The sequence below is a fragment of the Schistocerca americana genome, chromosome 2 (assembly GCF_021461395.2).
Source record: "Schistocerca americana isolate TAMUIC-IGC-003095 chromosome 2, iqSchAmer2.1, whole genome shotgun sequence".
In the NCBI taxonomy this organism is placed as follows: domain Eukaryota; kingdom Metazoa; phylum Arthropoda; class Insecta; order Orthoptera; family Acrididae; genus Schistocerca; species Schistocerca americana.
The window spans coordinates 2,105,426-2,249,604 of NC_060120.1; the positions used below are offsets into that span (position 1 = coordinate 2,105,426).

The 144,179-nt window shown below is 43.0% G+C and overlaps 1 protein-coding gene, 1 non-coding gene and 1 pseudogene across 2 annotated transcripts; 2 read left to right on the forward strand and 1 right to left on the reverse strand.

Annotated features, from left to right (window-relative positions):
* Positions 1-15,779: 15,779 nt before the first annotated feature.
* On the reverse strand, positions 15,780-95,515 carry LOC124596170. The gene is made up of 4 exons (XM_047135207.1): positions 95,371-95,515; positions 71,262-71,642; positions 39,780-40,019; positions 15,780-16,123 (listed from the first exon to the last, which is right to left on the reverse strand). Exons 2-4 carry the CDS (start codon positions 71,640-71,642, stop codon positions 16,001-16,003), a joined length of 744 nt encoding a protein of 247 aa, XP_046991163.1. The 5' UTR covers positions 95,371-95,515; the 3' UTR covers positions 15,780-16,000.
* Positions 58,329-58,403, forward strand: Trnat-cgu. Its single transcript has one exon. It is a non-coding gene; the product is annotated as a tRNA-Thr (tRNA).
* LOC124597673 lies at positions 61,769-61,886 on the forward strand (annotated as a pseudogene).
* Positions 95,516-144,179: the final 48,664 nt, after the last annotated feature.

Here is a 144,179-nt window from a genome sequence, read left to right on the forward strand (position 1 = left end):
GCAGAACTTTGGTGGGGCAGAGATCCAAGTAACATTTGCACTGCAGAGAATGGGTTGCTTTGGGATTTTATAGGTGTGTAGAATAGTAGAAGGTTGTAATCCCCAATTTCGACCTGCTAGTAGTTTTAGTGGTTTTCGTCTATTGTGGGTTTTCATTTGGTTGGTTAGTTGCCAGCCGATGGTTAGTCCAAGATATTTTCATGTGTTAGGTAACCAGAAAGGACTGTCATAAGTGGTGAGGTAGAAGTCATGCAGGCGGGAGGTAAGGGGGGTTTTGTAGGGGAGCCGTTGGTTACACCAGGAGATAAACTGACTGTGGTGGATGTAGAGGGATTGTTGGGATTTATGAAGTGTGTGGTAGACAGCGAGGAAAGCGATGTCATCAGAATACTGACGGAGGTTGACTGGTCAGGGGGGTTTGGAGATATCAGCAGTGAACGAGACAAGGAGGAGACAGAACGGATCCTTGAGGCACTCCTGCAGAGGGTTGGAAGGTACGGGAATTGGCATTGTTAATAGTGAGAAAGGATGGGCAGTTAGGTAGGAAGGACATAATAAAGCAGAAGAGGTGCGTATGTTTGGTAAGCGCGGCCGGGGACGGACGGAGGGACAGTGGTGGTGCAGACGCGGAAGTGGACAGTTCGGCTGGAGACACGAAAGGATACAGTTCGGACTGAGAGGTGAAAGCAGACAGTCGGTCTTTAGGCAGCTAGGGAGTGAGACGACTTGGAAAGTTTCGCGTTGTGTGGCATCGCGGGACTTAGTCTCTGAGCGGTGAGCAGCCAAGCGCCTGGTGTGAACTCTTTAACTTCTCGCGTAGTTAACCAGGTGGAGTATTGGACTTCTAATTCGCGATGAGATTGTGAATGATCGAACTGCGTCAAATGGATTGCGCTGTAATGTAACAGTAGCTCTGAATAAACATTATTCTAACCAAATCGCAGATGTGTGGCCTACATCATTTATGGGTAGTTAATTTAGTTCCCGATGTTATTATTACTGTTGTAATTCGCAAAATTTCCATCAGCCAGACAATTTGACCAGAGGGTCACAAGTGTGTAATTGAGGACGTGTAATGCGACACGTGCGGTTCAACCCCTAGACGAGTTTGAGCCAAGACGTTTCGACGAAGAGGAAGCGCGTGTGAACCCGAACGTCTTTGGGATGTTAGCTCGTACCTGTAGCCAGACATGTGCACATCTCGATATTGGATGAGAAAGAATAAATATTTTATGTCTTTTCATAGCTATAAGCCAATATCGAAAGGTGCCGGGTTCAAAATCCTGTTAGGCAAAAATTGTTTGTATCGTCTTTCAGATTCCAATATCACACTGTGAACAGATTTAGCTTCTAATATCTGCTTAGTTATCAATTAATATAGATGTTGGATTCTTCTGCGTGTCCATCACCACAACTTTGAGTCCTGCCGTTTCAATTTTGTGCACTGAACTTTATTACGTACCCTTCGTGGTTACTTCTACGGGGCAATGTAAGTTTCAGGGGATTCCTGGCGCAGTGCTAAACGTATCGTCATTTATTTCCATGTTCGGACACTCGACCTCGTAAACTGATGCTGGCTAAAACTTCGATATTTTACATCTGTTTATGCCTAGTCGAGTCTCGATCAGAATACTCAAGCTTTGATTGATAACTAACAAAAACTCGTTATGTCATGTAATCGGTATGATAAGACTTACGTAGTGTCACTTATTGTGATGAAGTTTAATTTACAAGCGTTAAGGACTGTCTCATCTGTAATATTATGTTTTCTAATATTTTTTGTATTGCGGTATTAGTCTACATCTGGACTGGCTGCCATAATGAGCAGTGTTCTCTAGTGGTCTCTGGCGTAACCATTGTGTGCAGTCGAACTACAGTACCGTACAGGGTTTTGGTGTTTAGAGGACCTGCGCCCCAACTACGTTATGTTGGTTGCATTCAGCATTGGCCCACATTTATTGCTGCCAAGAGTACATGTGAGGGGAGAGTGAAGATAATGTATCACTAGAAAAATATAATCAACAGTAGCATTGCATATGTTTGGGACCTAGTTGAAGTTGAATACAGAAGAAAGTATGTAAGGCTCAAATTAACGCCTCAAAGAATGGAGTGGTTTCGCTGACGCTCTGTATCCCACACTCGTACTCTGAGGGCGTTTCACGTCGGTTCTGACCAGCGGTGTGTCTGAAATCTTTTCAAAAAAATGGTTCGATTGGCTCTGAGCACTACGCGACTTAACTTCTGAGGTCATCAGTCGCCTAGAACTTAGAACTACTTAAACCTAACTAACCTAAGGACATCACACACATCCATGCTCGAGGCAGGATTCGTACCTGCGGCCGTAGCGGTCGCTCGGCTCCAGACTGTAGTGCCCAGAACCGCACGGTCACTCCGGCCGGCAAATCTTTACCCCGGCCATATGAGAAAACCGCGTGATTTGAACTCTGGTTGTCACCGTTCTGACCTCTATCGCAGAGGCGTCAAAAGAATGGGCGAAATGTGGGTAAGAGGGGCTGTGACGACTTTACCATCGCGTGACACGCCCACCGTGGCTCTGGGCAGAACTGAGGTGCGGCTTGGTGACGTCATCAACCCACCTTACTACAAGTCACACGAAATTCTGAGCTGTGGCTCTTTTTTCGCGTAGGTCAGCGCGTCGCTGCCTGAAGCGTTGTCGAGTCCCTGTGTGGCGTTGCCATGTCCTTAGACCATTACAGATGGTGGTTGTATGCTCCTTTGAGTCAAATTTCAAATTTCTGCGTCTCAGTACAAGATAATTACTAGGTCTCGGAAATGTGATACGTCAATCTTTGGCGTGGTGTAGTTGCAGGGTGTCAATAATCTCAGCTGTCTAGATAATTAAAGTAACCGAATCAATTACGAATTTTAACTAGTGATAAAATGCTGTCAGTATGAAGGAACAGAAGAATATTTTTTTATTTAAAAGAAGCGAGTACGTTGTAGTTCTAAGGGCGTTTCAGGTGTGTTGTTTAAATGCGAGTATCTATTACTTAAACAATATTCCATGGTCAATCATTGAATCTTTTAGTCTACAGAAGCTTTTTTCAGTCGTAATGTTCCAAAAATTCATTTCTGGAATTTATAAGAAATGGTTTTCAGTAGGATAACTGTCCAAGATGTTACCTAATAGTCAGTAGCTTGACCTAATGATTTCATAATAGCGTAGTGTTGACTAACATACGTAGCTCAGGCCGTAATGAGTGCTTCACGGAATCTACAGTTGAAGAGAATAGGAGAAATAATTAAATAAACACACTAAAAAGGTACGGAAATTAAACAGCAAGGCTACACGTGGCGTCAATTCTTATCGCTGCACTGCAGGAACTGCCGTTTATCTCTGGTTGACGTAATAAGCTGTTACGAGAACGACTTATTCCTGAATGCGAAATGTCTTGGGAAATGTCCAGTCAGCATGGAGCTTTACAACACGCTACGTTACCGCAATTAATGCTCTGGGCCGTGTAAAACACAGCAAGTACCTGCAGACAAGAAAGCAGAAACAGGAATGAAAGGCAGTATACCACTAACGCGAAGCACGTGACAGAAGAAGTTAACGGCGACAGGTGCACCATCAGTAGCCTCAGGTCACAAGAGCGAATATACTGACATTCAACACACGAATTTATTACAGCTGGTTTCATCTGCGCCACTTATCGAAAATTTCGCGGAATCCAATGTGCTCCGTCTACACCAGTGGTTCTCAATCTGGGAGTAATTATCAACGGAATGGCAAAACGTAATTTTCTGAAGGTTAAAAACAAAAGAGTTGAATTGTTTTCGAGTCACAAAATTAACGCTTGAAACACTGTAGTGGACATAGTGTTACTGTAGGTGATTGTTATGTGCTACGCCGTCCGTCGATACTTTTATGCTCCGGTCACAGTTCGCCTTCTTTTGATTGTCCCAGTGGGTGGTTTTTTTGTGTGCACTGCTTTTTTACGGTTTTTATCTCCATTTTACAGTCTCCCCCATTTTGTCCATCGTCTCCCACAAAGATCTTCCCTCTTTTGTATCAGTTGTTGTTGTTGTGGTCTTCAGTCTTGAGACTGGTTTGATGCAGCTCTCCATGCTACTCTATCCTGTGCAAGCTTCTCCATCTCCCAGTACCTACTGCAACCTACATCCTTCTGAATCTGCTTAGTGTATTCATCTCTTGGTCTCCCTCTACGATTTTGACCACCCACGCTGCCCTCCAATGCTAAATTGGTGATCCCTTGATGCCTCAGAACATGTCCTACCAATTGATCCCTTCTTCTAGTCAAGTGGTGCCACAAACTTCTCTTCTCCCCAATCCTATTCAATACCTCGTCATTAGTTATGTGAGCTACCCATCTCATCTTCAGTATTCTTCTGTAGCACCACATTTCGAAAGCTTCTATTCTCATCTTGTCCAAACTATTTATCGTCCACGTTTCACTTCCATACATGGCTATACTCCATACAAATACTTTCAGAAACGACTTCCTGATATTTAAATCTATACTAGATGTTAACAAATTTCTCTTCTTCAGAAACGCTTTCCTTGCCATTGCCAGTCTACATTTTATATCCTCTCTACTTCGACCATCATCAGTTATTTTGCTCCCCAAATAGCAAAACTCCTTTACTACTTTAAGTGTCTCATTTCCTAATCTAATTCCCTCAGCATGTCCCGACTTAATTCGACTACATTCCATTATCCTCGTTTTGATTTTGTTGATGTTCATCTTATATGCTCCTTTCAAGACACTGTCCATTTCATTGAACTGCTCTTCCAAGTCCTTTGCTGTCTCTGACAGAATTATAATGTCATCGGCGAACCTCAAAGTTTTTATTTCTTCTCCATGGATTTTAATATCTACTCCGAATTTTTCTTTTGTTTCCTTTACTGCTTGCTCAATATACAGATTGAATAACATCGGGGAGAGGCTACAACCCTGTCTCACTCCCTTCCCAACCACTGCTTCCCTTTGATGCCCCTCAACTCTTATAACTGCGTTTCTATAGAAATTGTAAATAGCCTTTCGCTCCCCGTATATTACGCCTGCCACCTTTAGAATTTGAAAGACAGTATTGGCTGGCTCTGAGCACTATGGGACTTAAAAGACAGTATTCCAGTCAACATTGTCAAAAGCTTTCTCTAAGTCTACAAACGCTAGAAACATAGGTTTGCCTTTCCTTAATCCAGCGTCTAAGATAAGTCGTAAGGTCAGTATTGCCTCACGTGTTCCAGTATTTCTATGGAATCCAAACTTGTCTTCCCCGAGGTCGGCTTCTACTAATTTTTCCATTCGTCTGTAAAGAATTCGCGTTAGTGTTTGCAGATGTGGCTTATTAAATTTTTGTATCTATGTACACCATATTTTCTCCTTTATGTTATTTTTAAATGTCTTCTGTTGTGTGTTCTATTTCTTTCGGCTGAAGAGCAGCGCATATGCTGATGACAGCCCTCCTCCATGGGGAATTGAAATGCAATAAAGAACAAAAAACCTTAGTGGAAATTAACTCCTTGTGAAACGTATGTATGAGCATCACCTTTCTCACAGTGTGCATCCAGTACACACATATTTTATGCTTTGTACCCCATGGTAAATTTGAGACAAATATATCACATGTGCTTAAATACCTCATGAAAATGCCTTCTCCCAGTTGTAGCGAGTTCCTTCAATAGACAAGAAATTGCTTTGTTATTCACTTCGCAACAAAAAAGCGCACTAATTGACAACACAATAGTAATTATGTAATGGCTAGTATATTGCTGTAGGATCTACACTGTTTTATTATTATTATTATTATTATTACTACTACTGTTACTAGTAGCAATAGTCAGACACAGAGCAGTGGCAGTATAAAGTCTTCCAGTTACTTCCAGTTTAGAAGTGATTTACAAGCAGTAGGCCTAAGTATAGTTCTCGTATTTTAATTTGGTTGACGTATATCTGGAGTGCAGGATGTGAATGAAGCAAGTGTCGCTTGGTAGAGGAGCAGTACAGGGGAAGCTGATACGTACGTTCCGGGTACATATCGCCCCTATCGTTGGTCAGAGTGTTTACCTCGGGCTGTCAGTGGCGGGCGAGTGGTCCCTTTGGACTTTGGCGGAGCGTCGCGGGTCCGAGCGGGACCAGTGAGTTTGGAGCGGCCAGTTGCGATCGGAACGCCTCACAGAAGCAGCGCGTCGTGTTGGAGACCTGGTTGTCGCCTGGCCGTTTTGTGCCGTCTTACGGAGTTATTTACAGTACAGAGTCCGTGTGAGCTGCTCTGCTGGCCATTACCCTTCTTGGCGAACCACTGTATTTGAACGTTACCAGCCTGGAAGTTGTTTTTCGGTTCTCCCCTTTAGTGATTACCGTTAAAGCTGCTCTGTCCGCAGTAAACAGTGTTTTCTTGCACCACATCGGCGTAGTTGTTGCTTGGTTTGGCTTGACTGTGCCCGCGTTTTTAGTCACCTCCATAGTGCCACGCTGTATGGAACTTCCGGCTTGCTAATTAACTGTTCATAATTCTCATCTGCCTCTAAATTGGGGGAGGGGGGAATACCGATGTTAAACTGCTCACCCTCTGACAGTGGCCCAGTGTAAACTTAGTATTGTGAATTTGTTTAAAGTATGAAAGATTTTTTCTACCGCTCAAAGACGGCTAAGTGTAACCTTAGTACGGGGTGACACAGAATAACGGGAATGCTTCAAACGAGTAGTGGCAGCCGTGGTCAGGTGGCAGCACTGCGGATTCGTGACAGTTAGCGAGTAAACAGTCCGCCATTTCAGTAATCGTGGGTCAGTGAAACGGACGAAAGCGTGCTTTAGCCATAAAAATGTTTTATAAAAACAATGATAGTTTGGTGACGGTGCAGAGGGAGTTCCGACGTTTTTATAATTTAGGACGTCATGATGCCGTTCCGTCGAAACACGCGATAAAATGTTAGAGTAATAACTTTGAAGAGACTGGATCTGCCCTCAAGAAGAAACCAACAGGACGACCAAGAAGTGTCCGTTCTCCAGCGAACATTGATGTTGTTCGCGAGTCTGTCGTACGGAGCCCATGGCGTTCAATTCGTAAGCAAGCAGCAGTGGTTGGAGTGTCCCGGGAGAGTCTTCGCAGAATTCTTCATCTTGATTTAAAATTTCATCCGTACAAACTACAGATGGTGCAACAACTGAAGGACAACGAATACCGGTTAAGATTAGGATTCTGTCAACAAATGATAACAAAATTAAACAATGACGACGAATTTCTAAACAAGTTGTGGATGTCAGATGCACATTTTCATCTCACAGGTTATGTGAATAAACAGAACCACTGTTACTGGGCAAACGCAAATTCTAAAGACGTTCATGAGCGCCCTTTACATGCTAGTAAAGTGACAGTATGGCGTGGTGTTTCATCACATGGGATTATCGGACCGTATTTTTTCTCAAATGAACAGCGAAACACGATAACTGTCAGTCCCGATCGTTACGTGGTGATGCTACCAACTTTTGTTACACCTGCATTGAACAACTTTCCAAACGTTCAAGAAGCCTGGTTCCAACAGGACGGAGCGACATCACACACAGCACGGCAATCAAGGGCATACGTGCGAGAATTGTTTGGCAACCGTGCGATCTCACGATTCGGTAACATTCCCTGGCCCCTAGATCGCCAGATTTACCCGTTTGTGGTTTTTTATTGTGAGGCCACCTCAAGAGCGAAGTCTGCACGACTCGACCAAGAACATTGGCTGAGTTAAAACAGAGAATTCGGGATTCAGTTCTCAGTATCCCAGCTGAGATGTTGCAGCGGTCAATGAGGAATCTCAACAGCAGATTTCACGAATGTATACATACAGGAGGATGCCATATAGAGGACGTATTTTAAAAAAATGATAAATGCCATCAATGTTTCCTAAATGGCAAAGTTGTAAGGTTTCAATTATTATGAATGCAATTTCTTTCTTTCATCATTTCTAGTTTTATGGATTGTTGAAATGTTTCCGTTTTTCTGTGTCACCCTGTCTTTTCCCAATTGTGAACTTTTGTTTAAAGGTTTATTTCCCTCTTAAAAATTTGCTTACGTTTTGAAGAAGTTTTTAAATTCATCAGAGTAAACTTTTATTGTTTTAGTCCACGCATTGAAGGTGGTTTACAGTGATTTAAATTTAATCTTGGAAGAGGTTTTTATCCACACATTAAAGGTGGCTCAGTTTCAACTGTGCTCTTTTGTAAGCATTGGTTTAAACTAAACTTTAACATTTTCCTCGTACTGTGATTGGTGGTAGTGTGAGGCTAATCGTAAGTCTCGATCACTTGCTGGTAGCAGGGTATGACGTATTAATTGTCTTTTGTCGTGTTTAGATGTGTGTAAAAATGTGAGTAACAATGCGGAAGTTATTCCGCGCATAGCTGGCGCCTACGTCAGCTGGAGAACCAGCTCGCGATCGCTATGTTACAGGCTGTTCTTGAAAGTTGGAAAATCTATGTAAATCCTTAGTAAACCTACGAAAGTCCTGCGCACGTTTATTTTCATGTATCTGAAATTTCTCAGTTTTATTGTGTCGGAGAACCTTTAGCGTTTTTAGATTTCTAATCAAATTTTGCGTTAGCTAAAGTTTTTCTGAACATTTGTTTTCAGTCTGCTTTGTTAATCACATTGACGAGCCTTCCTGTGAAGTCATATACTGCTTAATCTTTGCCTTCATTACAGTCTGTTTAAACATTTGTTCCGAATCTCGGTTGTGCTACTGAGACTGCTGAGCTTGTCTGTAACACCGTAAGTTGCTTGATTGTAGTTCTATGCATGCCATCATCGTACTGTGTATCGGGAAATAAAAGAAACAAATTGTAGTTTTACTGTATCCTAGACTTGGATTTGGATCTTCAACTCCAGTAGCCCGTTTCCTGCTATCCTACCATATCAGAAACATGTTCTGTAACAAATGTCTATAGCCAGCCGCTGTGACCGAGCGGTTCTAGACGCTTCAGTCCGGAGCCACGCTGCTGCTACGTTCGCAGATGCGAATCCTGCCTCGGGCATGGATGTGTGTGATGTCCTTAGGTTAGTTAGGTTTAAGTAGTTCTAAGTCTAGGGGACTGATGACCACAGATGTTAAGACCCATAGTGGTTAGAGCCTTTTGAACCATTTCTGAATAAGTGTCTATCCTCAGTGTGGGTAGTTTAATGCTTTTCTGTGAGAATTACTTTTAGGTAACACTTTGAATGCTCTGACAATTGCTTCATCATTCTATAAAAAAGTTTTTACATCTAAATCTACATCTACATCCATACTCCGCAAGCCACCTGACGGTATATGGCGGAGGGTACCTTGAGTACCTCTATCGCTTCTCCCTTCTATTCCATTCTCGTATTGTTCGTGGAAAGAAGGATTGTCGGTATGTTTCTGTGTGGGCTGTAATCTGTCTGATTTTATCCTCATGGTCTCTTCGCGAGATATACGTAGGAGGGAGCAATATACTGCTTGACTCCTCGGTGAAGGTATGATCTCGAAACGTCAACAAAAGCCCGTACCGAGCTACTGAGCGTCTCTCCTGCAGAGTCTTCCACTGGAGTTTATCTTTCATCTCCGTAACGCTTTCGCGATTACTTAATGATCCTGTAACGAACCGCGCTGCTCTCCGTTGGATCTTCTCTAGCTCTTCTATCAACCCTATCTGGTACGGATCCCACACTGCTGAGCAGTATTCAAGCAGTGGGCGAACAAGCGTACTGTAACCCACTTCCTTTGTTTTCGTATTGCATTTCCTTAGGATACTTCCAATGACTACTCAGTCTGGTATCTGCTTTACCAACGATCAACTTTATATGATCATTCCATTTTAAATCAGTCTTAATGCGTACTCCCAGATAATTTATGGAATTAACTGCTTCCAGTTGATGACCTGCTATTTTGTAGCTAAATGATAAGGGATCTATCTTTCTATGTATTCGCAGCACATTACACTTGCCTACATTGAGATTCATTTGCCGTTCCCTGCACCATGCGTCAATTCGCTGCAGATCCTCCTGCATTTCAGTACAATTTTCCATTGTTACAACCTCTCGATATACCACAGCATCATCCGCAAAAAGCCTCAGTGAACTTCCCATGTCATCCACAAGGTCATTTATGTATATTGTGAATAGCAGCGGTCCTACGACACTCCCCTGAGGCACACCCGAAACCATTCTTACTTCGGAAGACTTCTCTCCATTGAGAATGACATGCTGCGTTCTGTTATCTAGGAACTCTTCAATCCAATCACACAAGTGGTCCGATAGTCCGTATACTCTTACTTTGTTCATTAAACGACTGTGGGGAACTGTATCGAACGCCTTGCGGAAGTCAAGAAACACGGCATCCACCTGTGAACCCGTGTCTATGGCCCTCTGAGTCTCGTGGACGAATAGCGCGAGCTGGGTTTCACACGATCGTCTTTTTCGAAACCCATGCTGACTTCTACAGAGTAGATTTCTAGTCTCCAGAAAAGTCATTATACTCGAAGATAATACGTGTTCCAAAATTCTACAACTGATCGACGTTAGATATATAGGTCTATAGTTCTGCACATCTGTTTGACGTCCCTTCTTGAAAACGGGGATGCCCTGTGCCCTTTTCCAATCCTTTGGAACGCTACGCTCTTCTAGAGACCTACGGTACACCGCTGCAAGAAGGGGGGCTAGTTCCTTAGCGTATTCTGTATAAAATCGAACGGGTATCCCATCAGGTCCAGCGGCCTTTCCTCTTTTGAGCGATTTTAATTGTTTCTCAATCCCTCTGTCGTCTATTTCGGTACCTACCATTTTGTCATCTGTGCGACAATCTAGAGAAGGAACTACAGTGCAGTCTCCCTTTGTGAAACAGCTTTGGAAAAAGACATTTAATATTTCGGCCTTTAGTCTGTCATCCTCTGTTTCAGTACCATTTTGGTCACAGAGTGTCTAGACATTTTGTTTTGATCCACCTACCGCTTTGACATAAGACCAAGATTTCTTAGGATTTTCTGCTAAGTCAGTACATAGAACTTTAGTGTCGAATTCATTGAACGCCTCTCGCATAGCCCTCCTCACACAACATTTCACTTCGCGTAATTTTTGTTTGTCTGCAAGGCTTTGGCTATGTTTATGTTTGCTGTGAAGTTCCCTTTGCTTCCGCAGCAGTTTTCTAACTCGGTTGTTGTACCACGGTGGCTCTTTTCCATCTGTTACGATCTTGCTTGGCACATACTCATCTAACGTATATTGTGCGATGGTTTTGAACTTTGTCCACTGATCCTCAACACTATCTGTACTTGAGACAAAACTTTCGTGTTAAGCCGTCAGGTACTCTGTAATCTGCTTTTTGTCACTTTTGCTAAACAGAAAAATCTTCATACCTTTTTTAATATTTCTATTTACGGCTGAAATCATCGATGCAGTAACCGCTTTATGATCGCTGATTCCCTGTTCTGCGTTAACTGTTTCAAATAGTTCGGGTCTGTTTGTCACCAGAAGGTCTAATATGTTATCGCCACGAGTCGGTTCTCTGTTTAACTGCTCAAGGTAGTTTTCAGATAAAGCACTTGAAAAAATTTCACTGGGTTCTTTGTCCCTGCCACCCGTTATGAACGTTTGTGTCTCCCAGTCTATATCTGGCAAATTAAAATCTCCACCCAGGACTATAACATGATGGGGAAATCTACTCGAAATATTTCCCAAATTATTCTTCAGGTGCTCAGCTACAACAGCTGCTGAGTCAGGGGGCCTACAGAGACATCCAATTACCATGTCTGAGCCCGTTTTAGCCGTGACCTTCACTCAAATTATTTCACATTTCGGATCTCCGTCAATTTCCTTCGATACTATTGCACTTGTTATCGCTATAAACACGCCTCCCCCTTCACTGTCCAGCCTGTCTCTGCGGTATACATTCCAATCTGAGTTTAGGATTTCATTACTGTTTACGTCTGGTTTCAGCCAACTTTCTGTCCCTAGTGCTATATGGGCATTGTGACCGTTTATTTTTTTTATGTATATATGCCGCACCAATTTTCTCAGTGACTCATTACTTCACGGTTTTACACAACACCTACAAAAAACTATATAACATTTATCTTCCGTCATTTTAACAATGAAAGTGTTCAAATACAATTCATTTTCATTCTATAGTTTAGTTACGTGCTAATGTTGATACCGATGAAGGGAGGGAGGGATACTAATTAATATCTGATTGAACTCAGGGGTAATGATCACATAAAAGTTGGGAACCGCTGATCTAGATATAGGACAGACAAGCCTAATAAAGGAAAGTATCGAGGCAGACTGCAAAATCTGAAGACTGAAAGTTTGAGAAGGCATTTATGATAAGACTACTTTAAATCTGTGGTCGCTACGACGACCAAATGGACACAAAACGTTTTAGTGCCTCGAGGCGTGACAAAAACAAGAACGAACTGCTCTAGGTAGTTCCACGACTGCATCCATATAGCCAGAATGCTAAGACTCCTGCTTCCCGACACAATACACATAACCTGAAATCTGCCTGAAGGAGTCACTCCAAGTCTCTCCTCTGTGTGCTGGCCTCCTCTGACTGCCTAGGTGAGAGAAAAGGCGAGACAGTGGTAAACATCATCACTGAGATGGAACCACTACCACCATCGTGCTCTAGCATCGATTGTATTTGCCTTTTGTTCGTCTCTGTCCCATTGCTGGGAGACCAGGGGACGATTGGCTGCAAGAGGGAGCATATAAACAGCGGCGGTCGAAAATATAGGGCCATGCTCGGCTAGCTAGTGGAAGGCACTTTCTGGCAACTGTGGGCACTTGCAGGTCCATGTTTACAGAGGATGTGTGAGCGCGCTTTCATGCCAAACGTAGCGGGAAGGCTGGGGCTTGGACGTAGAGTGTGTTTGGCGCCTTGAGACCTTTCTGCAACGGGCAGAGATTTTGTTCTGAGACTGTGTGTGAATCACTGCATCCTGGTTCCTTTCGGACGTACATGATACTCCACTGGTCTGCTGTTGTGAGCTACAGGCTCTAGTTTGGGATTTGACACTGGGCTGTGTCTGGCCGATTGGCTGGACACATATTCATGATTTGTGGCGAACTTGTATTAAACTTCAAATTTTGCTGTCTACTCGCCACGTTAGTGAGCACCGTGGTTGGCTTGTTGTGTGCGCAGTACACGCTCTCTGTCATATCACTCTATACTGTTACCTGCCCTGAATCTTTTGTTCAATGCTTGCCAGCCTTGTTTAAAATATCTTGTATTTCATTAAAGTAGTGTTCAAGGTACTTACTCTTAAGGTTAATTATTAACTACTTGCTTGGCATATTACCTAGCGTCTTTACGTTTGGCAGCCTTTAAGTCATCGATGGTTTTGGCATCTTATTAAGCACACTGTTTAGGCTTCCCTGTTTAACTCTTTGAGTGGTTCTCAAACTTATTTTATGCAATGCTTTTATATTTAACTAAAACATTGTTTAAAAAATTCTGCCTACAAGTGTACGCCAAAGAGCAGGTTAATCACTATTTAATTCATTACTTATCAGGGGCCTCATTTCATGATTTTATCGATCTGGTGACATTCACCAAACGACTTTGTACTACACATGTTCGAAAGATACCTGTTCTGCTAAGGATGATTACAACAAGTTCGTATTACTTGTGATTTGGTTCTTTCCGAACTAGCCGCTGCTAGATAATTATCTTGTCATTTGTTTACTTACCGTTGCTGCCCACCGGCCTTAGTTGATTCTGTCTGTATGTTTGGTCGACTACTGCCACAGTTTATCGTCCTATGCCCTCTGAAATTAAGCGTTTGGCTCGCTTTGCTGTTTTACATGTCAACTGTAGATGATTTAATGCATCTGATTTTTTCCCTGTAAATCCCGTATGAGTAAATCTAAGTGACACTGTCTAGAAGGAGCCTTAAGTATAATTTTAACCTGTTTTGCTCGGCGTTGCACTTCAAAGTTCTCTGTATTCAAACTTTAAATTCTGCAACACAGTTACTAATTTCTGTTTTACTAACCACCCGTCATTAGTTCTGTTACGCCCATATTTGTCGTAAGTGCTACTGAAGTTCTGTGAGGCATAGTTGTGTCCACAAATGAACAAGGAAACATGTTCCTTAGTGACAAGTCTACGTCAGATCGTATTACTTGAAATGACTTCGACGTGGTAGACACTTAAGCCGTTGCAGCGGTTGTGAAGTATAGTCAGTTGATGTAACGAGCAATGCCTCAGGCCGGTCAACAGTTATGTAGCTGCTCAGACCTTGAATTACTTCGTAATTTCATTTTTCCCCTCCAACGTGCGGAAACGCTTGTTGTGTTTAATTATCATCTTACTTTCATGCATTTCAGCGATTGTTTTTAACTACGTACCTTTTCACATTATAAAGTTTAGTTTTTTTCAATGACATTCTGATTCAGTACACTTTATTTTGTGGCCGCGTTACCTTTATACTCCCAACCAGCTCCCTACAGCTTCAAATATAATACTGGAAAATTTGTGAATTATGGACACTTTAATGAAATGAAACTCCTCTGAACAAAAAGATTCCTGTTACATGTGTCTAAAGAAAAAAAATCTAAACTTCAAGTTGTGCTCACCAGCCTTCAGATATTTAACGAAAGGTACCTCGCCGCAGAAGATTAACAAAGCCTGCTATTTTCGGATAACGTTTAATGTTAGGACTAGTTTAGGTAGACTGCCTGACGTTCACCAGACAAATATCCTAATCTAGTGAATTTTTTTATTTTGTTCCTGGAACATAACTTGTAGACTGAAACAAGGACAGAAATATAAGATTGCTCTAAAATAGCACCTGTGATCGTTTTTTCAGCAAGGAGTCATTCACTGTTCTAAACTAATTGGTAGCGTAAGACGTTACAGTTTTCATTCGCCGAATGCTAGGGCACAAAAGTTGATTGTATCTCTTATAAAATGATTCTGTCCCCCTAGTTACAGTTCAGGGGTAGCCTCTTAATTCCTTAGGTCTTGCACTGTAACATTATACTTTCTCCAGCTGCTGCTAAAATATAGTGCAGGCTATGAGTCTGATAAGTTTCATTAGTTCGATTTACAGGCATATATTGCTAAATACCCTTAAAATCTTAACAATTAATTGTACTGAAATTAATAACTGCCCATGAGAAAGTTTAATACTACGAAATATGTTCCCATTTTATCGGCAATTGCGACTATAATTACCAGCGTGACGTATTGAATGGTACTGTTAAAATTTTGCGTAAGCTAGAGAGGGCTCTCTGACCTTCCCAAAATTAACTGTCAGTAATTTAATGTGACGTCTATTTGCTGCTAAACGTATGAATTTTCAGCATTACAGTGTTGCAATTACTAATTTGTGCGACAATTTGAAGCAACGTTTTAACGATGACGACAATATTTAATACTATTTTAAGCAAACTTTAATATTATTATCTTCATCTTTTTTTTTTGTTGCAGTTGCCAATTTACGTGCTGTCATGTCACGAAGCCGTGCTATCGCAATTTGGAGAGATTGTCAGAAATTGCATTCATTCAAGAACATTCTTTATCTTCTTCTTGTAGATGACTTTTGCAGGTTCAACTTGCAGCCACTCTTTAGCACGAGACGCCAACGAAAACTGCTCGAGTTGTTAAGAAGCCAACTTGGACACACCTACCGGTTTAAAAATGTTGCTCTGGGGCTGTAAGTGTATCTGTTCCAGCGAAATGTTTTTCCATCCACTTTTGTAGACAAATTTATGTTTTTCGGCAATATCTTAGCTAGTGACAATAGTTAGGAAAACTGGAGGCAGCAGCATATCTTATTTTTTATATGTACGAGAACAACACATTTTTCATTTATTCAAATAGTTTATAAATCTTTGTCAGTTTGTGTTTGACGTGCTTACGCATACAGACTTGAAAAAAAAATCTAAAAATGGTATAACTTAGCAAACTACGTGTATGAATACACTGCCCTTGATGCCACTTCTCAAGTCTCAGCTATAGTAAGCTGTCAATGCCAGACGTAAACTGAGAAAACAGCCGAATATCACATCACGTTATACGGGCAGCCATGATCTTCATGGTAGGTGTGGTGCTCTTCTTGAAGTCTGGCTCCCCGTATTCCTCATAGGATACTTCAACCAGGGTCTCAAATCCCACTCGCTCCGCCAGGATCTGCGAGAAAAAGAAAATTCTATCGTCAAATTCTGGTCTAAGGTAGTGACACAGCAAGCACTTGAGTAACTCCCGTCACTTGTCATATACAGCGTACGTCAAAAAGAATATACGTATTACCAAGTACTTGGTTGTCAAAATTATCGATCACTGAGCTCTGTTCGATTATTGGAGGGAATGAATAAATCGACTAGAGTATATTCATTGCCACTAGACGTTGGTTGTCTTCTGTTTGCTTTGTTATTGTCACATGTTGCAAAATGGCTACTCCGCAGCAGAAATCATTTTGTGTTCTCGACTTTGTGTTCCGAAGGGATGAAACATTTTTTTCTGTAGATATGGGATGCGCGCGCGTGTGTGTTTGTGTGTGTGTGTGTGTGTGTGTGTGTGTGTGTGTGTGTAAACGAAAGAGTCCTGGCCGCCTCGTGTATCCGACACAAAATGTCGCACTGATTCAAACCGCTTTCCGGCATAGGCCTACAAAATCAACTGGTCGTGCCAACCGCGAACTAGATCTATCTACAACAGTAATTTGGCGTGCTTTGAGACGTCGGTTGGTTATGAAGTCGTACAAGCTCCACAACGCTTTCGCACAACGCATCGTGTTCAATGTCGACGCTGCTTTTCACCTTAGTGGGAAATTAAACAAATACATTGTTCGAATTTGGGGTCTACACAACTCACATGCACATATTGAACATGTACGATATTCCCCCAAAGTCATCTGTTTACGCCGCACTCTTTTTTAATGGAACACTGTTAACGGTTAGCGGAATGTTAAAGAACTCTTTGTTTACGAGACTGAGCAAGGACAACGTCATTTTTCAACAAGAAGCTCCTCCCCCCCCCCCCCCCCCCCGCACACACACACACACACACCTCCCAATCACTGGAGTCTTCAAGCGCTTGAATATCCGAATGAAACTGCACCGAGCCGTTGAATTAGTCGTCAAACAACCTGCAAGGAAGTACTTTTCAGCAGGTCTCCACGGTCATCGGATTTGACGCCCTGTGACTTCTTCGAGTAGGGTCGTATTAAGGACAAACTTACAATAAGGACAACACACACACACACACACACACACATACCCATGCCCGAGCGACGACTCGAACCTCCGCGACGGGGGAAGCCGCTCGGACCGTGGCAAGGTGCCCGAGACCGAGCGGCTACCCCGCGTGGCCATTTTTGATAAATGTATGCATTCAAATACGTATTTTCTTTTTTAAACACCCTGAATGATGCAAAAGACAGTCATTTTACAAATGACACAGACGGAAACCTAACTATCAAACAGACTTATCGATTCATAATAACCACTGGAAGAATAGCTTGAGGACAAAGTGACCGTATAAAACGAATGGTTACTTCAACATTTTCACAGCACTGATTATGAGTTTAAACAGTGCTTAACTTACCTTATTTTAGCCAGTGCAGTTGCTGCTGAATACAGACTAGCCTCAGGTGAAAGATAATCCCTAAGGAAACCGCCATTGCAACTAAGCTTGAAATGTTTTCTCCATCTAAACATTTTGTATTAATCTTACGGAAGGATTTAGTATCAAATTTGTGTGTTGTCCAGTCTCATAAATTCATTCATAAATTCTTGGTCACCACACAAAAAATTTAAAAAAAAGGAAGGATTACGATATACACTAAGTAATGTTGTAGTTAATGTTGAAATATGGAAGTCAACTATGGAGACTGGACGATACCCATCAAAGGCAGCACATTATGGAAAAAACCGTAGCAACTAAAGGGTTTTGGAAAGCTCAGTCGATGAAATGATCATTTCATTAAATAACGACACTGGCAGCGACACTTCAACCACCTGTAATTGCGATAATACGTAGTTAATTCTCTGGAATTTTATCACTGTCACTATAGAAATGATGCACATGCAGATTCTGTTGAATGTCTGAAGCGTCTATTACACGGCATCAGCCGTACAACAAAATTATATTAGACCAAGTTTTGACATTTTAATAAGAAGCCCAGCTGAAGGTCACGTCAGGTATTCACTCGTTATTATACAATACAAATTCCTTTCACTGTTTACTTTACTGAGGTTGTGCTTTTTGTATTGCTGTTCTCCTTTTCCGTGACATCGGCAGGCTTGTTTTAGATATGTTTTCTCACCTCGATTGACACTGTGAGTTAACGAGCATTGCGCTCTCATTTAAACATATGGCCGAAGGAGTTAGCCTGCAGGAACTGTGAAACGAACCCTTTGGTCGAGGACCGTGTGGCACAAAGGGCGCAGATTCACCACGAGATGGGGAAACTCAGAGGAGTCTATTTTCTATTGAGGCATAAGCGCTGCAGTGTGCGAGTGAGACAGACGAGAACCTACGTCATAGGGAAACCCAGTAGAAGCCGTTTGTGGCCAAGGAGACGTAGCACTGTTAAATTTGGCGGACCTAAGATCGGCCATAAAGGAAAAGTTTTATAAAAATTGTTTATTTCTTTAGTAATGCACGTAATCAAGCCACAGTAATTGTAATCTGCTCTCCTCCATAAAGTTTCATGTGATTCCAATAAAACTTCAATATTGATCATATCTATAATAGTTTAGGATTTACTGTTTAAGTGAAATGAAAAAGTTTTGAAACAAAGACCTGAATGCTAAAATCTGAACGCTTTGGTCGATCTTAACGATCGACATTTCATATAGAAACGTATCACTAAAGTGACAAATGTTGTAAATATCAACTCTGTAACTTTATTTGTTTAAAAGATGTAGTAAATTTGAATCATCAGTATTTTCAGTTAAGCATCAGATCATCATTTCCTCTACACAATACTCAATGAACGATGACAGAATGGCACCTTATTGATTCATTAGGTAATAGAATACTTGTTGTAAAGTTTAGTGTATAATAGTTACTTCTATTCTTTATTTATTCATCAGAAAGCACATTGATGCAAGGCTACTCGCCGTGACATTCAAAGTTAAGAAGGACACAGTATTGGTTTTATGTAAAAGAATTTGACGTTTATTATGTAGTGGATATTATTGTTACTTTATTTAGAACGTGAAAGTGGTCAAGCTTTGATTATTTAAATGATTTAAAATGTACAGTAATGTAGGATAAGCTGTAGCTAATCAGATGGACGGCTTCAGGAAAGGGAACTGCCCTAGTCAGTTGAGCGAAGGTGCTCGGCGCGCGGGAATCGCGGTCGGAGACGGGCAGAGGACAGTTCTGGTTTAAGACACCAAAGAGTACAAAAGAATGGCTCTGAGCACTATGGGACTGAACATCTGAGGTCATCAGTCGCCTAGAACTTAGAACTACTTAAACCTAACTAACCTAAGGACATCACACACATCCATGCCCGAGGCAGGATTCGAACCTGCGACCGTAGCGGTCGCGCGGTTCCAGACTGAAGCGCCTAGAACCGTTCGGCCACACCAGCCGGCGCCAAAGAGGACAGTTCGACTGGAGACACCAAAGGGTACAGTTCGGATGCAGGTGTGAAAGCGGACAGTCGGTCTTTAGGCAGCTAGGAAGCGAAACGACTCAGAAAGTTTCACGTTGTGTGGTATCGCGGGACTTGGTCTCTGAGCGGTGAGCAGCCAAGCGCCTGGTGTGAACTCTTAACTTCTCACGTAGTTAACGAGGTGGAGTATTGGACTTCTAATTCGCGATGAGATTGTGAATGATTGAACCGCGTCAAATGGATATACGCTCGAGTATAACAGTAACTCTAAATACGATCACTATCGCTATTAGTTTGCTTTCTGAATAAACATTATTCTAACCAAATCACAACTGTGTGGTCTACATCATTTATGTGTCGTTAATTGAGCTCCCGATATTATTATTACTGTTATTATATGTTATGTTAACTTTGTATTTTGCAAACTTGCCATCAGCCACACAATTTAACCAAAGGCTCACAAGCGTGTAATTCAGGGCGTGTAATGCGACAGGTGTGGTTCACCACTAGCCGAGTTTGAGCCAAGACATTTCGACGAAGAGGAACGGCATATGAGCCCGAACATCTTTGGGATACTAGTTCGCAACACACATGAATTTTAATTTTTTTTGTTATATTACAGATAACAAGAGGGTGACAATTATTGAAGTATATTAAATAAAATCCTCATAACTTCTGAACGGTTTGCGTTAGGACGTTCAAAGTGGCCGTGGGGCATAATGGGAATTAATACGCGCATGCGAACGCTCCTTGTTGTTGACAGCCATTTTCATTTCGATGGTTTCGTCAATAAGCAAAATTGGTGCATTTGGGGGACTGAGAATCCGCATTTCGCGATCGAGAAGTCTCTGTGTGGTGTCCAATGTCCAGTCACGGAATAATCGGTGCCATAGTCCTTGATGGCACGGTGACTGTCGAACGGTACGTGAAGGTATTGGAAGATAATTTCATCCTCGTTATCCAAAGTGAACGTGACATCGACAAGATATGGCAGAGCTCGACCCCATGATATCCTGGAGGAGCACTTTGCGGAGCGCATTCTGTCTCTGGGCTTGGGCATGAGCATCAATTGGCAGCCACATTCTCAGGATCTGAACACATGTGACTCCTTTTTGTGGGGTGCTATTAGAGACAAGTTGCATAGAAATAACCCCTAAACGATTACTGAGCTGAAAGCTGCCATTCAGGAGGTCATCGACAACATCGATGCTCAGACACTTTGCGGGTCGTGCAGAATTCCGCTATTCGTCTGCGCTACATGATCGCCAATGTCGGCAGGCATATCGGACATGTCGTAAACTAAATTCGAATATCTGCAGTGACGTTTACACGTTGAATATAGACTGTGCACACCGTAGTTTGTTACTAATTTAAGTTTTTCTTCATATAGTTCAAGAATGATGACCCTATAGGTGTGGTAACAATAGTTTGATTCCAGACCTAGTGATCAGTTGCCCTTAATGAAGAAGACCGCTCAACTCTTGACGCATAAGTGCAGTACACACTAAGAGAGAGAAAACGACGCACGACGAAGGAGTTATGCAAATTGATCACGATAGATATTCACAGAGGTATCGACGGAGAATTCAAATTGAAACGCTTGTAAGAGGTCCGAGCAGATGTAATTTCGATGTATTGCTCATGTGCTGCCTGCGATATGCAAGGTATAAGAGAATCTCTGACCAGAGAGCAGTGTTGACTGCAGTAGGAAGTGTGTAGCAGTAGCAGTAAGTTGTTTTAAGAGGTCCGAGCAGATGTAATTTCGATGTATTACTGATGCGCTGCCTGCGATATGCAAGGTATAAGAGAATCTCTGACCAGAGAGCAGTGTTGACTGCAGTAGGAACTGTGTAGCTGCAGTAGTAAGTTGTTGCTAGTCTGCAGTCTGCTCTCCTCTGCTCTCGTCTGGTGTATCGTGTTGGCTGGCCCGGTCGCGGTGCAGGTATGCCGGAGCTTGAGTATTATTGTATAAGGTAAAAAGCAGCCTCGCGCATATGTAGTAATGTTATCTCAAGTCCCATGTAAATGTTTTAAAAATCTCGTAATAATAATCTTTCTCATAAAAAGTAACTTTTAACAACCATTCATTTCAATTTAAAAAATTTACTAATTTCTAAAATGGTTCAAATGGCTCTGAGCACTATGAGACTCAACATCTTAGGTCATAAGTCCCCTAGAACTTAGAACTACTTAAACCTAACTAACCTAAGGACATCACACACACCCATGCCCGAGGCAGGATTCGAACCTGCCACCGTAGCAGTCCCGCGGTTCCGGACTGCAGCGCCAGAACCGCTAGACCACCGCGGCCGGCTTTCTAATTTCTCCCATTCATGATCATTCCGATTGTTACAAAAGTAAAATCACTTGCTTCCTTTCATAAATGACAAATCTATCGGCCAGCATTGCACAGGGCTGTGCCAGAAAACATTATTTTAAGAGCAGATATATATACACTCCCGGAAATTGAAATAAGAACACCGTGAATTCATTGTCCCAGGAAGAGGAAACTTTATTGGCACATTCCTGGGGTCAGATCCATCACATGATCACACTGACAGAACCACAGGCACATAGACACAGGCAACAGAGCATGTACAATGTCGGCACTAGTACAGTGTATATCAACCTTTCGCAGCAACGCAGGCTGCTATTCTCCCATGGACACAATCGTAGAGATGCTGGATGTAGTCCTGTGGAACAGCTTGCCATGCCATTTCCACCTGGCGCCTCAGTTGGACCAGCGTTCGTGCTGGACGTGCAGACCGCGTGAGACGACACTTCATCCAGTCCCAAACATGCTCAATGGGGGACAGATCCGGAGATCTTGCTGGCCAGGGTAGTTGACTTACACCTTCTAGAGCACGTTGGGTGGCACGGGATACATGCGGATGTGCATTGTCCTGTTGGAACAGCAAGTTCCCTTGCCGGTCTAGGAATGGTAGAACGATGGGTTCGATGACGGTTTGGATGTACCGTGCACTATTCAGTGTCCCCTCGACGATCACCAGTGGTGTACGGCCAGTGTAGGAGATCGCTCCCCACACCATGATGCCGGGTGTTGGCCCTGTGTGCCTCGGTCGTATGCAGTCCTGATTGTGGCGCTCACCTGCACGGCGCCAAACACGCATACGACCATCATTGGCACCAAGGCAGAAGCGACTCTCATCGCTGAAGACGACACGTCTCCATTCGTCCCACCATTCACGCCTGTCGCGACACCACTGGAGGCTGGCTGCACGATGTTGGGGCGTGAGCGGAAGACGGCCTAACGGTGTGCGGGACCGTAGCCCAGCTTCATGGAGACGGTTGCGAATGGTCCTCGCCGATACCCCAGGAGCAACAGTGTCCCTAATTTGCTGGGAAGTGGCGGTGCGGTCCCCTACGGCACTGCGTAGGATCCTACGGTCTTGGCGTGCATCCGTGCGTCGCTGCGGTCCGGTCCCAGGTCGACGGGCACGTGCACCTTCCGCCGACCACTGGCGACAACATCGATGTACTGTGGAGACCTCACGCCCCACGTGTTGAGCAATTCGGCGGTACGTCCACCCGGCCTCCCGCATGCCCACTATACGCCCTCCCTCAAAGTCCGTCAACTGCACATACGGTTCACGTCCACGCTGTCGCGGCATGCTACCAGTGTTAAAGACTGCGATGGAGCTCCGTATGCCACGGCAAACTGGCTGACACTGACGGCGGCGGTGCACAAATGCTGCGCAGCTGGCGCCATTCGACGGCCAACACCGCGGTTCCTGGTGTGTCCGCTGTGCCGTGCGTGTGATCATTGCTTGTAAAGCCCTCTCGCAGTGTCCGGAGCAAGTATGGTGGGTCTGACACACCGGTGTCAATGTGTTCTTTTTTCCATTTCCAGGAGTGTATATATATATATATATGCGTTATCCGGCGCCTTCATTGAGGTAAGAATTTTTCTCTTTTTTATTCAGAATGATCTTTCAGGGCCATGACGCAGCACTGCTGACGTCCATAATTTACCAGGTTAAATTCACAGTCAATTATTGAAAAGTTATAAGTGAGCGACAATTTAATTGAGAGGTTTTTTACATTGTATTATTACCAGGTTACTGAATTTATTTTTTGTTGTTGGGACGTTACACTAAATGTGAATGAATTTTGTACGGAGGTTAAATGTAAAGGAATTTTGTGGGGAGGTTAAATGTGAAAAAAAAAGAAAAAATTTGTGGGGAGGTTACACTAAACTAGAATATTATTCATATCATTCACATAAAAGAATTTTGTGGGGAGGTTACACTAGTTAAAATTTTGTGGGGAGGTTACACTTGGCGACGACCGGCCAGGATCGTATTTTTTTTTTTTTGTGAATTTCTGAGAAGTAGTCATATATCTGCTCTTATTTACTTAAATGTAGTTTGCATCTGGCGCAACGCATTTACTAATTTGTCACTCTTTCTTTCACAGGTCATCGGCAATTTATTGCTCTTTGTTGTAATTGTATTTGTTCCATTTTTGCTTTGACTTTGATTGATTTTGTGTTTAATTTTGACAGTACATCGCGATGTGCAATGAATGAAATAGCCGACTCGAATAATTTGACCGATAATACTTGCGACACTCAGTGTAATAGCGATAATCCTGTAATTACAGATAATCAGTGCGTGCCAGTCACTAGTAATGATTTTGATCCTAATGATGAACAAACAAATTCAGTAATGTCCACAGTAAATGTAACAATTGATGACGCGGCACGTTCCGTTACAATGAACGCTGTCCAGTTTGACACACCCGGTTTGCAAAATTTGAATTGTGAACAGATAAATTTTTTTCACGAAGATGAACAATGTAGTCAGAATACGTCAGATTTATCTGATTCCGGTGTAGTGACCAACAGTGCACATCCAATTGGCGAACCTTTTCAAGAATCAGAAAATGACCAAATGATTCCACAAAACGTGACAAATGTAGATACACCAGCACATAACATAGAAAATAGAGTCGCTAATTTTGGCTTGGATCAAAAAATGGCTCTGAGCACTATGGGACTTAACATCTTAGCTCATAAGTCCCCTAGAACTTAGAACTACTTAAACCTAACTAACCTAAGGACATCACACACATCCATGCCCGAGGCAGGATTCGAACCTGCGACCGTAGCAGCCCCGCGGTTCCGGACTGCAACGCCAGAACCGCACGGCCACCGCGGCCGGCTGGCTTGGATCAAGTTGTAGCATTATTGCTACAACTTAATGAAAAGCATGACAACCTTAATGAATCGAACAAACAACTTAATGAAAATCTCAAGCAGTCGAAGAAAGAACAAGACAACAATTACAAACAACTTAATGAAAAACTAGACAGCAATTCCAAACAGTCGAATGATAAAAAAGACAAGAATTTCAAACAACTTAGTGAACAGATTACAGCCGTTGCCGTCCAATGTCATGAGACTAAAGAACAATTACGTGAGGAAATTAAGGCTTATGCTAGGAATAGTAGTGAAGAAATTAGATCCGTTGCACAAGAATTAAGTAATACACATGCAGCCACAACGAAATTACTTAGAGATGAAATTAGTGCAGTCGCTAAACAATGTTCTGAAAACGCAACACAGTTACGCGACGAGTTTAAATTAATGTCAGCAGAACTTTCACGCACACTGGATGCAAAAGTAGACGCGAAATTTGACCAACAGAGCAGCCAAATTGACGAACGTTTTAATCACCACCTGTAAACAGTGAAACGCGTTACCGTAAATTTATACAGGAAAAGAATAAAGTAAAGCAACAAATCATGGAAACAATTACTGCACAGAGACAGGAAGATAAGTGTAAATTGTTTACGAAAGCAAAAACATACGTAGACAACAATATTGCTACAGTATCAGACGAAATCAAACAGTTGAACACCGAATTGCGTGATGAAATCTCCGATCTTAAAACAAAAACAGACACACACATATTAGACTTTCAGACAATGACCAACAGACTCGAAAAGTTGGAACTAATACAGGATCCCGATGCCATCAAAGCAGACGTTAAAAAATCGAACAAAACCACACGTAAAATACAAAAACAAATTAATGCTTGTGACACTAAAAACGACGATCACGTAAAAGCACTGACTGAAAAATATGATGAATTGGCCGGTCGTATTGACGTTATCGAAAGTAATAATGACACCAAATCAGACGATACGTCACCAGTTTCGCTTAATCAAACACCCGAATTCCAAAATTTACAGCAGACGATCAGTGAGATAGGTTCATCCAATAATACGTTACGTAGAAAATTGTCATCTTTACAGCAAGAAGTGTCGGAGGTGAAAAATATTTCAGCCTTTAACACATCACAGCATACGCCACTTTCCGAGCATTTGTCAGACTCACACAGCCAGTATAATTTAGATAATTTACAAAGAGTACGTGAGTTACATTCCGAACAGTCACAGACAAATAGATTATCATACAATCCTGAACCTGTTCAGACATACAGAGACGATAATTTTGATTACAAGCAATTTCTATCCTTAAAAAAAACTAAGGTATTTAAAAATAACAGAACACAAATACATCCTTTGGACTGGATACGACAATTTGCTTTTGTATTTTTATCAGCTTGGCCTGTAACGCAGAAACTAGAATTGGATTGGATACAACAACTTGCTTTTGAATTTTCACCGGCATTGCCTGTAACACAGAAACCAAAATTTATTTGCAGTGCGTAAGAGACCTCAGGGGATTCATTACACTTCGATGAATGTGTGCCGTAGCGTGCACAGGGCCCCGAGCCGTAGTAGTGCTTTTTCATCTTTAGTTTTCTGCATTGCTGCCTTCTCTTCTACTATCCTTTATATCTATCAAAACAACTCTTCAACTATTGATCTATCTAGGATTAGAAATGTGTAAAGAAAATCTGATATGACAAATTTTACCGAAAGTGACAGTTTTCTTTAGGTTCTCCCGAAGCGACAAGAACTGCCAGCATAATTTTAATAACACACAAAATTTTAATCATCAATATCGTCAAAATTTTCAGCTATCGCAGACGCATTTTGGCAACAATAGAGGTTTTTTTCCCAACAACAGCAACAAAACCATCCGGTTAGCATACCTAACCAACAATGTAATGTGCAGGGTCAACCAAGCTTCAATGTTTCGCCGCCTACACGTATAGCATCGGCTCCACCAAATAGTAACGCACAGCAACAAGGAAATCACTACGTACAGAAGACACATCATTTTAATTCCTATCGCAACGCACCATATAGAAATGACTATCATGACAGACGTAAAAGTAATGAGCACAATTTTCAGCGTACGCTTAATAATAGTCGGTCTTACCAGCAGCAGAATCATCTGCAACAACAAATTATCATGAATGAACCAGACAGTAGATATCATCCCGAACGTAATATGTTAGGAAGAAATAACAGAACAGTACAAATAGTTGAAATGCCACAGCATCCTCCCGCGAATAACAGCACGTCAGAAAGAATTTGACTAGATACATAACAGGTTGCATCTTCCAGCAACGCAAGCAATACTTTTGACACAGAGAATCTTGTTCACGAAAATGTTATTACTTTTGACGACATCCGAGACACTCTTTTTCAGGAAAAACCAGTTATTCAAAAAACCATTTCCCACCTTGTCACTGAAGTAAAGATTGTATCATCCAAATTTTCAGCAGTAATCGATTCTGGATCACCTATGTCAGTCATAAATGAGGAAACTTTCAGCGAATGTAACAAAGAGAATACCTATCCTACGTTACCATTAGGCAAAACTAAAATAAAAGGAGCAGTATCTGGTAAAGGAGTAGATGTAAAGTCTTTCACTCAAATTTTTGGATTGTTCCCTTATTGACAACAGACGTTATTTTAGGTATGAATTTTTTTGTACAACACGACGCAATTATTGACTTTCAAAATTCGTATTTAATGTTAAAGGATGAAAATGTACAACTGGCTTTAGAATTTCAGCACTCTTTATCTGTAGAAAAACAAACAATTAATCGGACAGAGGCCATTTCTGCATCACGTAACATAGACTGTCATTCCACATTGTTCACAGATACGTACGTACACAACTATAATACTCCAGACGAAGCCGACTATGGCGTTATGCAAATGATTTCTGATAAAGTTAAACAGAGCAGTGCAAATACAGACGACGAACGTTCAGAGCTACGCAATATTCTTTTACAGCAAGCTCCAGTTTTTGACAACATCCCTGGTACTATGTCCGGATTTATGTATGAATTTCAAGTTAAACAGCACGATACATTTGAAGCCAAACATTATCCTATTCCATACATTCACAGAGATCAAGTTAAGAAAGAATTGCAAGCTATGCTTGACCAAGGAATTATTGAACCGGCAGTTAGTCCGTACATAAACCCGCTCCATATTGTTAAGAAAAAGGATGGTTCACTTCGCCTCGTACTTGATTCGCGTCACATCAATGACATTATTATTAATGAGACAGATCGCCCACAGACACTAGAAGAACTTCTACAGAAATTTCATAGTACTGCTATTTATTCCACGTTAGATTTGAAATCGGGATTTTGGCAAATTCAGCTCCATCCGAACTGCAGAAAGTACACAGCTTTTCTCTGTTTTGGTGACTGTTACCAATTTTGTAAATTACCGTTCGGTTTAACGATTTCTTCAGCAGCATTTATTCGTGGTTTGAATACTATACTTCCGACAGAACTAAAAGACAGAATCACAGCGTTTGTAGAAGACATTCTTATTGCAGAAGCTAACTGGTCTGAACACAATCTGATTCTTGAACAACTGTTGCAAACTTTTCGTGCACAAGGACTCACAGTTAATCTTAGCAAATCGCACTTTGGAAAAACTTCTATAAAATTTCTTGGACATGTAATTTCAGCACAAGGCATTGCGCCTGACCCCGAAAAACTTCAGGCTTTACGTGACATTACTGTTCCTACGACGAAGAGACAACTACGCAGATTTTTTAGATTAATTAACTTTTTCCGTAAATTTATTCATTACTCTGCTTTAGACACCCCTAGATTATGTCAATCGACAGGTAAAAACACTATTTGGTCCTGGTATAGCCAAGCGCAGTCTGAATTTGTCAATCTGAAACAAATTTTGTCGAATGCACCACTTTTATCATATTCAGATCTTAGTAGAAATTTTTCCATTGCCACCGACAGTTCTAACACCGCTTTAGGCGTACACATTTTTCAGGAAATTGAAGAAGACGGTAATACAGTAATTAAAAACATCGCCTTTGTGAGTCGCATTCTGTCACCCGCTGAACGCAATTATTCTGTTACAGAACTTGAAACATTATGTGTTGTATGGGCATTTACGAGATTTAGGCATTTTCTTTATGGAAGACATACGACCGTTTACACAGATCATAGAGCTATCCAGTTTTTACTTTCAGCAAAATTTACACATGACAGGTTAAGCAGATGGAAACTTTATTTACAGGAATTTAATTTTACAATTATTCACATTCCCAGTACACAAAATATTGTAGCAGACGCACTATCCCGTTCTCTCAGGCAACAATCAGCAAGACATCGCAACCAACTTCTGCAAAGCAAATTTCAGCGTCATGTACACTCCTGGAAATTGAAATAAGAACACCGTGAATTCATTGTCCCAGGAAGGGGAAACTTTATTGATACATTCCTGGGGTCAGATACATCACATGATCACACTGACAGAACCACAGGCACATAGACACAGGCAACAGAGCATGCACAATGTCGGCACTAGTACAGTGTATATCCACCTTTCGCAGCAATGCAGGCTGCTATTTCCCATGGAGACGATCGTAGAGATGCTGGATGTAGTCCTGTGGAACGGCTTGCCATGCCATTTCCACCTGGCGTCTCAGTTGGACCAGCGTTCGTGCTGGACGTGCAGACCGCGTGAGACGACGCTTCATCCAGTCCCAAACATGCTCAATGGGGGACAGATCCGGAGATCTTGCTGGCCAGGGTAGTTGACTTACACCTTCTAGAGCACGTTGGGTGGCACGGGATACATGCGGACGTGCATTGTCCTGTTGGAACAGCAAGTTCCCTTGCCGGTCTAGGAATGGTAGAACGATGGGTTCGATGACGGTTTGGATGTACCGTGCACTATTCAGTGTCCCCTCGACGATCACCAGTGGTGTACGGCCAGTGTAGGAGATCGCTCCCCACACTATGATGCCGGGTGTTGGCCCTGTGTGCCTCGGTCGTATGCAGTCCTGATTGTGGCGCTCACCTGCACGGCGCCAAACACGCATACGACCATCATTGGCACCAAGGCAGAAGCGACTCTCATCGCTGAAGACGACACGTCTCCATTCGTCCCTCCATTCACGCCTGTCGCGACACCACTGGAGGCGGGCTGCAAGATGTTGGGGCGTGAGCGGAAGACGGCCTAACGGTGTGCGGGACCGTAGCCCAGCTTCATGGAGACGGTTGCGAATGGTCCTCGCCGATACCCCAGGAGCAACAGTGTCCCTAATTTGCTGGGAAGTGGCGGTGCAGTCCCCTACGGCACTGCGTAGGATCCTACGGTCTTGGCGTGCATCCGTGCGTCGCTGCGCTCCGGTCCCAGGTCGACGGGCACGTGCACCTTCCGCCGACCACTGGCGACAACATCGATGTACTCTGGAGACCTCACGCCCCACGTGTTGAGCAATTCGGCGGTACGTCCACCCGGCCTCCCGCATGCCCACTATACGCCCTCGCTCAAAGTCCGTCAACTGCACATACGGTTCACGTCCACGCTGTCGCGGCATGCTACCAGTGTTAAAGACTGCGATGGAGCTCCGTATGCCACGGCAAACTGGCTGACAACTGACGGCGGCGGTGCACAAATGCTGCGCAGCTAGCGCCATTCGACGGCCAACACCGCGGTTCCTGGTGTGTCCGCTGTGCCGTGCGTGTGATCATTGCTTGTACAGCCCTCTCGCAGTGTCCGGAGCAAGTATGGTGGGTCTGACACAGCGGTGTCAATGTGTTCTTTTTTCCATTTCCAGGAGTGTATATTCAACAAGGTGCTTTTGAAAATTTCATTTCGGCATCATTACGAGACATAGCACAGGAGCAGAGCAAAAACAACATATGGAAAGAAATTAAACGCCTTTGGCAAGATAGGAATAGTGTTACCATCAGAAACCATTACACTGTACGCAATAACATTCTGTTTCGCCGCTCTCACCCTGGCAGCAACAACTGGTTACTATGCATTCCTGACGAACTTTTTAACAAATTAATTTGGTATACTCATTTAAATTACGCACATTATGGAGCCTGAAAATGTTTTCTTATACTGAGACAGAACTGTTATTTTGTCAACATGGAGAAACGTATTCGACGAGTTTTAGCGTCATGTAAAATTTGCCAGAAAGCTAAGTCAGACACGACTTCACATATTCCTCCGTAACATCCCATTGTACCTGTCAAATTGAGACACATGACCGCTGTAGACATTTTTGGTCCGATTCCCAGATCTAATAGAGGTTTTTGTTACATCTTTGTCACTGTTGAACTCACTTCAAAATTTGTAACCTTCACTCCGTTACGCAAAGCTACTGCTAAATCTGTTTCGAAAGCATTTGTAAAACATTTTCTATTTCATGTAGGGCACATATTGAAAGTAATTTCCGACAATGGACCACAGTTTCGATCTGCTATATGGACACGTATGTTACGAGTAAGAAACATTTCCCCGATTTATATATCCAAGTATCACGCTTCTTCGATCCCTTGTGAACGACTAATGAAAGAAATTGGTAAACTATGTAGAATATACTGCCATAAAAAACATATTGATTCTGACACACACATACTCTCATTCCAAGATGTAATTAACTCCATACCAAATGAATCTACTATGCTATCTTCGACTGTTGTATTGAAAAATGTTGAACCACCTAACAAAATTAAAGAACTAGTATCTTTTCCTACATCTCGTCGACTACGCCTCCATGAAATTATTAACATTGCCCTCAACAACATCAAACGTGCCGCAGAGCGCCGGAGAAGACAGCAAAAACAGGTTTGTACACGCCGTGACTTTCACGTTGGACAGAAGATATTAGTATGCACACATTATTTATCCAACAGTGGAAAGAGTAGATGTAGTAAATTTGAGCTTCTATACGCAGGTCCATATCGAATTCGCAGCATTCCTCACCCCAATGTAGTACACGTCGAAACTTTGAGAACCAGAAAAAGCAAAGGCAATCACCATGTCTCCAATATTAAACCCTTTATTGAATGAACATACTTTATGATTTGTCACACTGTAATGCCATTTCCTGAATTTTATATGACCACTTATGCAAATATATTTATATGAACACTTACTGATGATTATCATATTTTTTCTTGGCAGGTGCCCGGCAAGGTAAGGTTAGCAGGTCGCTTTTCTTGTCGTTATATATCAGACCATGAACATTTTTCATTTTTTGTGTATGTATGATTGTTTTCCTAACGAAAGTAGAATTTTTCTCTGTATGCACTATGAAATCTTTAAGATGTAACGAACAACAGTTGACTTTGACATTTTTTCTTATGATATCTCAACATCGTGACTATTTTACATTTTTTTTGCCACTAGATTATGATACTGTGTGTACATTTTTTGCACTTGAAGACTGTCTATGTTTTTGACCTAATACGTTTTCTGTCATGCTATGCTGTATGCTTAATTATATCACTAGAAACAAGTTTTTATTTAATGAGTATATGATTTAAATGCAAGATATTAATCCTCATTCATCATTTTCAGAAAGCAATAACGTGTAAAAGAAATAACTTAAACAAACCACACTGGATTACTATGAAATGGGATTTCACCTTCGGAATGAACGAAAGAAAATGCAATACCATGTCACGAAGAGTAAATGGATCAGAATTAACAAGCATTAACAAGAATATACTATACACATCGTATGATAGCAGTCCTAACTAATTATTTTTCTTCAGAATATGAGGCGATTGATGCAGGCTGTCAGACAGAACAACACATGTTAGTTTTAGTGATGAAATATGCTAGAAATAAGAAACTCTATACTATGAATAGTTGTATGAAGTAAATGGTAATATGAATAATGAATAATGAAGTGTCTTTTTTGCAGATGATAAAGAATGATGATGAATAGTTATATGAAGAATATGCTAATATGAATAATGAGGTTTTTCCTGGCAGGTGATGATAGTAATGAAGTTATGGTAATATGAATAATGACGTTTTTCTTTGCAGATGAGGATAATGATGAAGTTTATATATTTACTGTTAGTTAAGAAATGCTATGTAGTTATTTAAGTATTTGTAGCAGTTCGTTTTGACAGTATGTCTTATGTCACATGGTATAATGACTGAATGTTTTGGAAAGGACAGCTAGAGTACATACATATTGAGTACATGTTTCATTACCTGTTAATTCGAAGTTCACTACTTTTCAGCATAATATTCGTTTCTTCTTTCAGCTCAATAATCCATTTTGTATTTTTTCTAGGAGAAGCTATTCATGAAATTAATGTGCTATAACCAGTTAGTCATTAAACCTGTTCAAGTACTTGCATTTTTTTTACCCATTTGTGTGTGTCATTCATGAATGTGATCACATATACTCTACTTGTTTCATAACCTAGCTACAGCTGACTCATGACGAATGACGTTATTAATCCTTATTTGCAGCAATAAGTCAATAGCAAATATTTTCATGCCCCAGCAATTAATTATCGGTCCCAACGCAATGCATTGCTAGCACAAAAAAAAAAAAATTACCAGTCCCAGCTATTACCAGCATCCAACCAATTAATGCTACTAGTTTAAGATGTATTTCTAGTTCTAAATATAATGCAAATTTCTCAGATGTATTAAACCCATTATATCTATGTATTATTGGACCACAGACCTTGAGTAATAGTTACAGTGTGTTACATTTCAAATATGTCCTATATCACTTAAATGATGACTTCTGAGCAATACTGAATGATGTTTTGTAATAATGCATAAATGCTATGCCAATAATTTCTGTAAATAATATTTTTGTTATACTCTATAAATGCTATGCCATTAATTAACTCTTGTTTTGAATGATGACTTCTGAACAATGCATAAAAATGGTTTATAACTGGCCAATGAGTGCCAATGATTACTATAATTAGATGAATTATGTAAATGCTATGCCATTAATTAACTCTTGTTTTGAATGATAACTTCTGAACAATGCATAAAACTGGTTTGTAACTGGCCAATGAGTGCCAATGTTTACTGTAATCAGATGACTTATGAATAATGTTCTGTAATACTCCATACATAGTACAGAAATGTTTAGTGACTAAGCAATGAGTCCCAACAATTACTCAAATCGGTTGATAGACTAGTGTAATTGTCAATGATGACGAGTGTAAGACTTAATGTCCTTCACCTTCCGACCTAATTACCAGAAATTACTGCAATATCCGTTTGTCCTGTCCATCCTCATGATCATGGAGCAGTATATTTGGATTTTGCGCTAATTCTACGTTGGTGAAAGAGTATGGATTCTACAAGAATGTGGTGCTGACACATCATGCTGTCCACCGCCTTGAACAATGGAGATGTTATTATGGTCCCACTGTTTGGTGTACCTAATGTACTACCAAAATGATAACATTGAATATTAATACGACATTTCAGTGTCTTGGCTACACTGATTAATACTTCAGGGAAGAGAACTTCAGATTGTCTCACTTGGTGTTGCGCTTCTGTAGAAAGATATGGACTTTCAGTGCAGCTACGTGCAACCTACTGTGCTATAAACATGATGCAATCCTTCCCTTTCCTTTCCTAGTTCTTGTAAAATGGTAAAAACATATACAGTGCGTGTGCACTTCATGTCACTTGTTAATATGTTTTGTACTCATTGCGTATCCTAGTTCTCGTAAAATGGTAAAAATATATACAGTGCGTGTGCACTTTCTGTCATTTGTTAATATGTTTTGTACTCATTGCGTATACATTTTGTCATTTCTTGATATGTTCTGTACTCTGTGCATGTGCACTCTATTTCATTTCATGTTCTGCACTTATATATATATATGTATTTACTCTGTGACTGTAGACTTAGTTAATTAAGTAGATTATAGAAAAATTTGTTGCTCATGGCAAGTCCAATTGACTCACCATCGCTGCCAAATTTTGCCCCCCCCCCCTCCCCCCCAGTGGAGGGTTATGTAAGAGGTCCGAGCAGATGTAATTTCGATGTACTGCTGATGCGCTGCCTGCGATATGCAAGGTATAAGAGAATCTCTGACCAGAGAGCAGTGTTGACTGCAGTAGGAACTGTGTAGCTGCAGTAGTAAGTTGTTGCTAGTCTGCAGTCTGCTCTGGTCTGGTCTGGTGTATCGTGTTGGCTGGCCCGGTCGCGGTGCAGCGATGCCAGAGCCTGAGTATTATTGTATAAGGTAAAAAAGCAGCCTCCCGGATATCTAATAATTTCATCTCAACTCCCACGTAAATGTTTTAAAAATCTCGTAATAATAATCTTTCTCATAAAAAGTAACTTTTAACAACCACTCATTTCAATTTAAAGAATTTAATAATTTCTCCCATCCATGATCATCCCGATTGTTGCAAAAGAAAAATCAGTTGCTTCCTTTAATAAATGACAAATCTATCGGCCAGCATTGCACAGGGCTGTGCCAGAAAACATTATTTTAAGAGCATATATATATATATATATATATATATATATATATATATATATATATATATATATATATATATATGCGTTTCCGGCGCCTTCATTGAGGTAAGAATTTTTCTCTTTTTTATTCAGAATGATCTTTCAGGGCCATGACGCAGCACTGCTGACGTCCATAATTTACCAGGTTAAATTCACAGTCAATTATTGAAAAGTTATAAGTGAGCGACAATTTAATTGAGAGGTTAGTTACATTGTACTATTACCAGGTTACTGAATTTATTTTTTTTGTTGGGACGTTACACTAAACGTGAATGAATTTTGTACGGAGGTTAAATGTAAAGGAATTTTGTGGGGAGGTTAAATGTGAAAAAAAAATATTTTTTTGTGTGGAGGTTACACGCTGCAGTGCAATTTCACCACGTATCTGTCAACGGGAAACGCCGATACGATGCCAGAAAGTCTTCTGAGAATTTCATTTCGTGTATTCAGTTGTACAGTATCTGTGCGTAGCAGAGATGTACGTCAGCTACATATGCAGGTATCAGCATTTGAAAGAGGACGTGCAGCTGTGCTCAGACAGGCCGGAGAAAACGGCGAATCGCTTGAAATTTGAATGAGAGCGATGCCGCTATTCGACGATATTGGCAAAATGGATGAACGATGACCGAGTACACCGGAAGAAGGAAGTGGTCCACCTAGAGAGACGATAGAACGAGAGGGACCGAGCAGTCGTTAGAGACTCAGTCAGAGCCCTGGATTCATCGTTATCATCGATCCGACGTGCTGCTGGCCTTTCAGTGACCACAAGTCCCATCAATAGGTGGCTCACAGAATGGGAGCTGAGCCCTCTGTGCATCCTGCGCCGACTGCGGTAGGCCTCTGTACGCCAGGAAGCCCGTTTGCAGAGCTGTCGGGCACACTCGGCCTGGCATGTCACTGACTGCAGTAGAACTGTCTTTAGTGGTGAGTCCCGCTTCGAGCTGAACCCCGATGAGCAGCGATGCCGAGTCTGTGGACGCCCGGGAAGCAGCGGGGTACCCACCACACTGTCGCCCGCCATACAGCCAAACAACCGCTGTCTGGGGTGACATTTCTTTTCATCCCACGACGGCTTTGGTTGTCATCCGCAGCACACTCACAACAGAGCGCTAAGTCGACGATATTTTACATCTACACCTACGTGATTACTCTGTTATTCACAATGAAGTGCCTGGCAGAGGGGTCAATGAACCACCTTCAAGCTGTCTCTCTACCATTCCACTCTCGAACGGCACGCGGGAAAAACGAGCACTTAAATTTTACCGTACGAGCCCTGACTTCTTTTATTTTATCGTGATGATCAATTCTCCCTATGTACGCGGGTGCCAACAGAATGTTTTCGCAATCGGAGGAGAAAACTGGGGATTGAAATTTCATGGGAAGATCCCGTCGCAACGAAAAACGCCTTTGTTTTAATGATTGCCACTCCAATTCACGTATCATGTTTGCGATACTATCTCCCCTATTTCGCGATAACACAAAACAATCCGCCCTTCTTTGTACTTTTTCGATGTCATCCGTCAGTCCCACCTGATGCGGATCCCACATCGCACAGCAGTGCTCCAGAATAGGGCGGACAAGCGTAGTGTAAGCAGTCTCTTTGGTAGACCTGTTGCACCTTCTACAGGGTGTTTCAAAAATGAGCAGTATATTTCAAACGGCTATAAAAACTAAACGAGCAGCGATAGAAATACACCGTTTGTTGCAATATGCTTGGGACAACAGTACATTTTCAGGCTGACAAACTTTCGAAATTACAGTAGTTACAATTTTCAACAAAAGATGGCGCTGCTGTCAGGGAAACTCTATAGTACGATATTTTCCACATATCCACCATGTGTAGCAATAATATGGCGTAGTCTCTGAATGAAATTACCCGAAACCTTTGACAACGTGTCTGGCGGAATGGCTTCACATGCAGATGAGATGTACTGCTTCAGCTGTTCAATTGTTTCTGGATTCTGGCGGTACACCTGGTCTTTCAAGTGTCCCCACAGAAAGAAGTCACAGGGGTTCATGTCTGGCGAATAGGGAGGCCAATCCACGCCGCCTCCTGTATGTTTCGGATAGCCCAAAGCAATCACACGATCATCGAAATATTCATTCAGGAAATTAAAGACGTCGGCCGTGCGATGTGGCCGGGCGCCATCTTGCATAAACCACGAGGTGTTCGCAGTGTCGTCTAAGGCAGTTTGTACCGCCACAAATTCACGAAGAATGTCCAGATAGCGTGATGCAGTAATCGTTTCGGATCTGAAAAATGGGCCAATGATTTCTTTGGAAGAAATGGCGGCCCAGACCAGTACTTTTTGAGGATGCAGGGACGATGGAACTGCAACATGGGGCTTTTCGGTTCCCCATATGCGCCAGTTCTGTTTATTGACGAAGCCGTCCAGGTAAAAATAAGCTTCGTCAGTAAACCAAATGCTGCCCACATGCATATCGCCGTCATCAATCCTGTGCACTATATCATTAGCGAATGTCTCTCGTGCAGCAGTGGTAGCGGCGCTGAGGGGTTGCCGCGTTTGAATTTTGTGCGGATAGAGGTGTAAACTCTGGCGCATAAGACGATACGTGGACGTTGGCGTCATTTGGACCGCAGCTGCAACACGGCGAACGGAAACCCGAGGCCGCTGTTGGATCACCTGCTGCACTATCTGCGCGTTGCCCTCTGTGGTTGCCGTACGCGGTCGCCCTACCTTTCCAGCACATTCATCCGTCACGTTCCCAGTCCGTTGAAATTTATCAAACAGATCCTTTATTGTATCGCTTTTCGGTCCTTTGGTTACATTAAACCTCCGTTGAAAACTTGGTCTTGTTGCAACAACACTGTGTTCTAGGCGGTGGAATTCCAACACCAGAAAAATCCTCTGTTCTAAGGAATAAACCATGTTGTCTACAGCACACTTGCACGTTGTGAACAGCACACGCTTACAGCAGAAAGACGACGTACAGAATGGCGCACCCACAGACTGCGTTGTCTTCTGTATCTTTCACATCACTTGCAGCGCCATCTGTTGTTGAAAATTGTAACTACTGTAATTTCGAAAGTTTGTCCGCCTGAAAATGTACTGTTGTCCCAAGCATATTGCATTAAACGGTGTATTTCTATCGCTGCTCGTTTAGTTTTTATTGCCGTTTCAAATATGCCGGTCATTTTTGAAACACCCTGTAAGTGTTCTGCCAATGAATCGCACTCTTTGGTTTGCTCTACCCACAATATTATTTATGTGATCGTTTCAATTTAGGTTATTTGTAATTGTAATCCCTAAGTATCTAGTTGAATTTACAGCCCTCAGATTTGTGTGACTTACCGCGTAATCGAAATGTAGCTGATTTCTTTTAGTACTCATGTGAGTAACTTCGCACTTTTCTCTATTCAGGGTCAACTGCCACTTCCCCCACCATACAGATATCTTATCTAAATCATTTTGCAAGTCGTTTTGATCATCTGATGACTTTACAAGCCGGTAAATGGCAGCATCATCTGCAAACAATCTAAGACGTCGAGTTCTGTTACCTTTCATGGTACGCCATGTTGGACTTACATTTCAGCAAGATATGTCCGCTCGGACACGGCCAGAGTTTCTACCTCTCGTCTTCGTGCTTTCCAAACTCTACCTTGGCTAGAGAGATTGCCGGACCTCTCTGCAATTGAGGACATCGGAGCGTTGCAGACACTGCGCAGAATTTGGCACAATATCCCACAGGGGGACATTCAACGACTCAATGAGTCAGTACCTAGTGGAGTAGCTGCTTTTGTAAGTGCCAGAGGTGTACCAACTTGTTGTTCACTTGCTCCGTTTGTGAAGCTCTTTCTCTTCAATAAATCATGCAATTTTTCTGAAACTGTAATTATTTGTTTGTACGCAGAACTACGTAACATCGACCGATTTTCGTCCCTTTCAGATAGTTCCCTAGTTGTGCGTCGTTTTTTTCTTTCTCTTAGAGTTCAAACAGAAACACTCACTGGAGTGAGTGAGTGCGTACGGAACGATTTGAAGTGGAATGATCATCCAAAGAAGAGCGGCGCGTTTCCTCACAGGGTTATTTGGTATGCGTTATAGCGTTACGGAGATGTTTTGCAAACACAGGTGGCAGACTGTGCAAGAGAGGCGCTCTGCATCGCGGTGTAGCTTGCTCGCCAGGTTTGGAGAGGGTGCGTTTCTGGATGAGGTATCGAATGTATTGCTTCCCCCTACTTATACCTCCCGAGGAGATCACGAATGTAAAATTAGAGAGATTCGAGCGCGCACGGAGGCTTTCCGGCAGTCGTTCTTCCCGAGAACCATACGCGACTGGAACAGGAAAGGGAGGTAATGACAGTGGCACGTGAAGTGCCCTCCGCCACACACCGTTGGGTGGCTTGCGGAGTATAAATGTAGATGCAGATGTAGAGTGATCAAATGTACCTCGACGCACGAACTACCTATCTGATACATTCGACAAAACATCCAAATATAGATGTTTTCCGTTTTCCTCTCGCCGCCTCACACTGTGCACTTGTATGTGCTTACCTGCGACGCCCTGGCGGAGAACCAGGTGACGGTGAGCGGTATGCCCAGGGCCCTGCACAGGTCCCAGCGCGCCCTCAGCAGCTGTTCTCCCACGCCCTGTCCCCGGTACTCGGGGTCCACGGAGAGGCCGAGCGCCGTCAGGTAGCAGTCGACGCCGTAGCGCGTGAACACGTCCGGCTGCACCCGCGACATCAGGTAAGCGTAGGCGTCGAACACTTTGTGGCAGGCTACGCCCTCAATCTGGAAGAAAAAAAAAAAGGATACCAGGAGAGGTCAGCGTCAGTTGTGACGTCAAGATATTATAGGCACTCATGATCTGTGCTGAGAATGAAAATTCTGTCTCTTGTTTGCTGTTTCTAAAAACTGAAAGTAAATAAAATTCACTGTGGAGGACTCAGCATCAATATCTAAATCTCTAATGTCTTACGGCGTAGTGCTACGAAACTGAAGCGACGAATCAAAAACATAAAAAATAAAAATAAAAAGTGAAAATGTGGAAAACATTTACGCTAAATGATTCTGAGGTCTCGACAGAGTGCTGTGTGATTTCGTATTAGCCTAACAGATGGAACTGTAGATTCGACCATAGACGAGCTACGTTGGGACTTCAGCAGGTAAGTTACATATGCACCCGCTCACATTCTTTCACTCTGGGGGCGATCTAGATTAATATGAAAACGGAAGTAACAAACTTCAAAACGCCACGATGGTTCTTGTTGAGCATTTATTCAGGTAACTGGTTTCGGCAAGCTATTTTGCCGTCTTCGGATATTATGCACTACACTTCACGGAATGTGTACAATAATTTGAGTTACATAACAAAAAGACATTCCAAGAACAGGCAGGGCATAATATATCGGCATCTCAAAGATAATAATTTCACTGTACGTGGCTTCTAAGTGAGTATGAGCATGTATATTCGCTGCACTGTGTATGATATTTTATTTAACGGTTGTTTTACTTTTCACATATACTATGCCGTGCATGTTCTTCGAATGTCTTCTTATTATGTGACACAAATTATTCTACACATTGACGAGATTCCTTAAAATGTAGTACATAAAGTCTGAAGATGGCAACGTAGTTTTCCGAAAGTGATTATCTGAATAAATGCTCCACAAAAGTGATAGTGGCATTTTGAAGTTCGTTACTTCTATTTTCGTAAGTTACACATGTCGTCCCACGGTAAGGCCAATGCGTAACAAGTGGCGCATAGTCAGAAGGGAGTACATGTTTCAGATTTCCTGCAGACATAGTTCCGCTGCAGTACGGACAAGTTCGTAACAGTGTGGGTGTGAAATGGCCCAACAAGGGTTAACCTAGTCCAGAGTTGAAGTACACAAAATGTCTGTGCTGCGCACAGGTTCACCGTCAAATTCTGGTGGTGCGTGGAGCAAAAGCAACGTCGTGTGCAGCTGTCGCGAAATGGTGCCAACAAACTGACCCGAGGACGCACAGCCGTGTCGTGGGTGATGCCGATCAGCAACACAGTCCACATCCTGCACCGTGCGATTTCCATATTTTGGGCAAACTGAAGGGACATCTGGTCAGAAAGAGATTTTGCAACCACGAAGACGTTCACAAGAGGATCCCGAATGGCTTGTAACACCATAACTCTAGTGCTCTGCTGATTTATTTTGCTTTTGATTCATTTAATGTTACATCGTTGAGCATCTGTAAATGTGTTTGATTGGATCGATAACACAAGATTGTGTACCCCTTTCTTTGTAAAAACTTTGATGTCACGGTTTGATTCTATACAATGTAGTATATCTGTCATTTAAATTCTTTGTCTCAAATGGAGGGAGACGAAACTTACTGTATACATTTGGAATTTGGGTGAATAATTTTTTTGTAGAAATACTAATTTGTGCAAGTGTTCTGTTTTATTTAATGTGTTTGGTTGCTGTTATGTAAACTTCTGATCCTCACTTAGCGTTCTTAGTTATTTTGTTTAAAACGTCTTGTGGTTCCCCTCGGGAACGGAACTGTGTAGCGCGCGCAAATTGTGGTTGGCTAGGTAGAAAAGGTGGAACCAAGAGTCAGTCGGGGACGAGCTACCAAACTGTGCACTGCCATGTAAAGGTTTGTATTGTGCTGGTTCCGAGAGAGGCTTTTTCTGCTACTTTCCAATGCCTCGAATGGATAGATAAATAGCTGGAACGATTCTGGAATTGGTATTCATCATCGCCACCAAGAAAGGCCAGAGTCCAGCAATTCTGTCTGCAAATCCGCCTACCAACATGCAGTTGCCACCACATTGCGCAATCACTGTACAGGAGTATTATAATAATGTACAGCGAAAGATCAGCTTATTTGGTGACTAAGTGTGCACAAATATAAGGCAACCTATAACTGAATTTATGTACCTACCTTGATTTTTCCCTGTCACAACACCTTTCAGGTTCCTCTCCATTTAAATTATAATTACCGAGACTCCTAGTTTGTGGAAAAAAATGAAATTCTCAGAACATTAAATAATGTTGTTTGATCTTTAGTAAGAAGGGAGTGTTTAGATTTAGTGTGGATTTAATGAAATTGTGGGAGGTACTAAATGAAGTCTTGTGAAAGCCTCACAGGGCTGGAAACAGTCTAATTTAAAGTTTAGTGGAGTTTCAAAGTCACCTATTTAATCATTTACTTGAAAGTAGAAGATTGTAGTAATAAAGACAATTTGCTGTTTCTATTAAAAATTAAAGTTCTTAAAATTGAGGCTTATAAAGTTTTGCTTAGTTAATGATCATAGTGCTGCCTGTAGTAAATGTTAAAAGGTGATTCAGTTTCTTGTAAGTTTGTCAACATAGTGTCTCACTGCAGCAAAAGTCGTGAATTGCATTTGTGGAAAGTTATATTGGATTGCTAAGCACTTGTTTCTTTCGGGTATTGAAAGTGCATATTAATAGTGTCATAAGATCCACAGGTTATCCTTTACCACTATTTATAAAAACAATAATATCTTTATTCAAAAGACAGTGAGAAGTAACCTGTTAGTGAATTCCAATTAACTTTCATTTTAAATAGTAAAGTATTTAACTGAGAGAGACTCAACCTATTACCAGCTCATAATTTTGCAGTGAACAACATTTATAATTCTATGTCAACTAGGAAAGTGTTTGAAAAATAATACTTAACCTGTGTCCAATTAATGATTCTGCAGTGAATAGTAATAATAACGGTATAAAGACCATTCAGTTTGAATAAGCACTGAAAGTAATAGTGTGTTTCGCTATTTGTTATATTTATGCAAATAGTTTATGCCGCTCTAGCTGTTAGCTTCAATCTTACCGTAAACATATGTATGTGTCAGAGTTAATTGCACTCGCGTGTGGCCAAGTATAGGTTGTGTTTACCCGTTAAAGTTACTCATACCTACTTTCTTAAACGAGAACCTAAATCTTTCTCTTGCCTAGTTAGGGTGGCGACCGTTTTCCTTATTGTTTAAACAGTATAGCTAGGCAAAAATATTGTTTGTACTGTTCGATTATTTACGTAATTCTGACCTTTATTTCCGATAAGTCATTTCCTACACGGTCAACCTAGCAAAATTCCTCTCAGAGGGTAACACTGTTTTGTTGCGTTATACCATAATTGCTTTAATAAGATAAGTTTTATTTCACAACCTGCCTCCAGCTTCGAGGTTATGGTATAGCTATAGCAGACGGAAGTGTTATAGGCTCCACGGTCAACAAACGGATTTCTATTTTCGAGGAACTAAACGAGCGTTGTATAGACACTTGATGTTATGCTGAAAAACTGTCACGTATATGGGTGTCTAGCGAAGGAACCGCGATTTCAGATTTAAAATTCTCGAAAACTAAGATCGATAGACGAGTGCAACAAACAGTGTGTTTATCGTGAAAGCCTTAAGAATTTTATACAGAAGCTACGTAGAAGTTTCCAAGAGCTGCTAACAGAGGCACCTGTAATCGCAATATGTAGACTCTATGAACAGTGAGTTCACAATGATCATTTCCGCGGTTGAAACGTGAAAGGAACATAGCGAGTAGAAGGAAGTGCTTGAAATCATGTACTCCAGTGAACAACTCTTGATTTTCTGGTAGTGTAATACCATCACCGCCCTACAAGGCACAGTTGTCAAAATCCTGAAATTGAGGCCACAGTTTTTCTAGAATTATTCCTCAGTTCCAATCAAGAACAATTGGCAAGATGAGAAACATGCAAATAGATATCCTCGGTGTCGCAAAGCAACTTACATCACTTAATAAAGGCAAGGCTTCTGGTACAGATTGTATACCGGTCAGGTTCCTCTCAAGAGTATGCTGATACAGTAGCTCCATATTTAGCAGTTATATACAACCACTCGCTCACAGAAAGATCCGTACCTACTGGACTGGAAAATTGCTTGAGTCACACCAATACCCAAAAAAGGAATTAGGAGTAATTCGCTGAATTACAGGCCGATGTCATTAATGTCGATTTGCAGTAGGGTTTTGGAACATATACTGTATTCGAACATTATGAAGTACCTAGAAGATAACGATTTATTGACACGTAGTCAGTACGGATTCAGAAAATATCGTTCTTGCGAAACACAACTAGCTCTTTATACTCATTACGTAATGAGTGCTATCGACAAGGGTGTCAAATTCAGTCCATGTTTTTAGATTTCCAGAAAGCTTTCGACACCGTTCCTCACGTCTTCTAACCAAACTGTCTGCCTATGGAATATCGCCTCAATTGTGCGACTGGATTCGTGATTTCCTGTCAGAAAGGTCACAGATCTTAGTAATAGACGGAAAGTCATCGAGTAAAACAGAAGTAATATCCGGCGTTCCCCAAGCAAGTGTTATAGGCCCTCTATTGTTCCTGCTCTATATTAACGACGTAGGAGACAATCTGAGTAACCGTCTTAGATTGTTTGCAGATGATGCTTTCATTTACCGTTTTGTAAAGTCATCAGATAACCAAAACGAATTGCAAAATGATTTAGATAAGATATCTGTATGGTACAAAAAGTGGCAATTGACCCTGAATAAATAAAAGTGTGAAGCTATTGACATAAGTACTAAAAGAAATCCGCTAAATTTCGATTACGTGATAAGTCACACAAATCTGAAGGCTGTAAATTCAACTAAATACTTAGGGATTACAATTACAAATACCCTAAATTGGAACGATCACATAGATAATATTGTGGGTAGAGCTAACGAAAGACTGTGATTCATTGGCGGAACACTTAGAAGGTGCAACAGGTCTACCAAAGGACTGCTTACACCACGCTTGTCCGCCCTATTCTGGAGTATTGCTGCGCGGTGTGGGATCCGCATCAGTTGGGACTGACGGATGGCATCAAAAAAGTACAAAGAAGGGCTGCTCGTTTTGTATTATCGCGAGAAAGGGGGAGATAGTGCCACAGACATGATACGGGAATTGGAGTGGCAATCATTAAAACAAAGGCGTTTTTCGTTGCGGCGAGATCTTCTCATAAAATTTCAATCCCCACTTTTCTCCTCCGATTGCGAAAACATTCTGTTGGCAGCCACCTACATAGGGAGAAATAATCTTCACGATACAATAAGAGAAATCAGGGCTCGCACAGAAAAATTTAAGTGTCTGTTTTTCCCAGCGTGCCGTTCGAGAGTGGAACGGTAGAGAGACAGCATGAAGGTGGTTCATTGAACCCTCTGCCAGGCACTTTATTGTGAATAGCAGAGTAATCACGTAGATGTAGATGTAGATTCACCAAAATCCAAGGAAATCCGTCCCAAGAACTGCAGCAGAGTACGGTTTGAAGCGTTCCGGTACGCAGAAAATACCGCGTTAGCCTACACAAGTTTCCATTCAAAATCCAGAGCCATTAGACTATACCTGTACAAACTGTGTGACGGAGGGCTGACTTTGCGAACGAGGTTCTCAAAATGATTAATAAAGAAAGATTTGGTGTTGGCAGCATCTAGTTCACAGATGAAGCACACTTCATACCGAATGGCGTCTTGAATGAGCAAAACTTGGTTACCGGAAATCTTTATTTGTGTGAAGTGAAGCTACTGTATTCTCCCATAGTTACTGTTTGGGCTGCGGTGTGCAGCAGAGGCATTACTGGCCCTTTTTTCAAGAGACAAACGATCGCTAGTGGACGTTACGTTGCAATACTGGAGCATTTTTTCGACGTATAGAGGCTCGGCCAGGCACCGAGAGATTCATCCAAAATGGGGTCTGACCGCATCGCATCGAACAGGTGTTTTGGATTATTGTAAATTTACTGGCAGAGGGATGGATTGGCCTCCATATTCGCCCGATATGACTTCTTGTGACTATTTTTTGTTGAGCGCATTGAAAGACCCTGTCTATCGGAATCATTCCACCGCGATGGACGAGTTTGAGTTGGTGATCTGCGTGGTGTGCGACTCATTTTCCGCTGAGACACTAGAGGATGTGATGAGAAATTGCATTGCTCGTTGGTGACACAGCCGTACTGTAAGTGGTGGACGTTTGGAAAAGACTGTGACGTGACTGCAAATCCTGCTTATGGAGGACGAGTTTTATTACGCACGCTTATACTACACGAGCTGCACAGCAACTTTTGTTAGCAGCTTTTCGAACTATTTCGAAACTTTTGCATTACTTCCGTAAAACAAAATTCTGACAGCTTCACAATCATCACTTTTGTTGCACTCGTTATCGATCTTAGTTTTCGAGATATTTAATTTTGTAATCAGGAACCCCTTCACTGAACTCCCTGTATCTGTTTTTTACTTTGAAGCGTAGTGCTGCGTTCAATAAAATTTACTTTGGTTTCCATAACACTGTGTAAGTTACTTTTCAAGTTCACTTGTAATTTGGTCGTCTGGATAGCTACAGCCACGTGCCACTTCAAAGTAGTGTGCCTTTTTATCTCGTGCAGTAAGCACTGAAAATGACAGCGGAGAATGTCTTCACTAGTGGTGCGACAGATTGCTTTTGAAGATAAGAAGGAAAAAGGGATCGCAGTGCTGGCGGAAAAGAATCGATAACGTGCAGGCAAAAAGAAGTTGGGTAAGTGATATAAGTGTAAATTAGGACAGGAGGGACAAGTTGCTGAGCAGAGTGGAATTCAAATATTTGCCCAAAAGAAGCAACAAAGGAGACACGATAAGTATCCTTTTGGAGTTATTGACAAACTGGCTGCTAGACAGACGTTTCTGTGATATTATATGTCGCGCAAAGAAGTGCCAGGTTTGCGAAAACTTCACAGGATTATCTTACTGAACTGCATTTCAACTACAGCAAGTGGACTCTGAAAAAAATCTGTTTGTGGCACTTGGTCTTAAACGATGTCAGAATAAACAAATCGGCATGTATAAAGCAGACGACAGGGGGTCAGAAAGACGTATTACATTAGATTACGAAAGAATGCAACATAAGAGTTAAAGCGACAAACGGATTACTCGGGGAAACATAGATTAATACGCAGTTCACCGTGAATGCATAACGATTTGATTCACGGATCCAGTTATATGGCTCCTTCCGTGTATAGCGATTTTACGACTATGACGTATGGAGCCTGAAGATGGCATCAATGTAATGGTCGAAATGGCTCTGAGCACTATGGCACTTAACATCTGAGGTTATCAGTCCCCTAGAAATTAGAACTACTTAAACCTAACTAACCTAAGGACATCACACACATCCATGCCCGAGGCAGGATTCGAACATGCGACCGTAGCAGTCGCGTGGTTCCGGACTGAAGCGCCTAGAACCGCTCGGCCACCGCGGCCGGCATCAATGTAATGCCGAAACTGGTAGCACATAAGAAGTTCGTAAAATAAATTTCTATAATACATAAGGCTGTTGGTAAATTATTGCATCAAGTAATACAGAGTTGGCCGTTAGCGGTGCTGTTACGCACATCTCACATTACGAATACATAGTAAATGTTGTGGGGAAGACTAACCAAAGGCTGCGTTTTATTAGCAGGACGCTTAGAAAATGTAACAGACATACTAAGGTGACTGCCTACACTACGCTTGTCCGCCCTCTTTTAGAATACTGCTGCGTGGTGTGGGATCCTTACCAGGTACGACTGTCGGAGTACATCTAAAAAGTTCAAAGAAAGGCAGCACGTTTTGTATTATCGCGAAATATGGGAGAGAGTGTCACAGAAATGATACAGGATTTGGGCTGGAAATCATTAAAAGAAAGGCGTTTTTCGTTGCGACGGAATCTTCTCACGAAATTCCAATCACCAACTTTCTCCTCCGAATGCGAAAATATTTTTTTGACACCGGCCTACACAGGGAGGACGATCACCACGATAAAATAAGGAAAATCAGAGCACGTGCGGAAAGACATAGGTGTTCGTTCTTTCCGCGCGCTATACGAGATTGGAATAATAGAGAATTGTGAAGGTGGTTCGATGAACCCTCTGCCAGGCATTTAAATGTGATTTGCAGAGTATCCATGTAAGGTAGATGTAAAAATTTTTCATTAGCGCAATTTTGTATTTTTTTAAATTTGTGCGAACGTGGCGTCATTGAAAAAGGTTATGGTTTGTGACATCGCTATGATGACGTGATTTATAAGGGGCCTGACTTGTGACATCATGGGGATGACACTGAACTGCTCACCTTACGTCGAAAATGTAAACAAAGTGTGCCAGCATCTCTACGGCTACACTCCGCCCATTATGCGTGTGATCACTGGCAGTCGGGGCACGCGCTGTAGAAAGCTGTCACTGCCTCGCATATGTGCTACAGCTCTACTTATCTGTGACTACAGGCAGCAAACAGGGCCACGCCGACCAGGTGCGCCAGGTCTGTGGAAACTGCGCTAGCAACCTGCCTAAGCCTGAATAAGTGGCACACGGCCACAGAAAAGCCCGGTGCACAGCCGGTTGCCAGAGCCCTCTAGCCTCCTCTCGGCTCACGGGCCGTGCATGCTGACGTTGAGCGTCCCTAGTTTTTGACGTCACACCGTAGGAAAAGCATATTGAGGTCTCTGTCCGGACGCGCATAGCAATATCAAGACTGTCACACATTCTGAAAGTGCACATGAACATGACCTAATGCGATGGAAGAACGCCAGCTACGTCACTTACGTAGGCCATTTGTCCATTCAATACTATGAGAAATTCAGAAGGAGAGATACGGCCGCTCTAACAGGCGACGAATTGTGCGTGTTGATAGACGCGTTCATAGAAGAACAGTGTTGATACAATTGTTGTTGTTGTGGTCTTCAGTCCTGAGACTGGTTTGATGCAGCTCTCCATGCTACTCTATCCTGTGCAAGCTCCTTCATCTCCCAGTATCCACTGCAACCTACATCCTTCTGAATCTGCTTAGTGTATTCATCTCTTGGTCTCCCTCTACGATTTTTACCCTCCACGCTGCCCTCCAATGCTAAATTTGTGATCCCTTGATGCCTCAAAACATGTCCTACCAACCGGTCCCTTCTTCTAGTCAAGTTGTGCCACAAACTTCTCTTCTCTACAATCCTATTCAATACCTCCTCATTAGTTACGTGATCTACCCACCTTATCTTCAGCATTCTTCTGTAGCACCACATTTCGAAAGCTTCTATTCTCTTCTTGTCCAAACTGGTTATCGTCCATGTTTCACTTCCATACATGGCTACACTCCATACAAATACTTTCAGAAACCACTTCCTGACATTTAAATCTATACTCGATGTTAACAAATTTCTCTTCTTCAGAAACGATTTCTTTGCCATTGCCAGTCTACATTTTATATCCTCTCTACTTCGACCATCATCAGTTATTTTGCTTCCCAAATAGCAAAACTCCTTTACTACTTTAAGTGTCTCATTTCCTAATCTAATCCCCTCAGCATCACCCGATTTAATTTGACTACATTCCATTATCCTCGTTTTGCTTTTGTTGATGTTCATCTTATATCCTCCTTTCAAGACACTGTCCATTCCGTTCAACTGCTCTTCCAAGTCCTTTGCTGTCTCTGACAGAATTACAATGTCATCGGCGACCCTCAAAGTTTTTACTTCTTCTCCATGAATTTTAATACCTACTCCGAATTTTTCTTTTGTTTCCTTTACTGCTTGCTCAATATACAGATTGAATAACATCGGGGAGAGGCTACAACCCTGTCTCACTCCTTTCCCAACCACTGCTTCCCTTTCATGCCCCTCGACTCTTATAACTGCCATCTGGTTTCTGTACAAATTGTAAATAGCCTTTTGCTCCCTGTATTTTACCCCTTCCACTTTCAGAATTTGAAAGAGAGTATTCCAGTTAACATTGTCAAAAGCTTTCTCTAAGTCTACAAATGCTAGAAACGTAGGTTTGCCTTTTCTTAATCTTTCTTCTAAGATAAGTCGTAAGGTTAGTATTGCCTCACGTGTTCCAACATTTCTACGGAATCCGAACTGATCTTCCCCGAGGTCCGCTTCTACCAGTTTTTCCATTCGTCTGTAAAGAATTCGCGTTAGTATTTTGCAGCTGTGACTTATTAAACTGATAGTTCGGTAATTTTCACATCTGTCAACACCTGCTTTCTTTGGGATTGGAATTATCATATTCTTCTTGAAGTCTGTGGGTATTTCGCCTGTCTCATACATCTTTCTCACCAGATGGTAGAGTTTTATCTTGACTGGCTCTCCCAAGGCCATCAGTAGTTCTAATGGAATGTTGTCTACTCCCGGGGCCTTGTTTTGACTTAGGTCTTTCAGTGCTCTGTCAAACTCTTCACGCAGTATCGTATCTTCCATTTCATCTTCATCTACATCCTCTTCCATTTCCATAATATTGTCCTCAAGTACATCGCCCTTGTATAAACCCTCTATATACTCCTTCCACCTTTCTGCCTTCCCTTCTTTGCTTAGAACTGGGTTGCCATCTGAGCTCTTGATATTCATACAAGTGGTTCTCTTCTCTCCAAAGGTCTCTTTAATTTTCCTGTAGGCAGTATCTATCTTACCCCTAGTGAGACAAGCCTCTACATTCTTACATTTGTCCTCTAGCCATCCCTGCTTAGCCATTTTGCACTTACTGTCAATCTCATTTTTGAGACGTTTGTATTCCTTTTTGCCTGCTTCATTTACTGCATTTTTATATTTTCTCCTTTCATCAATTAAATTCAATATATCTTCCGTTACCCAAGGATTTCTATTAGCCCTCGTCTTTTTACCTACTTGATCTTCTGCTGCCTTCACTACTTCATCCCTCAGAGCTACCCATTCTTCTTCTACTGTATTTCTTTCCCCCATTCCTGTCAATTGTTCCCTTATGCTCCCCCTGAAACTCTCTACAACCTCTGGTTCTTTCAGTTTATCCAGGTCCCATCTCCTTAAATTCCCACCTTTTTGCAGTTTCTTCAGTTTCAATCTGCAGTTCATAACCAATAGATTGTGGTCAGAGTCCACATCTTCTTCTTCTTCGGTTATCAACCCACAGGTTGGTTGGCAGCAGCACGCCATTCCGTTCTTTTGTCAACTTTCTTCTTCATATCTGCATAGGTCTGGCACCCGATGTCATTTATTACTTGTTGAATGTAGCTTAATCTAGGTCGTCCTCGGCGAGTTCTTCCTTCAATGATTCCTTCTAATATTCTCTTAATGAAATTGTTATGCCGTAAAATGTGACCTATGAAGGTTATTCTTCTTTTCTGTATATTTCGCCAAAGAGATCTGTTTTCTTTCACTCTTCTGAGGACATCTTCGTTTGTAGCCTTGTCTCGCCAGCTGATTTTTTCCATTCTCCGGTAGCACCACATTTCGAATGCCTCTAATCTTCTCTTTTCTTCTTTTCCACTAGTCCAAGTTTCACATCCGTAAAGGGCTGTACTCCACACATAGGTTTTCATGACTCTCTTTCTTACGTCTAAACTAACATTTCTACTCGTCAGTAAGTTTCTTTTTCCATTGAATGCTATTTTGGCAAGTTGTATTCTGTTTTTAATGTCACTTTTGCTCCTTCCATCTGCTGTTATTTTGCTACCTAAGTAGTTAAATTCTGTAACCTGCCCTAGTTTCTCTCCCTTTATTGTTATTCGTATGGGTTCATTGTAGTTCAGGGCGCCACTCACCATCACTTTAGTCTTTTTCTTATTTATTTTCATTCCATACTGTTCTTTTAAGGTGTTTTCCATTTCATTGAGTGCGGCTTCTAAATCTTCTTTCCTTTCTGTAATTATGGCGATATCATCTGCATATCGCAACATATCTATTTTCATTCCGTTAAGTTTTATTCCTACTTCAATATTCTCTCTTATTTTGTCTATTGCTTCTTGGATATATGCGTTGAAAATTACTGGAGATAGTGGGCATCCCTGTCTCACTCCTTTCCTTATTCTTGCTGTTTCTTCTTTGTTTTCCTTCTTAACTAAGGCTGTTTCATTTTGGTATATTTTAAAGATTATCCTTCTATCATTATATTTCAGACCAGCCTTCTTCAGAATTCTAAACATTTCTGGCCATACAACATTGTCAAATGCCTTTTCGAGGTCTACGAAGGCTATAAATACTTGTTTGTTTTTGGAAATTTGTTTCTCAATTATTAGTCTTAAAGATAAGATTGCTTCCCTCGTCCCTACACCGCTTCTAAAACCGAATTGGTCTTCACTTAGAGTGCTATTCAATTGGTTTTCAACTCTTTTCAAAATTATTCTTATTAGAATTTTTGATGCGTGTGAAAGAAGACTGAGTGTTCGATGGTTTTCACAGTCCATAGTAGATGCTTTCTTAGGTATGGGGAATATGATGCATTTCTGATAGTCTTCAGGAACTTCACCTGTTTTGTATATTTTCTGTATGAGTTGCAGTAATGTAGCTTTCATTTTGTCTCCTGATTTCTTAATTAGTTCAGAAGGTATATCATCAACACCTGCCGCTTTCTTATCTGGTAGTTCTTTTAGTGCTTTTTCAAATTCATCTTTCAGAATTGTGTCCCCTAGTTCTTCTTCCTCTACTTCTTCGCTTAATTCTATCATATTATCTGTTAGAGGGTCTCCTTGATATAGCTCTTCAATGTATTCTTGCCATCTCTTCAGCGTGTCATATCCAAATAGTACCTTGCCCTCTTTGTTCTTTATAGTTCCTGAAGATTTTACTTTCCGTTTAGCAAAGTTTTGTTTTATTGTTCTGTAGGCCAAGTCAGTTTTTCCTTTAACCATGTTTTCCTCCACCTCTTTACAAATGCTGTTGAGGTAATTTTCTTTTGCTTTCCTAGATTCTCTGTTTATTTGGTTTCTAAGCTTTCTATATTTGTTTTCGCTTTGCTCGTCAGAGGCATTTTTTGTATAGTCTTCTTTCTTCCATTAGACAAATTATTTCAGGTGTTATCCACTCTTTCCTGTTTACAGGTTTGGCTTTCCCAATAAATTCTTCTGCTGCTTTATGTATGCCTTCTTTGATTTGTTTCCACTCCTCGTTAGTACTCCCGGGAATAATGTTTGATGCCATCTCATCAGTTTTCCGTGCATAAGGGATCACTAGTTCTTCAGACTTTAGGTTATCTCTGTTCCATACTTTGTTCGTTTTTCTCTCTAATCGCTTGAGTTTGAGTAAGCATTTCATCATTACAAGGTTGTGATCACTATTAATATCCGCAGACGGGTAGCTTCTGCAATCCTTGATTTGGTTTTTAAAACGCGATTTTACTAATATATAGTCGATTTGGTGTCTTCTAGTATCTCCTGGGGCTTTCCACATCTGCCCCTGGAAATGTCTTACAATTTAAAACCTGGTTCCTAAATCTCTGTCTTACCATTATATAATCTAACTGATACCTTTTAGTATCTCCAGGATTCTTCCAGGTATACAACCTTCTTTTATGATTCTTGAACCAAGTGTTAGCTATGATTAAGTTATGCTCTGTGCAAAATTCTACAAGGCGGCTTCCTCTTTCATTTCTTCCCCCCAATCCATATTCACCTACTATGTTTCCTTCTCTCCCTTTTCCTACTGACGAATTCCAGTCACCCATGACTATTAAATTTTCGTCTCCCTTCACTACCTGAATAATTTCTTTTATCTCGTCATACATTTCATCAATTTCTTCATCATCTGCCGAGCTAGTTGGCATATAAACTTGTACTACTGTAGTAGGCATGGGCTTTGTGTCTGTCTTGGCCACAATAATTCGTTCACTATGCTGTTTGTAGTAGCTTACCCGCACCCCTATTTTTTTATTCATTATTAAACCTACTCCTGCATTACCCCTATTTGATTTTGTATTTATAACCCTGTAATCACCTGACCAAAAGTCTTGTTCCTCCTGCCACCGAACTTCACTAATTCCCACTGTATCTAACTTTAATCTATCCATTTTCCTTTTTAAATTTTCTAACCTACCTGCCCGATTAAGGGATCTGACATTCCACTCTCCGATCCGTAGAATGCCAGTTTTCTTTCTCCTAATAACGACGTCCTCTTGAGTAGTCCCCGCCCGGAGATCCGAATGGGGGACCATTTTACCTCCGGAATATTTTACCCAAGAGGACGCCATCATCATTTAATCATACAGTAAAGCTGCATGTCCTCGGGAAAAATTACGGCTGTAGTTTCCCCTTGCTTTCAGCCGTTCGCAGTACCAGCACAGCAAGGCCGTTTTGGTTAATGTTACAAGGCCAGATCAGTCAATCATCCAGACTGTTGCCCCTGCAACTACTGAAAAGGCTGCTGCCCCTCTTCAGGAACCACATGTTTGTCTGGCCTCTCAACAGATACCCCTCCGTTGTGGTTGCACCTACGGTACGGCCATCTGTATCGCTGAGGCACGCAAGCCTCCCCACCAACGGCAAGGTCCATGGTTCATGGGGGGTGAAACTAACGCGATAAAGATTCATGCTCGGAGGCTCTACGTAGAGTGTTTGACGGGGTTAACAATGTTGGGCCGCAGTTATGGAACCAAAAGAAGAGCGAAACAAAAGTTTCAAACATGAAGAACATGTGTAACGTTGAGAACAACAAGAGAAGAGAGAGTATGAAAACTGGATTGTACGTATCTAGTTGTTACTAGCGAAATAAATCACTGCACGTTGTTACTTTTGTATAATTTAGAGAGAACTACATAATTCACAGCACGTTTCTTCTTTTTTGTTAATAGAATTTACTAGCGATCTAAATAAATCGATGGGTGTTGGTTTTTTTTTTTTCAGCTTTACGCACCAAGTTTGTGGTATTTTAAGAAAGTGAAATTTTTGGGAGGGCATTATGTGCCACAGAAAGCAAAGGCAGTAGAGTTGCCATTCGTGGCAGTGGGCCACGATATCCAGGTTTGTGTAGCTACTTGTATGTGTAACTGTTTCTGCACATTTTGGGGTTGAGAAAGAACTGTTGATTTATTGCAAAGAAATTCCTCGCTTCAAAGAAGTTACAAATATGAAGTACTGTCATCATGTGGAAAAAAATTAGTTGCAGTTAATGTATGTATTTATGCACCTGGCCACCTGCGGTGTGGGGGTGTGTTGGTTGGCATTAAATATATTATTATAATTTTGTATGGATACAATTCAAGAATTGTGTGTTATGCCTGTAAGTGTAAAGGCGTAGATGGGAATATAAACTTTCAAAGAAGTTTCACCCACCCAGTTGTAATGTCTTTGTCTCCTCAAGGAAAACTTGTCACATGTGCATAAGATTTTTTTACACCTAGAAGAGCAATGTTTGTCACATGCATCAGTATCTAGACCGTATAGCATTAGTACGGTTACTACTACTACTATTACTTATCCGGTGAGTTGCTGTTTGTGTAGAGTCCTTATTTCCATACACATTTCACTTTAATTGTATTGGGACAATTCACATACTATAAATACATATTAATACCTATTTTCCAGTCATTGCTTGTGGTGCCGCAGTATGGTACTGAATAAGAGTTCAGAAGAAACTACAGTTGAGGTTGAGCATACGGACTGCTCATACTAACTGAGCTTACCTCTCATAACGTTTTATTTCTGTACATCGCAATTTTAAGTGAATCATTTCCGTATAGTCTTCCCTAAAATCAACCCAGACATTTTATGCAAAACTTTGTTTTCTGTTTCAGGTAGATGCTATTGGCACATCAAAAGAGTGTGATCCAGTCCCAACATAGTGCGAACTGGAAGTGGAGCCTGTAAAAAGCGATGTGGAGGACGTATATAAAAACAGTAGCAATACATCTATTGTTAATGAAAGTCCAGCAACCTCACAGACAGTTCGTCAGTCAGCAGACATTAAGACATCCACTTCCTTGTCCTTCACAACGAAGAAAAGGAAGGGAAATGATGACTATGGGTCTACAGTTGAGCTGATTGCAAAGGCACTGGAAGAAGAAGAAGAAAACGATGATGATGGCGAAGCAGACCTTTTGTTAAATTGTCGGTAGCAGAAATAAAAAAAAATTAAGTACAACAACAAGAAAAGAGAGGTAAAATTAGAATTGATGAAAGTATTGATCTATAACTGGATGAATAAAATTGGTTTTGGGATGTAATTTGCTTCTAAACTATGGAATTATATGTACCCACTATCTGTATTTTAACATTACCTTCTGGAAGAGAGAAATATGGGGCATACATGTTTCAGGCCACTCTTCCTTCATATGATCAAACTGCCTGCATTTATTCACATGCAGTTGTAAATAATTAAGTGTATGCAGCAAATCTCTAAATCTGATCAAATGGAGAACAGACCAGTTGAGTGAGAGTTGTATCAATACTTTTGTGGATTATGACCACAGCTTGTTCAGGTAAACGATTAACTATTGTAGTCAACCATCTAATGAGCCATTCTACAGGAGTATGTGTAATTTTGCATTATGACATATCTCACTCTACAACCTGCTTTGTGCAGGATTACTAATTTCCATGTTAGTAGTGAATATTGTTATCTCACAATTATGCACTTTGGTTTTGCGTTATTGCATCTAGTGTGTGAGTGTTGCATTATTAAATAACATCTCACGGCACATCCTACTTTGTGTAGAACTGCTAAATTCATCGTTAATAGCAGCATGATACAATACTGTTAGACCCCAACTTTATGTAGTTTGCTTTTGTATCATATTATCCTTTCAGTGAAGTCAAATTTGCCTGCTCTTTTTGAGTACCTATTTAACTGACAACAGTGTGAAATAATCAGTTTGGTAACTTGTAGAATTAAAGGATTACATTTGATGTATTACCATTTAAAGACATCATTGTCTATGTGAAGGCAATGTGCTGTGTAACTTACACTGAGGAACCGAAAGATTCTGACCACTGCCCACCGCGTGGTTCAGTGCCTCCTGGTGGTGTTGCGGGCACGCGACACAGTAAGGGAAGAATGTAAGCGGAAGAATGAAGCTATGGACCGAAAATCCGGAAATCCAATGATACAAGTGGTTTTGACAAGCGGGATATACTTGTGGTGCAAACGGCTGTAAACGAGAATCTCTGAAACGGTGAAGCTGGTCGCCTGTTGGCGTACTATTGTCGTGAGCGTCCACAGAAAGTGGTTGAAGGATGATGGAACAACGAGTAGGCTGTACGGTACTGGACGATCGCGTCTCATCACAAAACGCAGACGTCGCAGGTTCCCCCGACGCAGGCAGTGATCTGTGGCAGGTCTGACAACAGAGTACAATGCTGACGCCGGCACAATTGTTTCGGAACACACCGCTCAAACGCCATTGTTGAACACGGAGCTCCACATCATACAACCCTATGTGTTCCTGTGTTGTCCCAACGACATCGTCATTTATGACTGCAGTTGGCACACCATCACTGAGTTTTCACCGTGGGTCAGTAGAAACCTGCAGCCTGTCGAATGAATCGCATTTCGTGTTACACCAGATCGATGGTTGGATCCTTACAAGCCTTCATCCAGGCGAACTGTTACACGAAACGTGAGCTGCGTCACAGATGGAGGCCGGTGAGGACAGAATCATATTATGGGGTAGAATGAGTTGGGGTTCCATAGATTCTGTGGTGGTAATCGAAGGTATCATGGCAGCAACAGCAACGAGCTACGTGAACATCATTGTGGACGACCTGCATCGCTTCACGCTTGATGAGGCTCTCCCCCCCTCCCCCCCCCCCCCCCCTACAGCGATGACGCCTTTCATCAAGACAACTAACTGTCCATGGTGCTAGATCAGAATCGTCTTACAGTGGTTTGAGGGGCATTATAGTGGACTCGGTTTAATGTCTTGGTCAGCAAATGCGTCTGGTCTGTACCCGTTGGGACACACATCCATCGGACGCCAGCTGCGTGCCCGTAAACCACCATACCATAATTTGTGGGAATTGCTTGACCTGGTGCCACATACTTCTGGAATCCTGTCAAGGAGTTGTAGAATACATGCCAAGCAGGGTCTCTGCTGTACTGCATTTAAAAACTGGAACGACAAACTATTAAAGAGGTGACCATAATGAAATTTTCACTCTGCAGCGGAGTGTGCGCTGATATGAAACTTCCTGGCAGCGCACACTCCGCTGCAGAGTGAAAATCTCATTCTGGAAACATCCCCCAGGCTGTGGCTAAGCCATGTCCCGCAATATCATTTCTTTCAGGAGTGCTAGTTCTGCATGGTTCGCAGTAGAGCTTCTGTAAAGTTTGGAAGGCAGGAGACGAGATACTGGCAGAAGTAAAGCTGTGAGTACCGGCCGTGAGTCGTGCTTCGGTAGCTCAGTTGGTAGAGCACTTGCCCGCGTAAGGCAAAGGTCCCGAGTTCGAGTCTCGGTCGGGCACACAGTTTTAATCTGCCAGGAAGTTTCAGGTGACCATAATGTTTGGCTCATCTGTGTATTTTGGCAGATATATGGCTTTCTATTCAGCTAAATAACAGGAAACGGCAGTTAGTAGTGCCAGACTGTTGCAGCTGGTAGTATCTCATTCACCATCCCCTTGTTGTTGTAAACCGATGAGCGAGCCCACCTATTGATGCTGTACACACAAGCCGCGTAGTTTCTGAGCGTTCACCAGCCTGGCGAACTCAGCACGCTCAACGTTCGAAACACCGTCTGCGTGCAACGGCTTAACGAAACCCTTGGCCAAGGCTCAATAGTTATGGTCGCTAACCACACAGATTCACTACCGAAAGATACGTTACCAAACAGGAATGGGTAATCTCAGCAGTCATCATTTCTGCCCCATATCAATCGACCATCACATTACGTACATCGTCAATAAGGAAATTTACTTATCACGTTAACGAATTAATAAATGTGCTTAATCAGAATGGAACGTCTAACTGGCTACAGCAGGATGAGTTTCACATTCCCTGTCGTATGAAACCCAAGTGCAAGCACTAGCGGCTGACGCACCCATGTCTTCTCATACAGAAATGGAGACTTGACACAGTAGCCTACAAAAGCCTGCTGTTTGCACGACTTCGAAGATAAGATACCTCAACTCCCTGGCTCTGATTATTTGAGCAACAGTAACTGCAGTGATAGTAAGTTCCTTCCACCGCATGTAATTCGAACTGCTTGTTCGAGGCCGTGATAAGTATTGTACACCCCCTGATCTCCTACGTTGACCCATTCTATACCAAAGCAAATAATTTCTTTTGACTCTCTCTAAGTATTAATGTGATGTTCGTGTTTTTCTGCAAAAGAAACAAACTACGATTATTCATCGGCAATACTGCTAACTAATCACGTAAAATTTACACACGATCAGTCCTTCGCAAGGAACTAATAATCTGTGACTTAAAACTGCTGAAAATTGATCACATACCACGGAAAAGGTCTGAAACGAGCTTAGGATAGTCACTGTTCATGAATAATTAATAACTAAACATGTAGTGTTGCTTCAGTACATACTACAGGTTCTCACAGTTTCCATTTCTCTGTTAAAACCAACCACTCCATTCTGTTCTGTCCACAGAACATTTAACAGCCATTCACAGGAAAACACCGATTCTTATAGAAGTAATGAATCCTAAGCCATTTTCGATTGTTAAAGCCTCTAACTCAGTTGACAGCAGTCTACGTACTTGAAGTTCGCAAGGATATTAAACATGATCTCATATGGCTCAAAGTTATGAACAAACTATGACTTTCAACTTCAAATCCACTGCATGTCTCGGTTCATTATGATCTGAGCCTACCATTCTTGCACTGCGACGCTAAGTGGTGGAGTCGAGTCGTTGAGGCTGTGGAAGGGTACTGGTTCAAATCACCATTCAGCTGCACAGCTATAAGTTTCTCCGTTCAAAACGCTTCAAATGGCTCTAAGCACAATGGCACTTAACATCTGAGGTCATCAGTCCCCTAGACTTAAACCTAACTAATGTAAGGACATCACACACATCCATGCCCGAGGCAGGATTCGAACCTGCGACCGTAGCAGCAGAGCGGTTCAGGACTAAAGCGACTAGAACCGCTCGGCCACAGCGGCCAGCTGTTTCTCAGTGGTTTCCCTGAATGGCTTAAGGCATGTGCCAGAACGGTTCCTTTTGACAACGATATGGTTGATTTCCTTCCTCATCCATCCGCTGTCCGAGACAATGTTAGCCATCTCAGATAACATCATCTATGAGACCTTAAGCCTCAATCCTTCTTCCGTCGTTTTTCTGATTTCTTATCGCAGTCAGTAAAAACGGAACCCTTATAGGATCATTTGTTGCCCGTCTGTCTGTCGGTCCGACTGTTAAATGAACGGCTAGACGTATCAAATTGAAATCTGTCCCCTATTGATGTCTATGGCCCCTTAGTGGCGTAATAAATATGACGTTCTTAGTCAATCAAAAGATACGGCTAATTGTGTCATATATTTTGACACTCGCAAAGTTGCTCACCAAAACCTATAAGCTACTTCCCATTGGCCTAGAATCATGAAATTTTGAAGAAGCAAGGTTTCACTGAACAAGTAAAGGAAAAACTCAGAAAATTTTAAATTGTTGTCACATGAAACGAGAAAAAAAGTTCTTTTGTCATGTGTTATCCGACTTCAAACTTGAAATTAAAACATTCTTGGAATTGGACTGATATCTTGCCAGTTACAATGTCAACAACAGGCAAAAGTCGTTGAAATTCTCGATTCCTGGGATGGATGAACTACATACATGCAAAATTAAGCTTGTACGGAACGCTATGAGCGCGAGTCCTACTAGCATCTGGTCATTTTTTACTTCTTGTGCGCGTTAATAAGCTTGTATTTCTCTTCATCAGGCAACACTGGGAGCAGTAAATACTTCTTTCATTCAACGAGTGCACCAGTGTATCTGTGTCCAGGGACTCCACTTTGAGCTCCTTTGAATATTCTACTCCTGGGCAATGGGACAGGGTTGTCGAAGTCAATTTTGTGTTATGTTTTCATTTATTTTCTGACAACTCCATCAACTGGACGACTTTGTAAACCTGGGCTCAAAGTCAATGCTGTGTTATGTAATTAATAACGTTACAGTGTTACAGTGAATGATACATTGTGATACATTTTTGAATAAGTCTTTACGAGAGGAAATGAATTATAGAGTAAAAAATACAGGGTGACATTTAAAAAAGTCATACCGCTGTTCATATCTTTGTAAAAAACAATGTTACAACGAAGGCAATCATGCTGATTGATGTCCCCCTCACGGGTAAAGAACATTTTCTTGAAACATTTTTTAATTTGCATCTGGACAAACAGTTATTTAGGGTGGTCAAGATAAATGGGACAACGTGTATATTGAGAATTCTCATCCGTCTCTCCTGCCATTCACCTTTCTTTGCAAAGATCTGAAACGATATATCTCTAAACTGCCTTTGGTGCAACCATCCACTGTACCTCGTCGTTCGTATCACTAACAAATAGCAAAGGGTAAACAGTGCTGACACCACGGTTCTGCCGTACTGGAAAGAGATTAGCAGACCGAAAAGTACCACAGCGCAGTACTATGTGTCGCGCTGTAGCGCGAGTACTTCAGCGAAGGAACGAGCAAAGCTGAGCCGCGACCTGCACGCGGCCCACGCGCCAAGTCTGGCATGCCGCTGCTGGCCCTGGCGTAAGCCTTTGCTTCGAACTCCGGAATCCGTTGCAAAAAATTTGTTGAATTACTGCAAGCAACGATAAATTGTCAGACTGCTTTTGAATCTAACTGGGTTAAATGTACATCTAGCTATTTCGAAGCCTACGGCCTTGTCGCAGTGGTAACACCGGTTCCCGTCAGATCACCGAAGTTAAGCGCTGTCGGGCTGGACCAGCACTTGGATGGGTGACCATCCGGTCTGCCGAGCGCTGTTGGCAAGCGGGCTGCACTCAGCCCTTGTGAAGCAAACTGAGGAGCTACTCGACTGAGACGTAGCGGCTCCGATCTTGGAAACTGACATACGGCCGGGAGAGCGGTGTGCTGACCACATGCCTCTCCATATCTGCATCTGATGACACCGGCGCCCAGTCGGTGCCGTTCGACTTTCCAAGGCCTGTTCGGACGGAGTTTAGTTTTTGTTATTCCGATAGTCCTTACACCTGAAAGCTTATGGAGGTTCATGTGTTCATGCGTTATTTAAAGATAATTGACTTGACACCAAATTTTGTTGAATGATGGAGCAGCGTTTTATCTTTCTAGCGATTTGAATAGCCACAGTAAGCGTTTATGGGGCATCGAAAACACTCACACTGAGCAACAAATTTCTCTTCACAGTAAAAAATGGAGTGCGATGTAAGGTTTCTCGCACACGAAATATTGGCACGATGTTCTTTGAAACCACTCTCAATACACACATTTATCTTCAGATTATCGCGAACTTCTGCTCTCAATCAAAGGAACATGAAAAGATGCGCCACTTTTTCCACCAATGTCGTCCACTCGTCATCCACTGTCTCTAATGGATGAATCCTTTACAGAAGAAAGTAGAATAAGCAAAAGTCTGTGGCCGCCTCTTTCACCAGACTTCTGTCTTAAATGAAAAGTGTACTAAATACCCTCAGAAAGATAGACCAATTGAAGGAAAAATACGCCATAGTATTGAACTAATCGGTGGTGGAGTTCTGCGTAAAATGAGTTTTTAATACCTCACTAGCGCAACAAAGCTTAAAGACTGAGGGGCTATCATTTCCAGTGTACACTCCAAGGAGGGGGACGGGGGGGGGGGGGGGGGGGGACGATGTACTACGAAGGAATTATCCGAATGGGACGGGTGATGATAGATGTGATGTACATGTACAGCCGAACAAATGGCTACAATTTCAGAAAAATTGGAAGTTTTGTTCAAGAGAAATGCAAGTAGTTTTTCGACTTGGCATTGATTGATTGCTGAATGTCCTATTTATAGTGGCAAATTGTGTCTAATTGACGCGCTAGAACGCCAAAAACGCGAGCTGATTAGAGGGTCCTAACTACACACATCAAAAAAAGTTTTGCATCGTCCTGGTTCCCAGAACTCCTGAAGATAGTCATTGACTCTGGATGTTGTATCACAGACAAAGTCCCTTTGACTATTCAGAGATGTCACTAACGCCGCCCAAAGATGTAAACAACCATGCATGAGCAGGACCCATTAGACAGAGGGAGCCGATCAGTTCCAGTCATTCCACCAGGAAGGAGGTTCTCGGCTCATGTTGCCTGTAATTCACCCATGCCTAGACGGACAATACCGCGGTTCGATCGCGTCCGCATTGTTACTTTCTGCCACGAAGGGCTCTCAACAAGGGAAGTGTCCAGGTGTCTCGGAGTGAACCAAAGTGATGTTGTTCGGACATGGAGGAGGTACAGAGAGACAGGAACTGTCGATGACATGCCTGACTCAGGCCGCCCAAGGGCTACTACTTCAGTGGATGACCGCTACCTACGGATTATGGCTCAGAGGAACCCTGACAGCAACGCCACCATGTTGCATAATGCTTTTCGTGCAGCCACAGGACGTCGTGTTACGACTCATACTGTCCACAATAGCCTGCATGATGCGCAAATTCACTCCCGACATCCATGGCGAGGTCCATCTTTGCAACCACAACACTATGCAGCGTCATACAGATGGGCCCAACAACATGCCGAAAGAACCGCTCAGGATAGACATCAAGTTCTCTTCACAGATGAGTGTTGTAAGGGATCTCTGATCCCACGAGCATAGATGCTAGTATCCGACACCCAGGTCGAAAGCAGACAGGAGTCGATTGCCGAGCGCTGCAGGAGGCAGTGAGACGAGTGCCGAGTGAGCAGTGGTACTGGAGAGACGGGTAGTGAGTAGTAAACGGTAAATTCACCGGAGTATGACAAATGAGCGCGTCCCCCTGATCGTCGTGGGGTGGACCCTCATCGTTACCGATTCACGAGTGATATGAGACCAAAAGTAACAAGTGCCGAATTACGCGTTGCGCGTCAACCGTGTCGGCCAGCAACAACCGTGGATTGCAGTGAGGATTGTTGTGTATGTTAACCATCATCATTGCGTGTGACGAAGTACTTAAAATCAGCAACCAATAAAAGGATATAACTGTAATTAAAAGTGTAAGGCGAAGGTAGCAACTGCCTCAGAATTTGTGTGTTGTAGAAAATACGTATCAGTTCGTACATCGCAACCTTTGTGGTCCTTAATAATAGACAAACTCTGAATCATTCCACTATTCCGTCTCAGAACAGCCGCACTCGGTTGAAATACCCCCGAAACCACAGCAGGAAAACCGATAGCCTTTCATCCATTTAGCACACAGTCATATAATCATAATAATTAACTGTTTGGCGGCTTCGGTAAATCGCTCAAAACCCAATAAAGGACAGAATGGGGATGTTTCATCTTGGCTCCCGTGCCAAGGACAGTTGCAATCTTCGGATCTGAACAGTGGTTTATTAAGCACCATTTTTTTGTTTCAGTGAAAAGTCATTGGCATTTATCGGATGATTTTAGTGCAAGGATAATCCGGTATTGTCGTTACCGTGACTAAAATTACAGTATTTTAACTACGAACAGTGTAATATAACGTATTTATATTGAAACTAGAAATCGCGGAACGAAGCACATTATTTAGACAATACAGTGCAAAAGTGACTGAGATACAGTAAACAATTTGTTTTTACGAGTTTAAGTGACAAAAGCGGTGTTAATAAACAATGTATTGAACTATGGATATGCCGGCTGAAGTGGCCGTGCGGTTAAAGGCGCTACAGTCTGGAACCGCAAGACCGCTACGGTCGCAGGTTCGAATCCTGCCTCGGGCATGGATGTTTGTGATGTCCTTACGTTAGTTAGGTTTAACTAGTTTTAAGTTCTAGGGGACTAATGACCTCAGCAGTTGAGTCCCATAGTGCTCAGAGCCATTTGAACCATTTGAGCTATGAATACGAAAACCTGTGTGAATTACTGTAAAATTCCTACTCTAAGGAAAGGCGCGTTCGTACATAACCGCGAGTGAACCAGCCAAAATTCCGTTACGAAAGTATCGGGAGCATGTTCTCAAGTGACTTTGTATCCGAAATTATCTTTTGAACGGTGTAAATCGCTCAATTTGATGTGGACCCATAAACTGTTACCGCGTTTGCGAGTGTTTACTGTGGCGTAATTGTTGGATGACGTCACCCAGACTGTGAGGGGCTAGCCAAAGCATTTGAAGCAGTGAAGAAGATCCACACACCGCGACAGCAAGGATTAGGATAGCGGAGGTGTACCACACTGACCAGTGACTATAGCGGAGCCAAGTGGCTGAAATAGAAATAACTACGACGCTGTGTTCGACATCTAGTGGCGAACCCTCGAATTATACGACGTCTGCGCCACCTACCCGCCGATCAACGAAATACGTGACAGCAGCTCAATCCCGTCGCCAACCACCGAACTACGAGACTGCATCAGCGCGATTCGCCGCGAGCTTCGCTTTGCACACGGCACCACACACCAGCTACAGCGACGCATCGCCTGACAGCCGCCGCGCCGGAGGAACCAACGCCAACACGACTAGCAGCGCGACTTAATAGTCAAAACATCGCGACTTCGTCGAGAGGTGAGTGAAGACGATTTGCTGGCACGAGACTAATTAGTATTGCACTGTCTTCAGAGCGCGGAAGGAGCTTCAAATTGAATTTGTCAATTGCAGAAAATATAAAAACAATGTCTTTTAAGAAACTTCCTGGCAGATTAAAACTGTGTGCCCGACCGAGACTCGAACTCGGGACCTTTGCCTTCGAGTCTCGGTCGGGCACACAGTTTTAATCTGCCAGGAAGTTTCATATCAGCGCACACTCCGCTGCAGAGTGAAAATCTCATTCTGGAATGTCTTTTAACATTTTTTCGCGAATTTGCTCTGAAGCATGGTATACTAATATGGGTGAGTTTTCATGCTGTACAGCACAGAATAGTGCCTCATTTGCATTATTTATAGTAAACTACAGGTTGTGTGTATGTTACTTTGAGATGCTCCAAGGAATCAACAAGCATATAGAAGTAATGACTAAAGGAAATGAAGAACTCCACAAACGTATAGAAGAGATGTCCAAAGGAAATGAAGAAATCAGGAAAGGAAACAAAGAAATCATCAAGCATTTAGAGGAGATGTCCAAAGGAAATAAAGAAATCATCAAGCTTATATAAGAGATGTCTAAAGGAAATGAAGAAATCACGAAAGAAAACAAAGAAATGCTAGATAAACATCAGATACAACCAATTGCAATCTCAAGAAATAGACAGGCCTCCAATCTGGCTGAACAATCGATGAAGGAATTAAATCGTTTATATAGGACATAATGTCACAGGAAGCACACGTCATGGTAGGAGTACCTGGGAGAATTTGAACGTATCAGGAATCATCTCCCACATGACTTGATGGGATTTGCCCCATGTGAGATCTTACTTAACCAAGGACTTGATAGTGTGTTTCTTGAGCTATTGGATTATCTGCCTGGAAATGACATAACATATGAGAAGAAATTAGAGTTAGTGGAACTGAGTATGAAAGAGAAAGCAAAGAGGAGAGAGGAGAGAGGAGAGAGGAGAGACATGATAAATTGGAAAAGCCAATAACTTATCGAGTGGGGGATCTGGTGCTAGTAAAAGTGCATGTCAAATCGAAGAAATTAAATTCTGAGATACATAAATTGAACGAATGTTTATAAAGGACCATATAGGACCACAAGAATTGATCACCCGAACACAGTTGAATTGGGATATGTGCAAACAAAAAGAGCTCATGGTAAGGAACATGTTGAGAATATAAAAAGATACTATCCACATAAGCATAAGAGCAACCCAGATAATTGAATAAAATCAGTTTAAGGTGTAGGGAGCCGCAAATCTTTTGCTGGTATACCAAGTGGTGACTGGTACACTTCCAGCTGGGTGAACTTTATTTCTTGTTTCAAGTTTCACTCCTCTACCATCTTTTTCTATTCTTAGATTAAGAAAGTTGGTGTATAGTAGTTAGAATAGGTAGTGGTCGTCCAAATAATTCAGTCAGGAACCATGTAGCAATGAAATGAGAACCAGATCAGAAAGCCAATGTTTATAAAATGTGGTGAGAAGCTAATTGGTGAAACAAGAGTTTGTGTAATCTTATAGAGTTGTTTTATGAGGTGTGAAAAGGTCAAGCAATTGTAAGAGAATTGAAGTAATGTATCGGTTTGTAAGTAGGAAGGCATATAGAGAAACAAATACATGATGAGATACTTGTTCGAATAAATTATGTGAAATATGATATACTGAGAGGCCAAGGAGCCTGGAGTAGTATTTTTATGTAGTTATTGCAGCGAATATGGAGGGTTGATGTAGGTTGAAGATGTACATATATTTTCAGTTGAAGTTGCTGTTAAGTTGAGGGAGTTATGTGTAATAAATTGTATTCAATGTGAAATGTTCGAAATATGTCATTTAGCACAAAAGCAAAATCTGTTCTAGGTATTTGGAGGCATACATGTTGATCTAAAGTATACTGATAAAACAGAAAGTGTAACTCATGAATAATGAGTAATTCATGTATCCAATTAGCTATCAGAATCAATTATGGTTATACTTAGGTCAAGCTTTAGAAGCAGAATTCTGGCACTGTGTTATGAATAATAAATATCCATACAGCACATCTGGATTAATGTTAATATAACAGGAAATATTGTACCTCTCATCTGAGTATTAGTGACAACAAATCACATATGGCAGCATAAATGTTTGGCATAATAAAATGCAGAAATTTTAAATATTTTCGTTGGGCGACCACATCAGTTATAGCGATGCAAATAGTTATGTAATACATATTTAGTGGCATAATGGAGAATTTAATATTATTGAATCAATCTGTAGAGGTATGAGGAATTGTCAAATAACTGCCTAAGTCAAGTTAAATACTATATTTTGTTCTCATTTTCAATTCCACTTGTGTTGAAGACTCAAATGAATAACTTTTGAATATCTTCATTAACTTTCATGTGTGTTGGCCAAGTGAGTTATAAGTTAGTGTGATAGTAGTATGGATGGCAGGAATCCCACTGAAAGGACGGCATTCAACTAGCTTTTCCTTGTCTTTGATGTAGCAAGCTATAAATGATTAATCTGTAACAAATATGTAGTTAACGGCTCATGCAGACCTTTGAAAGTTAAGATTTCTGGTAATTGAATGTAAGACAAAGTTTGAGAAAATATTTGCCATGTTATGTTAATTAAGATAGATTAATGTTGTATTATGTTTCCGTAGGGGCAGTTCACTACCGGAGTCAATGTGAGACGTTGTAACTTTCAGTATGTGAATCAGAATCTAATGTTCCTCATTTTCATTTATATGCTGTGTGATGACTTTTTGCTATTATTCTTTTTCGCTTGTGGCTACAAAGAAGCTTTTTAGGGCGGGGATGTAAGGGATCAGTGATCCCACGAACATAGATGCTAGTATCCGACACCCAGGTCGAAAGCAGACAGGAGTCGATTGTCGAGCGCTGCAGAAGGCAGTGAGATGAGTGTCGAGTGAACAGTGGTACTGGAGAGACGGTAAGGATGGTGGTTGAGTGAGTAGAAAACGGTAAATTCACCGGAGTATGACAAATGAGAGCGTCCCCCTGATCGTCGTGGGGTGGATCCTCATCAATACCGATTCACGAGTGATATGAGACCAGAAAGTGACACGTGCCGAATTACGTGTTGCGCGTCAACCGTGTCGGCCAGCAACAACCATGGACTGCAGTGAGGATTGTTGTGTATGTTAACCATCATCATTGCGTGTGATGAAGTACTTAAAATCAGCAACCAATAAAAGGATATAACCGTAATTAAAGGGTAAGACGAAGGTAGCAACTGCTTTAGAATTTGTGTGTTATTACAGAAAATACACATCAGTTTATACATCGCAACCTTTGTGGTCCTTAGTAATAGACAAACTCTGAATCATTAACTATTCTGTCTCAGAACAGCCGCACCCAGTTGAAATACCCCCGAAACCACAGCAGAAAAACCGATAGCCTTTCATCCATTAAGCACATGGTCATATAATCATAATAATTAACTGTTTGGCAGCTTAAGTAAATCGCTCGAAACCCAATAAAGGACAAAACGGGGGTGTTTAGTGTCACATGTGACTTCAACCAGACAATCGTCGGAGATGTGTTTGGGGGCAACCCAGTCAGGCTGAACGCCTTAGACACACTTCCAGCGAGTACAGCAAGGTGGAGGTTCCCTGATGTTTTGGGGTGGCATTATGTGGGGCCGCCGAAAACCGCTGGTGGTCATGGAAGGCGCCATAACGGCTGAACGATACGTGAATGGGATCCTCCGACTGATAGTGCAACCATATTGACAGCATATTGGCGAGGCATTCGTCTTCATGGACAACAATTCGTGCCCCCTTCGTGCACATCTTGTGAATGACTTCCTTCAGGATAACGACATCGCTCGACTAGAGTGTTCAGCATGTTCCCCAGACATGAACCCTATCAAACATGCCTGGGATAGACTGTGTTTATGGATGACGTGACCCACCAACCACTCTGAAGGATCTATGCCGAATCTCCATTGAGGAGAGGGACAATGTGACCAACAGTGCCTTGATGAACCTGTGGATAGTATGCCATGGCAAATACACGCATGCATCAATGCAAGAGGACGTGCTACTGGGTATCAGAGGTACCGGTGTGTACTGCAATCTGGACCACCACCTCTGAAGGTGTCGCTTTGTTGTGGTACAACATGTAATGTGTGGTTTTAATGAGCAATAAAAAGGGCGGAAATGATGTTTATATTGACCTCAATTCCAATTTTCTGTACAGATTCCGGAACTCTCAGAACCGAGGTGATTCAAAAGTTTTTTTGATGTGTGTAAAATGCTCCGAACGTTCTCAGCTGGGGAGAGACCCGGCGACCAGGCTGAACAAGGTATCGTTTTGCAAGCGCAAAGGCGAGCGCTGGAAACTCTCGCTGTGTAAGGGCGCGTTATCTTGCTGAAATTTCAGCCCAGGCTGGCTTGCCATGAAGAGCAACAAAGCAGGACGTTTTTGTCGACGTAGCGCTGTCCTGCAGCCGTGCCGCAGATGACAAATAAAGGAATCCTGTTATGAAAAGAAATAGCACCCCAGATCATTACTCCTGGTTGTCGGATCGAGAGTTTGTACTAGTCGTCTTCATGCTTGCTAAACGCTATCTATTAGTCAGTGAGGTCGCCCGATATCTCCCAAATCGGAAATGTTTGGAGTGCTATGGAGAGGATCCTCTAACCACGTCGGGCATTTGGTAATCTAGGGAGCCAATTGGACACAGTTTGGTACGATATCCCTCAGGAGTCTACCCAAGAGCTCTGTCGATCAGTGCTGAACGAAGTAACTGCTTGCATAATGGCCAGAAGTTGACAAAAGCATTATTGACTTGCTGAGTTCATGGAGTTCTTTCGCTTGAAGAAATCGTGCAATTTTTCTGTAATTGTAATCACGTGTAACTGTAATCACATGTACAATACATTTTACGATTTCTGTCTCAATCGGATAATTCCTTCACCGTTCTTTTTTCTTTGTGCCTTGGAGTGTATGGTGTAAGTTTGTTTTGAATTTAAGTAAAACTATGTTTTAGCATAGGGTCTTAGAGCAACAAAGAGTATGAAGCCACTGGAAAAATGCGCAGGTCATTCTCATTTGGAAGAAAGGTCGGCAGACAGAAGCACAGATGTCATATGTCACTCGCATCAATCTGTTACAGAGTTGGGGAAAATATTGTACACTAGTGCATTATGACGTATGTAGGGTTTGAAAATGTCTTCTATAAAAATGAACAAGGATTCTGCGAGCAGAGATCTCGCGAAACATAGTTCGCTATGTACATTGGTGATAGTCAGATTGGTGTAGAAGAAGACATGTAGGAACGTACACACCTTCACCAGGAAGAGGCTATGAGGGCTTGCAGAGTGTAGATGCAGAATTCAGTAAAGCTTATTAGACTTGTTCTAACCATACACCATTAGCTAATAGAACAGGAAAGATGTACGCCCTACGACACATCGTAAAGTGTTTTGGAAAGGCAAAGGGGAAGTGGCACAGCTACATGAAGTACCCTCCGCCACACACCGTGAGGGCTCTTGCGGAGTGTAGATGTAGATGTCAATGACCTTTATCGGCAGTTTTCTACCTACACACCATTGGTAGTGGAACAGAAAAAACGCAAGCTCCTCCCCCACATTAGATTTAGAGATACTAAACGGCGACCTCGGCTGCCGCCACCCGCTGCGCACCTGCTGCTTCTTGTCCTTGTCCGCGAGGCACTCCGGCTTGGTGAGGTTGGCGCCGATGACGCGCCTGGCGACGCCGTCGTCGTCCTCGACGAGCGCGACGAGGGCGGCGCGCTGGCGCAGGTAGGCCCGCCAGATGGCGGTGAAGCAGCGCAGCGAGTCTGGCTCGCCGCGCAGCCCGGACAGCGAGCACACCGGCTCGTCGCGCAGGAAGTGCGTCACCATGTGCTCCAGGACGGCGTCGTCCAGCTCCGGCGGCACGTCCTGGATCACGAAGCGCGGCTTCTTGCCGTCCGCCATGGGGCGCCGGCCCTCGAAGCGCCGCCACACCGTCGGCACCGGCTTGTCGTCCGGCCGCCTCCACGGCTTGCTCTCTCCAGACATCTGGAACACAGCATGTTGTTCTCAACGGAGAGACGTCTACAGACGTTAAAATAACCTCTGGCGTGCCACAGGCGAGTGTTATGGGACCATTGCTTTTCACAATATATATAAATCACCTAGTAGATAGTGTCGGAAGTTCCGTGTGGCTTTTCGCGGATGATGCTGCAGTATACAGAGAGGTTGCAGCATTAGAAAATTGCAGCGAAATGCAGGAAGATCTGCAGCGGATAGGCACTTGGTGCAGGGAGTGGCAGCTGACCCTTAACATGGACAAATGTAACGTATTGCGAATACATAGAAAGAAGGATCCTTTATTGTATGATTATATGATAGCGCAACAAACACTGGTAGCACTTACTTCTGTAAAATATCTGGGAGTATGCGTATGGAACGATTTGAAGTGGAATGAGCTCATAAAACTAGTTGTTGGTAAGCGGGTGCCAGGTTGAGATTCATTGGGAGAGTCCTTAGAAAATGTAGTCTATCAGCAAAGGAGGTGGCTTACAAAACACTCGTTCGACCTATACTTGAGTATTGCTCATCAGAGTGGGATCCATACCAGGTCGGTTGACGGAGCTGATAGACAAGATCCCAGGAAGAACGGCGCGTTTCGTCACAGGGTTATTTGGTAAGCGTAACAGCTTTACGGAGATGTTTAACAAACTCAGTGGCACACTGTGCAAGACAGGCGCTCTGCATCGCGGTGTAGCTTGCTGTCCAGGTTTCGAGAGGGTGCGTTTCTGGATGAGGTATCGAATATATTGCTTCCCTCTACTTATACCTCCCAAGGAGATAACGAATGTAAAATTAGAGAGATTCGAGCGCGCACGGAGCCTTTCCGGCAGCCGTTCTTCCCGTGAACCATATGCGAGTGGAACACGAAAGGGAGGTAATGACAGTGGCACGTAAAGTGCCCTCCGCCACACACCGTTGGGTGGCTTGCGAAGTATTAATGTACATGTAGATGTAGATGAAAAGCGTGCCGGCCGCGGTGGTCTAGCGGTTCAGGCACTCAGTCCGGAACCGCGCGACTGCTACGGTCGCAGGTTCGAATCCTGCCTCGGGCATGGATGTGTGTGATGTCCTTAGGTTAGTTAGGTTTAAGTAGTTCTAAGTTCTAGGGGACTGATGACCACAGCTGTTAAGTCCCATAGTGCTCAGAGCCATTTGAACCATTTTTTTGAAAAGCGTGACAGTGGTAAACGAATGAGAAAAACTTCTACATTGTTGCCCTTCCGAACTCTAACCTACGAAACTATTTAACAAACTTCAAACTGGCGCAAGGTGTACAACTAGCAGCATTCAGTAAGTAATGCAACAAATGTATTTCTCAGCCAACTTCGGTTGGAAAAATGCTGAATTTGTTGTGCGACTTTAGTTTCACCAACTTTCGATAGGTGGCGGCGCTATGTCTTGCCTTCAAAATGGTGTCTGTAGCGGAGATGAATTCCAAACAAAACATTGAGTTCTTTATGGCGGGAAACCAGAGCATCACAGATATTCACAGGAGTTTGCAGACTGTCTAAGGCGACTTGACGTAAACCCCATTGAGCATACGTGGGACGTGATTACCAGGCGTGTTCGTGGTCGTCCCGGTCCTACAGACTAAACAAGAAGACCCAAGGCTGCGGTACCACTTATCAGTGTCACCCTACTGGTGCCAAAGTTGGTAACAGAACTGTGAGTTTCCATGAGACGCCGGCAGCGTTAACGCGGAATCCGGCGGTCCCAGTGCTGCAGGCCCACTGAGCCAAACCTCCAGCAGGGCTGCACTGTGGATCTCCGCCGCCACAATACGGCACTGCCAGTGGCAACCACTCAGCCAGCCACACGTAATTGGAGCCTCCTCATTGTGGACATTGACAACTGGACCCTATTTCTTGCTGTATTATTTGTAACGAGTTGTTGTACACTTGGAGAAATACAGGTTCAATAAATCTTCTGCGTGTTGTGTTAATTTCCTCAGTAATCATTTCTGCCTCTGTCCAGCTTTTCCCACAATGACAACTGCTTCACCAATTCCGTAGACCGCCTCTCCTTGCAACTGTGTGCGAAGTCGTACACAACAGAGGGCTCTCAGTGAAGAATGGGGACGAATAACGCGGGGTGACCTCTGTAACCTTATGCAGAGCGTACCAGGTAGGTGTCAGGCGGTGACAAACACACACGGAGGGCGTACACATTACTGAAGCTCTCAAAGTCCACCTAGGAAGACAGGATGAATGATTGCTTCCGCTTTGTTTTCGACACGTGTCGGAGATTTCACTTCTTGTTACGTAGATGAATGAGGTCGTAATGACGTTTTGTTGTGTACTCCCTTTTTAAAGATAGAGGTGTAACCTGGTAACATACTCAGGCCTCAGTTATTGTTCAGTGTAATAAGGCACACACCCAGAGTCACGTTTCTATAATTATTTTGAACGGTGTATAAGGACCCATAACACAGCAGATTTATCATCCAAATATATGTGATATGCCACATGTAAGAAGTGGGAACGACTACCAGCATTTGTTGCATTTCGACTGAGAGAGAATTTTGGCCTATCGGCATAGCAGTTTATGGTCTGGCGATGTTGCTGCTCGAATCGGTCAGGGTCCCTCAACTATCATACCAAAATGGAATAGATGGGTTCAGTAGGGCCATACTCAACACTACACGCGCGAATGGAGAAACATATTCTTCTCTCTGGTGTGAAGGCTTAGACATACACACCATGTGCCTTGAGTCATCAAATGGGCTTATTTGGAGACAGTCAAGTGTCACCATATCTGGAGCACCGTGGCCTAAGAATGGCGACTATCGTCACATCTCCCCTTGGCGCCGACGAAGTGGCCGCCCGGTTTGAGGCGCCATGTCACGGACTGTGCGGCACCTCCCGTCAGAGGTTCGAGTCCTCCCCCGGGCATGGCTGTGTGTTGTTCTTACGTAAGTTAGTTTACGTTAGTTTCAAGTAGTGTGTAAGTCTAGGGACCGATGATCTCAGCAGTTTGGTCCCTTAGGAATTTACACACATTTGAACATCCACTTGGCACAACAACAGGTAGAGGAACACCGAGATTGGTACGACCAACAACAACCCTATACACAGAAATGACGCCACATGGCGTTTTCAGACGGTCTGCGTGCAGGTTTATGATGGATGTATCAGTGCGTGCATACTCCAAGAGCAACGAAGGTTGCCAGATTGCAATCATCGTTGCCATAGCAGCCTAGCACCTAGCGTGGTTGTGTCGACTGGCGTTGGGTGCAAAAACGACCACCTCCGACTTGCATAGTCGGAAATCTGGACAACAACCGTTGCTTTCCTGGTGTGTTGAGGCTGGTACCAGAGCCCTGTTTTCTAGGCCTCTGTATCATTATAATGGGCAGCTGTAATTAAACTTTCGCTACTTGTGACGGCTCCCATGAGAAACTAGCGATCGTAGGACAATGAAACTTTGTGGAAACATTCGTAAGGACAAGCGGAAGAGAAATAATGAATAAACCATTGAAGCAAACACTTTTTAATTTCCAAATGAGAGGACAACATTTGTTAATTGCGTACAATGTTTATGTTTCTGGTTGCAAATGTTGCCCAATATGATGACCATCTGCACCCATTATAGCCTGGAACCACACTAGAGGTTGATCTGCTGCTGCCTGAAACTACAGCGGACCACGGAATGTTCAGCTTTCGTCACACAGCTCTTGCACAGCTTGACTATCGCATATTCCATCCAGCATTCTCAACCACGGCAACAGTGAATTCAACAATTTGTAACGCAATTGGCTGTCGACCTTTCCCAGGAGGAATTCACAAATCACCAATTAATTCCAAGTTCTGTATCATGTTCTTTAACCCCAGTGTGGAAAGAGGGCCTCTTCGTATTCCTTTAGTTGGTGGGCACTCGTCAAGAGCACCAGCAGTGTGTGCAGCTGTTGTGATCAAACAACTTTACGAACAAAGTCCTACTCACCGGCCAGCGCCGGCATTTTGCTACCGTGATGCACACGGACGGTTGTGTTTCAGCCATTCTTCGCCGTACCAGTACCGGCACCTAGCGGCAAGTCATGACACGAACACCACTAACAACGAAAATCCAGCAACGCATTGTCTGAATATTATTCCTATAAAGTTTGGTTACCATATGGTACGTAGTTTTCTGTGTACACTGACTCAAGTAGAAGAAGTTTAATTACTTCCACATTGTATTTCAACAAGATAATGCAAGATCGCATCTTGCCAATACTTTCCTGACGTACCCCTGCACAGACAATTTCGACTGTTTTCGTGGTCAACATGTTCTTTACATCTGCAACCACAGAAAACATGCCGTCATAAATTTTACAGGAAAAAAAAGCCAGTCATACAGGTTCAGTTCGTCTCTATGCCAAGCCGAGTTAGCGTCATTCTTCCTGGCAGATGCTACAGCTCTGAATACTAAATTTCGCAACCTGTACATTCTCAAATAATTTGGAAGTTTACGTAACGACGGCATGAGTTGTTTTTGGTACCAGTGTGGGAAGGCTCGATAAACAAGGACAAGGACATTTTTATTTTCCAGTCTTGTCGTCTCCCTGCCTATTAAGCTATTTCCTGTTTTTCTTCACGCAACCTCACACAAATTGAGAAGGCTGCATACTAGTTCACGAGCTTGTGTCTTGTCTGGCTGACCTCGTGCTGGTTGCTGCAACGCTTTATTTTCTCTGCATAAACTTGTTCGTGTTGTGTTGTCCGTCGAAACTTGTTTCTTGATGAGCGTGAGACAGCTACAAACTGGTAACACTTTTTGCAACGTGCAGTGCACGAGTTTGAGCAGCTCAATACTAATGAGTAAGCTCTAAAGTAAGAACCCCGTTCACTTCTCTGCCCACAAAAGCTCAGTGCTGCTGTCGAAATTAAGTTTTGCCGTCACCTGTGAAGCTTCTTCTCGAAACACATGGCAGCTCTTCTAACGTTGTCATTATTCTAACACTGTTCTTGTTTAAAAATCTAGTGAAGCAATCTTTCAGCAAGCGTATTACCATTAACAGTTAGGCACCGAGTTTGGGGAATTTGTATGTTAGTCCCAAACACCTGTGTTCGATTTCCTCCCAGTACAAGTCTCATTTCGTATTTTACCACCAGTGCCGACCGCAAGTCTAATGCAAGAACAAGGAAGCACTCAGTCTCTCAGCCAAAGGGCACGACAAAAATTATTAAATACAGACATAAGCCCACTCATGTAGAAAGAAAAGTTTGGTATAGGAATGAGTTGTTCACAGACTTCATATGATAACAGATACACTGACGAATTGGATACGACGTGAGAAGAAGCTAATGGAGTCATGTACTCCTCATTATTTAAGAATAAAGGTTATAAAAATATTCGTCGATTCACTAGTCTCAGATGTTGTACTTGTAGAATCTATGTGATACGTTCTTTCATTGGCGTGGTAGACACAGAAGGTTTAGTTTAGCGTGCAGTGTTTGACACAAAACCTGGCCTCCTGCCATCCACTGCAGAGAATGTCAGAGTCATTCGCTTTAAAGTGCCAATAAAACCGGGCTCCTCTCAGAATTATTGTTTTGTCTTGCAGACAAAGGCAGAAACAGATGAGAGAGAGAGAGAGAGAGAGACAGAGAGAGAATGACTGGCTTTCTGATGTCCTGATGGCCATCTGGTGTGTAGCACTGTGCATATACGCTCTCGGTGGAGAAGACAAATGTCTAAACTTTCAATGAGATTGCTTTCAGCATACTCTTGTTAAGGACTATGAGTCCTGGTTGTAACGCCTTGTTCTCCTATTGGAAGCCCCTCGACCTTCAAAGAGACGCAGATTCCATCATATGTATAGCATATCTCAGTACCTGCAATCCTGCATCCAGGTGTGAGGTGCAGGTAAGTGCTATTGAGACCCCGTCATCCATGTGTATTATACAGAAGTGTTGCATTAAAGCTAGGGAAGTCAGACGCTCATGAATGTGTGGCTCTAAGTTAATTGCTGGAATTCTTTGCCCAATATTGTTTACCCGAGGGAGAATTTGTAACATCTATTTCTTTAATACGTACTACACAGTAGCTGCGCTGAGAAATAAACATGTGCCCGCTCCATGAGATGGAGGTGGTTGCCTGCATTACCTTCAATTGGAAGCTGCTGGCAGTCGCCATTGCTGACTGTCGCCGTGGCAAGGCCTACTAACCGTTACGACAAGGTCTCTGCGGTTGGTGCGACCATAATTGTTTGCACACGACACGGTCGCCAGAGGATTGACACAAGCACATATGCTTGGGATGACTACATGAAGCAAGCTTTAGAGCCACGGCTGCCGCCGGAGAAGCGTTGCACCCTTATGTGGATCACGCAATTGAATGGACTGTTCTAAACAGTGCTGTTATTATTACTATTAGCCTTGCAGCTGTGACCCGACACTGGCCGGAGTGGCTCAGTGCTCCGAGTACACAACTAAAGGGAGCGTGCGGCCAAGCCCGTCCAGGCTGAACAGCTGCCGCGTCCACGCTGATGTCCCAGAGCGTAAACATCTGAGCAGTAAGGCCAGGCGATGCCGAATTGCCGCACATAAAAACTGGCGGTGAAGCGTAACTGTAATTATTAATCCTAATTACAATCTGAGACAAAAAAGACGCATCTTGAAGGAACTGTCCGAATGGGGCGGAAATCGGTATATGTGATGTACATACACAAGCAAACGAATGGTTACAATTTGAGAAAAATTAGACGATTTATTTAAGAGAAACAGCTTCACAAATGGAGCATGTCAATAACACACTGGTCTGCCTCTGGCCCTTATGCAGGCAGTTACTCGGCTCGGCACTGATTGATAGAGTTGTACGATGCCCCCCTGAGGGATATCGTGCAAAAATTCTGTCCAACTGACGCGTTGGATCGTCAAAATGTCGACACGATTGGAGGGCATTGCCCTCAGTGCTTCAAACGTTCTCAGCTGGGGACATATTCGGCGACTTTGCTGGCCAAGGTATGGTTTGCCAAGAACGAAGATGATCAGTAGAACCTCTCACAGGCATTATCTTGCTAAAATGTAAGCCCACGATGGCTTGCAATGAAGGGCAATAAAACGGGGCGTAAAATATCGCCGGATGGACGACTATGCTGCATGGATGCCGCGGATGAGAACCAATGCAATGAAAACAAGTGGCACCCCAGAACACTACTCCTGGTTGTCAGGCTGTATGGCCGGCCTCAGTCACGTCGGTGCCCCGCCGCTGTCCCAGGTGTCTCCAGCCACGTCTTCACTTGTTATTGAGGTTCAGCTCGAAGTGGGACTGGTAACTGAAGACAGTCCTACTGCAGCCAATGAGATGCCAACGTCCCCAACGCCATTGCAAAAGGGATTGTTGGTGAACAGAGGTAAGAGGCAGTCGGCGTAATGAAAACCGAGAGCTCAGCCCCCACTCTGTGAGCCAGGTATCAGCGACCCTTGTGGTCACTCAAGCACGAATGGATGATGGGGCTGTGAGTGCCTCTCCATCGACTGGCCGGTCCCTTTGTTCTGTCATATCTCTAGGTGCACCACTTCCTTCTCATCGCTGTGTTCGGCCACGGTTCACCCCCTTCTGCCAACGTAGAGTAGTGGCGTCGCTCCTATTCAAATGTCGAGCGATTCGCCAGGTACGTTTCTTTGAGCCCAACTGCACGTCCTCTCTCAGATGCAGACATCTGCATATATTGTTAGCGCGTCTCTCTGTGAGGCACAGTTGCTGTCCAACTGAGTACACGGAATGAAATTTGCAAAGCTTTATCTGCTGTATCAACTTGTCTCTTGTTTATTATCCTTGCCAGTTGCTAGGTGAAATTGCGCTGCAGCATCACACATTCATCCATCAGCACCAAAACTTTCCATTTTTGCGTTTCCCATCCATACCTGTATGAATATCATTTTGTGACCAGTTTGCACAACTATTTTGTGGCAGTCTTTTTTTTATCTCTTAGAGTACAATCCCATTATGTTGACCTATACGCCATTTCTCGCATCCCCATGAAATTCTGGAGGAGCACCCCTACTTTTTAGGTGCCCCTGACGTCATAGAGGCAACCATCTTTGATCTCGATATCACACAAGTTGGCACAACTCCTACAGTGCCCAATTATGATTAACTGGGGGCCCAACTATTTTCCTTTGTTTGTACACTCCCATAGTGTGTAATTATGACTAATTTGGAGAGCGGCAGCATATCCACAACCAAGTTATTAGCTCTGTTTTATCCTTTCCGTCTCACAATGAGAGGGTGGTGGGAGGGCGCATTCATCAGTCATTCTTTTGTGTTCATATCCCCCAACCAACAGGAAAATTGCCCAGGTGGCCTAGAGTAGCCAGGACACAATTATGATTAATGGAGGTGAGATAGGAGTGGGTGGGTAACAAATCGTTTTCTTATACCCATATCCCCAACCAACAGGACAATTGCCCAACAGCCGTCCTATGGAGGAAGGAAACAGGAGGGGGGTCATAAATCATTCGTTTGTGCTCATATTGCCAAATAAATAGGACGATTACCTGACAGTTGAAGTACAAGCGAAAGGTGAGGGGCTCAGAAACCATTCTTTTGTATGGTGATACGTTGGAAACGGGAGTAATAAATCAAACTGCGCCAGAACCTGCAAACCCTTACTATTCTAAACCAACAAATGTGGTGACGATGTTAACAGTTCCAGCACTCAGCGAGATAAGTTAGCAGGAGTTCCCTGCGGTTTCCTTAGTTCTCAAACAAGTTTCTTCATTATTTACTTTAACATAAATGGCTTTTCCCCTGAAATCATATGGAAAACCTAGAACCTCACTACCTCTCAATTCAGTTATATCATAAAAGCAAATATCCACGTCCAAAGCGTTAGGTCGTCCACGAATTTGAAGGTTATCTTTTTACCCAACTCGTCCATGCCAGAATTAGACAATTTGCTCAGTCTATCATCTGTATCAGACTGGCAGCCGGCGTATTTTGCTGCAACGAGGAGCAAGCTGCTGCTCGCATCTACTCACCACCACGTCCACGAAGGAAGAGTCACTCTACCATGAACAGGTTCAGCACTGCAACAGCTCGGGCATAAGGCAACACTTTTTGGCAGCCTACAGTGTTGCAGATTGTGCAGATGGCCGGACTTCGTATTCTGAGGAGTGGCCAGTTTTATTGTCACGCTGAATGAACGCCTTGGACTTAATCTGGATGTCGAATACGGTTCTTTAATATTGTTACAGACTCAAAATTAGCTTGGATCGAATGAAAAAAATGGACAGGGATCCTGAACACACTCTCCCACTCCCAAAATGAGGTCTCTCAGTATGGCAGAAGCCTATCATTGTGTTGGTGTCTAGGACTCCTCGCATACACGTATTATATCTTACGTCTTGCATTGCTGCAGGAAGAGATTATATGCAATATAATGCTTACATTTGTAACATATGTGAGCAGTGGACTGCAGAGCACAATCTGACCACACTAGGCGAGAAATTATTTGCAAGGCTATAATGATAACACCTTTGAATCCATAGAAATATCATTGCGCTTATATTCAGATAATCAATCCTTATATGCGAGAAACAGAGAAAAAGTGAAAATTATTGAGATGTGAAACAATAGCGTGAAGAAATCTTTTCGAAAGAATTATCCAAAATTAATATTATTCGTCGCGCAACTTGACAGTTTTATAGTTTGCTGAAGAGCAGAGTCTCTAGGAGAATGATGAATATCAAGTCAAGAAAGTGGTGTGCGAATTAAGTCATAGTGCTTTTAAAACGTGGAATAAAAATTTCCGTTGATGAAATCGTAGAGTAAAGCCCAAGAATCCAAATTTACAATGTCATATGGCTAAGGTAATTAAACTGTCTTCAGTGTCATATAATTTCACGGATCCGGAGGAATATGGAAATTCTAGCTTTCTACGCTTTTGCAGCATGGTTGAATGATAATCTAAACTAAACCATATCTTCAATCTCTGACCTCTCCTTATTTCACTACAAATAAGTAATTTTTTATTGTTCCTCGTTCATTGGGAGATTATCAGAGGAGCTAAAGAGAACAGCTTTCATATATTGTGAGATACACAGTAGTAAACTGCAGTGGTTTTTCATGATTCTATGCAGCCTGTACTTTGCCCATAGTACGCCATACACCATGTTTGAGAATTTTATGATGCTGTGCAGATTAATCTGACTCTCTGTCTAGTGGACTGCAAACCGTTTCGTAGATTAATTATTATCATTAAATGCCGACATTTTTTATAAATTTTAAGTTGGTTATTTTATAGAGCTTTTAACAATGCCCAGTTGCTTCCTAACCACATTTGTACTATTTTCACACTGTAAGCTTTCATTTCAAAAGAGGCTGAAGCCGTCGTTAAACTCTGGTCATAATTTGTGCAGCTGTTCTGCTTCCCTCATTTATTCGTGCATGCGTTCATTTTCCAGGGTTAGCACCACTAGGCAAAGGGACACATTAATCTATATAGAACCACAAAATTCTCTAACATCGTGTACGGTGTACTGTAGCCAACAACAGCCTGTGTAGGTAGTTGGTTCACCACTTATTACGCTCTAGTATTGACATTCTTTCTTTGAATCACAAATGGACACTTACTGTAGTCCTCAAAAACTGAATTTACGTAATGTAACAGGATAATAAAACTGACTTAAAATGAATAAATCTCTGTGTTGCGACAAAACTGGGCCAGGGCACATCTAACGTCCAACTAATGTTATGCAAAGTGACCAGTTAATCTTTGCAATGTAGCTTCAAAGAAAAGCGATGCATATATACAAAGATGTATTCAATGATAATTTTGGGGCGTGATATACTTAATTTGAATAAGTTATATGGATTTTAGTTAGTTATTTTAGATTTGCTGTAGTCAGTTTTAGATATTTATTTGCTTTTCGTAAAATTTTTTTGCTTAGTTTTATTTTCAACTAGTTTCAGTTAGCTGCATGTTCCAGGACCCATAAATAATCATCTGTAGCTACATTGTGGAACTTAACAGTCCACAAATGTATGGCATTTTCTTGTAACCGTCCTTTTATTTAATCTTGATTTAATTTCACCAGTCCCACGTCCGGCCATCCTGATTTAGGTTTTTCGTGATTTCCCTAAATCGCTAAAGGCAAATGCTGGGATGGTTCCTTCTAAAGGGCACGGCCGACTTCCTTCCCCGCCCTTCCCTAATCCAATGAGACCGATGACCTAGCAGCCTGGTCTCCTCCCCCAAAACAGCCCAACCCTCAATACAGTCAGCTGTCACTTGCATAAAAAGTCCTCTCAGGAGAGAATCCTTCTGATATGTAAAAATAAGGTGCTTCAGACTGCTTTCAACCAGCCAAAAATAAATTGGAGAAGAAATTACTAAGAAAAAGTTTGAATAATACATCTTACAATTCTAGAACAACCCGCGGGGGATGGTGTACTTCACTTGAGAATAGTTACGATTACCATTACCTTCCTGGACTGCTCCCTTATTTTAGTTGTATTTCCCCAGCCTAAGAGGTGATATTTACGTATTCAGCCAACTGTCTGCGCATACGCTGCATATTTGACATGGATGTATCATCATCAAAAGAATGAGATACTTCCCGTAGAAGTGGCTTGCGTAGGAGTAAGAAAGAGCCTGTATGCACCACACGCATTCGTAGATTTCAACAGCCTTCGGTGACTCTGGAACGTGCGCCTCGCCAGTACCAACTCCTGCCGTTAACTGATACCACTGACGGCATAGACCAATACAGTTGACAACAAAATTCTAAAACAGAAACGACAGAGTGGAGTGTCACAGTTAACCTAACATTATGGGAACTGTAGCCATCAAAATTTAAGTTCGAATAAACCAAGAAATAAGTCATTGTACTAATTTACAGAAGATTAACCCAACTCGAATTTAATGATGCTCAAGGTTGATTTAGAAACAAGCGTGACAAAAAAGAATCACATCGGTGTTTCAGTCAATGTGTTCTACTAACTAAATCAGCCTATGTGGTGACTGTATTTATATCTTACACAGCCATACAGATACATGGGTAAATACAAGAAAACGTCAGTCCAAGCTCTTGTGTAAAGTGATGTACTGCGTTCACTGTAAAAAGTTTTTGTCAAGACTTTTCAAAGTGATTCTCTCTTCTGACGAGAAAGTAAACAATTTCTGTTTTACTTAAGACTGAAGGCTTTACTTGCCGTTGTCACCGGTGATAAAATCTTCCGAGTGATGTTATCACGCGACCTAACCACTCAGGTTTTATCACCAACCTTCGTTTCTTTTATCTCCGTTTCTCGTGACAGACGCTGTCCCGGCGAAGTAGGTCGTTCGGTTACAAGACTTCCTGAAGACATGGGGCAAGGTGATCGGGTGGATGTAGTAGATCTCGACGTTGGAAAAGCATTTCACTTGGTACCACGTTAACGCTTACTAACGAAAGCATTATCTTATGAGGGATCAGATAAAATTTGTGACTGGGTTGACGATTACTTGGTAGGTAAAAAGCTGTGTGTTGTCTTAGATGGAGAGTCATTAATATGCTATATAGAAATAGCTTCAAGAATGGCCTATGTAAATTAATTGGTTGCTTGGCGTTTATGTTATACATCAATGACCTGTCGTATGTTATTAATGGCAACCTTACACTTTTTACAAACTATGGAGTTATCTGTAAAGAAGTATATCTGAAAAAAAGCTCAAATTTTCATTCAGTTATTGATTAAGTTTCAAAGTGGTGCAAAGACTGGAAACCTACCTTCAATTTTCGCAAATGTAAAATAGTGAATGCAACAAAACGGAAAATGTAATGTCCTATGAACTACAATACCAGTGAGTCACAATTAGAATCAGCCAAATGATGCAAATACCTAGTACTAACAATATGAGAAGATATGAAATGGAACGATGACATAGGCTGATGTATAGATACGGTACACTGACTGACAAAAGATGTGAAGCACACGAAGGAGGAGGAGGAAATTAAATCAAATTTCTTGAGTTGGGAGGGTATTTGATGACATTTCAGTGATTACAATAGCGAGTCAAATTTGCGAAGAACTTTTCAGTATGAGCTCACTTATCAGTGTGACGTTTCAACTGCTCTGGCCTGGATCCATGCACTGATTTGGCTGGCGAGGCAAATGTGTGCACTCCTGAGCCGAACTGGCCCACAGCTGTTCTAACTGGTCCTTGAGATTCTGGATACTTGCACTTGCTGGTCCCACACGTGCTCTCTCGGAGACACAACTGGGATCTTTCTGGCCTGGGAGTGCATCGACATCACGCAGACAGTTCACAGAGGCCCCCCTCCAAGTGCGGATGGACAGTATCCTGTTGAAAAATTGCATCACTACACTGTCTCATGAGAGGTAAAACATAAGGAAGTAGGACGCCTGTGACTTTTGTGTCATCACAGTTCCCTCGTTCGCTATCAGTCATTGCGTGAGGTCAAATCCGATGGTTCCCCACGCCATGAAGCCTCAGTGTCTCTCCAAAACACTGGAAGGTAGCCACCAGACTCGACGACGGTGGTCATCCGGGGTAGCACAGAACCGTAATTCATCGCTGAACACACTGGACCCCCTTCATCAGCAGTCCACGCTTCCTCGTCATGGTACCACTCCTGACGCAGCCACTGGTGTTTTTGGCGTTGACAGCAGAGCCCACACATGGGACGGTAGCCCCCTAGTAGGGTGCTGCTAGTCTCTGACCAATAGGGCGTGATGACATAGACTATTGCAGGGAGCCATTTACTTATTCTCAGTTGACATGCACAGATTTTAAGGGACTACGATGTGCCTGGTACAAAATTGGGCGATTCTCCCATGTGGTGGTCAGACATGGCCGACCAGAATCTTGATGACGAATATACCTGCCCTAATGTTCCCATCCGGCCATTGTCACATCCAAATGTCCCAAAAATTTGGACTGCAGAATTCAACCAGCTGGCCAAATGTAGACCCAAAATGAAACTCCAGTTGTAATGACAGATGTTGATGACGCTGTCTCCCAGGAGCATGGGGCGTCTTCGTGCCCTTCACAGCGATCACCCAGCATTTGAGCACTCACACTCCTTCTATACCTCATCAGTGCTCGTAACAATAACAGACATCAACTGCACTAATGGACTGTGTTGGTCATTCTACCTGTGACAGAGAATTCCACTCTTATCATATCGATAGCCGCCGATGATGTGTACATTTACGGTGTTACATCGATGTCTGAGCAAGTCTTCTTGACGCTTCACCTTTTTTTTTTTTTTTTTTTTTTTTTTTTCAGGCAGTGAAGGTGACAGGGTTTGATTCACTGGTAGAATACAGAGAAAATGTTATGTCTGCAAAAGGAGACTGCATACAAAACACTCTTTCGAACCATCTTAGATTGTTGGTCGAGTGTGTGGGACCAACACCACTGGGAAGAGACCCCCGTGGGAGGGGACGGGGCAGCTGGAGACCGCATAGTTTGAATAAGCCAGTATTCGACCCGAGTCACCACACCCAAGTGACAGCACATAAAAGTTTTACGCAGAGATTTGAATGCGCGAATTTATTTTTTGGCCCTTATGCAAGGCCGCTTGAGTTGGTTAAATCGGAAACAAAGAAAGGAGAAAGAACACGTTTATAATATGTATATGAGAACTGGGTGTACTTCCTAATCTCCTTCTCCCCCCCCCCCCCCCCCGTCTCTGTGTGTCTCCTCCTCTTTCTCTCTCTGCTCATCTTCTCCCACCCCCTCTCTGCCTGTCTTCATCTCCTCCTGCCCTTCTCTCTTCCTCTCTATCACCTCCTCCCCCCTTTCTATGTTCTTCTTCTCCTCCCACCTCTCTCTATCTCCTCCTGTGTAAGTACTACGGTTTTAATAAACCTTTTTTTAAATCTCAATCTACATCTACATATACATGGACACTCTGCAAATCACATTTAAGTGCCTGGCAGAGGGTTCATCGAACCACCATCACAATTCTCTATTATTCTAATCTCGTATAGCGCGGGAAGAACGAACACCTATATCTTTCCGTACGAGCTCTGATTTCCCTTATTTTATCGTGGTGATCGTTTCTCCCTATGTAGGTCGGCATCAACAAAATATTTTCGCATTCGGAGGAGAAAGTTGGTGATTGGAATATCGTGAGAAGATTCCGTCGCAAAGAAAAATGCCTTTCTTTTAATTATGTCCAGCCCAAATCCTGTATCACTTCTGTGACACTCTCTCCAATATTTCGCGATAATACAAAACGTGCTGCCTTTCTTTGAACTTTTTCGATGTACTCCGTCAGGCCTATCTGGTAAGGATCCCACACCGCGCCGCAGTATTCTAAAAGAGAACGGACAAGCGTAGTGTAGGCAGTCTCCTTAGCAGGTGTGTTGCATTTTATAAGTGTCGTGCCAATAAAACGCAGTCTTTGATTAGCCTTCCTCACAACATTTTCTATGTGTTCCTTCCAATTTAAGTTGTTCGTAATTGTAATACCTAGGTATTTAGTTGAATTTACGGCTTTTAGATTAGACTGATTTATCGTGTAACCGAAGTTTAACGAGTTCCTTTTAGCACTCATGTGGATGACCTCATGCTTTTCGTTATTTAGGGTCAACTGCCACTTTTCGCACCATTCAGATATCTTTTCTAAACCGTTTTGCAGTTTGTTTTGATCTTCTGATGACTTTATTAGTCGATAAACGACAGCGTCATCTGCAAACAACCATAGACGGCTGCTCAGGTTTTTTATTTATTTATTTATTTATTTATTGTTCCGTGGGACCAAATTAAGGAGAAGTCTCCATGGTCATGGAACGAGTCAATACATGAAATTATAACACGATATTAGAAACAGATAAAATGAAATATAAAAAAAACATATTCAGGTGACAAGTCGTAAGTTTAAATGAAGACAATCAACAATGTAACACTGGAATTTGCTTAATTTTTTAGCTCTTCCAGGAGCTCCTCGACAGAATAGAAGGAGGAAACTCTTCAGTTTAGACTTAAAAGAGTTTGGGCTACTGCTAAGATTTTTGAGTTCTTGTGGTAGCTTATTGAAAATGGATGCAGCAGAATACTGCACTCCTTTCAGCACAAGAGTCAAGGAAGTGCATTCCACATGCAGATTTGATTTCTGCCTAGTATTAACTGAGTGAAAGCTGCTAGCTCTTGGGAATAAGCTAATATTGCTAACAACAAACGACATTAAAGAAAATACATACTGTGAGGGCAATGTCAAAATTCCCAGACTATTGAATAGGGGTCGACAAGAGGTTCTCGAACTTACACCACATATAGCTCGAACAGCCCGTTTTGAGCCAAAAATACCCTTTTTGAATCAGGAGAATTACCCCAAAAAATAATACCATACGACATAAGCGTATGAAAATATGCGAAGTAGACTACTTTTCGTGTTGAAGTGTCACTTATTTCAGATACTGTTCTAATGGTAAATAAAGCAGCATTTAGTTTCTGAACAAGATCCTGGACATGGGCTTTCCACAACAGCTTACTATCTATCCGAACGCCTAGGAATTTGAACTGTTCCGTTTCGCTTATAATACGCCCACTCTGTCTGATCAAAATATCGGTTCTTGTTGAATTGTGAGTTAGAAACTGTAAAAACTGAGTCTTACTGTGATTTAGCATCAAATTATTTTCCACACGCCACGAACTTATTTCATGAACTACATTATTTGTTACTGTTTCAATATTACACACAAGATCCTTCACTATCAAGCTGGTGTCATCAGCAAACAGAAATATTTTTGAATCACCTGTAATACTAGAAGGCATATCATTTATATAAATAAGAAACAGCAGTGGCCCCAGCACCGACCCTTGGGGAACGCCCCACTTAACAGTGCCCCATTGGGACTGAACATCACTACCACTCTCAATATTGCGGAGAATTACCCTCTGCTTTCTGTTCTTAAAGTAAGAGGCGAACCAATTGTAAGCTACTCCCCTTACTCCATAATGGTCCAACTTCTGCAGTAATATTTTGTGGTCAACACATTCAAAAGTCTTCGTTAAATCAAAGAAAACACCTAGCGTTCGCAACCTTTTATTTAATCCGTCCAAAACCTCACAGAGAAAAGAGAATATAGCATTTTCAGTTGTTAAACCATTTGTAAAACCAAACTGAACATTTGACAGCAAATTATGTGAATTTAAATGCTCCAGTAACCTTGTATATACAACCTTCTCGATAACTTTAGCAAACTCCGATGGCATAGAAATAGGTCTAAAATTGTCAACATTATCAATGTCTCCCTTTTTATAAAGTGGCTTCACTACCATGTACTTTAATCGGTCAGGAAACCGACCACTCCTAAAGGAAAAGTTACAGATATGGCTGAGAACTGGGCTAACATACATAGAACAATACTTCAGTATTCTCCTAGATACCCCGTCATATCCATGAGAGTTCTTGGTCTTTAGTGATTTAATTATTAACCCAATCTCCCTCTTGTCAGTATCATGGAGGAGCATTTCAGGTAACAGTCTCGGAACACTTTTTTCGAAGAGCGCTATATGATTCCCTGTTGGGACTAGGTTTCTATTTAGTTCACCTGCTATATTCAGAAAGTGATTATTAAATACTGTACATATATGCGACTTATCAGTAACACGGACATTCCCACTACGCACTGATTCTATATCCTCTACCTGTCTCTGCAGACCAGCAACTTCCTTTACGACTGACCATATGGTTTTAATTTTATCCTGAGACTTAGCTATTCTATCTGCATACCACATACTTTTTGCCTTCCTAATAACATTTTTAAGCACCTTACAATACTGTTTGTAATGGGCTGCTGCATTTAGATTTTGACTGTTTCTAACGTTTTTATATAATTGCTACTTTGTTCTACAAGATATTCTTATCCCTCTAGTCAGCCACACAGGCTGCCTGTTTGTGCTAGTACCCTGTTTTAAACGTTCTAACGGAAAGCAACTTTCAAAGAACACGAGAAAAGTCTTGAGAAAAGCATTATATTTATCGTCTACTGTATCAGCGCTATAAACATCTTGCCACTCTTGTTCCTTTATAAGGTTCACAAAGGTCTCTACAGCAACTGGATCAGCTTTCCTGAACAGCTGATGACTATATTTAACACGTGTTGCAGCATAAAAATCTTTTAAAGTTAAAATTTGCGCACCATGATCTGAAAGGCCATTCACCTTTCTGCTAACAGAATGCCCTTCTAGTAATAAGGAATGAACAAAAATGTTGTCTATGGTTGTTCTACTGTTCCCTTGCACTCTCGTTGGAAAGAATACGGTTTGCATAAGATTATATGAATTAAACAGGTCTACCAGCATCCTCTTCCTTGCACAATCACTTATACAATTAATATTGAAGTCACCACATATAACTAACTTTTTGTATTTCCTATAAAGTGAACCAAGAACCTCCTCTAGCTTTAGCAAAAATGTTGTGAAATCGGAGTCTGGGGATCTACAAATAACAACAGTTACAAGTTTAGCTCCGTTAAATTTAACCACACCTGCACAACATTCAAACATCTTTTCAGTGCAGTACTTTGAAACATCAGTTGACTCAAATGCGATGCCGTTTTTCACATACATGGCTACTCCCCCACACCGCAAAGAGCTCCTCGAAAAGCAGCCAGCCAACCTGTATCCTGGTAAAGGAAGCCTCTGAATTATCTCCTTATTTAAGAAGTGTTCAGATATACCAATAATTTCAGAGTCAACATCTATAAGCAGTTCACTTACTTTATCTCTAATACCTTGTATATTTTGATGAAATATACTAATTCCCTCATTACTCGGATACCTAAGCTTTGTCAAAAGTGATTCCCTTGTTAGAGAGACTTCCCTTAGGCAGGAATACCTATCAGCTGACTTCAATCTAAAAAAGGTGCAGCTCTAACACCCACTACTGCAGGAATTTTCCCATGAGTGATCCCACCAACCCCACCTATGCTGTCACCTATAAGCTTTGCCAACCTCCCCTTCCCATACCTGTTGAGGTGCAGGCCGTGTCTAGTGAAACCCGTCCTGCTGATAGACTCCACTGACACCACTGAAATGTGACCCATGCTTTCTGTCATCAGCGCACCCCCAAATCTCATGTTATTACGCCTGACGGCTGTATTAAGATGAGGCAGATCGTGACGCTGAAACAGTTCCACGAAATGCACATTCGTGTTGCCAGTCTGAGTGGCTATCTTTTCCAGGTCACCATCTATGTTATACTCCCCATCCCTATCAAAACTATTACCATCCCCACCCACAATCACTACCTGATCCTCTTTAGTAAAATCCCTACATAGCCCCCCCCCCCTATGTTAACAGTCACCTGAGCCAACCCTGCATTAGGCTTCACAATGCTGGTGACCTGGTACTCACTCCCCAGCACTTCCTGCAACTGCTGGCCTACACTTCTGCCATGAGAACTACCTAACAGCAGAACCTTCTTCTTCCTCTTCGACTTTGCAACTGTTCTAGCCACCGTAACTACTGAGGTCTGCTGCATACTTCCTACATCTACAGCTACTAGAGATTCCTCTCCACTAGACTCTGACAGTTGGTCATATCTATTGTAAACACCAATAGTAAAACTATCTGAAAATCTCCTTCTCCTAGCAGATCTCTTGCCAACAGCCAGCTCCCATTCCCCAACCCCCTTCTCCCTCCTCATCCTATCTAGCTCCTCCTGTGCGTTTTTCAACTGCACCTGAAGGGCACAGATCTTACGCTCCTGCTCCTCTATCAACTTACTCTTGCTACATAACCTGCAGTTCCAGGAGAGGATCTCAGCAGAATGCCCACTGGCTTCCCCACTACATTCCCCCCAGTGAAAATACTTCGAACAAGTCTCACACCACAATCCACTTCTCACGAACCTACGGCAAAGCCCACGCTTCTCACTCATGGTAAAATTTTACTTTTTCTAAGTTCCGCTACTACAATAAGAAGATGTTAAAAATCTGACTACAATAATCACAAACTTACTCTACAAGGGAAGTAACTACTATTATTAACAGTATTAATAAACAACAAATGTGAATATAACAAAAGACTAATACAGAAAGAGAATCAAACGTCTAATGACACAGTAACGAAGCTGTAAACAGTTCCCAAAAGGTTCTTCTGACATTATTTCACCAGAAAACACCAAGAACACCGGTTGAAGACTACTAAAGTTCCTAAATAAACTACTATACACAAACAATTAATTAGTACTTAGCTTTCGATGCGCCGCTACAGCTGCAACTGGTCAGCGCGGAATGTAAACACGAGCAAGAGGTTAAGTTGCTCGATACGAAACACTCACAAATATCGGGTCACAACACAAGAAAGGCAGAGGTGAATGAAGAAACCACTAATACGTCACTTATATAGTAAATATTATCACAAAAACCGTTAAAATATGTATCTGAAACCTAAAAAATACATGAAAACTTAGAGAGCGATCTCACACGCAGTCACTCGATTATGACGTCTCCCAAATCGTTTATATAGATAACGAACAGCGAAGGGCCTATAACACTACCTTAGGGAATGCCAGAAATCACTTTTGTTTTACTCGATGACTATCCGTCAGTTACTACGAACTGTGACCTGTCTAACAGGAAATCACAAATACAGAACATAACTGAGATGATATTCCATAAGCACGCAATTTCACTAAGAGCCGCTTTTGAGGTACAGTGTCAAAAGCCTTCCGGAAATCCAGAAATACGGAATCAATCTGAAATCCCTTGTCGATAGCACTCAACACTTCATGTGAATAAAGAACTAGTTGTGTTTCACCGGGACGATGTTTTCTATACCCACGTTGACTGTGTGTCAATAGACCGTTTTCTTCGAGGTTATTCATTGTGTTCGAACACAATATATGTTCCAAAATCCTTATAGTTTTCTCCTCTGAAGATGGTAGTTGTAACTGAAACCGGTAGAAAATATACAGTTGTACAGTTAATGATGCACCTACGCTTTTTTAAAAATGCGTATCAGCCGTAGACAGCCCCCTAAGGAAACTTTTTCTTAAAACGAGTATTTGTAAAATAAAGGTTCAACCTGTTGTCCGTGAACCAGTTTCAAACCTGTTCCATTATTCTCCTCCCTTTGTTTGTTACGGATGTCTTCGGACTCTTTATCAGATTACATGTGTCTCAGTGAACACAATAGGATATCAGGTATTCTGCAATGTCCCTGATGAATTACGAGCGTTGGTCAACAACAGGAATCGGTCAAGTACTGAACCTTGCTGGGCACCATGACTAATGTCTCTACTCCGAATTTATTTTTATTTCTGTGGTATAATTTGTTAATGTGACCCTGCGCTTTCGCCGGCCGGAGTGGCAGAACGGTTCTAGGAGCTTCAGTCTGGAACCGCGCGACCGCTACGTCGCAGGTTCGAATCCTGCCTCGGGCATGGATGTATTTGATGTCCTTATGTTAGTTAGGTTTAAGTAGTTCTAAGTTCTAGGGGACTGATGACCTCAGAAGTCAGGTCCCATACTGCTCAGAGCCATTTGAACCATTTGAACCTGCGCTTTTCTAGTGTTACGTTATGACTGTGTACGTGCAAGGGAAAGGGTTTTGAAGCCTTATCATTTTCATATTTTTACTGCAAAGAAGCACATGAACTCCAGTACTGGTAAACACGTTACACAGTACTGTCTCATTAAATACCGGTTTTAAATTGTACTGCCTATTTAGATTGACGTACTGTTCCTGCAGTTTATTGTATTATGATTTGGTGTGAAAGCATCCGAAACTAACTGTCAGCCAAAAGTGTACTGCCACTGTAACAGGAAAGAAAACTATGTATTTTGTACGACTGACTGTTACACAGCCAAAGAAAAAAAGAAACAAGAAAAAACTGTTGACCTATGTACTTTAAAAATACGTCTCTTCGTCCGTTCTCTTCATAGTGGCCTTGTTCAGTAGCTTAAGAAGCGTTAGGGGTGTTCAGAGGCAAAGAACGCCATATTTAAATACGGTGTAGTTAATGCTGCATCATATTAACTTCTTACTCTAAGCTTCGAAACGTGTGGTCTGGAACCCAACGACATGTTAATCTGTTTAAATATTTCGTTAATGCAATTATCGGCTTGTAAATACTTCATAAAATGCATTACACACAATTGCTGACTTTACTTATGTTTCATTTTGACCGGTTTCGGCCATAAACCATATTCACGGTCCTGTACGAAATACAAAACAAAGATTATATCAAAATGCAGAAAAGAAATCACGTACAGGGTCACAAAGATTATTTAGAATGTAACAATCATGCCATGGGATGGTTCCCTAATGGGCCATAGCTGTTCTTATCATGGCTATGGTAATTTCTGGCTGACTTTACTGAAGATGATTCATATACTGGGGTGTTTAATAGTTATTGCTTTACTGGACGGTACTTTTCCCAAAAAAAAATATCTGTAAACTGATTTAATAACTTTTAGCTATGTATGTTAGCATGAACTGGATATTTTCTGCATGGTATTTACCCCATACTGATAACTTGTTATATTTTACTGTAAAGATTTCATTCTTTAGTCTTTATGACGACAAAGGGTATTGTTAGCGTAGTGTAATTACGTATGTGTAAAAAAAACTTATGAAATTTTGTTTTAAATGTTTATTTCTTTTTTGAAGATGTTCGGTTGGAATATGTTTGGTTAGGAGACGTATGATTAGTGTTATCTTGATATTGACTACGAATATACTATCTCTGAATTGTTGTTTACTGTGAGTTATGCCCGTGTGATGCCATTGTATGTCTTGTGTTGGTTCTCTTCAGTTATTTGTTTTTCACACAGGTGGCGTACTTCTAATGGTTCGAAATGAACGATACTCTTACTTATGGCATGTAATGTTGGTTGCAGATTCAATTTTCGGCGTAAATAATTTTTCTGTTATTACATTCGAAATAATCTTGTGATCTTATAGATCATATCTTTTCTGCATTTTGACACGATTTTTGTTTTATATTTCGTACAGGAGCGTGAACATGTTTTATGACCGAACTCGGTCGGAATAAAATACAAATTGAGTCAGCAACTGTGTGTCACGCGTTTTATAAAATGTTATATTCATCAGGTTACCCTCCATTCAGAGGCTCTCGCATGCAGCGACCGTTATTGACTTGCAAATAATAGATTTCAGCTATCAGTCGTCCTTTTCAATTTTTATTGGCAGATCTAGATTTCAGTTAGAAACTAGCCATTCTCAATGCACTATCATTTTTGATCAATGCATGTAATGCCTGTTGGCCAGGCTTCATCCACAGTTCCTTGAATGCTAATGTATTGAATACTAATGTGTTCAATGACCTGTGGATGAAGCCCGGCCAACAGGCGTTACATGCATTGATAAAAAACGATAGTGCATTGAGAATGGCTAGTTTCTAACTGAAATCTAGATTTGCCAATAAAATTTCAAAAAGGCGACTGATAGCTGAAGTATTATTTGCAAATGTTATGTTGTTTGTAGAAACACGTAGGGAACAACGCCTCAAAAATCAACAGTCCCGCACTCTGGCACTAGACCCGCGACGAAATAGCGCCTGATAGCGAAGTACCACTGCAGTGTCCTCCTAGCGTTATTGAACAAAATCGGAAGTACGCCATACAATTATAAATCACCGTTAGCTGACATAGTAACTGAAACAGCGAACACTGCTTTCTGACGCCATAAGGTTCTAGCCAGGTAAGTCTTTGCACAGGTCGTGACCTGACTCTTTTTCCCCCTCGTAACTAATTCGTAACCAACATAAAACTCAGCCGGATTGCGCTGAGGACTCACTTTTGACGAGGATGGCAGAAGTGTAGGACGCCGGCGCTGAACCCGCGGCCGTTCTTCGCTGCAGACTCCGGCTTCGCTTCTGGCCACGGCGTCAGGTGAGCTCGCGTCCCGGCGCTGAGCGTCGACGGGCGATCACGTGGTCCTCCGCCCCACCGCCGCAGCCGTCTACCTCCGTTGGCGCGCTGCGAATCGTCCTTGGTGCGAATCTCCGCCAATCCGGGGCTGCCTCCTCCCATCGCCTACCGCGTCGTTTGCTGGTCAGCTGGCTGCTGCGGAAAAGCCGGTACGACGAGAGGAACGAACGAGTCATCGCTCGAGTAGACTTCAGCTGAGAACTACACGAAACGTGTAAACTTACTAAGCCCCGTTTACACGCTTCCACTTACCTCTCCCGTGCTGCTGCCGTACGGAATATCGAACATACAGGAACCAGCGGAAAAATTTTCCTGTCGGAACACAGAAAATACGAGTATCTTCCTGTTCGTTTAAAAGACTTTCACTGAAAGTTGGGTACCAGTTGTCCCATTCTATCTTCTTCAGTATCATTAAAAAAAGCGCGAATATTTCGCATGTGAAAATTTTTGGGGAAATTTTTAAAGTACATCTCACCTCATACTCCCACGAGTTCCGCCAACCGTAGCTCCCTCACACCCGCTAGTCCACCGCCATAAGTCGTTCATACCCATCGACTCCCACTTGTCCATTCTCTCTCACTCATTCACCCCAACTCATTGTCATTATCTCTTTTTGTCTCTCTGTCATTTTTTGCCATGCCACATTCACGGTCTCCTTCGTTGTGTCCTAATAGTGCTGTCTCCCCCTTGCTCTCTTCTACTGCTAGTATCTCATTCACTCCTTACCACTGTTGCTATCTCGTCTCATTGTCACTGCCCCTCTCTTCCTTGTTGTCACTTTCATAGACTCCCTCTTAATCAGTAGCTCTCACACACTTCCAATTTCCCTTTTTCTTAATCCCCTCCCCATCACTGTCTCCTTCGCTCTTTTCCTAGCACACTTCTGTCACTGTCAAGTACGTTCCACTGCCACTACGTCCCTCTCTTTCTCTCACACTGTAGTTGTTTCCTTCACTCTTTCTATAACACAACCACTATCCACTATCTTCCGGTATTTATTTCTTTTCCGTCTCTTTTCCACTACCACTGTCTTCATCTCTCTCAGGATAAAAAAGCACAAATACCATAATTATTGGGAAAAATTTTAAAGTTGCTGAGGAAGGTAGAATGAGACTGCTGGTACCCTACTTTTCAGATTCCTTTAAATGAATCGAAACTTATACCCTTTTTTGTGCTCGATGGGAGCATGTTTTCGCTGGTTTCCTCCTTTTCACTGCTGCAGCAGGGCTAGTAACTCATTTGAAAAGCTATTTCTTGGTCAGTGAAATGTAGACAGTTCACCTATGTGCAACTGAAATAACGAAAAATTAATTTTACGTCTCCGGATTTCAAGTGCAAACAATTTTGTAATTTCGTTATTGAAGCAGATGAAGTTCCTAGATAACAATGTAGCCACTATACAGGTTATTTGTTCTTGGTATTCTAACAACCCTACCACAACAAACGTCAAAAATTAATTATGATTATGGTGTTGCTCACGCTGCTAAATACTGCATTTTCGGGCAACAACAAAGTTATATTATGTGGCAGGTGTCCTTAGAGCACAGTTAATTAAGTCATTTCATGAAATAATGAACAAACTAGGCACTCAACTTTCCGTGTTTCCCACGCTGGTCTCGTTGTGAACTCATGGCTCAAACGCCGAAAATCTAGGTGGTGATGATTCCAAGCTCGGATGCAAAGAGGCCTAGGTGCTATTCATCGATATTCAAAAGTTTTATAGATGTTTTTCACAAACCATTCTTGAAGATGAAACCTTTGAAAGTTAGAACAATGATGATGTAAAAAAAGTAATCAGCACTCCGAATTTAAGTTACACTTCTTTTTTATTACTTTTGTTGCAATATCACGTAACACACAAAACATCACTACACAATATAAAACATACTTGAAAATATCTTCCTCACTATTGAAGTTCACATTACATAAGCTGACTACAATTTGCGTCTTTTCAACATGACAACCAAGACTTGACTCTCTAATAACCGCTTACGCGCCCAAAAATCAGAGTTACAAGTACGTCAAAGATCATAGTGACAAAAGAAAGAATACACATAAAAATAATATCATTGCAATATAAACATATCGATGTATCAAAGTACCTCTACATTAATGAAATCAAATCTGAATGTTGTCTCAGAAATATGTTAACTAATTTACAAAAATAGAGTAGAGTATTGCTGGTATCGAGAGGTTGAGGTGAGGTGCCGTAATGGTTACGTAATTCAAGTACCATTACAGTATGTCACTTTATAAACTACGTTTTCGCGTCACTTCGGATTTTACGAGTACAAGTAAGGTAACTTTTACCTCTGTAGCTCGGTAATGGATAAAGGTATGAAGAAAATTTTCTGCGTTGTTAGAGATCGGTATCTTAGGAATGCATTGTAAAAACTACTGTCTTTCCCATGCATAGGCGTCTAGAAATCCGCGGTTGAGTTTTGGTAACTGAAAAACAAGTTTTTGCTGTGTTTCTCGGTAACAGATAAAGATCTTTGAAAACGAGGAGATGGCTCTTTTAGTCAAATGCCTAGAGAATACACCGTTAAAATTTGAGAACTTGATGCGTTTATTGGTCATTTAAATTTCGCCACATATTGGATTTTACGTGTAGAATTAGAGTAACTTTGAACTTCTCTGTCTTGGAAAAGGATAAATACACTCCTGGAAATTGAAATAAGAACACCGTGAATTCATTGTCCCAGGAAGGGGAAACTTTATTGACACATTCATGGGGTCAGATACATCACATGATCACACTGACAGAACCACAGGCACATAGACACAGGCAACAGAGCATGCACAATGTCGGCACTAGTACAGTGTATATCCACCTTTCACAGCAATGCAGGCTGCTATTCTCCCATGGAGACGATCGTAGAGATGCTGGATGTAGTCCTGTGGAACGGTTTGCCATGCCATTTCCACCTGGCACCTCAGTTGGACCAGCGTTCGTGCTGGACGTGCAGACCGCGTGAGACGACGCTTCATCCAGTCCCAAACATGCTCAATGTGGGACAGATCCGGAGATCTTGCTGGCCAGGGTAGTTGACTTACACCTTCTAGAGCACGTTGGGTGGCACGGGATACATGCGGACGTGCATTGTCCTGTTGGAACAGCAAGTTCCCTTGCCGGTCTAGGAATGGTAGAACGATGGGTTCGATGACGGTTTGGATGTACCGTGCACTATTCAGTGTCCCCTCGACGATCACCAGTGGTGTACGGCCAGTGTAGGATATCGCTCCCCACACCATGATGCCGGGTGTTGGCCCTGTGTGCCTCGGTCGTATGCAGTCCTGATTGTGGCGCTCACCTGCACGGCGCCAAACACGCATACGACCATCATTGGCACCAAGGCAGAAGCGACTCTCATCGCTGAAGACGACACGTCTCCATTCGTCCCTCCATTCACGCCTGTCGCGACACCACTGGAGGCGGGCTGCACGATGTTGGGGCGTGAGCGGAAGACGGCCTAACGGTGTGCGGGACCGTAGCCCAGCTTCATGGAGACGGTTGCGAATGGTCCTCGCCGATACCCCAGGAGCAACAGTGTCCCTAATTTGCTGGGAAGTGGCGGTGCGGTCCCCTACGGCACTGCGTAGGATCCTACGGTCTTGGCGAGCATCCGTGCGTCGCTGCGGTCCGGTCCCAGGTCGACGGGCACGTGCACCTTCCGCCGACCACTGGCGACAACATCTATGTGCTGTGGAGACCTCACGCCCCACGTGTTGAGCAATTCGGCGGTACGTCCACCCGGCCTCCCGCATGCCCACTATACGCCCTCGCTCAAAGTCCGTCAACTGCACATACGGTTCACGTCCACGCTGTTGCGGCATGCTACCAGTGTTAAAGACTGCGATGGAGCTCCGTATGCCACGGCAAACTGGCTGACACTGACGGCGGCGGTGCACAAATGCTGCGCAGCTAGCGCCATTCGACGGCCAACACCGCGGTTCCTGGTGTGTCCGCTGTGCCGTGCGTGTGATCATTGCTTGTACAGCCCTCTCGCAGTGTCCGGAGCAAGTATGGTGGGTTTGACACACCGGTGTCAATGTGTTCTTTTTTCCATTTCCAGGAGTGTATGTAGTTGTAGAGACTTGATCTGACTTTCACATGAAAATTAGGAAGAAAAACCTCCGTGCTATTCACTGCGCTGGTACAACAACGCAACGAGGTGCTCTATAAGAATGTGCTGCCATTTTAGGGAGAGTTGGAACTTGTCATGATGGATACACACTATGAGGGAATGCTAGCGGTGTGTCGACAAAAGAGGTCATGAAGAAAGCTTCCAAGAAGTGCACTCAGGAGGCAGTTTTGAATTAATTAATTTGTATCAGGAAAGGCCAGTGTTATGGAATGTACAGTTACTAGACCACAGGAATTGAGATGAAAAGCAAAGTTTGTTGAGTAAAATGGCTAAAGTTTCTAAAGCCTCCACAGAATAAATTTACCAGACTATCCACAATTCAGCGAAACAGGCAAAGTAGTTTTACAACACAGATTAATTAAAATACAGAAACAAGCGAAGTATGTTTGAAAGTAATCGTTATGAAACTCGAAAAATTGCCATTTAACTTCAAGTATACAGCTCCAGTTATAATTTTATATGACGTGATGTTTATAGATTATATTATTATATTGGGCGTTGAAGAACAGACTTGCAGGAATTTACAAGTACTTCTTAAAGTTAATGAAAGTAAAAACGTTCTAATAAATGTATGTCTGTAAATGCTTCATTTATCATATATCTGCCCTACGTGGCTTTTGAACTGCTATGGGTTTCGAGATGAAATTGGTGTAATGTTATTTCATCATAATTATTACTTCGCCAAATATTACACAGAATAAAATTAGCTAATGCTAAAAATTTAGTGTGCAGTCTCCAGGCTTCAAGACTCTGTAACTAAAAGTCGAAAAAGCCGACCTTGCCTAGGGTATTGCGTGGGTGAACGTTCCATCAGATATGGCGGACAGCTGCGAATACAGAATAAGCAGTCCAGGACAAGGCAAAATAAAACCAAATCCACTCTGGGTCTGTCTTGTAGCAAGTGGCAAAGTGGTCAGTGTCTGTTCACCAGTTTTGCCGCTGAAATCCATACACTGGAACCAGCCCTTCTAGTTTTAATACTGTGAGTTCATTCAGTGAGTCTACTCAACCCCACCTGATTCCAGGTACAATCATCATGGAGCATTTTGATAACCACAACATTGCCCCAGGCGGTCAATCCACAGCCAGTATTACTGGCGCAGCTGCTCTGCAGGATTCTGGGGCTGCCAGGATGATATGCAGTGAGATTCAGACTCCTCTGGCCAACTTAAAACCAAAACGAATACATTTAACACGTAAGACAGGGACACTTTTGAAACCAAGTAAACTTCATAAATTGGGCGATACATTAAAAGGACAGAAGAATCAAATTTTGACACTACAAGAAACACGAATGACAGACAATAACATCATAGAATTCGGCAATTATCGTCTTTTTAAAAGTAAAAGTGATAGAAGAATAGTTAAAAATACACCACAATAATGACAATAAAGTAAGAGACATTATGCCGCATACAGTGGCTTAGAAATCATTTTTCCCTCGCTCAGTACGCGAATCGAATAGGAAAGAAAATCTGTAACGCTGGTACCGTTTTCTGCCCGTCTTCCACTGTGCAGTGGCTTGCGGAACTTATACATAAATGTAGAGACGAATTAAGAAAGAGATTAGTAAAATCTGTACTTGAATGGCGGTTGTATACGCTTGGGGGTCTTGGACGTAAAGGAAGAAAGAGGAGATATACTGGGAAAGTTTTGAAATCTGGCAGTTGTGAAGAAGTGAGAAAATGAAATGAGAAAATAATGTGAGGAACGATAAAGTGTTCGAAAGAACAGGAAACGAGAAAAAAACAAGGACACCCCTGCAGTTCTACAAAAGGAGGAAGCGAAAAGTGTTGCACACATTCTAAGGAAAAACTGTTTTCAAAAAGTTAATCGTTCAAAGAAGAATATAAGACAAAAGTAGAAGAGGTGGACGATGATATTGAATGCTGAGAGACTGAGGGAAGAGATATCCTACCAAGAAGCAGCAATGAATAGGAGGAGGCGCTGTGGAGGTCAAAGTTGAGCTGCGGCCCATCTTCTGACAGATTTGTGTACGTCAGTACTGACGATGGAATAGGTACTTCCAACAGTTTAAACTTTTTATTACTAACGTAATTCCCAAGCTTTCTGTAAGGTCCCGGACTGCTGCATTTCAACTATTCTTGCTTTTGTTATCTACGGGGCAACAGTTTCACAAGATTTTTAGTACATAGGAAATGTATTCACGGTTGCGGCTATGGACAACCATCAGCTGTATAATGGAATGACGGCAATGAAACTTTGTGGCGTTCCGGCCCTCGAACCTGGATTTCCCACTTATCCCCCTTAGGCTATCCGAACTCTGCCCACGGCCCGACTCAAACTGACATACGTCGTCAACCATGAGTCTACAACCCGTGCTCGTACGTCCATTCCCGTACAGCGGAGACATTTTACTTGAAAGTCCGATGTCGGCGGATAAATACGATATTACAATGCCTGTGTTATTCCGAATTACGATTCAACGTTCCTTCGGACGTGCGTGTACCACAAGCGCGTCCAATGGTGCCAGGCAACAGAACAGTTCAAACGGTCCAGAGACTCCCAAAACTATTTGTGCATGCGAGGTACGTTCAATAAGATTTTCTGAAAGCAGGTTGGTTTTACTCAGGATTAAAATACACCATACCACTCCCCACTATTTTGGATACCAAACCCTAGTTTTCAACATAATCTTCTTCAAGGCGCGCCCTCACATCACCTTATGGGGAGAGCCTGTATGGCGGCATGGTACCATTCTACTGGTCAACGACGGAACGACGGAACCGGCGTCTTGCCGCTTCGGTAACCTCCTCATCGTCCACGCAGTGTTTCCCGCGGAGTGCGGACTTCATTGGACCAAACAGACGGTGGTCGGAAGGTGCGAGATCTGGGCTGTAGGGTGGACGAGGGAGAGCAGTCCAGTGGAATTTTGCGAGCCCCTCTCGGGTGCGCTGACGTGTGCGAGGCATTGCGTGGTCATGGAAAAGGAGAAGTTCGTTTGAATTCTCTGGGCGACGAACACGTTAAAGTCTTTTCTCCAGTTTATTGAGGCTGGCACGATACAGACTTGATCGTTGCGCCATGAGGGGACAACATCAGACAGAATAACCCCGTTAGAGTCCCAGAAGACCACCTTCATGACCCTACAGGCTGGGCGTGCAGGTCTGAACTTTTTCTTCTTTTTCTTCGGAGGAGATGTGGTGCGGAGCCACTCCATCGATTGCCGTTTTGTTTCCGGTTTGACGTGATGGACCTGTGATTGAGCGCCTGTGATTATGTTCGACAAAAAGTTGTGTCGATCAGCCTCGTAGTACGCAAGCAGTTCCTCTGTGTTGCTCTTTATGCCCTTGTGTTAGACGACGAGGAACATACCTCTGAGTACCATGACTGGTGGACGGGAGTGTCAGCACTATCATCGGAGATGTCCAGTTCAGCAGCGTTGTGTTTTGTTGTGATTCGTCGATCACCTCGAAATTGCGCACGGTCCAACGTTTCAGGATTCGCAGCTGAGTACGGCCAGCCGGTATGCGGGAGGTCGGACACGCTTACGGGACCTTGTTGCGATGTTGACAGACGCCTCACCCACCGACTCGCCGTGCTTTTGCTCACTGTCAGGTCTCCGTAAACATTTTGCAAGCGCCTATGAATGTCTGCGATGCTCTGGTTTTCCGCCAAAAGAGATTCAGTGACAGCCCTCTGTAAGGAACACACCTCCGTTGCAGTCGCCATTTTGGAGGCTACGTATAGTGTCGCCAACTATCGGAACTTTATGAAACTATAGGGACTGAGGCGGAAATATTCCATGATGCCGCACAATAAAATTTGGCGAGAAAAAAACTTTATAGAGTTATATAATGAACGTCTTTCGCTCTTGTCTAGTTAAAACTCCAGGCATAGTAAAGTCAGTTGTCTACGCCATCGTTCAGTGATTCATTCGCTTATTACCAGCGTAAATCGGACTAGTTCCATCCCACGACAAAACGTGCAGTATCTCGGCACCAGTGCAGAAGTCAGGGAAAGCGGAATTCCAGAACTACAAAAGTTCGCTAATGTACATTCGCGATCACACGCCGATGACTAAAATCTCATCAGAGTTACACGAAATCGTACCACGCTCATTGGTATGTGTTGCTACGCAAAGGGTTAATTATTTTTCTTTCTGTACTCTACTGAACGAGATTACCAAGATTTTGTTATTTTCATTTTTTCATTCATAATTCATAATAAATTATTCAATTGCCTTGTTAACATTAAAGAGTTCTTGAGAAGTGGATTAAAGTGATATAACGCATATAAAAGTATGTGGAGACCATTATTTGCTGTTTGCAGTCTGATGCAGATGAAGCTGTCTCGTTTCTCACAATGAGAATATTTTGGGGGTAGAGTCACTGAAGACATTAAGAAACACGATATTGTTCTGAATATTCTTTCAAGAAATTTAAAATTCTGTTATTAAATTGTATGTTCTATTTAAGTATAGTATGGTTGTTTCAATACCCCAGTGGCTAAACAGGTAATAATTATTCATGTACTCCAATACACAGAGTTATAATCAATAATTCAATTTTTTTCAAAGTTCTGTATTTTCGGAAGTATTGCACGTACAAGTGTGACTGATGCGTGAACAGGACCTAGTTTGTATCATGCCCACCAGTTGCTGTTACGAGTGAAGTGCCTAGACAAAATGGCGACAAGGTAAGAGGGTGAACGTTTCACCTCCAAGCTGATGTTCAGCGATGAAGTAACTTTCCAATTATCTGAAAAGCTTAACAGCAACAACGTGACAGTCTGCGGCTCTGAAATTCCTCATGAAATTGTGGCACATTAACGAGTTTCGCGGAACGTTAATGTTTTCCGAGTAGTGTCACAGACGAACCTCTGTGGGCCGTTTTTATTCTGTCGGAAGACGGTGACGAGTACCCCTCACCTTGATACGTTGCAGTTGTTGTTGTTTTCACAACTTACTGCTGATTACGAGGATTTGATTTTGCAACAAGACTAGATACTCACTCATTTCAGCATCGGTGTTCGGGATTGGGCGTAGTGGTGAAGATGATGTGGTTTTGTTCCCTTGCCCCTCCCCACTTCCCCCATCTGGTGCCTAATGCCTTGTGACTTTTTCCCAAGTGGGCACATTGAGGTCGGTGTTTACGTAAATGCCGTGCCGAGAACGCGGAAACAGCCGCGCGGGGCGGCCACGCGGTTTAAGGCGCCATGTCACGGACTGCGCGCCCCCTCCCGCCCGAGGTTCGAGTCCTCCCTCGGTCATGGGTATGTGTGTTGTTCTGAGCATAAGTTAGTTTAAGGGGCGTAGGACGCCAAACTGAGCAGGAGAGGCACCACAGGACATTTTAATTTCCACTGTCTATACTTTTACAAGTAAATTCATAAAACTTTATCAGCATGACCAGGAAGGATTCAGGATTCACACTGGTAGCAGCGGAAGTTCAAAAACATAACAAAATAATTTTTTTACATGTGAAATTTCATCATTTTTTTCACTTACTATTGGCTGCATTTGTTGCTATAGGTACACTTTTCTTCATAAGTAAGAGAGACTGTTCGATAAATTTAGCACAGCATACAAAGCATACTTACAGGTATCTGAAACTTTAGAATCTATTTAATTTATGAAAAAATGAATGAGCTGTTACGTTTTAAACTTTATGTTTAGAAAAAAATCAAATTTTGTAGTTAATTATCTCAATTTTACCACAGTTTTTAATAGATTTGAAAAATTTTAAGAGTTTTATACTCCTGTAAGTATGGTTTGTACGCTGTGCAAAATTCATCAAAGAATCTCTCTTACTTGTGAAGAAAAATGTACGTATAGTAACAAATGCAGCCAACCGTAAGTGAAAAAATGATGAAATTTCATATCTAAAAAAATATATATTGTTATGTTTTTGCACTTCCACTGCTATGAGTGTGAATCCTGAATCCTTCCTGGTCATGCTGACAAAATTTTATGAATTTGTTTGTAAAAGTATAGACAGTAGAAAATAAAATGTCCTGTGGTGCCTCTCCTGCTCCATGTCGGCCCCTTTGACGTCCTACGCCCCTTAAGTAATGCGTAAGTGAAGGGACGGATGACCTCAGCGGTTTGGTGCCTTATGAAGTCACACACATTTGACATTTGACAACACAGAAACAGCCCCGAGAACGCATCAGCGCTCCTGCGGTGACCGTTGACAAGATGTTGCTACGTAAGGTAGGCAACGAACTATACTACCGTTTGGATATGTGTCATGTGACCAGAGGAACACTCATTGAACATTTGTAGAGTGCGAACTTGGTGAGTTTGCGTTCTGTTCACGCTACAGTCTTGCTTGTGCTTGTAATACTTTGGAAAATACACACTGTGGTGACAAAAATCGTGGGATACCGACTGCAGATATGCAGATGGCGGTAGTACCGCGTAAACAAAGTTTGAAACCCTAGTACACTGGCGGAGTTGTCATTTGTACTTACGTGAAAAAGTTTCCGAAGGGATTATGGCCGCGTGACGGAAATTAACAGATTTTGAACGGGGTATGGTACTTGGACCTAGACACATGGCACATTCCATTTCGGAAATTGTTAGGGAATTCAATATTTGGAAATCCAAGGTGTCAAGATGTGTCAAACATACAAAATTTCAGGCACTCCCTCTCACCACAGACAACGCAGTGGCCGGCGGTCTTCACTTAACGACCCAGAGCAGCGGCGTCTGCGTAGAGTTGCCAGTGCTGACAGACAAGCAATACTGACTGAGATAACAACAGGAATCAACGTTGGACGTACGACGAAGGTATCCGCTAGGACCTGGCGTTAACGGACTGCTGCAGCCAACGAATGACGCTACTGCCTTTGCCAACAGCACATCTCCTGCAGCGACCCTCCAGGGCTCGAGATCATATCAGTTGGACCCCAGGACGACTGGAAGACCGTGGCCTGGTCAGATGAGCGCCGATTTCAGTTGGTAAGGCCTTGTGGAAGGTTTCGAGCGTGGCGCAGACCCCACAAAGCCACGGCCCCAGGTTGTCAACGAGGCACTGCGCGAGCTGGTGGCGGCTCCGTGGCGCTGTGGGCTGTGGTTACGTGGAGTGAACTGGTGGGTCCTCTGATTCAGCGGAGCCGATCACTGCCTGGAAATGCTCACCTCTGGCTACTTGGAGACCATTAGTAGCCATTTGTTCACTTGATCTTCCCAGACATGTCACCAGGACACAGTTGTTCGCGATTGGTTTGATGAACATTCCGGAAAATTCGAGCGACTGATTTAACCACCGAGATCACCGGACGTGAATGTCGTCGAACATCTATGGGACATAACCGAGAGGTCAGATCGTGCACAGAATCCTGTTCGTCAACTCTTCCGCAATTATAGACGGCCTAGAGGCAGCGCGGCTGAGTATTTCTGCAGGGGACTGGCAGTAACCTGTCTGACTCCGTGCCACGTCGAACTGCTGCACTATACGGGGAAAAAGGAGGTATCGAATGACCTCTGTCACCTCAGCGTACAGCTCTGAAAACGAATGAATCATTCATAGTAACTCCGTAGGGCCAAAGACACGGGTTCCCAGGTAGATGCCGTGTTTCTTGATTTCCGCAAGGCGTTCGATACAGTTCCCCACAGTCGTTTAATGAACAAAGTAAGAGCATATGGACTATCAGACCAATTGTGTGATTGGATTGAAGAGTTCCTAGATAACAGAACGCAGCATGTCATTCTCAATGGAGAGAAGTCTTCCGAAGTAAGAGTGATTTCAGGTGTGCCGCAGGGGAGTGTCGTAGGACCGTTGCTATTCACAATACTGAGGCTTTTTGCGGATGATGCTGTGGTATACCGAGGGGTTCTAAAAATGGAAAATTGTACTGAAATGCAGGAGGATCTGCAGCGAATTGACGCATGGTGCACGGAATGGCAATTCAATCTCAATGTAGACAAGTGTAATGCGCTGCGAATACATAGAAAGAAAGATCCTTTATCAGTTAGCTACAATACAGCAGGTCAGCAACTGGAAGCAGTTAATTCCATAAATTATCTGGGAGTATGCATTAGGAGTGATTTAAAATGGAATGATCATATAAAGTCGATCGTCGGTAAAGCAGATGCCAGACTGAGATTCATTGGAAGAATCCTAAGGAAATGCAATCCGAAAACAAAGGAAGTGGGTTACAGTACGCTTGTTCGCCCACTGCTTGAATACTGCTAAGCAGTGTGGAATCCGTACCAGATAGGGTTGATAGAAGAGGTAGAGAAGATCCAACGGAGAGCAGCGCGCTTCGTTACAGGATCATTTAGTAATCGCGAAAGCGTTACGGAAATGATAGATAAACGGCAGTGGAAGACTCTGCAGGAGAGACGCTCAGTAGCTCGGTACGGGCTTTTGTTGAAGTTTCGAGAACATACCTTCACCGAGGAGTCAAGCAGTATATTGCTCCCTCCTACGTATATCTCGCGAAGAGACCATGAGGATAAAATCAGAGAGATTAGAGCCCACACAGAAGAATACCGGCAATCTTTCTTTCCACGTACAATACGAGACTGGAATAGAAGGGAGAACCGATAGAGGTACTCAAGGTACCCTCCGCCACACACCGTCAGGTGGATTGCGGAGTATGGATGTAGATGTATTTATCCCTTCTTGCGCACAGTCACACAGAAAAGCCTTATGCCGGTGTGTTAAACCTTCTGTAAAACAATCGGAGAGCCTTCTTTACGTCTGATCCTCTATACATGTATTTCCCAAAATGTTATCGATAGTGTCCATTTTATTGGAGATGAAAATGTTCATAGGGATATTCTCATGTACAGACATCTGGACGTTTAATCTAACGTGAGACTAGGAACAGTCATTTTATCTGGTCTTGCGATATGAGTTTAAGGGCAAATAAGATGAAACGGTAATATCTTTCGTTATCTGGACACTCACTTCGCATGTCGCTTTTGTGATAGCACAGCTGGGGTCGAAAAGTTATCTCATGTGATAAGGAAGGTTGCGGTGTACCTTCAGAAGGCAGTCACCGCCGATAAGACGTCGTACCCTAGTAGATACTGAAACGTTTGGTGGACAGCTGTAATTGTCAAGCAGGAGGTAGCTCGTTCGAGCTAGGATGCCACAGCGGTTTGTGGTCATGAAGGTGTTTATGCACCAGTATCATGGGATAAGACGTAATATTTCCTCTGCTCCCCACCCCCAACTGCGCCGCGTGGAATGAAAAAGCCCTGTAGATGAATTTCTCTCCGACAGCTTTCTTGATACTTTTCGGTTATAAAATGGCGCTTCCCTTATCTGCGTTTCCCACTTGAATTCTCTACACTCCATACCAGTCCGCCATAAGAAGAACACGCATTGTAAACTAGTAGTGCTCGTAAATGCTCACCTAAGGCACTGACATGACAAACTTACTCAGCTCTCCTTAGAACGTTACAAGATACTGCTTTCAAGGAATTATGCAGCTTATTTATTTCATTTTATTTTACATGTCCAAGACTTAGATACGCAAACTAATTAAAATGCAGCATGATAATTAAAATTACAGAACAGTAAAACAAGGTGCTGAGAGTATTACGATAACACAACAAGACACACATGTTTTTCTATTAAGTGCATCGCAAGCTCCCGAATTCCACGGTTTTGATGGCCTAATCACTTACTGCACAAAGATCTTCTGTGGTGCAAGGATCGGGCAGGTTTCTGCAGACCAGGAGGTGTTGGATGTCCTGCAGGTCGCCACACTCTCGTAATTCCTCCTGAGTGGCGTAGCCCCCACTTCCTGAGGTTCCCCTTGCATCTCAATACTCCTGTCCTCAGCTGGTTTCGAGCCTTCCATGTCGCTTGTGGCAGGTGAAAACCTGGGGCAGGTTCCTCTTTCACGTTCTTCCTATCCCTTTCAGCTTTGTTCGACGAGTTCCGGGTGCTGACGGAATTGCTGATGTTGTGTCCGTGGAGCTCCTTCTTGACCTCAGCCTATGTCTTTGTCCTTCATGTCCGAACATGGGCTGCCTAGGATCAGTTTCCTGCTGCTTTTTCTCAGTTTCTGCTGCTGTTCTCCGCGAATGCCAGGTGGCGCTATACCTACAGTTTCACAGGTTTCGGTGATAGGAGTTGTCGTAAGCAGCCAGTCACTATACCTCCACTCACATTCATCCAGCTGTTTAGCATATGTGGAGTTGCAGCAGACACATATTCTGCTCCAGAGAAGCATTGCGCCACGGCAGAAGTACGGGGCACTTTAGGCTGCGATCCCCAGTTGGTGCAAGTAAGTTCACGTATGATGTTGTTACGAGCAGATACTTTCAGCTCAGTTTCTTGACAATGATCTTGAAATACGGGACTACCATCCAGGTTTACTCCCAGGTATTTTGGAGTATCGCAGTGGCATAATTGTTGCCCTCTCCAAGTAATACTTAACTTCCTCCCGGCTCCCGGTTTCCCAGATGAAAGGCACAGAAGTGTGCTTTCTGGAATTTGGCTTCAGGTGGTTATCACCATAATACTTGCCGAGATCCTCGAGAACTGCTCTCTGCTTCGTCTCCACTTCCTCAAAGGTATTGTCTTCTGCTGCAGTTTCTGTGTCATGTGCATAAATAAATGTTCTTGCTCCAGGGTTGACTGGCCCGTCGTTGGTGCAGATGTTGTAAGGCAGGGTGGCAGTACGCTAACACGAGGAGGACCATTATTCAAGGTCACCCAACGGCCCTCCCTGTTATGCAGAGTGTGAGGTAACGGCCGAGGTGCGCTGCCCTGGAGATATTCCGTGTCGGGAGCTGGGCCGGCTGCACAGGACGCTCGTCAAAGCCGCGGCCCGGCAGCGACCACGTGGTGCTGGACGGTCCAGCCGCGTGGCTCGAGATTCCGCTGTGACGAGGGCGGCGCTCTGTGTCGGTGGAGGAGACACTCCGAGAGTGCCAAAGATGGCGGAATTTGTGAAACCAACATGCCAGACGTTTCACAGTTCGTACAGAAATTAACAGTAGCCAGATGACTCATGATACCTCAAAGAGAAACATGTACATTACTATTATTTGCACGACGATTCTGATGGTGTGATCAGATTTTCAATGTCTTTCTTAGTTTAAAGTTTAATATCTGACGGTAAATTATACAAGTAACACCCAGCAACGCATTTCCAAAATATAAACGCTTCATCCGATTTTGTCGATCGCTGTGTCGTTAGAAAGCTATTAGTGTAAACGTAAATTGGTATGAATTACAGGCACGTAACTTGAATAGTACATGAGTTATTGGAGGTCAAAGTGGCAGATTACTATCGATCACGTCAGGCCATAAGTACTCCACAGTTACACGGAAAAACGGTGGCAGCAAGCTTATAAATATATTTATTCATCTATGTCTTTGTTTATATCCGATATATACTATTCGTGAAGAAATTGGTTAAATATTTACTGTGTGTTAGAAAGCACAGACACATTAGGCTCCGGGCCAACCTCTTGCTTGTTTTCGTTTGGTATATGTTTATTTAATTCTTTATGTATTTAATAATGTGTGTTAGAGCGTGTTTATTGTCCATCCGTAGGAATATTTATTTAATTTCAAGTATTTAAATGTAGATCCAGTATTTCGTATGTGCTTAAATGTGTTTGTGGGTGCGTTAGCTTGAAGACATGGAGCGAGCGCTCTAGCCAATCACAGCGCTCGTGAATGGGGAGACTGGATAGAAGTGGGAGAAGAGCATCGTTTCGAGAGAGGACACGGGGCCAGTTCTGGAGGGTGCGGCAGACGACACGACACGGGAGTGAGTGAGTGAGTGCGGAACGCGGACAGTACAGCACAGGACACGGAAAGTGCTGGACGGGACGGCGCGGCGGACCTGGACAGTGGAGCAGTTTGCGCGTAGTCGCGAGAGACAGAAATATTTCGGAGTGCCAACCTGTGCTCTTGTGTGATTTCCGTGGCTTCTGTAGTGAAGACGTAGTGTGCGTTTAGAAGTGAATATCTCGCGAGCTGTGTTGTTGTTCATAACTAATAACGTGCAGTAGGAATCAATTGTTTCCCTGTTATTCAGCTTATATTTTATTTAATTGCTGGACCATGGACACCAATAAGTGTTTTCCAGAAATATACCACATTCTCAAAACTACTTTTCCTATCGTACTCATCATTTAAAGTCGTTAAGATAGTACCTGCAGATTTTATTTAATTGCACTCTTTCATCTATAAAATTCGCAATTTCCGAGTGATAGGAACCTTCGACCATTCCATACATGTGTGTGTACTTATCGTATACTGTAGACTCAGCAGTATTTGGCTTGTAATGCGGCAACTACGTATCCCAGCCAAAACATTTAATATTGCAACTCTGAGTCAGAGGGTGCGTATTTATACTATTTTGGAAGGCCGCACGGTGTCGTACGCTGCTGACGGATCTGTGAATGCCACTCCTGTGATTTGTCCTATTTCGTGTCCACCTTCCATACACTGAGACAGCTTGAGGATTTGACCTCAGCATGACGCTCCTGGGTGGAAACCCGACTGCTCATTTATAAGGTTATTATCAACATGTTGGGAGGTGCGAGCCTTTCCTGGACTTAAAACTAGAAAGAATGCCTAACATTTCGTTCTTGCTGGAAATCAGAAATATGGTACAACCTGAAATATAAATTGATCCTTTACAGAACATAAAAATAATAGTAGCTCACGCAATAATTCTTTTCCTTAGGCGGAAACAATAACCTATAAATTAACGATAAACATCCTTTGGCCACACTCCTCATAGCGAACTCCAGGGATCAGACGGTGTTGAGGAACGACAGCAGAACTGACACGTTTATTGTCCGTCGCCGTCTAAGGTATTCGAAACAACTCTCCATGCTACCCTATCCTGTGCAAGTTTCGTCATCTCCCAGTACCTACTGCAACCTACATCCTTCTGAATCTGTTTAGTGTATTCATCTCTTGGTCTCCCTCCACGATTTTCACCCTCCACTAAATTGGTGATCCCTTAATGCCTCAGAACATTTCCTACCAACCAGTCAGTTCTTGTAGTCAAGTTGTGCCATAAATTTCTCTCCTCCCCAATCCTATTCAATACCTGCTCATTAGTTATGCGATCTACCCATCTAATCTTCAGCATTCTTCTGTAGCACCACATTTCGAAAGCATCTATTGTCTTCTTGTCCAAACTATTTATCTTCCATGTTCCACTTCCATACATGGCTACACTCCATGCAAATACTTTCAGAAACGACTTCCTGATACTTGTGAGGTAACGGGCGAATTGTGGCGCCCTGAAAAGTTGGTGTGGCGGGCCGGGCCGCTCGGCCAGCCGGCGCCCGGCAGCAGACACGTGACGCCGAAGGTTAGCCGGACGTGAGGGGTGGGTAGGTAGCCCCAGTGTGCGGTCCAGGCCGAGCACGTGGCTGGGAATTCACTGGTGACGCTGTGTTGATGGAGATACCCCGGGAGTGCCAAAGGTGGCGAACGTTGTGAAACCTTAATGGCAGACATTTCACAGTTCGTATAGAAATTAATAGTAGCCGGATGAATCGTGATACTTCAAAAAGAAACATGTACATTACTATTATTTGCACGACGATTCCGGTAGTGTAATCAGATTTTCAGTATCTTTATTAGTTTAAAGTTTGTAAATAATACTAGTAACACCGAGCAACGAATTTCTGAAATATAAACGCTTCATCTGAGTTTGTCAATCGCCGTGTCTTTAGAAAGCTGTTAGTGTAAACCTAAACTGGTATGAATTCCCGGCATGTAACAGTAAATGAGCTGTTGGAGGTCCAAGTGGTCGATTACTATCGATCGCGTCGGGCCATAAGTACTCCACAGTTACATGAAAAAAACGGTAGCAGCGTGCTTATAAATATATTTATTCGTCTATGTCTTTGTTTATATGCGATACATACTATTCGTGAAGAAATTGGTTAAATATTTACTGTGTTTTAGAAAGCACAGAGACATTAGGTTACTGGTCTGCCTATTCTATTTCTTTTGATATATGTTTATTTAATTGTTTATGTATTTAATAATGTGTGTTAGAGCGTGTTTATGGTCCATCCGTAGGAATATTTATGTAATTTCAAGTATTTAAATGTAAATCCAGTACTTCGAATGTGTTTCATTATGTTAGTGTGGATACGTTCGCCTGAACACATGGAAGGAGCGCTCTAGCCAGTCAGAGGGCTCGTTACAAAGAGAGAGAGAGACGTAGGGAGGCCGGGGGGGGGGGGGGGGGAGCATCGCTTCCGGAGAGGACAGGAGGCAGTTCTGAGGTGCGCGACAGTGATCCGAAAACCTAATGGCCGATGTTCCTAGCAGCGTTCTTACGACGAATTGGTCAAATATGTAAATATGTCCCATATTCCCCAACTGCAGGAGTAGGACGTTCGTCACTTGTCTCCGTCAACGGCCAAGTATCGCATGCTTAAAATATCCCTCACCCTCACATTCACAATAAGATGAATCCATTCCAGAGTGTGTTTTTTTTTTTATTTTTATGTCTGAGATGAAATTTCAGACGTGTCACATCACACAAATCTTACAGTGGTGCGCTATGTTTAGAACATCGCTGCGTGGCTAGGTCACAGGGACAAGCGCACGAGGCTCTAGAGGTTCGCCAATAGGTTTCGCATCGCTGTCCGCCTGCTCAGCTGGGTGGTAACGTGCCATGCAAGCAGCCTCGGGTTCGATTCCCGGCCGGGTTGGAGATTTTCTCCGCTCGGTGACTGCGTGTTGTGTTTTCATCCTCATTACCGGCACGCAAGTCACCCAATGTGGCGTCGAATGGAATAAAACTTGCACTTGGTGGCCGAACTTCCCCGAACAGGGGCCTCCCACTCAACGATGCCATACGCTCATAAAATTTTGCATCGCATTCGTTTCTTCGTGATGCTTTCAAAGACAAAATAAATTTTAGGATCTAGTCGAAATCATGACTGCCCCTAATGATCGTACTTTTCCGAGCCCATCGCCTAGTTTATTGCGTCGAAAGTCGCTGTGGTCTATAACCCAAATAAACTTAATTTCGAAATTATTCTGTAATATCCACAATAATGCGCGTGCGCGCGCGTCTGTGTGTGTGTGTGTGTGTGTGTGTGTGTGTGTGTGTACGTGTTTGGACGACATCGAGACAAATTGTGAGATGCGACATAGCATGAATAAAGCTATGTAAAAAGTGGGTATTTTCTTTATTTTCTTCAAGTAATTCAGTTCCCTTATTTGATAGTTTATTAGAAAATAGACATCAACAGTATCGAATTTTTTTATTTCCTAATATCTGTCAATTTCTTTTAGCAATTGTCTTTCAGTCGTCACTACACAACGAACGCCTAATGCGAAGGTAAGATAAGCACTTGCGGCATAAAATTTGTAATTATTGGACCCAGTTCATGTTGCACAGCTCAAGAACTAATATTTCGATTTGTGTCTCGTTCGAACTTCATTAGCTGAATCTCCGTTAATGTATCACAAGTTATAGCGAAGCACGTAAGAAAATTTTCTCATGAGTGAGCCCCACAGCCTGGATAAATTTGACGGAAGACGTAATTCCACCGAACTGTATTTCACAGTATTTTATTGAGCACAACTAGTTTCGGTCATGGCTGATTTTCAATGCATTCATAACAGTTGCGGATACATCGTCCTTGTCTCATCACACAAAAATCACATGCCTTGCGTAATTGTGACTAGCACGCCCGTCAGAGCACACAATCTAAATTGTAAACTGCATGGAATGATAGTGTTTGTGAAAACATTGGAATTACCAGTCTTACTGCTACCGTTCTCACAAACACTATAATTCCATGCAGTTTACAATTTAGATTGTGTGCTCTGACGGGCGTGCTAGTCACAATTACGGAAAGCACTCGGTTTCTGTATGACGAGACAAGTGTGATGTATCCACATCTCTTGAAAATGGGCCGTGCCCGGAACTGGATAAAGTATTTTGAAATACAGCCCAGTGGAACTATGTCTTTCCTCACGTAAACGGAGTTTTCTGTTACGTCCGTGTGACTGTGTCAGGACCTATCCTCCCCACATGGCGAACTCGTAAGTGGCTCCTGCCGGCTGTAAACTGCTCTCTCTGCTGTCACGCGACCAACGTCCGGTTCTCTGCCGGTCGGCACGCACCTTGTAATGAGAGCCGCCGTCGGCGAAATTGTAAATTTCCGTCCAGTTCACCAGTGTGATGACGTTCTCAGAAAAAAAATTCCCATTGTTACATTACTTTAGTTGCGGTTGCCACAACATGACGTTTCACTACTCCGAAAAAAGCTACTGGAAGTAGGTAGCCATACCCGGGTAGGCGAAAACAGTAAATACGACGACAAGTGACATCGTAAGCGGCTTTATAAGCCGTGAGGAATCAGTGTGCAACAACGTGGCTGCCTGTGTAGTTCACTGATGCTTGGAGACCTTCATCCGAATCGCCAGTTGATTCCTAATTGAGTTACAAAATAGCCCGTGCACAGCGAGCGACAGAAAATAATGTTTTGGAAGGCGAGAATCATTTCAAGCAATTACGTTCCTAATTTCTTAGACTTTCCCGGCAATTCGTTGTCGTCTCGTAGACTCACTTGTGTTGTCAGTGTTCGGCACCTTACAAATACAATATATTTCCACCAGAGACGACCAGGCATAAACGTGGGACCAGGTCAGCAAGGCGACCAGTCTCAGGGAACACCTCTTGAAGACGTCCAGTTCCGACGTCGAAATATCGTACACCCGATTCTACGAGATGACAACAGTGTTCGTGTTATCAATTTTCATTTTTTTCACAAAAAAGTCATTCATTTTGACTTTTAATGTGAAAAACATGAAAATATGACAATTGGCATAACTCTTTTCTATTAGGCTTCATCATATACTTTCGCCTGTTGCAACTGAATTTGTGTCTGCCAAACATGTGTCGCCTATTCATTCTAGGTATCATCAATGTTATTCATTTTTATGTATTTTTCATGTATCCATGTGTTATGGTCTAGGGGCTAGATGCACATAGTACATGTTGCCAATTGATAGGTCAGAATTTTAAACGTGTAATATGTGCATCAAGTACGTACAAAAGACAAATGGATAGATGAAAAGGACATAAAAATTTATACCACTGATAGTGCCTAGTATGAATAACCGAAACATGTTTAAATGTTTGATAGGCATAAATAAAACATTCAGTTGCAAAAGACAGAATGTTTTCTTCTCTGTATGTCTACATCTACATCTACACTTATACTCCGCAACCCAACGGTGTGCGGCGGAGGGCACTTTACGTGCCACTGTCATTACCTCCCTTTCCTGTTCCAGTCGCGTATGGTTCGCGCGAAGAACGACTGCCGGAAAGCCTCCGTGCGCGCTCGAATCTCTCTAATTTTACATTCTTGATCTCCTCGGGAGGTATAAGTAGGGGGAAGCAATGTATTCGATACCTCATCCAGAAACGCACCCTCTCGAAACCTGGACAGCAAGCTACACCGCGATGCAGAGCGCCTCTCTTGCAGAGTCTGCCACTTGAGTTTGCTAAACATCTCCGTAACGCTATCACGCTTACCAAATAGCCCTGTGACGGAACGCGCCGCTCTTCTTTGGATCTTCTCTATCTCCTCTGTCAACCCGACCTGGTATGGATCCCACACTGATGAGCAATACTCGAGTATACGTCGGACGAGTGTTTTATAAGCCACCTCCTTTGTTGAAGGACTACATTTTCTAAGGACTCTCCCAATGAATCTCAACCTGGCACCCGCCTTACCAACAATTAATTTTATATGATCATTCCACTTCAAATCGTTCCGTACGCATACTCCCAGATATTTTACAGAAGTAACTGCTACCAGTGTTTGTTCCGCTATCATATAATCATACAATAAAGGATCCTTCTTTCTGTGTATTCGCAATACATTACATTTGTCCATTTTAAGGGTCAGTTGCCACTCCCTGCACCAGGTGCCTATCCGCTGCAGATTTTCCTGCATTTCGCTACAATTTTCTAATGCTGCAACTTCTCTGTATACTAAAGCATCATCCACGAAAAGCCGAATGGAACTTCCGACACTATCTACTAGGTCATTTATATATATTGTGAAAAGCTATGGTCCCATAACACTCCCCTGTGGCACGCCAGAGGTTACTTTAACGTCTGTAGACGTCTCTCCATTGAGAACAACATGCTGTGTTCTGTTTGCTAAAAACTCTTCAATCCAGCCATACAGCTGGTCTGATATTCCGTAGACTCTTACTTTGTTTGTCAGGCGACAGTGCGGAACTGTATAGAACGCCATGAAGCATAACTGAAGTAGCGACTGAGGAATATTAAGCTGCAAATATTAAGAACACAATACTCTTTTGTATATCATCAATGATGTAGTAAACAATTGCCAGAGAGTATTTAACAATATAGAAGGTACGAACAACTCTAAAACAATTCACTTGTTGGAGGCAAACGGAGAAAAACCATTTACGGATATCCACAAATACAGATCTTCAGTAATCCACAATAACGGGATTGGTTAACTTCACAAGTGACAAAATTTTTATAATCAGTTCCAAAGGAAATACAAAAGTGTAGAAAGTACAAAAACACTTAAAAATTATCAAGGTTTATTTTCCGTGTAATTTGTTTCTTAACTTTCGGATTATTGACCTTCACAAGAACCACATTGTTACAGTAATTCATTTAGTAATATAGCTAAAACTGTAAATAGTTGGGTAAAAAGGCAGATACCGTTTATAATGCTGCTACAGTATGGCTGACGGGAGATGTTGAAGGACTGCTATGATCGTAACAGGCCGGCTCACGTTACACTGAACTGCAACGTCCGTTGGAAGCGAGGCAAGTATTCTCATGAGGCTCTGTCGGGTAAATTTAGATAATTGGTAGACTTGCAATAATTCTGCTGTTTACATTGTATAGTAGTCATAAGAATTGGGCATGGTGAAAAACCAGTTCTTTCGCTCCAGTCTATAAGCGAACGGAGTCGAGCAACCAGTGGGTAAAATTGGCAGAAAATACTTAAATACCCTGTAGTATGCATGACGCAGAGACTTGTGAAGTGAGTATACTAACGAGAAAATTGAATTAGAGGCACTATAACATTCCCTATCTCCCTACCAACGGCAGCAACAAGTGATAGCAGGGATACTGCGAGACAGAACAGGGAAGTCATCCTCATACGTGACCGTTTAACTTCCACCATCAATCCACAGATATTGATCGCAGCCACCCGATAATCTACTAGATATATTCGGTCGGGTTAAGGTCAGATGACGTAGGGAGGGGAGGGGGGTGGCTTCTAAGGTCCACAACCAGGATTCGGTATGGCTGTTGATCAGCTGTTATGTGGCATTACATAGTTTAGCCATTTACAGCCCTGTAGTCTTTCTATCCGCCGTTGCAGTCCCCGACAGCATACATCTCTACAGCTATAGCAGTCATCAGTTCATTGTTGTCCACAGCAACTGGCTTTACCTGCGGTGGTTGTAGTAAAACGAGGTATCGGAGATTTCTTGCTGCCTAAGCGATTACAGCTGAAAAGATTTAACTGTAATAAATGCTGTAGTGGTTTGAAGTGCATTTGATAAGTGTTTTTTGGTGTTACGTTATTACATCTACATCTACATTTATACTTCGCAAGCCATCCAACGGTGTGTGGCGGAGGACACTTTACGTGCCCCTGTCATTACCTCCCTTTCCTGTTCCAGTCCCGTATGGTTCGCGGGAAGAACGACTGCCGGAAAGCCTTTGTGCGCGCTCTAATCTCTCTAATTTCACATTCGAGATCTCCTCGGCAGGTATAAGTAGGGGTAAGCAATATATTCGATACCTCATCCAGAAACGCACCCTCTCGAAACCTGGACAGCAAGCTACACCGCAATGCAGAGCGCCTCTCTTGGAGAGTCTGCCACTTGAGTTTGCTAAACATCTCCATAACGCTATCACACTTACAAAATAACCCTGTGACGAAACGCGCCGCTCTTCTTTGGATCTTCTCTATCTCCTCTGTCAACCCGACCTGGTACGGATCCCACACTGATGAGCAATACTAGAGTATAGGTCGAACGAGTGTTTTGTAAGCCACCTCCTTTGATGATGGACTACATTTTCTAAGGACTCTCCCAATGAATCTCAACTTGGCACCCGCCTTACCAATTACAGAAGTAACTGCTATCCGTGTTTGTTGCGCTATCATACAATCATACAATAAAGCATCCTTCTTTCAATGTATTCGCAATACATTACATTTGTCTATGTTAAGGGTCAGTTGCCACTCCCTGCACCAAGTGTCTATCCGCTGCAGATCTTCTTGCATTTCGCTGCAATTTTGTAATGCTGCAACTTCTCTGTATACTACAGCATCATCCGCGAAAAGCCGCATGGAACATCCCACACTGTCTACTAGGTGTTTATATATATTGAGAAAAGCAATGGTCCTATAACACTCCCCTGTGGCACGCCAGAGGTTACTTTAACGTCTGTAGACGTCTCTCCATCTATTAACGTGACTTATACGTAATATATGCCCATCGTTTCTGTTTCACAACAGTCGTACGAGTGACGTACTATTGTGACGGCAAATAGTGGGCTGGTGCATAAGTTAGTAACGTTTTTATTTTGCGTCTTGGCATTCCGTCTGCTATGCATTTATTTATCGATTATGATTTTTTGTTTGTAGTTTGTTGTCGCTATTTGAGTTTACAAATTGTCATTTTGCCATTTGGGGATACTGAGTGGAGTTGCGGAGGCTAGAAAACCGCGTGCCAAATGATGGAATCGGAACATTCCCGACACATTCTTCTGTTTGAGTTCAGTAGAGGGGTGGCAGCTGCGGAGGCAGACAGAAACATTTGCGCCGTGTGTGGGGACAGTGCCAGTGGACAGAGCACGGCAAGAAAACGGTTTTCTCGTTTTAAGGAGGATCGCTTTGACATCAGGAACTCTCCACACTCAGGAAGACCTTCTGGGATTGGTGGAGATCGTTGAAACGGATGAACACAATTGTCCACGTCAGTGTACTCGAGAACTGGCAAATGTGGCGAAGTGTGGTCATTCCACCGTCTTGCGATATTTGCATGCAATGGGGAAGAATCAAAAATCTAGCGTTATGAGTACCGCAAGCTCTAAGCCAAAATCGCAAAAATCAGCGGGTGGCTATGTGTGTACCTCTGCTTGCTCATCATCAGTTGGCTCGTGAATAACGCCAACTGTTCCTATCCCGTATCGTTACTGGTCACGAGAAGTGGCGTCTGTGTGCCAGCACAAGGAAAACCAAGGAGTGTATGAGCCCAAACAAAGCAGCGAATCTCCATACAGACTTGCGCGCATCCACGAAAGACAATGTTATTCTTCTGGTGGAACAGACAAGGTGTGGAGAACTACGAACTGCTTCGCCGAGGTGTGACCACCACTGTTGACATTTATTGTCAACAACTGAGGCGTTTTGCAGACAGAATTCAAGAACGTCAAGGTGGACTGCGTGCAGCTATTCTACTCCACGATAACTCTCACCCGCATTATGCTTGACACAAAGAGCGCTAAACAAGAGTTGCGTTGGGAACTCATTCGCCGGCCATCTTTTTCACCTGATCTTGCACCCTCAGATTATCCTCTCTTCCGCTCTCTACCGAACAACCTTCAAGGGACTTCCTTTCGGGATGAAAACGCCCTCCGATCACGGCTAGGCGAGTTCTTCCCTTTACAACTACGCGATTCCTATAGTCGCGGAATCTAAAATAAACAACAGCTTTGGCAGACGATTGTAAGTAGTGAAGAAGAGTATATTAGTGATGATTAAAGTCTCTGTATTATTCTTGAAGAATCAAATTTGCCAAGATCGCTAGTAATAAAAAGAATTACTATCGTGCTTGGTGATCTTGATTCTTCAAGAATAATGTAACCTCCAGATAGCCCCCAACGACTGAGGCAACGTAAAACATGTATTGTAAAGTGTCTGTTACGTGTATCTGTTGTGTTTATTAAACTTATGGAAAAACGCTACGAATTTATCCGCCAACCTAATACTTTTGCTGCAGCAGCCGTATAAGCTGAGCCAGCCTTATGCAACACGCATTACGCAACAGCCAGCGACCACAAGAAGGTACCGTGCCGACGTTCAGTGTTGCAGATTTCTGATTTAGCTGCGATACTTACATTTCGATTTTATTGAAAAGAGATAAACAACTAATCAGTTCTTTCTCAAGACCAAATGTGTACTGATTTGTCATATGTGTATAGGAGGGGCGTTTGAAAAGCCCGTGCAAAAATAAAAACTACTTACGTGTTAGGGGTAAACAATTTTTATTTTTCGACATAGTCTCCTTTTAGACTTATACACTTTGTCCAACGATGTTCTAATTTGTTGATCCCTTCCGAATAATAGGAATTGTCCAAGTATCCAAAATACCTATTAGTTTCTCCAATCACCTCCTCGTTTGTATAAAATCTTTGTCCCGCCAGCCATTTCTTCAAATTGGGGAACAAATAGTAGTCCGAGGGAGCCAAGTCTGGAGAATAGGGGGGATGTGAAACTAGTTGGAGTCCTATTTCCAATAATTATGCGACCACAACTGCTGACGTGTGTGCTGGTGCATTGTCGTGATGGAAAAGGACTTTTTTGCGGTCCAATCGCCGGCGTTTTTCTTGCAGATCGGTTTTCAAACGGTCCAATAACGATGAATAATATGCACCTGTAATAGTTTTACATTTTCCACATAGTCGATGAGGATTATCACTTGCGAATCCCAAAAGACAGTCGCCATAACCTTTACGGCCGAAGGAATGGTCTTCGCCGTTTTTGGTGAAGATTCCCCTTGGTAACCCATTGTTTAGAGTGTTTTTTTTTTGGTGTTAGGAGTATAGTAATGTATCCGAGTCTCATCCACAGTGACGAAACGACGCTTTAAGTCCTGCGGATTCTTCCTGAACAGCTGCAAACCATCCTTGCAACACTTCACACGATAACGTTTTTGGTCAAGCGTGAGCAATCGCGGAACCCCTCTTGCGGATAGCTTTCTCATGTCCAAATGTTTATGCAAAATATTATGTACCCGTTCGAGAATGCTACAGCACTAACAGTCTCACGCACCTTAACTCTTCTGTCATCCATCACCATAATGTTCAACCACCACATTAAATTCTTTTTCGTCCATATTTTGACAGTCACTCGACTTCCTTGATTCACTTGAATGCCAAACCCAAAGAAATAGACAAATATGGCTGAAACTTCGTGTGCGCTCTTTCTAAAGATGCTACTAACTAAACACGACCTCGATACGCACCGGTGGTGCCATCTCTCGGACTTGGAACGGACTTTTCAAACGCCCCTCATATACTGTCTGAACAAAAGTGCTCGCACACCCCTATGTAATACAAAACTGACCACTAAACACTGATCCACTGATCAGCCAGAACATTATGACCACTGGCCTGATAGCGATATAAACCTGCCCAGCGGACAGCACTGATTGCTAGTCAGACACAGGCACGCGTGTATGATGAGTGGGCGTGCTGTCCTTGTGTGGAACAGGGAAGGCGAGCGATCTGTGTGAGTTTGACTGAGGACAGATTGTGGTGGCCCGGAGGCCTGCCACGAGCATTTCGGAAACTGCAGTGTTTGTGGGGTGTTCGATGAGTGCTGAATAGCGAAACAAAGGTGAAACCACGTCCAGACGTAGTGGGGCGGCAGCCACCCCCTCACTGCAGGTGTCGAACGCTGTAGACCGGGCAGACTGGTACCAGGGTCACTCCAAAAGACATGCACACTATTTTTGTAAAAATACAGTTTTCATTCTGGATGTGTGAAAGTTCTACAGTGTGTAGATACATCCTTCCCGCTTCTTTTCAAACTTAGTTCAACCTGTTCCCGTGAATGGCGCCGTTACAAAATGTTTTCAAGTTGGCTGCTACACTTGACATTCGTCAGAAGCAACGTGCTGTCATAGAATTCCTGTGGTGTGAAAACTAGACAGTGGGAAACATTCACAAGAGGTTGAAAAAGGTATATGGACATGCCGCTGTCGATCGCAGTACAGTTAGTTCGTGGGCAAGCAGGTTACGTGATGAAAGCGGGCACGGCAATATAGAGGACTGTCCTCACAGCGGCAGGCCTCGTACTGCACACACTCCAGACAATGTGCAGGGAGTAAACGAATTGGTGACTGCTGACAGACGCATCACAGTGAACGAATTGTCACGCTACGTCGGGATAGGGGAAGCAAGTGTTTGCAGAATACTGAAAGTGTTGGGGTTAAGAAAGGTTTGTGCCAGGTGGGTTCCCAGGATGTTGTCAGTGGCTCACAAAGAAACAAGAAAAACGGTATGCAGCGAACTTTTGGAACAGTACGAGAATAGTGGAGATGAATTTCTTGGAAGAATTGTGACAGGTGATGAAACATGGCTCCATCATTTTTCACCAGAGACGAAGAGGCATTCAATGGTGTGGCATCATGCAAATTCACCCAAGAAAAAAAATTCAAAACCACACCTTCTGCTGGGAAAGTTATGGCTACGGTGTTTTTCGATTCCGAAGGACTGTTGATGGTGGACATCATGCCAAGTGGAACCACCATAAATTCTGATGCGCATGTAACGACACTGAAGAAACTTCGAACTCGACTGAGTCGTTTTGACCACATCGGCAAAAGCAGGAAGTTTTGCTGTTGCACGACAATGCACAGCCACATGTCAGTCAAAGAACCGTGGAAGCGATCACAAAACTCGGATGGACAACACTGAAACACCCGGCTTACAGTCCTGACCTGGCTCCGTGTGACTATCATCTCTTTGGGAAACTGAAAGACTCTCTTCGTGGAAAAAGGTTTGAAGATGATGACTCCCTTGTGCAAGCAGCCAAACAGTGGCTCCAACAGGTTGGTCCAGAATTTTACCGTGGGTGTATAGAGGCGCTGGTTACAAGATGGCGTAACGTAGTTGAGAGGGATGGAAATAATGTGGAGAAATGAAAATATTGTTCCTAAAGGATGTATCTACACACTGTAAAACTTTCAAACATGTAGAATAGAAGATGGATTTAAAAAAAAAATAGTGAGCATTTCTTTTGGAGTAACCCTCGTAAAACAGGACAGGCGGCAGGCTGCGGCGGAACTAACAGCAGACTTTAATGCTGTGCAGAGTTCAAGTGTGGACACACAGCGCACCGAACACTCCTGATGATGGGCCTCCGCCGACGACGCATGCATGTGCCGGTGTTGACACCGCGGCACCAGCAACTGTGATTGAAGTGGGCACGTGACCATCAGCGCTGGACTTGACGCAGTGCCAGAGCGTTGCACGGTCTGATGAATCACCTTCTTCTTCATCACCTTCTTCATCTTGCCGACGGAAGGGCGCGAATCCGTCGTTTTCCAGGGGCACAGCTCGACACCTGTCATGCGGCGGCTCCTTTGCGCTCTGGGGAACATTCACGTGGACACCCGTGCGTCCAGTGGAGCTCGTGCAAGGCGGCGTGTCTGCCAAGTAGTATAGCACACCGGTTGCAGACCGCGTACGCTCCTTCATGACGATCATGTTTCCTGCTGGCACCGACATTTTTCAACAAGATTATGCCCCATGTCACAAGGCCAGGAGTGTAATGGAGTGGCCTGAAGAAAATAGTCGCAAGATCCAGTTGATGTGCTGACCCCCCCAACTCGCCAGGTCTCAACCCTATCCAACACATGTGGGATGTGACTGAACGTGGCGTCAGGGCTTGTCGTCCCCCTCCACGGAATTTGCGGCGATTGGGTGACCCGTGTGTGCAGGTGTGGCGCCAACTCCCTCCAGCGGGCTGCCAACGCGTCACTGCTTCCATGCCACGACGCTTCGCCGCTGTTATCCGTGCCAAAGGTGGACATACCGGCTGTCAGATAGGTCGTCATAAAGTTCTGGCTGATCATGGGGACACCGCCAGTATAAGAGGAGACGGGGAGTTCTGTGTACTGTGTTGTGAGTAGGGAAGCGTTAGCAGCAGAGTGGCTCGGCCAGGAGAGCTCAGTCACTTCGTGCGTGGACTAATCACTGGATGTCACTCGAGTAACAAATCTACAATGGACATGTCAAGACTTTTAAAGCTGCGCACGTCGACTGCTGAGGATGTGACTGTGAAGTGGAAAAGCAGAAGAGCAACCACAGCTGAACGAAGACAAGGCAGACCTGATGTACTGACGGACAGGGACCACCGAGAACTGTGGAGGCTGGTTCTAAAAAACTGCCTGATAGTAGCGGAAGGAATCGCTCGGGAGTTGTAAAATACTACCAACAGTCTAGCTAGCACAATGACTGTGCGTAGGGAGTTTATAATATAGGGTACAAAATCTAGCTGCTGCTCACAAGCCATATACTTCTGTTGTCAATGCTAAGCAATGATTGAGGTGGTTAAAAGAGCAGAGCCACTGGGCAACGGATGGCGGGAAACGAATGGTATGGGGTGACGGATAACGACACGGGGTGTGGAACTCCAATCAAAAGCTTTGTGGTTCAGGAAAACCTGGAAGACGTTAGCTGTCATGCTGTGTAGTGGCAGTAGTGGAGAACAGACGATGTTATGTTACGGTATGGGTGTGTTTTTTATGGTTAGAGTGTGATGCTCTTACTCCGTTTAAGAAAATGCTAAGTACAGAAGGATATGAACATATTTTACAGAATTATGTGCTGCTCGCAATAGAGGAATAGTTCGGAGACGATGATTGTTTCAGCATGACAATACACCCTATCATAAAACAGCATCTGTAAGACAATGTTTTGCGGACAATAGTATTCTTGAAATGGACCAACCTGCCTAGAGTCCCGATCGAACCGAATGGAACACATTCGGGATGCGTTAGAGCGTCGACTTCGCCCCACATTCCGTCGTCCAACATCACTACCTTCTCTGGTTTCGGCTCTCGAGAAAGAATGTGTTGGTATTCCTCCACACATACACAGACACCTCACTGAAAGTGACCCCAGCAAATTTTAAGCCGCCTTAAAGGCGAAGGATTGACACATACCCTATTACAAGCCGTTAATCAGTATCCAGAAACTTTTAATCAAATGGTTCAAATGGCTTTGACCACTATCGGACTTAACTTCTGAGGTCATCAGTCCCCTGGAACTTACAACTACTTAAACCTAACTAACCTAACGACATCCATGCCCGAGGCAGGATTCGAACCTGCGACCGTAGCGGTCGCGCGGTTCCAGACTGTAGCGCCTAGAACCACTCGGCCACCACGGCCGGCAAACTTTTAATCAGCTGGCGCATATTTTGTGGTGAGTTTGCACGAGTTCAAAACTCAAGAAAAGATTGCCAGGTAGTGATAAAACAACAGAAACTTTGTTCCAATAGAAATCAAATGAAATAATTCACAGCCAATGTCCATTGGGACGGAAAATCAGTATAACTAATAAGAGACAAATTAACGATCTTCTTTACCTGATATAAAGAGTCAATAATAGTCTCCTTTACTTCGTCAACATATACCAACACATAATGTAAATATATCTCTGTCAGATTTCTGTCACTGCAGTGTGTCTATCAGCACAGTTCTATGTCCAGTCGGACGCCTATCATTGACGATAGTTCCTGAACACGCTCATTGTCTGTTGGAGACTCATGTGGAAGAGGTGAAGGCTCTCTGACGGATGGCTGGCTACTCGTTGTAGCTGCCGTTTCGTATACATGAGATTGGTACTGCGTGTGGTACTGATGGCTTTGGGGCTGGGCGTCCACCTAAGTACAAGTCAAACGGGCACATGACAGGCGGAAGCATGTAGTACCATCTCAGTCGCGCCTCTAATCCAAGCGGATGCCTCACATTTTTGTGGTGTCGGCTGGAGTTTCACATGAAACCAAACCCGTGCTAAAACTGTCGGTCAGAATGTTTACGTGTGATCTCCTGCAGCAGCATCGCCTGTCGTACTGGCGCTTCGGCATCCCGCTGGACACACCTGTATTGCTAGGGACGGAGTGTTCCGACACGGCCTCCATAGGGGAGACATGGATGAACTGTCTCCACAGAACGGGAGTCACTGATGGGCGGTGGAGGTGGCATCAAGGGTCCATCCCACCGAAATGGGATCGTCTCTCCTGGCAGCTTCCAAGAGAATACTGTCACACTGATAGCTGTGTTCCAACTGCGGCAACTGCTGAGACTGCGTCAGTGGAGTCACCAACTCGGGAACCGGATATGGCGTTTCTGGAACAGAGAAACTGGTAAAATCACTCAACAAGATGTCCGGGTCCCTTTGTGAGTGAAGATGATTAATGTGTTTTCGGAATGAGACTGGTCCTGTAGATCGTCTTCCACCACGCCGTTGCACGAACCACATAGAGGTGAGGATGTGACACTCACAGGAAGTCGTTGTGGGCTGCTATGGAGAGGCTAGTTCTCAGGGTACAGCCGCGTAAGGTTTCCTCCAGGCCAACCAGATCTTAGATGTTGGGCAGCAGGACACGAGTAACAGCGTGATCGCTTCATCGATGTTGCATTCCCGCTGCACCTTCGTTATTTATCTAAAGGTGTGTTCAACGTGTTCTGCTACACCACTTCAAGCTGGGTGGAAAGGGGCCGTCTGTATATGGAGAATGCTGTTGGACTCACAAAACCGCTGGAAGTCTGCAGAGGCAAACTGCGGACCACTGTCTGTCACCACCATCGTTGGAAGATCTTCAATGGAAATGTTTCTAGCCAAGACTTGGATGGTCTCGGCCATCTTTGTAGACTGCATGTCGGTTACATAAGCGAACTTATTACAGGCATCCACTAGAATAAGCCGGTGTCTCCCGATGAATGGGCCTGCAAATTTAAAATGAAGTCTGGCCTGAGGCCAAGAAAAATATTACTGCACGGGACCTGCCTGATCTTTTTTGCACTGGCTGCACTGGGCGAGTGTAGGCTCAATATATGTTTCTGTTCATCGCAGTTCGATGCGTTTGGAGGCCATTCGTTTGGCCGACACCACGCTCCAGTCCAGGACGTATAGCCGTGCAGGTTTGGGAATGACCGGTCTTACCTTCCCATTGCTTCCTTGTTGGAGGAGGACCCCTCAAACACAGGAAGTTCATGGTAGTGGTGGCAGTATGCTGCCCCATTTTGGTTGCCTATTAATTTCCTCTCCATACGCCACCTGTGCTGAGTACACTATATAACATCGCGCACAACTGCTTCCTCCAGAAGCCACTTGGTGATGGATTTGGCGTGGATGTCAGACTGTGTTGCTGCCATCTGGGTTGCAACGTTCGTATGGAAGCATGAATCTGGAGCATTTTCAGAACTCATCTCCTGATCTGCTGGCAGTCGAGAGAGTCCATCTGCATTTGTAACTTCGTGGTGCGGTACCCAATGTCAAAAATGGAAGTAGACACAAACGTGCCCCAACGTTGGAGGCACCTTGCATTTTCTGAGATATACTCGTGTTCACATTGAAAAGAAACAACAGTGGCTTGTGGTCAGTCAGTGGTATGAACCACTGGCTGCAGACATAATCATGAAATTTCTTTGAAGCAAAGTTGATCGCCACAGCCTTTTTCTCAACCTGGTTGTTATTTCGTTGCTCTGGCATCAATGTTTTGGATGTAAAAGTGATTAAGAGTTGCACGCCAGTCATTTTCTAGGACAGAACCGCTCGCGGCCCATAATCTCATATGTCAGCTGTGACTATGAACAAACTTCGTGGATCATATGTTGCAAGCATTATTGTGGCCAAGATAGACACGAAGCCCACGCCTACTACAGTAGTACAAGTTTATATGCCAACTAGCTCTGCAGATGATGAAGAAATTGATGAAATGTATGATGAGATAAAAGAAATTATTCAGATAGTGAAGGGAGACGAAAATTTAATAGTCATGGGTGAATGCAATTCGAGTGTAGGAAAAGGGAGAGAAGGAAACGTAGTAGGTGAATACGGATTGGGGGTAAGAAATGAAAGAGGAAACCGTCTGTTAGAATTTTGCACAGAGCATAACTTAATCATAGCTAACACTTGGTTCAAGAATCATAAAAGAAGGTTGTATACATGGAAGAATCCCGGAGATACTAAAAGGTATCAGATAGATTATATAATGGTAAGACAGAGATTTAGGAACCAGGTTTTAAATTGTAAGACATTTCCAGGGGCAGATGTGGACTATGACCACAATCAATTGGTCATGAACTGCAGATTAAAATTGAAGAAACTGCAAAAAGGTGGGAATTTAAGGAGATGGGACCTGGATAAACTGACTAAACCAGAGGTTGTACAGAGTTTCAGGGATAGCATAAGGGAACAATTGACAGCAGTGGGGGAAAGAAGTACAGTAGAAGAAGAATGGGTAGCTCTGAGGGATGAAGTAGTGAAGGCAGCAGAGGATCAAGTAGGTAAAAAGATGAGAGCTAGTAGAAATCCTTGGGTAACAGAAAAAATATTGAATTTAATTGATGAAAGGGGGAAACATAAAAACGCAGTAAATGAAGCAGGCAAAAAGGAATACAAACGTCTCAAAAACAAGATTGACAGGAAGTGCAAAATGGCTAAGCAGGGATGGCTAGAGGACAAATGTAAGGATGTAGAAGCTTATCGCACTAGGGGTAAGACAGATACTGCCTACAGGAAAATTAAAGAGACCTTTGGAGAAAAGAGAACCACTTGTATGAATATCAAGATGTAACCTCCCCCTCACTTATCGACCTTAATGACAGTGAAAAATTAAACCGCGTGTACCTAATGGAAATTTGGGAAAAAGCAATCGTCACCGAAGTTAATTTGTCGGTAAAGAGGGAGGAAAGGGTTACATCTAAATTAAAGGAAAAATGCAAATGAAACTGGTGGAAATTAATTTTGAAAAGGGGTAAAGTTAATAAAGAAAGTAAATGTGCAGCCGTTACGTTAACAATTAACTAGCGGTAATCAGATATTTGAGATTTGGGGGAAATTACGGTCGCCAGTCCTAAGGACAATTACTATAGTAACTGAAAAACAAAGGTTACTACACATATAATTAGCACTAGAAGCGTGGCAACTGAAGGTTGACACGTGTAGTGTGAAAACTGAAAGTTTGTCAGAAGTAATAAATTTCGCTACACTCGGACTTAATTTAGCAAAAGAATTAATAAAACCCGAAAATTGAAAGTTAATTTAGTGACTGAAGTTAATAGTGAGCTTTCTATCTGAAGCACATCGAAATTCAGTAAAATTCGGTTAGTCTTGGACTACCTCAACAATCATTTCAAAAGCTACTTGAATCTACGCAATTTAGAAATAAGAGATTTAACTTTGAACTTGAATTAAATGATTCTGAACAATTAACAATAGTAAAATTTAGTACGTACCAAGCTGAGCTGCAGTCACAGGTAAGCTAAAATACGGTAACAAAACTCGCACTCTTAATTTGTGCTTGTGTAATCTAAATATTGTAGCCAGCTGTGAATACCTGAACTGAAATTTGAAATTAAAGCAGTGAAATGCTATAAAATTACTTTAATGCTGGCGTTTGAATTTCAACGACACTCGGGTTCATTCCGGAAAAGGAAGGGACCCTGCTCGGTAATGCAATTGGGACAATGAGCAACAAAGGTTCATGCTACGTTCCTGTAATTTAGTTATGAAAATGGAACAGTTTGAAAAGCTGAGGTCTGCCATACAGTTCTAAAACTTTACGTGCTTTTAGTCTTCCTTGTTGGTTGATTGAAGGTTTGAAGTCGCCGATCGAGGAGGTGGCGACAGTCACTCATTGTCGGCCGTCGCTGTTGCAGAAGCTGGATGTTGGCGCGCCTTCTTCTCGACACGGTCACCAGGCGAAACGGGCTCTTGATGTGCGCCAGCTAATGCTTCCCGTCATAGCAAGTCGAGCGCAATTACATGCTGCCCAACCCCGAAAGCGCGGCAACTCGCGGGAGCTTCACACAACACACCTGCTCCACTGCACCACCCCAGCCAGACCCCTCTCTGCTCTGCCCGCGTTCCACGCGACAGAGTTAACACTACCAAAGATCCTAAACACTTTGGTTCTCCCCACGACCTATCGCTGTATTCGTTCGATAGCATAGTTTTCCCTAGGCCAGATCAAGCGTATAAATACAAACAATATTCACAAAACAAACCAACATAAATGCATAAATATATATATACAAACAGTAAAACAATTACAATATATAAAGACACAGAAATGTCATATCTTCAGGTAACAAAATAAGGAAAAAAAATTACAGTGCAGCAGATGGAAATAGGAGGATATGCATTTCCGGCGTTACAAAGAGCTCAGATGGAAACCCAGTCCTAACCAAAGAAGGGAAAGCAGAAAGGTGCAAGGAGTATATAAAGGGTCTATACAAGGGCGATGTACTTGAGGACAATACTATAGAAATGGAAGAGAATGTAGATGAAGATGAAATGGGAGATACGATACTGCGTGAAGAGTTTGACAGAGCACTGAAAGACCTGAGCCGAAACAAGGCCCCAGGAGTAGTCAACATTCCATTAGAACTACTGACGGCCTTGGGAGAGCCAGTCCTGACAAAACTCTACCATCTGGAGAGCAAGATGTATGAGACAGGCGAAGTACCCACAGACTTCAAGAAGAATATAATAATTCCAGTCCCAAAGAAAGCAGGTGTTGACAGATGTGAAAACTACCGAACTATCAGTTTAATAAGTCACAGCTGCAAAATACTAACGCGAATTCTTAGAGACGAATGGAAAAACTGGTAGAAGCCGACCTCTTGGAAGATCAGTTTGGATTCCGTAGAAATGTTGGAACACGTGAGGCAATACTGACCCTACGACTTATCTTAGAAGAAAGATTAAGGAAAGGCAAACCTACGTTTCTAGAATTTGTAGATTTAGAGAAAGCTTTTGACAATGTTGACTGGAATACTCTCTTTCAATTTCTGAAGGTGGCAGGGGTAAAATACAGGGAGCATAAGGCTATTTACAATTTGTACAGAAACCAGATGGTAGTTATATGAGTCGAGGGGCATGAAAGGGAAGCAGTGGTTGGGAAGGGAATGAGACAGGGTTGTAGCCTCTCCCCAATGTTATTCAATCTGCATATTGAGCAAGCAGTAAAGGAAACAAAAGAAAAATTCGGAGTAGGTATTAAAATCCATGGAGAAGAAATAAAAACTTTGAGGTTTGCCGATGACATTGTAATTCTGACAGAGACAGCAAAGGACTTGGAAGAGCAGTTGAACGGAATGGACAGTGTCTTGAAAGGAGGATATAAGATGAACATCAACAAAAGCAAAACGAGGATAATGGAATGTAGTCGAATTAAATCGGGTGATGCTGAGGGAATTAGATTAGGAAATGAGACACTTAAAGTAGTAAAGGAGTTTTGCTATTTGGGGAGCAAAATAACTGATGATGGTCGAAGTAGAGAAGATATAAAATGTAGACTGGCAATGACAAGGAAAGCGTTTTTGAAGCAGAGAAATTTGTTAAGATCGAGTATAGATTTAAGTGTCAGGAAGTCGTTTCTGAAAGTATTTGTATGGAGTGTAGCCATGTATGGAAGTGAAACATGGACGATAAATAGTTTGGACAGGAAGAGAATAGAAGCTTTCGAAATGTGATGCTACAGAAGAATGCTGAAGATTAGATGGGTAGATCACATAACTAATGGGGAGGTATTGAATGGAATTGGGGAGAAGAGGAGTTTGTGGCACAACTTGACGAGAAGAAGGGACCGGTTGCTAGGACATGTTCTGAGGCATCAAGGGATCACAAATTTAGCATTGGAGGGCAGGGTGGAGGGTAAAAATCGTAGAGGGAGACCAAGAGATGAATACACTAAGCAGATTCAGAAGGATGTAGGTTGCAGTACGTACTGGGAGATGAAGAAACTTGCACAGGATAGGGTAGCATGGAAAGCCGCATCAAACCAGTCTCAGGACTGAAGACCATAACAAGAACATGTTGCAAGCCGAATCCACCAGACAAAAGCTGCTTTTAACAAGATAAGAAACCTTTTCACATCCGGCAGCAAAGACATGCATCTCAGGAAAATCCTTATAAAGACGTTTCTTTGGAGTGTGCTGCTGTACAGAAATGAAACGTGGACACTCAGAGAAGCAGGAAAACATAAAATTACAGCCTTCAAGTCGCGGTGCTACCGAAAAATGCTCAAGATGTACCGAGTAGACAAGATATCAAACGAAGTGGAGGAAGAGAAGCAGTGTCGCCCGAAGGTAATCGAACATGGAAGGGACACACCGGTCGGTCATCTGCTAAAACATGATGGCACCGTTAAAAGTGTCACTGAAGGGAATATTTCAAAACGCAGACCGAGACTATAATAAATCAACCACATTGTGGAGGGTACCAGCTGCACCACGTATATCGCTCTCAACAGGAACGCCCAAGGCAGACATTCATGGCGAATTGCTGTTGACCAACGTGATGGTTGAAGACCTAAGAAGAAGAAGAAGAAGATGCTGCGATACATGTATCCTGAATGAGAGTCTGCTTCATGTTCTGGGAGTTCTTCTGACGGGCAGGTGACCAGTGACACTTGACATCTTTGTGTAGGAGGTAGTCCAGTGGCTCCGTGATGACTGTAGCATAACAGATAATACCAGGTAGTTATACTTAAAGCGTAATATTTTGGAGGATCAGCCTCAGTTGCGCAAATTTTCCGGTCTTTACCAGATTTCGGCTAAATTAATCTAGCCTTCCAGAATGAGATTTTCACTCTGCAGCGGAGTGTGCGCTGATATGAAACTTCCTGGCAGATTAAAACTGTGTGCCCGACCGAAACTCGAACTCGGGACCTTTCGAGTCTCGGTCGGGCACACAGTTTTAATCTGCCAGGAAGTTTTAATCTAGCCTTCTTCAGAAGCATAAAATTACTATAACATGCCAGAGTAAGGCACAGTCAACACTAAAATTAAAACCTATAGTACCGTGGTACCAAGTCGAATTAAATCTACTTAGCTGTAGCCCAGCCCCGGCATCTCTTCAGCACGCGGTCGGTTGGCGGCGGCACTGAAGGTCACTTAGAGGGCAACTACTCACAGAGGTCCAGTGTGGGCTGTGCTTATCGTACGGCAGCAGAACTTGGTAGATATTCCAATGCGTTAATGTGGAACCGATTTGCGATGGACGAAATTAGTTCCAAGGCGCTGTGAAAGCAAGAATGACGTATAGGAATCCTTCCATATGTAAAGGGTTAGGTGCGTAGCGTGGGAAAAAAAGGTCAAACAATTGAGAAAGTCATAATGATAATACACTCCTGGAAATGGAAAAAAGAACACATTGACACCGGTGTGTCAGACCCACCATACTTGCTCCGGACACTGCGAGAGGGCTGTACAAGCAATGATCACACGCACGGCACAGCGGACACACCAGGAACCGCGGTGTTGGCCGTCGAATGGCGTTAGCTGCGCAGCATTTGTGCACCGCCGCCGTCAGTGTCAGCCAGTTTGCCGTGGCATACGGAGCTCCATCGCAGTCTTTAACACTGGTAGCATGCCGCGACAGCGTGGACGTGAACCGTATGTGCAGTTGACGGACTTTGAGCGAGGGCGTATAGTGGGCATGCGGGAGGCCGGGTGGACGTACCGCCGAATTGCTCAATACGTGGGGCGTGAGGTCTCCACAGTACATCGATGTTGTCGCCAGTGGTCGGCGGAAGGTGCACGTGCCCGTCGACCTGGGACCGGACCGCAGCGACGCACGGATGCACGCCAAGACCGTAGGATCCTACGCAGTGCCGTAGGGGACCGCACCGCCACTTCCCAGCAAATTAGGGACACTGTTGCTCCTGGGGTATCGGCGAGGACCATTCGCAACCGTCTCCATGAAGCTGGGCTACGGTCCCGCACACCGTTAGGCCGTCTTCCGCTCACGCCCCAACATCGTGCAGCCCGCCTCCAGTGGTGTCGCGACAGGCGTGAATGGAGGGACGAATGGAGACGTGTCGTCTTCAGCGATGAGAGTCGCTTCTGCCTTGGTGCCAAAGATGGTCGTATGCGTGTTTGGCGCCGTGCAGGTGAGCGCCACAATCAGGACTGCATACGACCGAGGCACACAGGGCCGACACCCGGCATCATGGTGTGGGGAGCGATCTCCTACACTGGCCGTACACCACTGGTGATCGTCGAGGGGACACTGAATAGTGCACGGTACATCCAAACCGTCATCGAACCCATCGTTCTACCATTCCTAGACCGGCATGGGAACTTGCTGTTCCAACAGGACAATGCACGTCCGCATGTATCCCGTGCCACCCAACGTGCTCTAGAAGGTGTAAGTCAACTACCCTGGCCAGCAAGATCTCCGGATCTGTCCCCCATTGAGCATGTTTGGGACTGGATGAAGCGTCGTCTCACGCGGTCTGCACGTCCAGCACGAACGCTGGTCCAACTGAGGCGCCAGGTGGAAATGGCATGGCAAGCCGTTCCACAGGACTACATCCAGCATCTCTACGATCGTCTCCATGGGAGAATAGCAGCCTGCATTGCTGCGAAAGGTGGATATACACTGTACTAGTGCCGACATTGTGCATGCTCTGTTGCCTGTGTCTATGTGCCTGTGGTTCTGTCAGTGTGATCATGTGATGTATCTGGCCCCAGGAATGTGTCAATAAAGTTTCCCCTTCCTGGGACAATGAATTCACGGTGTTCTTATTTCAATTTCCCGGAGTGTATTATTATTGGGGCCCTACCTAAAAAACATTGAAAAATGCAAGCATTTATGACCTAAAACTTACACGAATATGGCCTTAAAAAATAAAATATGACTTAATAGAAGTTTTTTACAGCATTCTTGTTTGTTTATTTAATTTTTTATTCACCATAAAGTAATATAAAATTCACTTCTCAAAATATTGTAAGTATAGTTCTTTCTTTCTGTAGGGTTTGTGGCTAATTTGCACCTATTTTTTGGATGTCTGAATGTTTTATTCTCTAAACACAAAGTACAGTGATAAGATCATCTATCGAAACAGTAAAACAATGTTTTTATTTCTACATAATGTTTAAAGAGTTTCACATTATTTAATACCGTATGTCAATCTTCAGTATCTGCAAAGTTGCACTGGATCACAAGGTGCATTTTCAGGTTTTCCATTGTCAAAGACCTACGGTTGTCGCTGAGGATAGTTTTGTACCTGGAGAAGCTCCTCTCCACTTCACAAGACGTCACTGGAGCGTATTTGAAGGCACTGGAGTTCAGCTTTGTTTCACTATCTTCAAATGTTGTGGCATTCCCTGAAAGACTGTCACTAATTTTGCACAGTGTAGAATATCCAGCATTCCGTTGGAGAACACTTTGCAATTTGGTTTTCACTTTTGTCAGCCACAAGACCACGAGCTCGACCCAACTCACTCTGCACATGTTGCACAATACTCAGGGCCTCACATAGCTGAGTGCCAACAGCTTCCAGTCGTTTGATGGCTTTTGATATCACTGAAAAATTGGCGTTGATGTATGTCAGGTTTCGAGACAATGTATCTGTAAAAACTTCTTTCGCAATTTTGATAGCATTTGATTCATTACTATCAAGTTCACAGATGATTCTCTTTATTTGGGTGTAGTTGGTGCAGTAATACTCAGCAGCATTAAGCCAGGAACCTCATCGTGTAAGAACAGGTTTCGGTGAGAGGGGCGTTGAAGGTGCTTGTTCCTTGAATTTCTGCACCCGTAGCAGAGCCTTCACATAGATTTTCTTGCCACAGGAAATTAATTTGTCCACGTCAGAGTAATTTGATCGCACCTCATAGGCAACTCTGTGCAACACATGTGCAAGGCAAGTGGCGTACACCATACTGGGGTAGAGAATCTGTAGCCCTTTTGGTGCTTTAGCCATATATGAGGCACCATCTGTTACAAGCAGCAAAACGTTGTCTCTTTTCACACCATCCGGCCACAGTAGCTTCAGAGAGTTGTCAAACAAAATAGCAATTGTTTACTCTACCGAGAGCTTCACACGTTAGTAGGAATATATCGCCAGGGCCATCAACTTTTAGAACAGCAACAACAACGTTTGCAATACATCGCCCACTAATATCCGTAGTTTCATCTACCGACAGCCAGATCTTTTGCTCAACAATAGTAATTCGTATTTTGTTGAGCACATCAATGTAGCATACGGATAAATAGTTCTTTCTCAGTTGTAGATTCATCTAGAGCTGGATGTGTTGTGTACTTCTCCAACAACCATCTGAAGTGTGGATTCTTCAGCTTTTCCAATGGGATGTTGCAGGACACCATCATCTCACACAAATCCTTGCAGAATGATTGCACGGTTGACGATTTACCTGTCTGTTCAAATAACAGCGTTTGCCTGCTGTTATTTTCAGCATTTTTGGCAAAAGTTGACACAATGTGACCTATTATATTAAAAGTTAGCCGCAATATGATCTATTACTAATATTCGTTGAAATATGACTTGATATGCACAATCAAAATACAATTTTCGACACTAAAATGCCTAGATTTGTGTATAAATTGTTCTAAAATTCAGCCTATAGTTCAGAAAAAAATTTGACTTGTCATTAAAATCCGGGCCCTAATTATTATTAACCACCACTTACACAGTTTGTTCAATATGAGGACAGAAGATATCGACAATATGCTGCGTCCATAAAATGACGCAGCAGTTCCAGTAGAGTCTGAGCAACGTGTAGGTGTACATCGGCCTCCAACTGAGGCAGAGACCGAACGTGTCGCTGGTAAAGGCATTCAATTATACATCGGTAGAGCCGAAAGTCACGCGGATTCAGGTTAGTTGACCTTGCAGGCCGTGCATTTGGAAAACGTCTACAGATAACACATTCATGGAACTACATAAAGCAGGTCTTTCACCGGGCAAGCGATACGAGCTGTTGCCCAGCCTTGCATGAAAACAGTTCAGATGTCACAGTGCTCCTGACAGGTCCTCTAGGTATATTCTCCTCAAAGAACAAAGGACCGGGAATAAAGGTGCTTACGACTCCAGACCAAGCAGTCACAAACGACGAGTGATGCGGTTCTTCGTGAGTGACGTGCGGTTTAATAGTATCACAAATTCAGCAGTTCCGTGTATTCAGTCCACCTTCTAGTGTAAAATGTGCCTCATTACTCCATAAAATATTGTCTGGCCTCATTTCATCGACTTCGATCCGTTCCAAAAACCGAAAATCAAATTCAGAATGTTGCTGCGGATCGTGAGGTTTCAGATCCTCTGGATCATGTGCAGGTAACAGCGTGTCGACTTGGACAGTTCTCTTGACACTACACTGACAACACCCAGGAAAAGTGGTGTATGGTCACTTAGAGCAACACCAACCCCGCAAATAACTTCCGCGTGAGTGTTGTTCGGTTTTAAGAGGTTGAATCTCGCGGTTTTGTAAGTGAAAATCCATCCAGCCTGTAGCGCAGTAGTTGCTCATTTCTTTTGTTTTGAAGACAGGCGTACGTTCGTTTAGCATGCCAGTCAGCCAAGTGCAGCTCTCGGTTGATACATTTCTTCAGAAAGTGTAAATGCGGGCAGTGTGTAGCAAAGTTGTCTTTTCTTCTGAACAGCCAGCTACGTAGCTCAATGAGGCATCAGCGTTCATTGGTTACATATCAGTAGGGTAGAAAGTTGCATATCTATAATATTTATCTCCTATTGAAATGATAAAACATGGCACACAAAAATTTTACTCCCTTTTCTAGTTGAGCTGAACTCTGCCTTCCAGCGTCGTCGCTACATCAGACCAGAGAGTGCGTCGGTAGACCACGTTGTTTGGAGGCCAATGTCCGATGTGAGTATTGCGCTGTTCGAAAAATAACATTGCCCGAATTCTGAGAGAAAACCATGTTCGCCCGTGACCACCAAACAAAATCCACAATAACACCACGTATAACATGAATAGCAAGGAAAGGAATCTTCAAACGAAACACGACTACTTAACATAAAATGAACGTAATTATTCAGCAAAAACGTAAAAGTGACACACAGCTTCTCTGTGTAGCGGAAGACCAGAGAGAGAGAGAGAGAGAGAGAGAGAGAGAGGGCGAACAAGTCACATTAAGCTTTTTATATCGTTAGACAAATGAATGTGCCTGCTACGTTTTGTCTCAAAAAGTTTTCTTTGCACATTTTGACCATAGATATTTCTTTACAAAATAATTCATGAATAACTAAAAATACGTCATCTCATTAGTACACCGTTTCTTTTAATCAATATACAAATTAATTTTTATATGAAAAATTATTTATAATATCTCCAGACGTTAATTAAAATTGGGGCAACTTTTTTATATATTTGTGAAGTAACATTTCAAACGATTCTGTTGCCACCAACATACACTGGACGTAAGGACCATCAATACACGATAGGAAAAGTTAGGGCTCATATGGAGGCGTATGGATGGTCTTTTTCCCTCGTTCTGTTTGCGAGTAGAACAGGAAAGGTAATGAATGGTAGTGTGCACCGTAAGGCGGATTTGTGGAATATCGATGAAGATGTGGAGATGTCTGTGTAGGACCCCTTCCTTTTCCAAGTGCCACATGAAGTTCACCCATATTTTCTAATTTCATTATCATCTTTTTTAAACCATTTAATCACACCGGGCCTCTCCTCAGACTCAGTCATCGATACTCTCTCAATGCAGCATTCAAACAGCTGCCGTTCACATAAAACAGTTTCAGTAACTGCACGCAGTCTCTCTAACCGAGAGCCATACTATTCACTAATGTTGTGGCTTGCGAAACGACAGCGTTTATGTCATACCATCATACAAACGGCTTGCAGCGCCTGATTTTCCCCTGGTTGCCAAAATTGGACCTACGTTTTTTCCAGATTAAATTGGCCTCGCCTTAATGCATTAGGACATCTACAAGGTTCACCGCCCTGTGATAATTACAGCCTACACCAGGCCTGTGTGGGTACCTGCACGTTATAACCACGCAGTATTTAAGTTGGCCGAGCACCAACTTTAATTTTTCCAAATTAATGCGCTGACTATGAATTAGTTGGCATCAGCCCTATTAGATATAGATCTACTGCCCTATTGTGACATGTGAAAATATGAGCCAGACCGTGACTCAAACCTGGATTCTCTGTTTATAGCAAGCGGTCACCTTAACCACTTTGGCTAGCCGTGCATGCTCCTTGGAGCGACCCAAACTTCCTTGTGTCACTCTGTCTATATCCTTGTATAACAGTCCACTAAGTGCATCACCTAAAGGTCGCTACATTATTTGAATTCCCATAACAGGGAGGATGTAGACAGTGCAACATACGGAAGTTCGGGTAGGTCTGCGGAGCGTATACAGGTAGCAGAGGTGTTTAAGGCGAGCGCTCACAATTAGCGGGAAATCCCAGTCGAGTCCCCGTCCAGCACTAACTTTCATATGTGACTAGTGGATAGTATATAACACAGCTGATGACAAGGAATTTGCTGTCAGCGAATTAATTTCGAAAAATAATTTGTACAGTTGTGAACTGTAAACAGTGCCAGTTCTTTGAGACATCCAAGTAAGCTGATTTCAGTAGTTGTGTGGGTGTCGGCGACGCTTGCACAGGTTCCACATGTCGAAGTGCTGGGCGGATACCTGAACCACTAAATATGTGGCCTAGGTATACGATCCATTTAACAAAAGAAAAACACGTTTTCCTTAGTTGCAGTTGAGATTTTCTTTCACCAACACTTAGAAGGGTGCCTTCAAATTTTTTGATGGGTACCTTGAATCTCATCCCAGGACTATAACGTCATCCAAGTAGCTTGCAGTTCCCGGGACCTCCTGAGTCAACTGGTCCAGATAACCTTGGAATACCGCTGTTGTACTTGGAATCTCTAATGGGAAAGGACTGTACTGATATAGCCCAAACCGATTGTTTGTCTCCAAAACATGTCTGGACTCTGTGTCCAGAGATAACTAGTGGTGTGCCTCACGAAGATAAATCTTCACAGCAATTTCTTTAACCTTTGAAAGAGGGTATGTGTCCTACACTGCCTGGGCTTCCACGGTGCACTTAACTTACCAAAAATTCACAAGGGCCTGAGGTGGGGATAGCCCACAAACTGTTAGTCACTGGCGAGACAACCCCTTCGTCATATAGCTGTTGGAGCCCTAGCCACTACGTCTCTTAAGGCAAAATTTGAGAACCGCCAATGGTTGCAATGTGATTTATGGCTCACGGTTCCTTGCACATGTCATCTGACCGTTAAAAGTGGAGACATGTTTTACACAGAGGACATGGAGACGCATAGTCGAGGAGGAGTTTATCTTATAAGGTGGCAGAGTAAATGAAGGTCAACTGCCCACCCTACGTAAGAGTTTTATACATCGTAAAGGGAATGTGAATATGACACGCTTTTTTGAGGTCTTTTGATCAGCGATTAAACAGGCTATACTGGAAGAGACAAAAAGTTCGGAGGTGTCAATGGAATACGTTGTACTTATTGTCTTATTCTCATCCAAAATCCATAACGCTGCTGAAGGTGGTTGTGACTATCACAACAATTTCCAGAACCTAGCTGTTAACTGTGTATGCACTCCCAAGTGTTGTTATAGTGTCAGTAAGACAGTCACACCTTCCTTCTGCAGCGACTTCTGTTTTCTCCACTAGGCACAGCAGATAATGTCATTGGAAACAATGCCTTACATGATTAATGTCTAGATATTCGTGCGTCTTCGCTGTAACGGAAAATATCTCTTGTTACAGTGTTATATTCAGGAAATCAGCTTAGCCATGCTAGATGTATTTGCGTTACTTGTTTCATTTAAACAATGTTTTTTAAAACATAGTATTCAATAGCAGATTGAAATATGTAACAAAAATTACCGCGAAAGTCTCTAATGAATCACGGTAAATTTTACCAAGCACGATAATAAACGAAAATAAATTTGACTAAGAACGATAATAAACAATTTTTGGCCATTTAACAGTTACCTAAAATAAAAAACGCAATAAATCAGTTTCTACCAGTATCTGCAATGCTACATACTATGAGGCCGTTTTGGGCCAGGTTTCTAGGGGCAATCTTTTTCGGCTGCAGAATGTAATATTTATTTCAAAATTAGTCACTAAACCATTCTCCAGTCCTGCATTTCTTATCTCAACACAATACGCTAAAATGACACTGCCGAATTTTCCCAAGAAGGAGAAAAGTACTGTCACACTGGACTTTCAGCTGGGCCACGATAAATTGTCGATTTACTTTAGTACATGTGGAAAACACAGATTAGAAGAAGGTCCAGCTTGATAGGACACTTCTTAAGACTTCAGGGAATAACTTCTATGGTACTGCAGGGACGTGTAGAGGACAAATAAAAAAATAGCTGGGGAACAGAGACGGGAATATAATCAAAAAGTAAATGAGGAAGCTGGTGTAACTCAGAGATAAAGCTGAAACTTCCTGGCAGTCGAACTCGGTCCTGCAGACAGCTTTAATCCGCCAGGAAGTTCCATATTTGCGCGCACTTTGCTACAGAGTGAAAATCTCATTCCAGAGATAAATCTATGCTTTAGGAGAGTCAGGCACGGCGGATCGCATCGAAATAGTGAGAAGACTGAAGAAAAAAAAAGCACACATTCCGCTGATGGTAAGAGTTTCATTCTGGAATGCTCCATTTGATGCGAAGTCCCAGGTTCTCGGCAACGTCCCTTACGTCGGGAAGGAACTACAGGAGAATATTTCATCTTAAAAACTGCTCCGGTCACCAGTCTTACGTGTCAGAATTCAGTTGCGTTCTCCGAGAGAGGAAACAAAGAAAGTACAGAATTTTCACTCTACTTGAAGGACGATAAGATGTATTTATACACAAGATGCAAAATTTTGTGGCACGACATCTCAATCTTGTACGGCTGTTGCCGTCCAAGCCAATGTACAGTACGTGCATGTATTGTTATGCAGGTTGACCCGTATGCAAACGAGGCCACGCTTCTTCTGCCGCTTTAATAGGCTTGGACAAGTAGCTGACCGTTCCGTTTTTAGAAGGGGCGATCAAAAAGATTCCGACCGAAGGCCGTACAGTCCAGAATCGGTGTGCCAATGGGGCAAAATTGCCTCGAGCATGAAGGCCATCATCCCACCGACGCACTAGGTTGAAGATAGCCATTTGGTAAAACACGGTGTACTGCTGCGTGAAGTAACCCGTGAACTGCCTGCTACACGTCCTCCTGGCTCTTCAGGGCCTTTTTTAAGGTAACGAAGGCGTGATAGTCGCACGGGGAGAGATCAGGTCTACAGGGCAGGTGCTCAAGTGTGTCCCACTTCAATATGCGTAACTATTGCGTTACGACATTTGCGATAGGCAGGGTTGTGAAGCAGCTGAATGGGTTGAGAATAAATAAATCGCCAGGTCCTGATGGTACTCAAATTCGGTTTTACAAAGAGTACTCTACTGCATTGGCTCCTTACTTAGCTTGCATTTATCGCGACTCTCTTGTCCAACGTAAAGTCCCGAGCGACTGGAAAAAAGCGCAGGTAACGCCTGTATATAAGAAGGGCAGAAGGACAGATCCTTAAAATTACAACCAATATCCTTAACATCGGCTTGTTGCAGGATTCTCGAACATATTCTCAGTTCGATTATAATGACTTTCCTTGAGACAGAGAAGTTGCTCTCCTAGTATCAGCACGGCTTTAGAAAGCATCACTCCTGCGAAACGCTACTCGCCCTTTTTCCACATGATATCTTGCGAACCATGGATGAAGGGTGTCAGACGGA

What these genes read in the sequence shown, in the direction of transcription:
- LOC124596170 (XM_047135207.1), bottom strand. Translation starts at nt 71,642, where the DNA reads ATGTCTGGAGAGAGCAAGCCGTGGAGGCGGCCGGACGACAAGCCGGTG. An exon ending in ACAAGGACAAGAAGCAGCAG is followed by an intron (nt 40,020 to 71,261) that starts GTGCGCAGCGGG and finishes TTTTTCTTCCAG; the next exon opens with ATTGAGGGCGTAGCCTGCCA. An exon ending in TCTCCGCCAGGGCGTCGCAG is followed by an intron (nt 16,124 to 39,779) that starts GTAAGCACATAC and finishes TTTTTCTCGCAG; the next exon opens with ATCCTGGCGGAGCGAGTGGG.